The sequence below is a fragment of the Zingiber officinale genome, chromosome 6A (assembly GCF_018446385.1).
Source record: "Zingiber officinale cultivar Zhangliang chromosome 6A, Zo_v1.1, whole genome shotgun sequence".
Lineage (NCBI taxonomy): Eukaryota > Viridiplantae > Streptophyta > Magnoliopsida > Zingiberales > Zingiberaceae > Zingiber > Zingiber officinale.
Window position 1 is genome coordinate 37302404 of NC_055997.1, and position 144179 is coordinate 37446582.

At 39.0% G+C, this 144179-nt stretch overlaps 1 protein-coding gene and 2 long non-coding RNA genes across 4 annotated transcripts; 2 read left to right on the forward strand and 1 right to left on the reverse strand.

Annotated features, from left to right (window-relative positions):
* The first annotated feature begins 53168 nt into the window (after positions 1–53168).
* Positions 53169–54765, forward strand: LOC121996286 (WRKY DNA-binding transcription factor 70-like). Its single transcript, XM_042550199.1, has 3 exons — positions 53169–53605; positions 53910–54014; positions 54106–54765. Exons 1-3 carry the CDS (start codon positions 53280–53282, stop codon positions 54584–54586), a joined length of 912 nt encoding a protein of 303 aa, XP_042406133.1. The 5' UTR covers positions 53169–53279; the 3' UTR covers positions 54587–54765.
* Positions 54766–69653: 14888 nt separating this feature from the next.
* Positions 69654–72059, forward strand: LOC121993887. The gene is made up of 3 exons (XR_006115460.1): positions 69654–69753; positions 69849–69935; positions 71898–72059. It is a non-coding gene; the product is annotated as an uncharacterized LOC121993887 (long non-coding RNA).
* Positions 72060–91719: 19660 nt separating this feature from the next.
* Positions 91720–94782, reverse strand: LOC121996287. 2 transcript variants are annotated; one of them, XR_006116018.1, is made up of 6 exons: positions 94302–94782; positions 94088–94211; positions 93970–94018; positions 93762–93875; positions 93593–93661; positions 91720–91970 (listed from the first exon to the last, which is right to left on the reverse strand). It is a non-coding gene; the product is annotated as an uncharacterized LOC121996287 (long non-coding RNA). The 2 variants fall into 2 exon arrangements; XR_006116017.1 differs by having other exon boundaries at positions 94088–94782.
* Positions 94783–144179: the final 49397 nt, after the last annotated feature.

Below are 144179 nucleotides of genomic sequence, written 5' to 3' on the forward strand. Positions count from 1 at the left end.
TCTAGGAGTTTTGGTTTCTTTGTAAGGTTCTTCAACGTAAATGATCTACCAAATCTTATTCCTCAATTGTCCATCATTTGTAGAGAGTTTCCGGTTCTCTTGCAATAGACAATCGGCCTAGGACTTAAATATATCTAAATGTGATTAATTAGGAATAAACCCTATGTTGTCCTTACACGGGCTTGCCTAGCACGTGTGTCCCTTGGATAATCAACATAAGAATTCATCACTTCTCAACCTCATTAAGATATAAAGATTAATGCATACAATCTATCCTACCCTCTTGAATAACCTAATTTCTCCTTCAAGATTACCCCTCAAACGTCCTTACACGGGCTTGTTCCTGTCACGAACGTCTCTCGAAAAATTGAATGAGAAACAATCTCTACAATATCCACAATATATTCAAACATTCAACCAAACATGGTAATTAGGTCCAAACACAACAATCCACACAAGATCAAATGGATACAAATAGGGCAAAATCATAGAAATAGGAAATTGGCAAATCCACAAGAGTTTTACATCAAATCATCCTTACAATTACTTCCTCCATCCTAGAACAAAGAAATCTACTCTATAGAATGAGGAAAGAAATTCGAAGAGAAGAAAATTACAAGCATTCTTAATCCCAAATCCAAGAAAAGGAAGAAAGAAAGCTTATCTATGATGAAGAACCATCTCCGGATCCAATCCATAATCTTGGAGTCGAAACGTTGAAGATCCGCCCTTAGATCGCCAAAAAATCCCTCCAAGAAGTTGGAGGAACGCCCCAAATCTTGATTCCCCCCAAAAGGGAGAAGAGCCCCCTTGAATTCATGAAGGAGGCCTTATATAGAGGGGAGGTTTGGGCGCCACACGTCCCCGAGGCACGGCCGTGTGAGGTTTACATGGCCAAGGCCACTCCCTTTTCTGCCTACCTTACATGGTCGTGTGTGATACACGGCCGTGACATGCTTCTTTCACAACTCCCTTTGCATGGTCGTGTGATCTACACAGCTTGCACTGCCTCTGCCTCTAGAAACCTCGCACGACCGTGTGGCGCACACGACCAGGACCTTCTTGGTCTCTGGAAACCTTGCACGATCGTGTGGTGTACACGATTGAGGCTTCTTTTGGCTTCAAATCTTGGCACGGTCGTGTGAGGTTCACACGGTCAATGCCACTTCCTTTTCTGCTGCAACCACACAGCCAAGGATCTCCACACGGCCTGGGCAACCCCCCATGGCAGGGTCGTGTGAGGTTCAGGTACAACGCCTTCCTCTCTAGCTTCGCTTGGAGATTTGGCCTCAAACATGAATCCTTCACCAAATTCGACCTCTATATACAGAAAATGCTTAAAAGCATATCTCCTAACAAAAAGAGTAAATATGTTAAAAGGAAAGCTGGAAGTACGAAAATGCATAGATAAAGCATGCTCAAAGTATGTGAATATGCATCCAAACATGCTTAAAAGTGTATATAATCAAGCCAACATACAAAGCATTTAGGAAAAAAGAGATTCAAAACACTATCAAAATGAAGTTTTAATCAAGGAATATGTTCCAGCCTTTATATGAAAGAAATCAAGCATAAAACGACACTAAAAAGCCTCCCCATAGATCCCACCATGGGGGAAGACATGGGTCGTGATAGTTTCTAAACTACTCTATGAACCACAAGTAAAATGACTATAGCTTTCGGTTCATTTTGATCCATAGGTTGTACCACATATCAAATGTTAGATAATTGCAACACCTACAACTTTGATTCAGGGTTCAACCTGAGAAAACTAGATTTAATGGTCAAAAAAACCTATTTTAGTAGAGCCATGTAAATCTGGCAAATCTGCTCTATCCAACCCAAACTACAGATTAAACTATGAAGGGTCATAACTTTCGGCTCGGTTGGAGGTAGGATTTGAACCACTATTAATTGAAGATATACAAGTTTGCTTAAGGGTCCAACCCAAGAAAACTGGATCTAAGGAGTAAAATATCAATTTTGGCTAAGCCCAACAAATGAGGCATATTTGGAAACTACGAGGGAGGTATAAAAGGGTCAAGCAAACCTTTCCTTAATTCATCTTGGATCAGGGGACTTCATCCCCCTCCTTGAGAGAGGGTTTTCCCTCTTGGGAAAATCCTAGAGCTACTATTCAAGGAGCCATCATGATGATCAGTCCACCATGGAACGAGGAATTCATGTGAAGACATCGGGAATGCATTGATAAGCATTCTCTTTTCTTTTCTTTTCTTTCTAATTTGAGTTGTACCTTGCTATTTTCTATGTTTTGTGGTAGTATTTCTTTCTCTGTGGAGTGACCCTTTGAATTCTAGGATGTAGAGAGTAACTATGATATGATTTTGATGTATAAATTATGTATTTAATCATTTCCCTATTCTATGATATGTTTATGTCTTATTCTTATTTGATTGAATGTGTGTGATGTGTGTGCAATTGGATGTTGGGGTTTGGTCACTATGAAAGAGAAATGCTCTAGATTGTATGACCATTAGTCTTCAAATGACAGGGGATAACCTTTTAAGCAGACATTTTAGAGTCATTACCTTGAAGAAGGGCTAATTCTTTACAAGGGATAGCTAACTATTGATTAATGGGTTGTATGACCTTTGGTCCTCTCATGATAGGGGGTAACCTTTTTAAGCAGACTTTCTAGTGTTACCCCTTTACTTAATAACATTGAAATTGACACTCCGATACTACCTTTACAAGATCGTATTGGTAATTTGGTAAGAATCTCTACAAGTATGTAAATAGGAAAGTGAACAATACTTGGGGACATCAACTAGCATTATAGTGAGATCAAAATCCTAGAATCATTCCCCCTAATTCCAACTTCTCCCTTTGACCATTTGCCTTCTCTTTACTCCTTCTGCTCTAGACCCTCACTTAAACCTTCTCTCTCTCAACTCACTCTCAATCTTTTGTTCTCATGACCAAACACAACTCCGATCTTCTAGATAACTAGCTTTACAAACTTAAATAGTGCTTAATTAATAGTTCCTATGGATTCAATATTTTATTACTTGACAACAAAATCATGCACTTACGATTTCCTACATCACTACCTTCTCTCCATTTTCCATCTGGAAGTTCGTTAATTGATTTTAAAGGATGCCCCATCCTGCTAGCTTAACCTCCAATATTCTTTTATGAAGCTCAAGAAACTTCTCCTAGAGTTCTTTGGTAGAGTTATAGATGTCAATCTGGTTGACTTCTTGGGACAGTAGTATGCTCAGCAGATGGAACTCTATTTTACCGTTGGCCACAAAGTCAACCTATTGTTTTTTGTTCTATTGATGCTCTTATATTTCTTCTCCATTCTCATCATTACGTGCTTTAAAACCATATTTGATTGTTAGAAATATATCAAAATTTATTTTAAAAAATATCTCCATACAACGCTTCCAAAGAGAGAATTCCCCCTCGAACTTCGGTTGGTGAATGCTTGATTCAGCCATTTTCTTGTTACTTCAGTTGACGTTCAGTTTTTCTAAAGAGGTTGGGATCTAATACCACTCGTTAGATCGGGTGGATCGGTTAGAGGGGTAAATAGCCTACATTTTAAAAATTGACTTTTCTTGCTACTTCTTAGTAAGGACACACTTAGTTAAAAAATAAATAATAAAAGCATAAAGTAAGAGATAGAGGGTTATTTGATTACAACATAGGTGGTTATTAATCCAAGGCAAGTAGAGGCACTAACAAACTCCTTCTTCGACAATGTCGGTGGTGGAAAAACCCTTTACAACAGTTAAAAGCTTAGAAATGAAGTACAAAATGAGTACAAAGAGTGTTGTTGAACTCCTAGCTATGGGTGCTATTTATAGCCCTCTGGGCAAAAGTTACCATTGCTGATGAGACATTGGAGGTGCCTCCAATGACATCCAGGGCACCTCCAATAAGCTAGAATGTCATCCGCATCACAACGGCTCCTTAACAGTTCTGTGTCATTGGAGGTGTCTATAGAGGCACCTTACGTCTCATTTGTGACAACTTATCTATTGTGCATCTGAGGTGACTCCTGTAACACCCGTAAATTTCCTCTAGTCCAAAAGAGCAAGAAGAAATAGAAGAAGAAAAAAGAAAAAAATATATATTCATAAATGGCCCGGACTAGAATTTGAACCCTAGTCCTTTACAACAGTTATAAGCTTAGAAATGAAGTACAGAATGAGTACAAGGAGTGTTGTTGAACTCCTAGCTATGGGTGCTATTTAGCCCTCTGGGCCAAAGTTATCATTACTGATGTGACATTGGAGGTGCCTCCAATGACATCCAGGGCACCTCCAATGAGATAGTGTTGGTTAGTCCTAAGAAAACGTACCGGTTCCACTGTACAAAAATTTTTTTGCACGTGTCAAACCTTTCCTTAAATAACCTATTGTGTTCTTTAGAAGTTAAATTAGGAATCGCAGACGGAACTTAACATCATTGATTCCAAATTTAACTTATCTGTTCTTAATGATTCAGATTTGAATCGAAAGCGGAACTTAACACTATTGATTCAAATCTACCTAAGTTATTAATTCCATAAATATTAATTTCCAAAATTGGCTTCCAGGACTGCGTGGCGAGGCACATGGCCATCTTGGATATGGGAGCAACCACCACCACCTAGGCAAAGCCTTTTAAGGAAAGCTAATATTTATTTCCTTAAATAACCCTAGGTTAACCAAAAGGAGCAATCGAATCACAAATTTGAAAAAGTAGAAAACACAAAATCGAAAAATAAATTTGATAAACTAGATCTAATTGCCTCTTGTTTTTAGAATTCATACAAAGAAAAATAACTAGTATGAAGCGGAAGAAAAATACTAGTTATACCTTCTCTTTGTAAGTTAATGGCCTCGAGATCTTCTGCCGTATTCCTCGCCTCTCCTTGGACGTCGTGTGGGCGACGATCCTCCAAGATGAACACCACCCAAAAGAGTCCTTCCTCTTCCTCTAGAATTCAGCCACCACCACCACCAAGGAGAAGAGAGCAAAGGGAAAGGGAGAAGGGAGAGGGCCGGCCACCAAGGGATCTCCAAGCAAGAGAATAAGAGTTGTATCCCATGAAGCCCCCTCACCCCTTCTTTTATATTACTTACCCAAGGCAAATAAGGAAAAACCTTTTACAAAAAATAAAATCATCCAAGAGTTTTTCCTTTTCCCTTTTTATTTTTCCTTTTCTTTCCTCTTGATTGAATCAATCACCAATCAATGGTTGTGATCAATCCTATTTGGTTTAGGATTAAGCTTGGTCGGCCCCTTGCTTGGGCACCAAGCAAGGTGGTCAGCCACCATATTTAGGAAAGGAATAATAATTTTTTTTAAAAATTTACAAGAGAAAAAACTCTTATAAAATTTTACAAGCTCTCTTTCCTAAAGTAGGAGTTAAAAAAGGAAAGTTTCTAAAAATTAAAACCATGTTTTAAATTTAAAAACTCTCTTCTAAAATTTCCTTTTTTAACATGATGATAGAAAATTTTAATTTTAAAACTTATCTCCCTTTTTTTCTTAAACCATGAGGATGGTTAAAAAAGAAAAAGTTTTAAAACTTTTAAAACTCTCTATTAAAACATGTGGCCTAATTCAAATAAGGAAAATTTTAAAAATTAAAATATCTCTTTTAAAACTTATAGTTTTCTACAAAGAGAAGATTTTAAAAAATTCAAAACACCCCTCCTATTTGAATTAATCTTGGCCGGCCCCTACAAGCTTGGTCACCAAGCAATAGGGTCGGCCCCTATAAGAGGATGTGGTCGGCCATTGCTTGGTCACCAAGCAATGGTCCGGCCCCCTTCTTGGACACCAAGAAGAGCCTTACATTTGGATGGACTTGAGGCTATAATGAGGCTACGATAGGGACCTAGAGGAGAAATTGGTTTTGGCCTTCCGATGAGCTTGAGTATCCCGTGTTCGCCCCGAACACGCAACTCAAGCTCATCGATAATAAGTCATTCCACTAGAGAGCTATTATCACACTACCGCACCAATCCCAAATTACATTATGGGCTCCTTCTTATCATGAGTGTGTTAGTCTCCCTGTGTTTAAGATTACGAATGTCCACTAATTAAGTAAGTTACTGACAACTCACTTAATTAATATCTAGCTCCAAGAGTAGTACCACTCAACTTTATTGTCATGTCGGAATAGGCCCACCTGCAGGGTTTAACATGGCAATCCTTATGAGCTCCTCTTGGGGACATTCTCAACCTAGATAACTAGGACACAGATTCCTTCTATAATCAACAATAGACACTATAAGTAATATCATTTCCCAACTTATCGGGCATATTGATTTATCGAGCTAAACCTCACCCTTTGATAAATCAAATAAATAAATATTAAATATATGTGCTTGTTATTATATTAGGATTAAGAGCACACACTTCCATAATAACTAAGGTCTAGTTTTTTTACTAAGTCAGTACAAAAAGAACTTACCTAAATGATCCTACTCAATACACTTAAAGTGTATCAGTGTAATTTATTAGTCAAGATAAACTAATACTTAATTACACTACGACTATTCTGATGATTTGTTCCTTTCCATCTTAGTCATGAGCAACTTGTTTATAATTTATAGAGAACCGACAACATGATCTTCTGAGTGTGACACCACACTCCATGTTATCTAGTATATAAATTAATTGAATAATTACATTTAACAAATAAATGCAGATATTGACCAATGTGATTCTTTTATTTCAACAAATAGACGTTTACAAAAGCTAGGCTTTTAGTATACACTCTAACAGATAGAATGTCATCCGCATCACAACGGCTCCTCAACAGGTCTGTGTCATTGGAGGCGCATGTAGAGGTGCCTTAAGACTCATTTGCGACAACTAATCTATTGTGCATCTGAGGTGACTCCTGTAACACCCGTAAATTTCCTCTAGTCCAAAAGATCAAAAAGAAATAGAAGAAGAGAAAAGAAATAAAAATATATTCATAAATGGCCCGAGCTAGGATTTGAATCCTAGACCTTTGATTTAAGATTGATTTAAGTAGCCATTAGGTGGTGGTAAAACATCACATTGGAAATAGGAAACTATCCATTATATGTTAATGTTAGGAGAAAAGATGCCTCAACTTTCACTTACTATAAAAGGGAATGGAAGAGATCAAAACTTAAAAATCTTTTTCTTTCCTCTTTTCCTTTAGCCGAAATTTCTCCCTCCTCCTTTCAATTTTTGGCCAAGAACCTTAGGATTCCATCCTTTGAAGCTTTTCAAGAGGAGAATCTAAGAGGAGGGTGTCCTTCCGGGAATTAGTACGCGGGTGAAGAGAAATCCGGAGGCCAAGGCATACAAGGGAGGCTTATTCTCCAAAACCTTAGTGGTATAATTGTAAGAAATAGCGAAAGAATGTAAGTACTACTTACCTGCAGTATAAGTTGTTTCGATAATACATGCGGTGTTATGGTTTTTAAGCTTGGAAGGAAGAAACATGTTGGGTTATGTTAATGCATGGTAAGGAAGATATGTGTTATGATTGTATGATGTCCTCCTAAGTTTTGGGATTAAGAGCATGTTTAGAGTACCTTGAATCGCTTCCCATTTAGGTTGGGGCTAAGAAGCATAATCAAGTACTCTAAAGTGCTTCCCTATAAGTAAGGGGGAATTGAGCACACATAATGTGCTTGTTTAAATGACAAGTAGGTGCAAGTATAAGAAAGTTGTAACGCCCCGTCCCTCCTGCTAAGGCGACGGGGGTTACTTTAACATACATACCTACTTACTACAGCGGAAGTCTTATTTATAGAAATTAAAAACTTTTCTTTTCTTTAAAATCACCATGACTAATCACCTGGACATATAAAACCACATAGCATACTTAACATGATTTTTAATTCATAATACCCAAACACATAATTAAATGTCATGGAGTCTTAAAGCAGTAACATAAACTAGGCATAGTTCTTATTAAACAAAAGCAGGTCTTTCTCCTTTAACCAAGCCACTACCACACACATCCTTCTAGCCCCTCCTGCTGCTCCCCTAGTTCATCCATTCCTTGCCTTTATCTGTGGTACAAGAAAGTAAGCTGTGAGCACTCATGGCTCAGTAAGTTCCTTTCCTACTCACAAAAACCGTATAGCATATCAAAATCACAAGACATAACGCATGGAGACAATTTCATCATATCATGCAGCATATCATGGCATATCGTAACATAATCGTAAGGTATCATGGCATAACATAACATGATCATCAAATGCACCCTGACATATCATAACATCATCATAAATATCATGGCATAATCATAAGGTATATGCAAGGTGAATTTCTAAACATGTATCATGAAAACATATGCAACATGTCTTTTGAAAACTTATAATATACATACTTAAACATAATCTCAACATAAGGGGGGCCCCGGCTTGTACCACATACATAAATGTGCGCGTCCTATGTAGGTCCAAGGTAGCAAGTCTTGAACCCTACAAGGCATACATACTAGGCCCGTTTCTTAGTCCATCGACCTAGGGGCACTTAGGAGTCCATCCCTAACGAGGCCCGTTTCTTAGTCCATCGACCCCGGAGCGCTTATGGAGCCCACCCTTGGTACAAGCCTTAAAAGTAAAGTAGCATGTCATACATATCATAATTCTTAACCTATCATTCATGTCATATTCATATCATGAAGAGTGCTCCTAGTCCCAACTGATAGGGAAGCAACTCTTAGGCATAACATAAAGCATGTATAATTGAGCACATAGCACATCATGAATTTGGGCACACAACACATCATGATCACATGCATAATTGGGCACACAGCACATCATGAACTTGGGCACATAGCATATCATAAATTTGGGCACATAGCACATCATAAATTTGGGCACATAGCACATCATCATGCATAGGTCATAAGCATACATAAATGAGTATAGCAGCATGGCATATTCTTATCATATCATAAAGCATTGCATGTGAGGCACATGGAAAATCATAATTAGGTCTCTAACCCTAATATCATATAGTGGCTGAAACATGTAGTTGTAGCCTAGGTTAGCAAGCAACATAAAAGCATGTGAACCCTAAACCTTTATCATATCCTATATTATAAGGAACACCTTGAGCATGTTTAGTTTGGGTTCTAAGCTTCCTAGGTCTTTACTTATATCATGGCCGAAACTCATCAAGCATCAAATTAGGTTATAAGCAACATACAAACATGTAAACCCTGAACTAATGTCATATCATATATCATAAGGAACAACTTGAGCATGTTTAGTTTGGGTTCTAAGTTCTCTAAGCTTTTAACCTTATCATGGCCGAACCCTAGCAAGCATGATTCTAGGTTACAAGTAGCATGAAAGTGTTGAACCTTAAACCAATATCATAACACATATCATGAAGAACATCATGAGCACATTTAGTTTAAGTTCCAAACTTCCTAAGCCCTTTAATCTAAAGTGGCCGAAACTTGTTAAGCATGGAAACTAGGTTTCTAGTGGCATAAGAGCATGGAAACCATAAATAAATTTCATAGCATTTATTACAAGAAACATCATGAGCATATCTAAGTTGGGTTCTAAGTTTCCTAGGCCCTTAAACTAATGGTGGCCGAAACATGTAAGACATAGACTAGTTTTCATGTGACATAAAAGCATGGAAACCCTACACAAATTTCATGGCATTTATTACAAGGAACAACATGAGCAAACTTAGTTTATGTTCTAAGCATCCTAGGTCTTAAAACCTTGTGTGGCCGAAAGTTATAGAGCATGTAACCAAATTTCTATGCAACAAACAAGTATAAGAACATCAAGTTAGTTTCATATCATTTCATCAAGAAGGTCATGAGCATCTTAGACTTGTTTTAAACTTTCCTAGGCCTCAAATCTTAACATGGCCGAATCTTCATAAACATGAAATAGAGTTCAAATCAACATACAATCATGGGCATATCATATAAGCTTCATATCTTATCATGGCATGCTTAGTTTTAGGTTTAAAGCTCTCCTAGGCCCTTAGTTCTACCATGGCCGAATGTTCATGAGCATGAAAATGAAGTTCCAATCAACATACAAGTAGGAGAAAATGTTAACAACACCATTATCATAGGGCACATATCATAAGAACAAGGGAGCATGTTTAGTTTGAGTCTTAAGCTTACCTAGTTCTTTTGTTCATGCTTGGCCGAGAGTCTAGGATCATAAATCTAAGTTCTAACTAAACATTCTAGCATAGAAACATTAGGTTAACCTCCTACCATAAGATACATGTCGCAAGAAATATAATGAGCATATCTAGTTAGGTCTTAAAATTCCTTAGATTCTTCTTTTTGTCTTGGCCGAAATTTCCATGAAGCAACCCTAGGTTTTTAAGCAATCTATCTTCATGAAAACCACATGAGCTATTGTACCACAGGTGAGGGGAAGCTTACCTAGTTTTCGCTTGTTGATCCTTAAGGAAGTGGTACCCTTGTGAGGAGGGAGGAGAAGTTTCTCTTCCTAGTTTCCCTTTTTGTTTTTCTTCTTCTTGTATGAGGTAGACCTTGAGAGACTCCTTGCTAGTATTTGTTTTCCCTTAGAGGGAAACCTAAACTTGGCTTTTGGAGATAAGGGAGGAGAGCTCTAGTTCTCGGTGGAGAAGGGAAAGAGGATGAGGAAGAAGAAGATTTAGAATTTCCCTTTCTCTTTTTTCCTCTAATCCTTTTTATTCATCATGGGAAGGATTCTTGTCCCCATTCATCCCCCCCCCCCCCCTTAACTTCTCTTTAATTCCCACAAAAATGAGAAGGGAGAGAGGAGAGGAAGGCAATTCACCTTTTGCTTGCTTCTTCTCTTAACCAAGAGGAAGAGGAGGTAAGCCACTTGGTTTTCTCTTGCTCTTTTTCTTAGTTTTCTTTTATTTTCTCCTCACCTTTAACTAAATTTTTCATTCCTTCCTATCCAAATATTATTCATTATTCTAGTGGTTACTTCACACTAATTTAACTCTATCACTTGTGGGAGGTTCAAGGTTCAAACCTCAACCTCTCATTCTTTTTATTTCTATTATTTCTTTTTGATTCCTCTTACCTTCATGCTCTAAAGAAAATACTATCCATATACTTATCTTATAATTTCGTGGGTGTTACAAAAGCGATATGTAAAAGAAAGCATTTTACTTTAAAGTGATATGTACTGGACACAAGGTCCATGGGTGGGCTACTAGATTGCCCCTAGGCCCCTAGGCCCCTAGATCGCCTAGTAGTACCTTGATTAGCTACCTCGGATCTTATTAAGGATGCGTGCAAAGTGGTACAATGTCGGGCCCAAGCAAGTTGTTTATTATTTTCACTAATTATGTAATATAAAGTTTCCAAACTTCATGGTTTGTCTTAGTAGAAGTTTCCTAAGGTTGAGAACTTGAGTTATAACGTGTAGTATTGATGAACTCAATAATATGCCAAGATTTCTGTTTTCAATTCATTACTAGCATGGTTTTAGGTTGATTTTTTGCATGATAAACTTGTTTAAAAATACATATCATGCACATATTCTGAATTATGTGTTTTAACGTGAATTATCGCCAAGCATGAGTTCTGTGTTTTTCCCAAACAGATTTAAAAATCCTATTCTTGTTTCATGCTGGTTTTGTGAGTAGACGGTACTTACTAAGTATTCGCTTATAGATCTGCATTTTCTTATACTGCAGATAAAGGTAAAAGAAAGCTCGAGTAGGAGGAGGCAGTAGGAGTGGTGCATTGTGTGTGTGTGACGGAATAGTGGAAGGAGATTGGGGGAACTTGTTATTGTATAGAACATGTTGGAACTGGATGTTAAAGCACTTTCTTCCTTTCGTTCTATCTAAAATACTCTCACTAATTGCCTAGGATGAAATTACTAGTTTGACAGTAATTAGAGTGGCAACGAAGGGAGCTCTAGGGTGTCCGCGTAGGGGAGAACAAACCCTTTTAGAGAGCCGGGGGTGACCTCCGCACTGCCCGTGTCACGGCCGTGTGAACTCACACGGTCCCCTACTCCCTGCTCTCGGCCAAGGTGACACGATTGTGTGGATTCACATGATCATGCACCTCTTCTTCTCGGCTCTGAGGGGCATGGCCGTGTCGATTTACACGGTCGTGCACCCCTTCCTCTCTGCCAAGGTGACACGATCGTGTGGATTCACACAGTCATGCACTTCTTCTCCTCAGCCAAGGTGACATGGCCGTGTGGATTCACATAGTCATGCACTTCTTCTCCTCGGCCAAGGTGACATGGTCGTGTGGATTCACACAGCCGTGCACTTCTTCCCCTCAGCCAAGGGGGCACGGCCGTGTGGATTCACACGATCGTGTACCTCTCTCTCTCGGCCAAGGGGGCACAGCTTTGCTTGGCTCCAAGTCATGTCCTATCAGTCGAATAAGTTAGAGTAGACCTATGGGCTAAGCGTACATAATGTGTAAGAATGCCAAAAAACTTAAGATGTACAGATAAGGGTAACGTCTATACTTTATGAGGTAAGGGTAGAAGGTCGGGCGTTATAGTTTGGTATCAGAGCAAGTTCCACCCTTCCGCCGCACACACATCAAGCATTGATCCTGCAGCTTCCAAGTAAGAAAGTACCTTCTCACAACTTTTATGCATTTTATTTCGGTTACGATTAGTAAGAACTATTTGTTAAGATTAAGCATGCTTATACATGTAAGTATTAAGGTTAGCAAGTGAGAATGATGATAGACTATTGCATTTTCTCACTGGTTGGTTGGTGAATATGTAGATGGTTAGAGGACGGCCTGCTAGGCAACCAAGAGTTATTGAACCTCAACCAGAGACGAATGAGTCTGCACCACCACCCAATCTTTTGGAACTAGTAGCTCAGCTGCAGAGACAAGTGGCAGAGCAGCAGCAGATTATTGCCACCCTGACTGCTAATTAGCAAGCTTTTCTAGTAGTCCCACTGGAAGCCAATATGGTGGCACCTATTACAACCGAAGTTTCATCAGTTACTCCTATAGCCCCAATAAAGGTAGTGACGCAAGAAACATACCTCATCCAGTGGCAGAAACTAAAACCAGATAATTTCTCTAGCACCAATGAACCATGGGATGCTCAGGCATGATTCAAAACCCTGGAAAGCATAATGGAGCTACTGGACTAGCCGGAGGTAGAAAAGATAAAGTGTGCCTCCTTCTGTCTCACTGGAGATGCAAGAATGTGGTGGGAACAGGTTAAGGTAAAAAGGATAGTGAATCAAATGACCTGGTCTGACTTCGAGACTGAGTTCTTTGAAGAATTCTTTCATATGCGAGTCACGAACAAACATTACGATGAGTTCACGAATTCCAGCAAGGAAGTTTATCAATTAACGAAGCCGTGAAGAAATTCAATAGGCTAGCTAGCTTATGCCCAGAACTGGTCAGCAAAGAACGAGAAAAGATAAGGCTAATGCTCAAGATGCTGAGGCCAGAGATAGCTCTGAATGTAGCTGGTGGAATTAATAGGCCGCAGACTGCAGAAGAGCTGATTAGTAGTGCCCTGATCATGGAACATTACCTGAACAGTATCAAGCAGCAGAAGCCAATAGTGATTGAGAATAAGAGTCAAGGGAGTTCTAGCACTCAGAAACCCCTGAGCCATGGTTCAACCTAGAAGGGGAGCTCCAAGAGGAAGCGGTGGAGTAATAAAAAGAGAGGATCCGTAAGCAAGCAGCCTAAGTATGCTACGTGTCCCACGTGTGGAAAGATGCATCCTGGAACCTGTCACAAGGGTACTAGTGGTTGTTATACGTATGGTCAAGAGGGGCATATAGCCAAGTATTGCTCGACCAAGAGCAACCTACCTCCAGCAAAACCTGTCCAGTATGGAGACATGCAGGCACAGTTACACCAGATGCAGACCGCATTGGAGGGTCCTTATATTAGCCAAGGCAGACTGGAGGCTCCACCAAATTCTACAAATGCTTGAGTTTTCTCCCTTACTAATGAGGATGTAGCAAACGCCTCCACTGTTGTCACAGGTCAGATACGCATTTTTAGTCATTGTGCAACTGTGCTATTTGATACTGGGACAACCCATTCATTTATCTCCATAGCATTTGCTAAAAGAATAGGTATACCTCCGGAGGTCCTACGCGGACAATTCTTAATGACACTACCCTCGGGAGAGATAATAACATCTACGCACTGGCTACGTGCTATGTCAGTTAAAATTTCAGACAGAGAATTGTACAGCGATCTGATAATGTTGAACATGTCTGATTATGATGTTATTTTTGGGATGGACTTTTTGAGAAAGTATGGTGCTTCTATCGAGTGACATAAGAGAAGAGTCCTATTTCAACCCGAGGCAGAGCCTAAGTTTGAGTTTATCGGAGAATCCAAGAAGAGAACCTAGAAATTCTTATAGGCCATAAAAGCTCAGAAAATGTTAGCCGATGGATGTGTCAGGTTTCTAGCTCATGTGGTTATCACCCAGGAAGAAAGAGCCCCAAAGCTAGAGGAAGTTAGAGTCGTATATGACTACTCGGAAGTGTTTCCGGATGAGTTTCCAGGTTTAGCTTCGGATAGGGAAATTGAATTTGAGATTGAACTCATTCCTGGTACCCATCCAATCTCAAAAGCACCTTACTGTATGACTCCGGCAGAATTGAAAAAACTTCAAGGACAGTTACAGGAGCTACTCGACAAGGGTTTCATTCGCCCTAGTCACTCACCATGGGGAGCTCCGGTGTTGTTCGTAAAGAAGGACGGGTCTATGCGAATGTGTGTGGACTACTGAGCGTTGAACAAAGTAACAATCAAGAACAGGTATCCCCTGCTGAGAATTAATGATCTATTTGATCAGTTAAAGGGAGCCATAGTCTTTTCCAAGATAGACTTGTGGTCCGTACATCATCAAGTGAAAGTGAAAGCAGGAGATGTACTGAAGATGACATTCCGAACGAGATATGGACACTACGAGTTTGTAGTCATGCCTTTTGGAGAGACGAACGCTCCTGCTACGTTTATGGACCTGATGAACAGAGTATTCAAAGCATATTTGGATAAGTTTGTAATCGTCTTCATAGACGATATTCTTATATAGTCCAGAACTCAGGAAGAACATGCTGAACATCTGAAGACAATATTACAGATTCTTTAGAGTAGACAATTGTACGCGAAGTTCTCCAGGTGCGAGTTTTGGCTCGATCAAGTGTCCTTCCTAGGTCACATTATTTCCATGGATGGGGTTATGGTAGACCCGACAAAAATAGAAGTTGTGAGTAACTGGAATATATCCAAAAATATATGTGAAATCAAAAGTTTCCTTGGGCTAGGAGGCTACTATAGGAAATTTGTAGAGAACTTCTCAAGGATCGCCTCTCCGTTGACAGTACTTACCAGAAGGAATAGAAAATTTGAGTGGGCAGCGGATTGTGAGAAGAGTTTCATTGAACTGAAAAGGAGACTGACCAGTTCTCTAATCCTGACTCTTCTAGAACATGGCAGGAGCTTTGATATTTATAGCGATGCTTTTAAATTGGGACTCAGAGCTGTACTGATGCAGAATGACAAAGTCTTTGCCTACGTCTCGAGACAACTCAAAGATTATGGGAAGAGCTATCCTACTCATGACCTTGAGTTAGTAGCAGTAGTTTTCACTCTCAAAGTCTGGAGGCATTACTTATACGGAGCTCAGTGCAAGATTTACACAGATCACCAGAGTCTGAAGTATTTCTTCACTCAGAAAGACTTGAACATGAGACAGCGGAGATGGCTTGAGCTAGTTAAAGACTATGACTATGAAATACTCTACCATCCAAGGAAGGCGAACAAAGTGGTAGATGCACTAAGTAGGAAATCTTGTGTAGCTTTATTATCCTTAGCTGTTATGTCCCAACCCCTACAGAAGGAAGTAATAAACTTTGGGCTTGAAATTATTACCGGGCATCTCTCCACCTTGACATTAGTGTCAATCCTGATTGAAGATATACAGAGGGGCAGGATGAAGATCCTAATATTCAGAAGATCAAGCAGGGAATACAGGAAGGAGAAAATAGAGAGTTCCGAGTATCAAACCATGGGATACTATATTTCGATAATCGCCTTTGTGTCCCTAATCAAGAAGAACTACGAAAGAAAATTCTAGATGAAGCCCATGGAGCACCCTATACAATGCATCCTAGTTCCACCAAGATGTACCAAGATATAAAGGAACGCTTCTGGTGGTCTGAAATGAAAAGAGATGTTGTTAGATATGTCAGTACCTGTCTGATGTGTCAACGAGTTAAAGCGGAACATCAGAGACCAGACGGAGTTCTGCAGCCTATCCAGATCCCAGAGTGGAAGTGGGAGGATATATCTATGTATTTTATAGTAGGATTACCCAGAACCACGGATGGTTATGATGCTATCTGGGTAATAGTGGACAGATTGACTAAGTCTACTCATTTTCTAGCTATCAGAATATCCTACTCTATTAAACAGCTAACGTAATTGTACGTTAAAGAGGTCATCAGATTGCATGAAGTTCTCAAGACCATAATTTCTAATAGAGATGGTCGTTTTACTTCACACTTATGGGAGTGTGTTCAAAGGGCTCTTGGCATTAAGATGCGGCTTGGCACTGCATTTCATCCTCAAACTGATGAGCAAACAGAACGAGTAAATCAAGTTCTGGAGGATATGCTACGGGCTTGTGCCTTAAATTTCAAAGGGAGCTGGTGTCGATACCTATGCTTAGTAGAATTCGTATATAATAATAGCTATCAAGATTCTATTGGAATGACACCCTACAAGGCTCTATATGGGAGGAGATGTAGATCTCCTATCTGCTGGTATGAAGGAGGTGAAAAGAAAGAAATGGGACTCTAGACAGATCTTATCGAGGACACCACCAAAGCCATTCAAAGCATTCGCCAGAGAATAGAAACTACTCAGAGCCGTCAAAAGAGCTATGCAGATGTGCGCCGTAGACCGCTGGAATTTGAAGTTGGGGACTTAGTGTTCCTCAAAGTAGCGCCTATGAAAGGAGTGATGCAGTTTGGAAAGAAAGGAAAGTTAAGTCCATGTTATGTGGGGCCATATCGGATCACTAAAAGGGTTGGCAAGGTAGCTTATGAGCTGGAACTACCGCAAGAAATGTCATCTAGTCATAATGTATTTCATGTCCCAATGCTGAAGAAGCATGTTCCCGAAGTAAACCAAGTGATTGAGCCACAGACGGTATAAGTTCAAGAGGATCTCAGTTATGAAAGTCAATCTATTCAGATAATAGATCGAGAAGTTAAGAAGCTGAGGAACAAAGAGATACCGTTAGTAAAGGTGTTGTGGCAAAGTCAACTGTATGAAGAGGCAACATGGGAACGCGAGGACGATATGAGGCAGAAGTTGTTGGATCGTAGAGTTTCGCTAGAAGGGGGGTGGAATAGTGAATTCAAAAATTTTTGAAAGAGTAAGCACAGCGGAAAAGTAAACAAGCCAAAAGGGAACATAAGGATTTACTTGGTTTGGAGCCTTTGGCGACTCCTACTCCAAGGCCTGCACACAAGGGTACTTTTGATGGACAATTCGCTAGCAATTTGGAAATGTTTACAACTTAAAGTACACAAATGCTAATAATAAAAAAAATAATACTACAAGAAAAAGAGGAATGAAAAAGCAGAGCGTTGTCAGCAGCGTCGTAGGAGCACCAGAGATCGAATTGTGAGTTGATGTTGGAGCTTCAACCTTGACCCTCCTTATATAGGAGGTTCGGGGCACCTGGAACCTTCAGTGCGCCCTGATTATGACGTATCCGAGCCAATCAAGAAGCTCCACGCGGCGAAATGACGTTGAGGATAATTTTTCACCTCCAAGCGCCCGGACCCTCAGTTTTCAGCAGATTCCTTCCTGCAATAAAACATTAGTCCAGAGGCAAATATAAGATATATCCTGCAACACAGAGTATTAGCACAGTTTAAAAATTAAACAGAATATTAATTAGATTCCGTCTCTCCGAGACTGGAATCTAATCAAGATCTCGACTTAGAGTTCCGAAATGGTTCTAAGTCGGATCGGCGCTTAAGTTCCCTTCCTGGGAATGCATCCTTACAGTCACTCCCTTCCAGTGACTTACCTTCACTTACCCGCCAAACATCCGGTCAGCCCTTCGACCAGTCTAGACTTCGTGCTAGCTATCCGGTCAGCCCGTCGACCTAGTTAGACTTTGTGCCAAACGTCCGGTCAATCCGTCGACCCGTTTGGACTTCGTGCCAGCTATCCGGTCGGCCCGTCGACCTAGTTGGGCTTCATGCCAGACATCAAGTCAGCCCGTCAACCTGTCTGGGCTTCTCCTGCACACTCGATCAGAGTATTAGACAACAACGAAACTAACTTAACTTATTTTGTCATTCATCAAAACTTGAGTTAGATCGTTAGTGCTAACCACACCAACAGAAGTATCCACAATTGTTCTAAGTTCGAGGCTGAATTTTTTTATAAGGTATGGGGATTGTAACACCTGTAAACTTCCTCTAGCCCAAAAGAGCAAAAAGAAATAGAAGAAGAGAAAAGAAATAAAAATATATTCATAAATGGTCCGGGCTAGGATTTGAACCCTAAACCTTTGATTTAAGATTGGTTTAAGTAGCCATTAGTGTTGGATTTTTCGGGCCGCGAAAATCGCTTTTTCACGTCGCGGAAACCCTGAAACCCCCGCCACCGGATCCGTGCGAAGATAAAACTTTCGAAAAACTTATGAGTACGAGTTTCTAAACCTCAATCTACAGTAGATATACAAAGGAGAAGGAATATACCCTTGATGCGAAGCCCTTTGAAATCCCGCTTGTCCTCGGTTCACCGGATCTCGAAAGTGTCAAAGTAGACACTTCTCTATGTGTATCCACACAAGCAAGAGATGGAGAAAAACCTCTAAGGATGTGCTAGCAACCTTAGAGATCAGTAAGGGAGGAGAGGGAGAGCAAGAAGAAAACTCTAGAGGAAGAAGAAGATGGAGTTACACAAGGAAAAATAAAACTCCCTCCTTGAATAAAAGTGGTCGGCCACTTTAGGTGGAGTTGTAACCTCCATGGAAGGCCAAGAGTCACAACTCTTGGTAACTCCCATGAGGTGGCATCCCACTTAAGCAACCATGATGATGTGGAGCATCATCATTGGCCCACTCAATGTCAACTCACCAATGAGGTGGCATAAAGTCAAGTCAAACTTGACTCTTTATCTTCCTCTCAAGTCAAGTCAAACTTGACTTAATCTCTCTCATGGTTGATCTAATCCAACCATTCAATTCAAGCCAATTTAATATATAATGAATCTAATTCATTTAATTAAATTGATTCAATGAGTCATAATCTAAATTAGACTCATTGAACACATGAATCAACTTGAGTCCAACTCAATTAGCCCAATTAGGATTACTCTTAATCCAATTTGGTTCATCACATTAACCTAATCCTTTAGGTTCATCATATGAACCTAATCTCCATCCACTTGTTCTTTGTGTGTGACCCAATAGGTTCTTGTAACGTTGGCAATGCCCCTAAACTCATTTAGAAGCATAAGTAATGAGCGGTATCTAGCAATACATCATTACTACCCAAGTTACAAGAAATGTTGAGATCCAACATCACCTTGTGACTACTAATTGTGACTCCTCACAATATATGACAAGTGTCCTTCTATCCTAGACATCTAGATTGATCAATGTGAGGCATAGACCGTGTCATCCTCTAATCAATCTAAATCTTAAACTCCAAGTAGACTCACTAAATCAAATGAGCTCAATATCTCATATTGACTCATTTGGGCATGGTCATGCACTTCGTGGTCTCACTCTATCAAGAATATCGATGTCGCTCCCGTCATATAGGAGGGATAGATCTCATCTACATCACTCACATCCCTCTGCATAATTCGTTACATACCCAGTAATTGCCTTTATAGTCCACCCAGTTACAGGTGACGTTTGACGAAACCAAAGTACATAACTCCTTATGTAGGGATCCATGGTGACTTCAGGTCTAAGGACTAGTAGTCATACTAATAGCCACATGAGAAAGTATATGACACTCATATAACGATCCATGATACTTTCTCATGACGGGTCATTCAGTATACATTCTCTAATGCATACCCATGTGTCAACTTGATATCTCTATATCCATGACTTGTGAGATCAAGTCATCGAGTTGACCTACATGCTAGTCTTATTGCATTAACATTGTCCCTGAATGTTAATACTCGACTAGGAATGATTAAGAGTAGTGTTCCCTATATCATCGCACTATCGGTTCAACTAACCGATTGATATAGGTGAGAACCTTCTACTCAAGGACGCTATTATACTTAGTTTATTTGGCACCAATACAAGTAAGTATAATAACCAAAACAAATGCCTTTATTTATATATATAAGAATATGATACAATAAGTCCATAATACATTCATCAAATGATTGGCTCTAGGGCTCTAACTAACAATCTCCCACTAGCACTAGTGCCAATCAGTGTAGGCTCTAAGCTCCAATGACCTAGTGTGACCATCATGCTTCCTCTATACCAAAGCCTTGGTCAAGGGATCTGTGATGTTAGCCTCTGTAGGTACTCTGCATATCTTCACATCTCCTCTCTCGATAATCTCTCGAATAAGATGGAAGCGTCGTAGTATGTGTTTGGTCCACTGGTGTGAGCGAGATTCCTTTGCCTGTGCTATAGCTCCATTGTTGTCACAATAGAGCTCTATAAGGTCAGCGATACTGGGAACCACCCCAAGTTCAGTGATGAACTTGCGGATCCAAACTACCTCCTTTGCTGCCTCTGATGCAGCAATGTATTCGGCCTCTGTCGTAGAATCAGCGACTGTGTCCTGCTTCGAACTCTTCCAACTCACAGCACCACCATTTATGCAAAATATGAACCCTGACTGCGATCGATAATCATCTTGGTCGGTCTGGAAGCTAGCATCACTATAACCCTTTACAGCTAGCTCGTCATCGCCCCATATATCAAGAAATATTCTTTAGTCCTTCTTAAGTACTTAAGAATATTCTTGACCGCTATCTAGTGACTTTCACCTGGATCTGACTGGTATTTGCTCGTCATGCTCAAAGCATACGAGACATCAGGTCGAGTATATAGCATGGCGTACATGATAGATCCTATGGTTGAGACATAAGGGATCTGATCCAAGCGGTCTCTCTCCTCTCTAGAAGAGGGACCTTGAGTCTTCGAAAGACTCATGCCATGTGACATCGGCTGAAATCCCTTCTTGGAGTTCTGCATGGCAAACCGAAGGAGTACCTTGTCAATATATGTACTCTGACTTAGGCCAAGCAATCTCTTAGATCTATCTCTATATATCTATATCCCTAGAATGCGGGATGCCTCACCTAAGTCCTTCATTGAGAAACATGTCCCTAGCCAAGTCTTAACAGACTGTAGCAAAGGGATGTCCTTCCCAATGAGTAGTATGTCATCCACATACAATATGAGGAAGACAACTATGTCCCCTACAACCTTCTTGTAGACACAAGGCTCATCTTCGTTCTTAATGAAACCAAACTGTTTGATTGCATCATCGAATCGAAGATTCCAGCTCCGAGAAGCTTGCTTTAGTCCATAAATTGACCTATACAGCTTGTATACTCTCCTAGTATGGTGTGGATCTACAAAACCCTTAGGTTGTGTCATGTACACATCCTTGAGCAGGTTTCCATTCAGAAACGCGGTTTTGACATCCATCTGCCATATCTCATAGTCATGGTAAGCTGCAATAGTAAGCATGATCCGAATAGACTTAAACATCGCTACTAGAGAAAAGGTTTCATCATAGTCAATACCATGAATCTACTTGAAACTTTTAGCTACCAAGCGACCCTTATAGATAAGTCCATCCATGTCAGTCTTTCTCTTAAAGACCCACTTACACCCAATGGGTTTTACCCCTTCAGGTGGATCAACCAAAGTCCATACTTGGTTGGTGTACATGGATTCCATCTCGGATCTCATGGCCTCTAGCCATTTCTAGGAATCTGGTCTCATCACAGCTTCCTGATAGGTGGTAGGCTCATCCTCTATGAACACAATGTCATCATGGTTAGACAAGAGAAATAAGTATCTCTCAGGCTGACGACGTACCCTATCAGCCCTGCGAAGAGGTATGTCTACTTGAACTGGTTGTTGTTCCTCAACTCCTTGTGAAACAATCTCATTATCCACAACACTTTGTGGTTCCAGTTCAACTTCCATCAAGGCTTCAGTGCTATGATCCATATCTTGAACGTCTTTGCCACAATTACCTTGTGCTGACTGGGAATGTAGAAGTAATATCCCTTAGTTTCCTTGGGATATCTAAAGAAATAGCACTTGTCAGATTTGGGTCCTAATTTGTCTGAGACTTGACTTCTAACGTAAGCCTCACAACCCCAAATCCTCATGAAAGACACCTGGGCATCTCTCCCAGTCCATATCCTATATGGTGTCTTTATCACGGCCTTGGATGGAACTCGGTTGAGTATAAAAGCTGTCGTGTCTAGAGCATAGCCCCAAAGGTATGTCGGAAGATCTGTGTGACTCATCATAGATCATACCATATCTAATACAGTATGATTCCTCCTTTCGGATACACTTTTCCACTGTGGTGTTCTAGGAGGAGTGAGTTGGGATAGAATACCACACTCAGCTAGGTAGTCACGAAACTCATGGCTAAGGTATTCTCCACCTCGATCTGATCGAAGTATCTTAATACTCTTGCGAAGCTGGTTCTGTACTTCATTCTTGAATTCTTTGAACTTTTCAAAAGATTCTGACTTATGTGTCATCAAGTACACATAACCATATCTACTGAAGTCATCAGTAAATGTGATGAAGTACCTATAACCGCCTCTAGCAGTGATATTGAAAGGGCCACATATATCACTATGTATGAGTCCTAACAAATCAGTCGCTCTTTCGTTGTGCCCACTAAAGGGAGTCTTGGTCATCTTGCCTAATAGGCATGACTCACACGTCTCATAAGATTCAAAATCAAATGAGTCCAGCAAACCATCCTTATGAAGCTGGGATAAGCGCTTGTCATTTATATGACCTAGGCGACAGTGCCAGAGATAGGTTTGGTTCAGGTCATTTGACTTGAACCTCTTGGTATTTATGTTATAGATAGGGCTTTCAAGGTCTAGAATGTAGAGTCCGTTCATCAGAGGTGCACTACAATAGAGCATATCTTTTAAATAAACAGAACAACATTTGTCCTTTATAATAAAAGAGAAACCTTTCTTGTACAAACAAGAAACTGAAATTATGTTCTTAGTTAATGCAGGCACATAACAACAATCATCCAACTCTAATACAAGCCCAGAGGGTAGAGATAGAAAATAAGTCCCTACAGCAACAGCAGCAACCCGTACTCCATTGCCTACGCGTAGGTCCACCTCGCCCTTAGCCAATGCCCTACTATTTCTCAACGCCTGCACATTAGTACAAATGTGAGATGAACATCCGGTATCTAATACCCATGATGAAGAAATAGATAGATTAATTTCTATAACATATATACCTGAAGTGGAAGTCTCACTTCGCTTCTTCTTAAGATCTTCCAGGTACACCTTGTAGTACCTCTTCCAGTGACCGGTCTGACCGCAGTGGAAGCAGGTAGCATCCTTGGCAACCCCTCCTTTAGGCTTCAGTGCCTTGCCTTTGCCCTTGGCTTGGGACTTTCCCTTGCCTTTGGGCTTGCCCTTGCCCTTGTGTTTCTGAACCATCAGAATAGAGTGGGGCTTAGCCTTCTTAAGGTTCAGCTCAGCAATTCTTAACATGCTAAGCAGCTCGGGCAGTGGCTTGTCAATTTCCTTCATATTGTAGTTTAGAACGAACTGACTATAGAGATCCGGCAAGGATTGCAAGATCAGGTCAGTGGCCAGCTCTTGGCCGAGCGGGAATCCCAATCTCTGTAGGTTTTCTATGTACCCAATCATTTTGAGTACATATGGGCCTACGAGAGCCCCATCTGACATCTTGCACTGAAATAGTGCCCTTGAGATCTCAAATCTCTCATGCCTCGCTTATCCTTGATACAGTTGACGAAGATGTTCAACCATATCGTAAGCGCCCATCAACTCGTGTTGCTTCTGAAGCTCAGAGTTCATGGTCGCGAGCATTAGACAGGACACATCTAATGTGTCATCTTGATGCTTCTTATAAGCATCTTTGTCAGCTCACGTGGCATTTGTTGGTTGCTACTCGGAAAACCTAATGGTTCCACTGTACAAAATTTTGTACAAAGGTCTGAACCTTTTCCTAGCTACCATGTGTTCTTTTAAATTAAACTTGGATCGCCTGCGGAACTTAACACGTTTGATCCAAAATTTAATCTATTTGTTCTTTTAGGTTTTGACTTGGATCTCCTGCGGAACTTAACACGTTCGATCCAAATCACCTAAGTTATTAATTCCATTAAATATTAATTTCCATAATTGGTTCCCAGTACTGACGTGGCGAGGCACATGGCCTTCTTGGATATGGGAGCAACCACCACCGACTAGACAAAACCTTTTAAGGAAAGTTAATATTTAATTTCCTAAAATAACTTTAGGTCAACCAAAAAGAACAATCAAATCATAAGGAAAATAAAAAATAAAAGAACACTACATCAAAAGCAAATTCGAAACACTAAAATTGTATGCCTCTTGTATTTGGTATTATTTTCAAAAATAACTAGTATGATGCGGAAAGGAAAAATACTAGTTATACCTTCTAGAAAAACCTCTTGATCTTCTACCGTATTCCTCTTCTAACCTCGGATGTTGTGTGGGCAACGATCTTCTGAGATGAGAAACCACCAAAGCACCTTCTTCTCCTCCTTGTAAGATTCGGCCAACTCAAGTGCACCTCCAAGGATGAAGAGAAAACACCACCAATGCTCCAAGGGATATAAGCTTTCTCTCCTTCTTCTCCAAGCTTGTATCCGGCCACAACTTGATCCCCAAAAGGAAGAAGAGGTTTGGCCACAACAAGGAGAAGAGAAAGCTTGAAGGGGCCGGCCACACCAAGGAAGAAAAGAGGGAGAAGAATAATAGAAGTTGTCTCTTGTGAAGGCACCCCAACCCCCTCTTTTATATTCCTTAGCTTTGGCAAATAAGGAAATTTAATTATAATAAAATTTCCTTAACTTTCCTTGACATGAATTAATTGGGAAGAATTAAATAAAACTTCCTCTATATCCATACAATGGCCGGCCACAATCAAAAAGACAAATTAGGAGAGTTTCAATCAACAAATTAAAACTTCCTAATTTGTTTCTAGAAATTTTAAAAATAAAATTTCTCTTCAAAAATCTCTTCATGGTTGATAAAAAGAAATTTCTATAATTTTATTTTTCAACATGTGAATAATTTTACAAAGAGAAAAAATAAAATATCTTTCCAATCTACAAATAAGGAAAGAGATCTAATCTCTTTCTTTAATCTTTTGTAGATCCTTTTAAGAGAGATATTTTAATTTTAATTATCTCCAATAAATTATATCTTCCACATAAGAAAAATTAAAAATTAAAATTCTTTTTAATTTAATGGGGGCCGGCCACCTAAGCTTGGGTTCAAGCTAGGGTCGCCCACCCATGAATCAAGGCTTGGCCGGCCCTAGCTTGAACCACAAGCTAGCTTGGCCGGCCCCCTTATCATGGGTATGAAGGTGGGTATAGATGGGTATAGTACTCTATAAATAAGAGGCTACAATAGGGACCGAGAGGAGGAATTGGTTTTGGTCTCCCGATAAAATTAAGCATCCCGTGTTCGCCCCAAACACACAACTTAATTTTATCAATAATAATTCATTCCACTAGAGAACTATTATTGAACTACCGCACCATTCCTAAATTACATTTTTGGGCTCCTTCTTATTATGAGTGTGTTAGTCTCCCTGTGTTTAAGATGTCGAATATCCACTAATTAAGTGAGTTACTGACAACTCATTTAATTAATATCTTAATCCAAGAATAGTACCACTCAACCTTATCGTCATGTCGGACTAAGTCCACCTGCAGGGTTTAACATGACAATCTTTATGAGCTCATCTTGGGGACATTATCAACCTAGATTACTAGGACACAGTTTCCTTCTATAATCAACAACACACACTATAAGTGATATCATTTCCCAACCTCTCGGGCTTATTGATTTATCGAACTAAATCTCACCCATTGATAAATTAAAGAAATAAATATCAAATATATGTGCTTGTTATTATATTAGGATTAAGAGCACACACTTCCATAATAACTGAGGTCTTTGTTCCTTTATAAAGTCAGTATAAAAGAAACGACCTCTAATAGTCCTACTCAATACCCTCTAAGTGTACTAGTGTAATTATATAGTTAAGATAAACTAATTCCTAATTACACTACGACCTTCCAATGGTTTGTTCCTTTCTATTTTGGTCGTGAGCTACTGTTTATAATTTATAAGGTACTGATAACATCATCTTCTGTATGTGACACCACATACTATGTTATCTACAATATAAATAATTAAACAACTACAAAAAAATGTAGATAATTTGACCAAATGTGATTCTTAATTCAAAATAAATGTTTACAAAAGCTTAGGCTTTCAGTATACATTCCAACAGCATTGGCAGGAGGAGCCTCCGGAATGGGCTGCTCCAGAACGTACAGCTTACGTTCCTGGGTGAGAACTATTCTCAAGTTCCTGTACCAGTCCAGGAAATTTGCTCCATTGAGCTTGTCCTTCTCAAGGACAGAACGCAGAGAGAAGGTGTTCGTATTCGACGTCATGGTTATCTACAACAGAAAAATGCAGAAAAATAAATATCATATTCTTTTTAAATCATTTAATTGGCCCTTTAACTAAATGATACTCCCACTGAATTCTATAATTCATGTGGGACAAGATCCACATCATACTAACCCTTGAGTTAGCTTTGGCTAATACGCCCAAGACTTAGTATGATCGGTAGGTAACGATTTACCAATTACATCTCTATGCAACTCTTGTTTATAGGATCATTTTTCGCAGTTATATTAAAACTTGAGTTAGCTTTGGCTAATACGCCCAAGAATTAATATAAATGTGATTATGTCCTATATTTCCAACCGTTGGAAGAATGCCTATAGTTGTACTCGACCCAACCGAGTTAACTAGGAATACTCAATCTAATTGAATTTGTACTCGCCCATGCGTTGATAAGCGGGACCAAGATTGTCCCTCCGTACCCTACCAAGATAATATGTGTTGCTCTGCTTTGGCAGATTCAATAACACATGTGATCGACGTAGTGATAGGTATCACGGCACGGTAGGCATTAGAGTTGACGCGATTTAGATCTAATCTAATCGTCGATGTGTATCAAATACGCGATAGATCTAATCTAAACGAAAGGGTGCATCTTGTACACGATTTAGATCTAATCTAATCGTTAGGCGCTAATTAATTACTAATCATGCATCACATACACACAAGCAATTAATTAAATTAATTCATGATTAGTCATGGCCCTACTACGATCTTCTCAAGCCAATGAGAAGATCGGATGGTCAACCTAGGGTCAACAGCTTCTCAAGCTCCGATCTTTGACCACCTTGTGTTGCTCGCGCCCTCCTCGTAACTCCGTCTCGAGTGGACCTTCCACGGCTCCAATTTTGTACATTACAATTTTGAAACTCAAGTTACATTCGAGTCTAAACTAATTTACAACAAGAATATAAAATAGAGAAAGGCACGACGCGCAGGTCGCGAATCAAATGTACAACACGCACAACACAAATGACGGCGCGCAGGCCGTAATATAAATTACAACACAAATCCAATCAGATTGGGTCTTTTGGGCCATGACTATCACAAATTATACATAATTCTAAATTATGTAATTTTCATAATTTTCTGTAATTTTAATACTAATTTTTACAATTTTTACGAGTAAAATTTCCCGGCGATCCCGTTTAGCGGTTTTCGGGCGCAATCGCGGAACGAATCCCCTTGCGGGGCCAGGGGCAGCGCCCCTACCCACGATCTAACCATCACGAGTGTCCCTTAGCGATCCAATAGCGCCTTAGCCCCCTGTCCCAAAAATTTTTGGGGCGAAACCTTGCCGTTTCGGAAAAATCTTCTCGGTAGTCGAAGCCTACAAGTGTATAAACACTTGTGCTTCGCTTCTACGAGAAAATTACTCATAAAAATCCATAAAAAGTTAAATTTACAGAAAATCACAGAAGCTATATTTTTCATAAAAATCAAAATAAACTCGTACAAGTCTTCGCACGTGGCTCTGATACCACTGTTGGGTTTTTCGGGCCGCGAAAATCGCATTTTCGCGTCGCGGAAACCCGAAACCCCCGCCACCAAATCCGTGCGAAGATAAAACTTTTGAAAAACTTATGAGTATGAGTTTCTAAACCTAGATCTACAGTATATCTACAAAGGAGAAGGAATATACCCTTGATGCGAAGCCCTTCGCAATCACGCTTGTCCTCGATTCGCCGGATCTCGAAAGTGTCAAAGTAGACACTTCTCTATGTGTATCCACACAAGCAAGAGATGGAGAAAACCCTCTAAGGATGTGCTAGCAACCTTAGAGATCAGTAAGGGAGGAGAGGGAGAGCAAGAAGAAAACTCTAGAGGAAGAAGAAAATGGAGTTACACAAGGAAAAATAAAACTCCCTCCTTGAATAAAAGTGGCCGGCCACTTTAGGTGGAGTTGTAACCTCCATGGAAGGCCAAGAGTCACAACTCTTGGTAACTCCCATGAGGTGACATCTCACTTAAGCAACCATGATGATGTGGAGCATCATCATTGGTCCACTCAATGCTAACTCACCAATAAGGTGGCATAAAGTCAAGTCAAACTTGACTCTTCATCTTCCTCTCAAGTCAAGTCAAACTTGACTTAATCTCTCTCATGGTTGATCTAATCCAACCATTTAATTCAAGCCAATTTAATATATAATGAATCTAATTTATTTAATTAAATTGATTCAATGAGTCATAATCTAAATTAGACTCATTGAACACATGAATCAACTCGAGTCCAACTCAATTAGCCCAATTAGGATTACGCTTAATTCAATTTGGTTCATCACATGAACCTAATCCTTTAGGTTCATTAAATGAACCTAATCTCCATCTAATTGCCCTTTGTGTGTGACCCTATAGGTTCTTATAACGTTGGCAATGCTCCTAAACCCTTTTAGAAGCATAAGTAATGAGCGGTATCTAGCAACACATCATTACTACCCAAGTTATAAGAATGTTGAGATCCAACATCACCTTGTGACTACTAATTGTGACTCCTCACAATATATGACAAGTGTCCAATTTGGGCATGGCCATGCACTTCGTGTTCTCACTCTATCAAGAATATTGATGTCGCTCCCGTCATATAGGAGGGATAGATCCCATCTACATCACTCACATCCCTCTACATAATTCGTTACATACCCAGTAATTGCCTTTATAGTCCACCCAGTTACGGGTGACGTTTGACGAAACCAAAGTACATAACTCCTTATGTAAGGATCCATGGTGACTTCAGGTCTAAGGACTAGTAGTCATACTAATAGCCACATGAGAAAGTATATGACACTCATATAACGATCCATGATACTTTCTCATGGCGGGTCATTCAGTATACATTCTCTAATGCATACCCATGTGTCAACTTGATATCTCTATATCCATGACTTGTGAGATCAAGTCATCGAGTTGACCTACATGCTAGTCTTATTGCATTAACATTGTCCCTGAATGTTAATACTCGACTAGGAATGATTAAGAGTAGTGTTCCCTATATCATCTCACTATCGGTTCAACTAACCGATTGATATAGGTGAGAACCTTCTACTCAAGGACGCTATTATACTTAGTTTATTTGGCACCAATACAAGTAAGTATAATAACCAAAACAAATATCTTTATTTCTATATATAAGAATATAATACAATAAGTCCATAATACAATCATCAAATGATTGGCTCTAGGGCTCTAACTAACAATTAGGTGGTGGTAAAGCATCACATTGAAAATAGGAAACTATCCATTATATGTTAGTGTTGGGAGAAAATATGCCTCAACTTTCACTTAGTATAAAAGGGAATGGAAAAGATCAAAACCTAAAAATCTTTTCCTTTCCTATTCTCCTTTAGCCGAAATTTCTCCCTCCTCCCTTCAATTTTCGGCCAAGAACCTTAGGGTTCCATCCTTTGAATCTTCTCAAGAGGAGAATCTAAGAGGAGGGTGTCCTTCCGGAAATTTGTACGCGGGTGAAGAGAAATCCGGAGTCCAAGGCATACAAGGGAGGCTTATTCTCCCAAAACCTTAGTGGTATAATTGTAAGAAATAGCGAAAGGATGCAAGTACTACTCACCTGCAGTATAAGTTGTTTCGATAATGTATGCGGTGTTATGGTTTTTATGCCTGTAAGGAAGAAATATGTTGGGTTATGTTAATGCATGGTAAGGAAGATACGTGTTATGATTGTATGATGTCCTTCTAAGTTTTGGGATTAAGAGTATGTTTAGAGTACCTTGAATCACTTCCCATTTAGGTTGGGACTAAGAAGTATAATCAAATACTCTAAAGTGCTTCCCTATAAGTAAGGGGGAATTGAGCGCACATAAGGTGCTTATTTAAATGACAAGTAAGTGCAAGTATAAGAAAGCGATATGTAAAAGAAAGTATTTTACTTTAAAGTTGTATGTACTAGACACAAGGTCCATGGGTAGTCTCCTAGATCGCCCCTAGGCCCCTAGATCGCCTAGTAGTACCTTGATAGGTTCGGGATTAGTGCTAACCGTTAGTGCTAACCGCACCAACAATCTCCCCCTTTTTGATGCAATGACAACCTGGTTAAGTTAGTGAAAAATATGCAAGTAAAAAAAATAAGCATAATGTTGTTAAGTTAGCATTTTTTTAAAATTTTTTTTATTTTTGTTGTTTGTTTTGTTTAACTAACTTAACCTCGTAACCCTCTTCCTTTGACATTCATCAAAATATTAACATAGAACAACTTGCAATTGAAAAATGCAAAATAAAAATAATCTAGAAATGTAAGTCAGATTATCTTGGGGGAGTTTAAATTTAAAAGCATAGACAATTTTCCATTTATCCCTTAACCTTTGTAAAATAGCTAAGTTTTGAAAAATAGTTGATTTAGCAAAATAACTTAGTAATAAGTTTCCGGATTAATTTTCAAAATATAATTTTTGCAACCATAAATTTATAAAAGCTGATTTTTAAGTATAAGGTTATTAAAGCTAACTTTATAAAAGCCAAGTTTAGAAATTCTAATTTTCAAACATAAGTGTATAAGTTCCGAATTTCAAAATTAATTTAATTTTCAAAATAAGTTTGAACTAAAAAAAATCTAACTTTCAAAATTAAGTAACATCGAATTTTCAAAATTGAATTTGAAAAGTTTAAAAACATAAAACTAATTTTCAAAAATGATTTTAACTTTCAAAACTAATTTTGAAAAATACAAAGAAATTTTTAAAACACTTAGGTTTGACTTGATTTTAAAAAGAGGTATTTTTCAAAAATTAAATAAGTATAAAAAAGATTAACCTTCTCCTGAACCTGACATTACAAAAATCTGTCTAACCAGTTAGTTATTCACTGACTATTAGAGAATAGCAGCTTTCACTTTGTTAGTCAAGTTAAGTCTAAGCATCAGTTGGTGTTTGACTACACTGAATGACTTAATTTGATTAATATCTGTTTGGTATTTAACGTCCAGACTTATATCGATGCACTGACATAAGTATCTTAATTCCAGATAATTTGCCTATGCATCTCACCCCTTTCTATATTTAGCAATCACAAACAAGGGAATCCTAAGGTGTTGGTGAGATGCTTAAGTACTATCCCTAGGGGAACATGCTTTCTAAGGGATTGTCCTAGTTTAAGGCTAAAACTGTTTTTGAAATTCTAAAAATAGGAAATTTTAAAAACATAAAAGCATTTTGCCTTAGAATTTGAAAATAACCATTTTTGAAAATAATTTTAAAATTCCTAATCTATCAGACACATCCCTAATTTTCTACGTAAATTGCTAAACTCACTTTCAGGGAGGGGTTTAATAAATATGTCAGCTAAATTATATTTTAACTCAATGTACTTGAGTTCAATGTCTCCTTTAGTGACATGATCCCTGATAAAGTGATGCCTAATTTCAATGTGTTTGGTTCTGGAATGATGCACTGGATTTTTTGTTAAATTAATTGAACTAATATTGTCAATTAATACTTTTACATTTGTAAGGTTTAAGTTAAAATCTTTTAAAGTGTATATCATTCATAATAGTTGTGCAACACATTCTTCTATGACTATATATTCTGACTCAGTTGTAGATAGAGCAACACAGTGTTGCTTTTTACTAAATCAGCTAACAAGTGATGGACCTAGTAGTTGACATCCACCGCTTGTGCTCTTGCGGTCTAATTTGCACCCTGCATAATCTGAGTCAGAATACCCTATTAATTAAAAATTATTAGTTCTAGGATATCAAATACCTACATTTGTTGATCCTTTAAGGTATCTAAAGATTCTTTTGACTTGAGTCAAATGTGATTCTTTAGCACAGGTTTGGTATCAAGCACAAATACTAACTGCAAATAAGATATCGGGTCGACTTGTAGTTAAGTACAGTAGGCTACCTATGACACTCCTATAGTATTTAAAGTCAATTGGTTTTCCATTGGCATCTTCATCTAGGATTGTGTTTACTGTCATAGATGTTTTTATTTCTTTAGTATTTTCCATTTCAAATTTTTAAAGTAATTCTTTTGTGTATTTTTGTTGATAAATATAATTATCTTCATTTGTTTGTTTGATTTGTAATCCTAAAAAGTAAGTTAATTTTCCTACTAGACTCATTTCAAATTCTTGCTCCATTAGAGTTTGTAAGCTCATCTAAAAATTCTAAGTTAGTTTAACTAAAAATTATATCATTTACATAGATTTGGGTTATAAAATTTCTTCGTTTATTAACTTAACAAATAGGGTTGGGTCAATTTGACCTTGGTTGAACCCTTTGGATATTAGGTAAGAAGTCAGTCTTTCATACCACGCCCTAGGTGCTTGCTTAAGTCCATATAAAGCTTTCTTTAATTTAAGTCTCTGTTCTCCATTTGATGTCCTATTGCGTGGAGACCATTGAGGATGTCCTTGATCCTCGCGTGAAGCTGACTTTCCGATTCTCCTTCCTGCATTTTAATGTTAAATAACTTATTTAATAACAAGTCGCGTTTTGTTACCTTTGTGTCGCTTGTTCCTTCGTGTAGCTCGATCAATTTGTCCCAAAGTTTTTTCGCATTCTGGTGTTGTCCTACCCGATTCAATTCTTCCTTCGTCAGTCCGCACTAGAGCGTGTTGAGTGCTTTGAATTCCGTCGAAGCTTCCTTCTTCATATCCGGAGTCCACTATTCTAGGCCCAATGGGATTCCGGAGTTGTTGACCGGCGTCTTGTAGCCTCTTGTGACGCTAAACCATTGGTCGAAGTCCGTCTTCAGGTAAACTTCCATCCTCTTCTTCTAGTACGAAAAGTCATCCTCATTGAACAGGGGAGGACGTACTGTGCTGAAGCGTTCAAGTTGAGACATCCTGCACGCAAGTAAAGAAAAAGACAAACAAAGTCCCAAGACTATGTCTTGGATTAGTAGTGCGGGATTAAAATAGAAATCAACTGACAAACTGATTTGGTGTTGCACCAAATCAAATTAATAGCAACGAAAAAGTTCTCAAAAAGGTAATAATACCAGTTTGGGATAAAGATGAAAAACTAAAAACCGAAAAAAGGAAACAAAATTACACCCCCTGTCTGATTGGTGGTTGCACCAAATCAGAGCAGTACCTGCTCTAATACCACTTGTTGGATCGTAGAGTTCAATAGAGGGGGGGTGAATATCGAAATAAAATTTGTCGAAAGTACGCAGTGGAAAAGTCAATGCAAAAGAATAAAGCAATGCTAACAAGAGTAGTTTTTTACTTGATTCGGAGCCTTTGTCGACTCCTACTCCAAGGCCCGCACGCAAGGGTACTTTCGATGGGCAACCACTAGCAATTCGAATATTTGATCACAAACTAAATTACAGGAATGCTAATAGAAAGGAAATACCGACAAAAGGAAGAAAACAAAAGAACAACGTGTGGTCGGAGTAGCTTCGCAGCCTCGCAGGAGCACAGGAGATCGAGTCGTGAGTTTTTGTTGGAGCTTTAGCCTTGACCCTCCTTATATAGGAGGTTCAGGGCGCCTGGAACCTTCAGGGCGCCCTGAACATGACGTAGCCAAGCCAACTAGGGCGCTCCACGTGGCGAGGTGAGGCTGAGGATAATTTTTCACCTCCGGGCGCCCAGGTCCCTCCTGGGCGCCCGGACCCCAATTTTCCAGCAGCTTCCTTCCTGCAAGAATACGTTAGTCCGGAAGCAAATATATAATACGTATATCATATAAAACAAAGTGTTAGCACAGTTCAAGTTTAACAAATAGAGTATTAATTAGATTCCGTCTCTCCGAGACTGGAATCTAGTCAAGATCTCGACTTAGGGTTCCGAAATGGTTCTAAGTCGGATCGGCGCTTAAGTTCCCTTCCCGGGAACACGTCCTCACAGTCACTCCCCTCTAGTGACTTACTTTCACTTACCTGCCAGACGTCCGGTCAGCCCTTCGACTCGTCTGGGCTTCGTGCCAGCTATTTGGTTAGCCCGTCGACCTAGCTGGACTTTGTACCAGCTATTCGGTCAGCCCGTCGACGTAGCTGGGCTTTGTGCCAGACATCAAGTCAGCCTGTCGACCTGTCTGGACTTCTCCTGCACACTCGATCAGAGTGTTAGATAACAACGAAACTAGCTTAACCTATTTTATCATTCATCAAAACTTGAGTTAGACCGTTAGTGCTAACCGCACCAACAATGATGACCTAACACCAGTCAAGAAGTCCAGTCGGGATATGCAATTCTCGAGTGGCAAAACTCAGATGTGGCATTCTGGTAGGAGGAAGTCCGTATGTGCTATTCTGGTAGGAATACCTGGTGGGTCAGATTGATGTCAAGAAGGTAACTGGAAACAAGGTAAGTGAAGGTAAGTCACTGGAGGAGAGTGACTAAGTGAGGATGCACCCTGGTTGAGAGGAAAATAGGCATCGATCCAATTTAGGTGTATTTTGAAAATCTAAATCGAGACCCCTGACTAGATCCTAGTCTGGAGGACAAGGTATAAGTCATAAAATAATCATATTATTATTGTGCTAACTTTATTTTGCGAGTTAAATATTGTCATGTTAGACTAACCTAACTTGCAAGGCAAAAGGAACAAAAAGGCCTTGAGTGAACAGTGCTAGAGGCACCTTCAAGCATTGGAAGTTGCCTTCAGTATTGTTCATGGAAGAAGCCTTCAGTGCTATAGAAGACATCTTCCAATGGATAAAATTCAAACCTCATCAACGATAAGGAGCCGCTTTTGAAGGGGATAGAGTTTGGGTTGAAGGCAGCTTTAGAGCTATAGAAGGTGCCTTCCATCCCCCTTAAAAGAGGTGATCGACCAAGCATTCAATAACAACTCATATATACAAGCTTCTACACATTTGATTGGCATTCTGACTGCTTCGACTTCCTGCTAATGCCTTGCTATGACTCTACTATGTCCAACTATTACCGAGAAGTCATCCAAATACCAAGCTTGAGACGATTGTCTATAAAACTGAACTTGTTCTTTTACTTTCTTTTTGTTTTATATTTTTCCGCTACATACTTAAGTTTAAAATAAAAAAGAAAAAGTTTTTCAAAACCACGTGATTCACCACCCCCTCCCCTTTATGTGGGTCTCGATCTAACATATATGTTAAGGGAGAGCTGGTTTTATGCTTCATATTTTATATTATGCTTGTAATTTTCAAGTTGTAATTTTTGCCTAACTTAAACATTACCACACATAAAAAATGAGGAGATTATGAATGCAATCGACCTAGATTTGATTGGGTACGATCATGGTTTTGATGTGTGTGTCAAAGAGTTTAAGTTAGATTTTATATTAGTTTTATATATGTGTTTGAGTCATGCAGGATTTGGTAAACCACATATGAGAAGCTTGGTGCTGCCAAGCTTGGGAAGCTTATCCTAGGGCTCAGGTTCTTGAGATTGGTGAAGGATGATGTGGAAGACATCTAAGGAACCACCAGACGAGCAATAATGGAGTGGAGCCAAAGGAAGCAGATTTCAAGGCGCGTCGCGAAGGATGCATGGAGAGGAGCCGCGAGCTGAGTGCATCTGAGGGGTGAAAGTCGAGGAAAATGGTTTCAAAGGGAAACTCTAGAGAGGATGAGAGTTGAGTGTATAACTGGGACCAGTCAACTGATGGAATTGGTAGTCGACTGGTCTAGTTGACTGAGCAGTCAACTGGGAGTGAATAGAGACATTTTGTTTGCTCAGCCAGCAGCTTCCAGTCAACTGGTAAGTGGTCGTTGGTGACTGTTAGCAGAATCCCTGATTCTATGAAGTAGTTGTTGGCTATATTGCAATTCTTTAATTTTTTTTTCAGTTACAGAATCATGTCTCCAATCTATGCTTTTATAATAGATTCAAACATCCTGTTTCATTATCATTTCCACTAGCTTGTGAACATTATCTGAATTTCCATACATATGAATCAAGAGCAATGGGTTTTGAAATCAGTAATCAATTCTAAACATTCATATTCAATAGGTAGCTTTTGAGGGTTTTCTGATTCCATGAAATTCCAATTCTTACCCTTTCATTTCTAGAAATGAATTTGATGTTTCCTTGTTGATCAAGTATTTTCCATTAGAAGAAAGGATTCTATCTTATCCCTGATATTAGGAACTCACACTAATCATTTAAGAGCGTTCTCAACATTATTTATATCAACTAGCTAAAACATAAATATAAAATCATTCATATCAAGCCCACATTGGGCCTGATATATTTCATATCAGACCCAACGTGGGTATGATATGGAATATATCAAACTCATGTGGGTTTAATATGAACTAGTTTATGTTTTAGCTAGTTTTTCTGATAATATTTTAACACATCTGGAGACACCGAAACATGTAATGGATAGAACCGTTGGACTCCTTGCCACCTCAGCAATCCACAAGACCTGAAATAGATTCAATCTAAGATCTCTAGGTTCATTAGTGAGTTTTGACTAAAATTCACTAATAGACCTATAGACCTTAGATTAAATTCATTTCAGGTCTTGTGAATTTATGAAGTTGTAAGGAGTTCAATAGTGCTATCCATTGCATATTTCGGCGTCTAGGGAGGTATTGAAATGTTATCGAAAAAATTAGCTAAAACATAAACTCATTCATATCAAACCCACGTTGAGCCCAATATAATTCCATATTAGGCCCATAAAGTTATGATTAAGCTATGTTTTCTAATGACATTTCACACATATGAAGATACTGAAATATACAATAGTCAACACCGTTAGACTTCTTCTAGCCTTTGAAATCTACAGGACCTAAAATGGATCTAATCTAAGGCCTCTAGGTCTATCAATATATTTTGACCTAAAAGAAATTTAATAGTGTCGTCCATTATATATTTTAACTTCTCCGTAGATATTACAAAGAAATATGTAAACTTTAACCTTGTTATGTTTGCATGCATTGAGAGGAAAGAGAAGAGAAGCTATGTGGATTTGAGAGAGGAAAAAGAAAAAAAAAATATATGCATGGAAAAATAGAAAACACTACAAGAAAAAATAGTAATACTAACGGAATTACTAGTGGAATATTAATTCCGTCGGTGTTTACCGACGAAACACAATTTCTGTCGGTATAATTTCGTTTACCGATGGAAACAAATATTTCCGTCGATAAACACCGATAGAATATTAATTATGTCGGTAAACCCATTTTTAGGGCACGCGAGACCTATCGTTTCCCTTTCAAGCGCGTAGTTCCTCTCCTCCCCTCCGATCCTGATATCCGACCTCTCCTCCGAGCCAGATCTCCGGTGATTCGGAACACCTCCTCTTTCTCCACCTTTCCTGCTTCTCTCAACGCCGGCAACGACCGGCCGCCAGCACGTAGTTGGCAGTTGTGGCGGCCACCAGGCCGCGGTTGGAGGCTATAGAGGTCGCCAAGCCACAGCTGGCGGCTATGACGGTTGGAGGCTATGGAGGCCGCTAGGCCGCAGCTGGCGGCTACAGCGGCTGGAGGCTATGGAGGCCGCCAGCCCGCGGTCGCGGCGGCCGCCAACCCGCGGTCACGGTGGCCGCCAGCCCGCGGTCGCGGCGGCCGCCAACCCACGGTCACGGTGGCCGCCAGCCGCGACCGCGGATAGCGACCAGCAGCACGTGGTTGGCTTCTTTGTCGGCTGCCGGTGCATAGGTTGAGCGGCCATTGACTTGTTCCTTTTGAATTTATATTAGCATGTCATATTGGTTATTTATTTTCTCTAAATTTTATTTCTTTTGCAGTATACTACATTTGTTGCTCTTCTCCGGTTGGATTACACATATTCAGGTATAATTTATATGGTTGAATTTAGATGTAGGTTATGTTAGTATTTTGATATATAACATGATATAGTCATATATATTATGATTTTAGTGTTGGTAGATACTACATGTTTAGTGTTGGTGATCTAACCTATTATGTTGTTAAATGGAAACTCTTCCCACTATATTATGTTTAATTACTTTATTTAATGTTAAATTAAATTGTACAAGTTTAATATATTTTAAATTGTATTGCCATTAGGTGACAATGTCTATGAACAAAGCATGGATGTCTAATCGATTAGAACAAGGATTTATTAGAGCTGATTTTATTGCTGAAGTAGAACAATTTATGAACTTTGCTAAGAGTCATCCAGAATATATGAATGGTGTCAAGTTACGGTGTCCGTGCAATCGTAAAAAATGTCAAAATAGAGCTTTCCGTGATGAGGATACCATGAAAGTACATATATGTAGAAATAGTTTTGTGTCAAATTACTATAATTGGTACTGTCACGGAGAACCTTATTTGTATGAACCAATTGGGTTTTCTGGTGGTTCTTCATCTGGTACAACTTTTACTACACCTGAATCATCAACTTATGATATTAGAATGCAATCAATGGTTCACAATGAAATGAATGCTACAATTGATTATTCCAATATCAACGAAATACCAACACTTGAATATCAGCAACTATATGATATGTTAAAGGCTAGTGAAAGAGAAGTGTGGGAAGACATTCGTTCTGGTCATTCGCAATTATCAGCTACTACAAGGTTATTGAATATGAAAGCAGAACATCTTTTTTCAGAAAGATGTTACGATGACATATGTCAATTGATGTCAGAGTTGCTCCCCGCCAACAACATAATGATGGATAGTTTTTACAGTAAAAAGAAATTGGTTAGAGGTTTAGGGTTGCCTGTAGAGAAGATTGATTGTTGTATAAATAACTGCATGATCTTTTGGAATGAAGACAGTGAACTGAGTGAATGCAAAATATATACTCACCCTCATTATAAGCATCATACTCGCATAGTAGGGAATAAGAAGAAAAATATTGCTCGGAAAGTGATGTATTGCTTGGAAAGTGTTACTTTCCTTTAACTGCTAGACTTCAACGCTTATATACATCTGGCGCTACATCTTGTCACATGACCTAGCATCATGAACATGAGCATGAAGGAGGAATTATATGTTATCCTTGTGATTTCCTTGCATGGAAACATCTTGATACTATATTTTCCTCCTTTGCAATGGAACCACATAATGTGAGATTGGGACTTTTTGTAGATGGATTTCAGCCATTTGATCAATTGGGACAGCAATATTTATCTTGGCCAGTTATATTAACACAATACAATTTACCACCATAGATGTGCATGAAAGATGAATTTATGTTCCATACCGTGTTTATTCCTGGTCCAACCAATCCCAAAGATAAGATAGATGTTTTCTTGCAATGTCTAATTGTCTAACTGAATGAATTATGGAATGTAAGGTCGGTGATTTACAAGTAAAGCTAATTTTACAATGCATGCTGCCTTATTATGGGCGATCAATGAATTTTAAGCATACTCAATGTTGTCAAGATGGAGCACGACTGGTAAACTAGCTTGTCCACACTGCATGACAGATTCTGATGCATTTTCGTTACCTTGCAGTGGGAAAGTATCTTGGTTTGATAATCACCATAAATTTTTACTTCTTGATCACCCTTTCAAGAGAAATAAATAAAAAAATCCTAAAGAATATGATAGTTATAAAACCTCCTCTAACAGTCCATACTTCAGGTGAAGAAATCATTGAACAAATAGACAATTATGGATTTCTACCAGTATCTCAACCTGATTCTGATGAGTTAAATAAATACATTGTTAGGATGTGCATGTGTGGTTGGAAGAAAAGGAGTATTTTTTGGGAGTTTCCATATTGGAAGTATCTACTTATTTGACATAATTTAGATGTCATGCATGTTGAGAAAAAATTTTTCGATAATATCTTCAACACTGTGATGAATGTGCCTGGAAGAACTAAAGACACTGCAAAATTATGTGAGGAATTAAAAGAACTAGTCAACAGACTAGAGTTGCATTAAGATGAAACAAGTAATAGATTTCCAAAGGCTTGTTATACATTATCATTTAGTTGAGGTTAATGCAAACAAAAGGTTCAATAAGTTTGAACCTTTTATTTTCAGAGTACAAGCGGGTCAAGTTTTCTATCTTAAATACCCTACGAAGAGAAGAAGGCCTAGTGAATAGTTGTCTGTTTGTCAATCGAAGCCTCGCTCGACAATAGAAATGTCGAACACCATCACTACACAGAACCATGATGCATTTCAAAATGACGAAGTGATGAGACATTCAGTTGATGCACAACTCCAATCTACATCTCAATTACTTGTAGATGTTAATGTTACTTACGAAGAGATAGATGATGGAGAGATGTCTAACAGTGAGGATGAAATTGTACTAACAGAGTCTAGCAATGAGGACTTAGAAACTATTATTGTCAATTAGTCAGATGTTAAAAATGATAGAATATTAGCATTATTGTTCATCAATTAAGTTATATTTGCATATTGTTTTGTATTGATATCATACGTGTTTGTAAACTTTAGTGTGTGTGTATATATATATATATATATGTTGTGCTCTAATATTATTTTACAGATATTATTATGGTTGAGCACCAACCAGTAGCACCCCGTGGCTATAAGGTTATTAGAGTTATTGAAGACACGTAAGTATTTTTTGTTATTAGTATTTTTTTGTTATTAATATTTTTTATTATTAGTATTGATGTCATGCATATTTTTTTCTTGCAGATTTGTTCCTGATAACCACCGAATTTCATCTTACATCACCGAAAAATTTAAAGAAAGAGTGTGTGCTTCTATTACTACATGGAGACATGTAGACCATAACATGAAGACATTTACTATAATGAATTTGTAGTAAGTAATTTAATATATTTGGTATTCCATGTTATATTTGTCCTTTCATATACTAAATGTTTAACTTATAATTGCAAAAAAGGTATACAAGGGAAGAAGGCCAACAAAAACAATTTATAGTCACATGGAATAGCTATTATGTCAAACTGTACAGAGACATGATGTACTACATCAGAAAGAAGGGCACAAGACTGACATATGTTTTCGAGGTGGTATTGAGTGCATGGATGGTCACCTGGGCTGCAAAGAGGTGGCAAGAAAATGCAAAAAATGCTAGAACAAATAGAAATATAGAGTCAAGTGGCCCAGGCACCGGAACTACTTGCCATACATCATGATTCAAATCCATTGTTGAGCATGTCATGGATCTGGTGAGTTTAATTTAAAGTTAAATAAACTAATTTTGTATTTATTATTAAATTTATATAATTTTGTCCCAAATTATTTGTGTATGTAGGAACATGAACTAGCTCGCCAGCCTACTTATATGGAGGTCTTTCTTATGACTCACAAGAAGAAGAATGACACATTTATCGATCTCAGATCGAAGGTCATACATGTAAGATTATTTACTTTATTACATTTAACTTTCTATCATTATTAACTTTTGTAATTATTAGTAAATTGAATAATATTCATATATATTATATTTTTTCACACCAGATCAAATTACAGATAGGGTGGCTCAAACATCTCAGCCACCAACAGAGGGTGGGGGGAGTCACAGTCTCTATCTGTTAGAAATGGGGATAGTGGGGAACGTGGCCCATGTTCCCCACTACACATAATGGAAATGTCCATTATGCCCCTAGGGTATTTCCCTATATAAAGGGGGTCCGTCCAAGGCTCAGGGTGAGAGAAATCGCGATCGTGCGACGAGAGTAAGAGGAGAACATCCAAAGCGGCGGGATTTGGTTTGTGGAATTGCGGAGGGCTTTCCGATTCTGTGATCGCTCTTCCGATAGCGAGCTTCGTCATTGTCGATTGCAGATCTGCGGGAGATCGCTGTAAGTTTTTACCGCATTTAATTAATTCGTCTATCATGCATTTAGAACAATATATTCTACATTGGTATCAGAGCACGTAGTTATTTCTAAATGCATAAGACGAATTATAAAATCGTTGTTCCGATGTTTTCTCGATTTGCCATTTCTCGTCACTGTCTTTTGCACGACTAATGTGTCGTAGCATACGACGTCGCTCACCAGCGACAGGGTCGCTGGTAAGAGTCACCATCGGCGTTAACGTCGCTGCTCTAGTGATTTCCATCAAAGCAGGGCTTAGGCCGCAATGAAATACCGGTGAAGGCATTATGTGGCCTATGATGGCGTCTTGGTTGGTTGACGGAGTGCTCATGGCTGCTGCCTCTCACAATTTCTGCACAAGCAGAGACTTGCTACCTGCGTTCGTCGTGGGTGAGGCACTGTGGTGATGGGCGGCGAATAGATTGTGGTGAAGAAAATGCCGACTTCGTGCTTGAGGCGGCCTCGGCCTCTTGCCGTTTCTGTACCATGATTGTCGCTGGTGCGCGGCTGAGACGGCGTGCACAACGTGCACGATGTGTGAACTGCGAACGTGGTCAGCGTGCGTGGGCAGCGGGCGGCGGAGAAAACGGGATGCTAAAAAAAAGGGGAAGAACGTGCTTCGTGAAAACATTTCATGAGGAAAAGTTTGATTTAAAAAAAATCAAATTTATATATATATAAAAGGTGTTGCATGCAATTTTAAAAAAACGAAACCTTTTATTTTCGAATTGCTCTTCCTGTAAATTTTTTTTTAAGCTTCTGTGTTTAAAAAAAAAAATATTATGCATGTTAAAATTAATTAGAATTATGATTGTTGGTCTAATTTTAATTAATTAGGTGGGTTTAAATTGGTTGGTTTATTTAGACCCGGTTCAAGTATAAATCATTAGTTGATTTAACCGAACCAATTTGATCTAAACCCGAAATTAATTTGGGTTGATTAATTGGACTTGGACCAAAAATGATCAAATGACCAGATTTGTTCAATTGAGTCAGATTTGATCAAAACAATTAGATTTGTTCTAATTGGTTGGACTTAAACCAATGGGCATTGATTTGATCAAACGGATCAGAGTTTGATCAATAAGTCTGAAATTGGTTGAAATGGACTTAGAAAAAAAAAATTAACAGAACATAGGTACAAAAATCTCTGTCCAATTAGATTAGTTCTAATTAAGGACAATGGACTGAGCTTAGGATCTGGATCCTTAATCAACCGATCCAATGGGTCTGACCAATTAGATTAGTTCTAATTGTCGACTTAAACTCCTGAAAATCGAGAAGATTTGTTTTTTCTTGATTTATTATGTTGATACTATGCCTGTATAAATTGAAATAAGCCGGTTTTGTACTGGTTAGTCGGTTTTGTACTGACTTATTTATTTTTCAATTTTTCAGATGGCTAGTCGTGATTCACGACAACATGAGCTTTGGGAGGAGATTAAGGAGCTTGATTTCGACCCTGTTCTAGGACTCGGATGGCTTATTGGTCGGCTCGATCGGTTGTTCTGGAAACTCGAGCGAGAAGAATTTCCAGTAGAAGACACACACAGAAGATTTGCTCTAGTCTATTCACTGCCAGAAAACCTTAGGCAGATAGCATTCCAACTTTGGGATGATTATGATGGACACATCTCGTACTCAGAGATGTGCAGACAGTTGCTTCATCTCTATTGGGGTCCTGAAGACCCAGAGGAGGATCCAGATGAATCTGAAGAGGATTCAGAAGATCCTGAAGATCCTCCAGAGGAGGATCCAGAATCGAGCGATTAGAGCCAAGAGCGATATTCAAGGATCCGGGAGAGTGTGTGGGATCCAAAAGCTGTCTTGCCTGGGATTACCCCAAATGAGTCCAGGCTGAGAGGGATTATATTAGCCACTGCACTAGTGTCTGTCCTAGTGGGAGTGGTAGTTGCCTATCTAGTTTATTAGAGTTCTGTTATTTTTATTGTCGTTTTGTATGAACAATAGTTAGTCCATTTCATTCATGTCAGTTGGTTATATGTTAACAATTTGCAGCATAATTTTATATTAATGATATGTTCATTTAATTATGCTGTTTGCTTGACATGATGCATGATTAGTTCATGATGTATTAAATGATTAGTTCATTTAATTTAAAAAAAAAATTAACATGATATATTAAATGATTAGTTCATTTAATTAATGAATTCATGATATTATAAATGATTAGTTCATTTGTTGGGATGTATGTAATAGAATTGATTAATATTAATTTGATTGGTCATACGGATGATGAGTGAAAACATAGTTGTCACTTGATTTTGTAAACCAACTCAAAGTAATATTAAGTCAATCATAAATTGCATACATATGATATACACTGAATACTAAATAATTTGTTTATTTATGATAGATTATGGCAACCAAAAACATAATAGCTGAACTCAACAAAGGTGAGAAACTTAATGGGGATAACTACAAGATCTGGCACCTCAAGATACAATATGTACTTGAGGAACAAGAAGTTCTAGAGGCTGTAAATCAGGTTATGGAAGTACCTGTAGATGGTCCCACTGCACAACACAGACGAGATCTTGATGCCTATAAGGCATGGAAGAAAAAGGACTCCACTGCAAAGGGTATATTGATTAGTTCAATGGTAGACGACCTAGTTTTTGAATATGAGTCATATCTTACGGCTCATGAAGTCTGGGTTGCCCTTAAAGAAAAATACAGTGGAGTAAGTCTGAGCAAGCTTCGACAGCTGACAATTAAATTTGACAGCTACAAAAAGCGTCCGAATGTGTCAATGGTTCAACACCTCAGGGAGATGTCGAACATGATTCGGGAGCTTAAAACTGCTGGTCATGAGTTGACTGATGAACAACAGGTTCAAGCATACGTTCACTTCCAGATTCTTGGGAGACCATGAAGCAGACCTTAACTCACAGTGAGAGTATCAAGACTTTCACTGACGTCTCACGCCATGTAGAATTGGAGGCGGAGAGAGTTGAATCCGCAAGGATTTCTGGACAAGCCTATGTGGCTGTAGGTTCTGCAGGATCATATGGATCCAAGAAGAAATGGTTCAAGAAAGGGAAGGGAAAGAAGAGGGAAGCTGCTGTTGTGGGACAAGGCCCAATCAAGAAGATAGTCAAGAAGACTGGAAAGAAACCTAAAAACAAGTTGACTTGTTTTAATTGTGGCAAAAAGGGCCACTTTGCTCGGGAGTGCACTGAGCCGAAAAAGGTAAATCCAAGTGTGTCTTCTTTTCAAGAGCATTTTGTTGCTAGTTCAGTGTTGTTAGCTGATTCTTATCCTTTGTGGATTATAGATTCGGGAGCAACCAACCATGTAGCTCGGGAACGAGTTACATTTGTTGAGTACCGTCGGGTACCAGCTGGCAACAAGTGGATCTATGTGGGAAATAATGCAAGAGTTGAAGTCAAAGGAGTCGGCACTTGCAAACTCAACCTACGTGGTGGTAGAGTTTTATTTCTACATGATGTCCTGTATGCTCCTGAAATTCGACGGAATCTTGTTTCCGTTACGTGTCTTCTTGATTTAGGGTATTGTATTAATTTTTACAGTCGGTCTGTTGAACTTAAGATTGACTCAATCGGATATGGTTATTTAACAAATGGTTTTATGGTTCTTGATGTAGAACCAGATGTCAATTATGCTATTGATGGTTGTTTTTCAAACATTGCTTTAACTAGTGATGCAGATATAACTGATGAGGTTTGGCATGCTAGATTAGGACACATAGGACAAGAACGTATGAATCGATTAGCTAAAGAGGGTTTATTGGGCACTCGAGCTAAGATTCAATTGTCTATATGTGAGCATTGTCTTGCTGGAAAAGCAACTAGGAAACCATTTGGTAAGGCTATTAGATCTGAATCAACATTGCAGTTAATTCATTCGGATATTTGTGGTCCAATGAATGTGAAGGCTAGACATGGAGCTTCCTATTTCATTACATTTATTGATGATTTCTCTAGGTTCGGTCATGTGTATTTGATTTCTCACAAATCCGAAGCATTAGATTGCTACATTCGTTATATGAACGAAGTTGAGAATCAAACGGAACGTAAAGTTAAGACTTTACGCACTGACCGTGGTGGGGAGTATTTGTCTGATATGTTCAAGACAATATGTAATGATAGAGGGATTATTAGACAATTGACAATCCCTGGAACTCCACAGCAAAATGGGGTAGCTGAAAGAAGAAACAGGACTCTTCTTGAAATGGTTAGGTCTATGATGGCGCAAGCTAATTTGCCAATCTCCTATTGGGGAGATGCATTATTAATAGCGACCTATATACTTAACAAAGTGCCTTCAAAGTCAGTTCCATCTACCCCATATGAACGTTGGACAGGCAGAAAACCAGATTTGAGTAATCTGAGACCCTGGGGGTCAGCTGCTTATGTTCATGATAGTTCTCACAAGTATGGAAAACTGGGGCCTAGAGGTAAGAAATGTATCTTTATAAGATATCATGAGACCTCCAAAGGTTATGTTTTCATAGGTGAGCAACTAGATAGAACCATCTCCGAAATAGACTCGAGAGATGCGACTTTTCTCGAAACAGAGTTCCCAATCAGAGGTGATGTTGATAAAAATGTTCCTCTATTTGAGGAGGATGAGATATTATCAACAAGAGTGGTGTCAAAAGGGATACCTGAGTCTAGTCAACCGAGTGGGAGTGATATGTCGAGTCATGAGTTGACTTCTCAACAGCCCAACTTACGGAGAAGTGTTCGTAAGATCAAACCTAAGAAGAGGTTTGATATTGAGAATGAGGCATTGGTTACACTTCCAATTGACGACGACGAGCCTCAATCCATTGAGGATGCATTGGGATGTAGAGTTAGAGAAAAATGGAAAGCTGCAATGGTTGAAGAAATGGAGTCCAAGAGACATTTTCTCCCGTAGTGAAATTTGTATCAATAAGAGTTATTTTGGCCTTTGTGGCACATTATGACTTAGAATTACATCAAATGGATGTAAAAACCGCTTTCCTTAATGGTGATCTTGACAAAGAAATCTATATGGTTCAACCAGAAGGTTTCATTGCTGAAGGCCAAGAGCAAAAAGTATGTAGACTTAGAAAGTCTATATATGGGCTAAAGCAAGCGTCAAGACAATGGAACATAAGATTTAACGAAGTCGTTTTATCTTATGGTTTCGAGATGATCAATGAGGATCATTGTGTTTTCCTGAAAAGGGAAAAAGGAAAGTATGTCATTTTATCATTATATGTTGATGATATGCTGATAGCTGGAAATGACATGTGAATGAAGTCAAGAAGTGGCTGTCATCACAATTTGATACAACAGATATGGGAGAAGCTGAATACATCTTAGGGGTAAAGATCATAAGAGATCGTCCTAAAAGACTTTTGGGTCTGTCACAAGAGTCTTATATAAATAAGATGTTACATCATTTCAGCATGCCTAATTGCAATATAGAACATACACCTATTGTGAAAGGTACTGTGTTGAGCAAGAGTATGTGTCCTAAAACTCCAGAGGAAATAGCTGAAATGAATAAAAAACCATATGCCAGTGCTATTGGTAGTTTAATGTACACTATGTTGTGTACACGTCCCGATATCAGCTATGTTGTGGGCTTGGTCAGTCGCTTCCAGTCAAACCCAGGAAGGCAGTAAAAAGGATATTCAGATATCTGAAGGCGACAACAGATTATTGTCTCTGTTTTCAAGGATCAGATATGAGTCTGAAAGGTTATTCAGATGCAGATTGGGCTGGAGACCTAGATGATAGAAAATCCACATCAGGCTATGCATTCTTGCTGAATGGTGGCGCCATCTCCTGGAACAGCAAGAAACAAGCTTGTGTAGCTTTGTCGACTATGGAAGCTGTGCAAGAAGCAGTCTGGTTGAGAAGGTTTCTGAAGCATCTGAAAATTGCTGAGGATAGTGGGAGTCCAGTAACTGTCTACTGTGACAGTCAAGCTGCAATAGCTTTTTCCAAGGATCCCAAATATCATAGCAAAGGCAAGCATATAGAAATTAAATATAATTTTGTAAGGGATATTGTGGCTAAAAGAAAAGTCATTCTTGAATATGTCCCTACACGTGTTATGCTTGCAGATCCTTTTACTAAGCCAATGACTAAAGAGTCATTTAAAGAACATGTAAAGTCTTTGGGACTTCTTAAAATGTAACAATATTGAAATAACAATCAGACTTTGTGTTATGATTGTGTCATTTGCCATAATTTATTCAGTGTATATGTTGTATTTGTTACATTCATGTAAGATCTCGGTGAGCATGTTGGCAGGTGGAGATTGGTCCACTCACATGGACAATCATCTCTGTTTGTTAAGTACAAATAGGGGTAAGACCGTTACTTATGAAACAACTTACGTAGCTGAAATTATGAAATTAGAGACAGATTCATAAGTTGAGGTCACCTTGATAATTGTGTCAAGATGAGATCAGTTATGTGTAAATAATGATCGAAGTAAATGAACCCACCATTTACTGAACCTGTTGAAAGCCAGATTAGAATTCATATGTTGAATTCAGGATTAGACGTTAGGTATGTCTAGATCGAAATCTGTACGATGTTAAATTTGAAGACAACATGCACTCTTTTTAGTAAAGAGAATAACATCGTAGCATGTGATTCATACCACATGTGCTATTGCGACAATAAAGGTAGTAGGAGAATGAATCCCTGTTTCTCTACTATGTGAGACCTTTGAGATTATATGTTAATCTCAATTTTTGCCTTAGTGACTATTTAGCTGTTTACTTGAAGTTTTAATCAGTGACTGCTACTTTAGCGTGTATCCTATGACTATGGATGATTCGGTCTATGGAGCATAACTAGGAAAGCGACTGATTAAAATGAATTGATTCTAGCTAAAAAGGAAGATTAAATATATTTACATATTTTGTTGTTATTCACTGGTCGACCCATTTCTGTTATGTACAGAAATGAATGTGAATATAGGATATGGAACATGCTCATGACATAGTGGTCATTATAAGGGATTAGAGATGTTCATATCGATGTAAATGAAAATTATTTAATCTGGGTAAATAGCAAGACATGGATATCTTCAAGATAATGACTGTGTGTCACTTGAAGATTGGATGGATTCTGGAAAATGGCTATGTGCCACCAGGAAAGTGGCTAAGTGCTATGTAGAGTGTGTCTCTAATTTATTTGAGCAGCTAAGCAAAGTGTAACAACTTTATTAGCATTGATTGCTCAACGAGCGGCTAAGTCAAGGTGTAACAATCTTCTTAGCAACTATCGCTCAGTGTGCTTGCTGTCGCACGAACCATTTTCTCTAAGTATGGATTGGATGTTCTCATATGGTCTATGTGACCAAACTCTCTAATAGTCTATGTGACTTATTAAGTCTTTGTGACTTACCTGAATGAACTGGTCTTAGTGACTTACCTTGGACGAGTGGGAGATGTTAGAAATGGGGATAGTGGGGAACGTGGCCCATGTTCCCCACTACACATAATGGAAATGTCCATTATGCCCCTAGGGTATTTCCCTATATAAAGGGGGTCCGTCCAAGGCTCAGGGTGAGAGAAATCGCGATCGTGCGACGAGAGTAAGAGGAGAACATCCAAAGCGGCGGGATTTGGTTTGTGGAATTGCGGAGGGCTTTCCGATTCTGTGATCACTCTTCCGATAGCGAGCTTCGTCATTGTCGATTGCAGATCTGCGGGAGATCGCTGTAAGTTTTTACCGCATTTAATTAATTCGTCTATCATGCATTTAGAACAATATATTCTACACTATCCATCGAGGTACTAAATGATATTTATTATGATGTTGTTGATAGACGGACAAAACACTCCACCCTCTACGGCCTTGGTCGTATTTGATCGTTTGAGGACTCCTAGGGGTCATGATGGTTCTTCTTCTTCTTCTTCTTCTACTGAGATGCAGTCTTTAAGACGGGAAAATCAAGAACTGTGTACTCAAGTTGCCTCAATGGATCAGAAGATGAATGAGTGGATGGTGGCTGAGCGACAGCGAGCTGAGGATAATCGAAAGTGAAAACAGGATCATGATGCTCTCATGTCTCAGATGCGAGCATTCGTAGGTCAATTGCCCTCGCCGCCACAAGAGATTCAAGATCCATCAGATCATGATCATTAGTTTTTTTTTAGATTTGTTCTACCATAACTTAAAATTTTTTATCATCCATAACTTATGCAGAATATATTTATTATGGTTTGATAATTTACTATATTAATATTTAAATTTTGTGTTACTATATGTTTCAAGAGCTCAGGTCTATTGTCATTGATGATCATTATTTGCTTATGCTGATTTTCTATTGTAATCTTAGATATGGATATACTATTTGAATTATGACGGGATATTGTAGTTTTTTTTCTATTATTTTATTTGCAAGATATGGATAGATATGAGTTTTCTATTGCTATTTAGATTGTGAAATGTATCGATGTATGAATGTGAAATGTATTTGTGGATTATGAATTTTTTATATTGTTTGTATATATGTAGATGTCATCATTTGTGATGATTTTTTATGTGTCCTAGAAATTGTATACAGTTTATGAGTTGAAATAAATGTTGCCTAGAATTTTGTTTATAAATTCTGACGGAATACCGACGGAATCCCCGATTCCGTCGGTGTTTACCGACGGAATTAAAATTTCATCGGTAATCTTTAACTTATGATAGCGAAAATTGTCGACGGAATAACTGTTCCACCGGTATATATTTACCGACGGAACCAGTTATTTCATCAATAAATGTACCGACAAAACAATTATTCCGTCGGAGTATACTTTTCCGACGAATTTTATATCGACATATTATTTTCTGTCGATAAATGTCTTTGCCGACAGACTACGATAAAATATTCCGTCAATAATATTATTTTTTTAATGAAAAAGAAAAAATAATAATATAAAAAGAATAAAAAATCAACTGTCCCTTTTCATAAATATTAAAATATAATCTATCTTTTTACTCCATTCGTAAACATGAGTACCGAACATTTATGTGTTCTGACGTACAATAATTTAACAATATACATGCATGTTCCAAGCTCTGCTTTCTGACACACGGACCCACAAGCAGTTCTGATGTGCATGCTGAACGAGGTAACCAGTTAGGTTACAGCCAATTGTATAATATTTAATTTACGGTAAATCTCGGTCAGAATTGGGCTGGGTAAAAATTTCATCAAACTAATTAAAATATTAATTAAATATTATTAATAAAAATTAATTAGATATTATTTTTAAATTTAAACATATAAATAGATTAGAAAGGATTAATTAACTTATAAAATATGATATTATTTGAATACTTCAATGACCCTAAAAATTTTATAAAAAAATCATTCTAGCTGCTGTCCTTAAATTTATTTATTAAATAGTTAGCCAAATTAAAATAATTTTAAAATAAATTAAATTATTAAAATAGTTATTTAAATTTGATTTGTTTTTTTATAAGTTTGGGTTAGCTCTCAATTAAGTTTATTTAATTGTTTAAAAATTTTATATTTTTAAACTTTTGTTGAATTTGATAATAAAAATTATTTTTTTTATTTTAAAATTTTATTTATTTATTTATTATATTGATAAAAAATTATTTATAAACATAATTTTATAAATTTTGTTTTTAAATTTTTTCCATGATTAATATATTTAAATTTATTTATTTAATTTCATAAGTACTTTAAATTTATTTATTTTATTGATCTGGATATAAATAAATTCTAATTATCAAATAACATCAAATTTATCCATAATATTTAATTCATACTATGGTCCCGGAAAAAGTCTAGGGGGTGCTTGGTATATATTTGACAATGAGAATGATAATGAGTTTTGATTGAAGGATTAATGATAATGGGAATGATTACTGGATTAATGGTGCTTGGTATAGATACTATATTATTCCCATTAATGTTGCGATCTCAAAAGCGACAATCGAGTTCCATAGTCTTAGAAAAAGGACCACTATTGTCACCAATAGAAAATAAAGAGACAATAAAAAATAAAGGACACTAATTTCGATTAACGAAAATTAGGTAAAAAAAAAGATGCTGAAATACGAAAATCAAAAGAGAAAGAAAGACAAGTTGAGACAACTGACTCACCTTCGACAAACCAGACTGTGGCAAAGAGACGAGTTGAGGCGCAACGGCGAGTGAGGAAGAAAGACGCATAAATACGAAAATCAAAGAGAATAAAAGGTTTGGCTCGAGGGGCTAGGTCATAAAAAAAAAAAAAATCAAAGGAGGAATGAGTTTAACGATAACCTAGGGATGGGTGGATTATGAAAATAGGGATACCAAATTCTTCCAATTTCCATCTGACAAACATCAAAAATCAAAAATCAAAAATCAAAAATAGGAATGAAATAATCCGAAACCCGCCTACCACGTATCTTTGTCTTCATCCATTAATTAGATAGAAGATACAATGTTTGGAGAAGAGAAAAAAAAGAGTCTATGTGCTCAGAATTCCGACAACTACCTGGCAAACTGCACAGAGCCACGATTATTAACATATTGTCATGAAAAAAATCTCCCTAAAACGTATTAAAAATAATTTAACATATTAAACTGGATTAATTATGACTGTTGCCGTTCTTAAAAATGTTATAGATCTGATTGTGGAAGCATGTAAGAAAGAACACAAAGCCATTAGATTCCGTGACGTCATCTAGCTACGTCTTAATGCTTACGCCCCCATCTTAGTTTTTTGTCTCCTCGCGTGGGTTTCATTTCATATTCCACGTTGATTCCAGCCCCTTTCCTTTCCTTTCCCTAGTTCCCTTCCCTTCTATAAATTTTCCTCCTCCCTGTCTGTTCCTCACATCTCACTTTCTGCCTCTATCATCAAACTCCTTGATCGGAAAAAATTAAGGAGAGGAGGTTTGCATGAGTTGAAGGTGGGAATGGACTCCCATGATCATGATCAAGGCAGTTCATGGCAGGTGATGAACATGGTCATACGAGAGTTGCTCAAGGGGCAGGACTCGGCCACTCGCCTGCAAGCCCTGCTGCAGCTCAAGGAGACCCTTCCTCCAGAGAACTATTCCGGCCCAGCGAAGGATTTGCTCGTCGAGGTGCTGGGCTCCTTCTCGAGAGCAATCTCTGTTTTGGGCACGGAAACGACGGCTGAAGCACTACTTGGCCATGCCAACTTGCCCAGTTTTGATGAACAGAAGAGTGAAAGCTCGATGAAGATCCGACCACCAAGAAGATCCGGATACAGAAGAAGGTAAAACAAATTAATTTCTTGTTTCTTTCTAGTTCATCTCGACTGGTAGGCGATTGAGATCTATTTGCTGTCATTTGAGCCACTTTTTGATCATTAAATTAATAGAGGAATAGATTCCAGATGCTTGTTATTGGCTTCGAGAGAATCTCTTAACATAGCATAAATTTGGCTTTTTGCTGAAAGTATAAGCTGTCAAAGGGAAAGGAAGCTTATGTAATTATCCGAGTGTTCCCTTTGTGATTTTCTTTTTCTATCTATCTTGTTTAATCGATTCAACTTGTTAAATGTCATCTTCTCTTTACAGATCACATCCATACACATGCAGAACAGTTTATGCCAAGGATATCGAAGACGGCTACACTTGGAGAAAGTATGGCCAAAAGATCATATATGGTACTACGCATCAAAGGTACTAATTCAATTCCTCTAACGTGAAGTAGAAAATCGTATTAGGGTTTATCCATGGGAATTTAAATTAACTAAGTCGCTCCGACTTGCAGGAGCTACTTTAGATGCACGCACAAGTTTGACAGAGAATGCCAAGCCACGCGACAAGTCCAGAAGACAGAGGATGCCTCCATGTTCGCCATCACCTACATGGGAGAACACACATGCATGGACGCGACCAAGTCGGCAGCAGCACCTTGTATCATCAGCTTCAAAACAGCGGGGGATACTGCAAACACTCAACGAGAAGCTCCTCTGTTTTCTGCTCCACTTCTTCCCTCAATGAAGCTGGAATGCGATGAAGAAGTGCTAAGCGGTCACTCACCTCGCAGTGCTTCATCAGAATTTCTAGTGTTCCCTGACTTGTCGGACTTGAAAGGCTCTGCTCCGGCGGCACTTTTCGCCGGGGGTGCTTCAGATCAATACGATGTTACGTCGAGCATTAATCAGTCTCCGACCAGCTGCTTAGATATGGAATTCGATCCTGAGACCTTCATCTTCGACGATATGCTGGACTTTGGCGGCATTAACTAAATCACTAGTTAGCTAGCTAGGTTATGGCTACAAGTATGGCGTATATTCTAAGTGGTCGTTGGATACCACCAAATAATCTACGATGAGCTACAATGTATGCGATTTTCGAAAGTTTCACTTGGTAATGCAAGTCTTAGAGAGGTGAGGCCAATAAAAGCTTAAGGACTGACTTCTATCCATTTGGATAAGAACGCCAACTACCAGCAAAGAAAGAAAGGAAAAAAATTATATCAGATTGTTTGAATGTTCAAACAATTATTTGTGTCCCATTTTCCCCGAGGGTTCATCATAGATGGAGTTAATTATGTTACTGAAGAAAAAATTAAAGGGAACTTCCTGACTGGTGAGCTTGGCCCATCAATCAGTCAACATGGTGCGGCATGTAGACATATTTTGTGTACCAGAGGTCAGTTTCCACGTGATTGCCCTGGTCAACCTTCGAATTTGGGGACCGATTCCTACCACTTGTTTTGTTAGAGAAATGACAGAATCAGTTACATGAAGAAAAGGTGTGAAAGATTGACATAACTCTCACTCCTTGTGGTCAGTCACCTGTGTCTAAAATATTGTCACCCCAAAGAAATTTAATTAGAGCAACTGTCGTGATCCCGCAATATAATGACCTCCCGAGTTGCGACGACAATTTTAAATCATTAATCAAAATAAATCTAGTTTAAACATATTTGATGATGTTATATTTAGTCCGTGGAATTCAGTTAATGTAAATTATCATGTTTTATCCAATAAATATTAAATATTTTACAAGAGACTATTAAAATTTAAATTCAACATTTCAACTATAACACAATAATAAATATCTATAGTAATTAAATATTAATAAAATTATTTTTTATTAGTATATTTCATATTTAAAAAATTATCAAAATTATATCATTCCGTTTATAAATTAAAATTTTGACACGTCTCTAAATTTTAAACTTTAATGAGAAATTTCAAAAAAAAAAAAAAAATCTAATAGCTTAATCCTCAATTGATCGCATGCAAAATATAGAATCGAAGAGAATAGTGGAGGATAAGGATAAAGTTGGTCTTGATTTAAGCTTTAGATCATGACAAAGTGGTGTTAGTTACGTTATTGGAGTTAGTGGCTTGGTCTCGCATCTCGGAAAGAAATTTTGTTAAGGTGATTGGGTTGAATAGAGGCAAACTGGATGAACACAAATCCCAGAGAAGATCTACAAGCAAATGCCGACCAGTAATATAATTCAGTGGAATGCCGACTGGTTTCACTATCCAAAAAGTACATTTAGATGAAAGAGACCCGTTTACAGCGTAGAGTCGAGAAGATGCTGCGGAGAAAGCAGGACGATAAAATATGAAAGAACCTTGTAGCAACATACCTCACAAATCACGGTGGAGAATCCCTCATTTGTTGGATCAGAAATAAGTTCTTGATATAATTTACCTCCTTTCACTTATGTTCCTATCTGAAAACAGAGAAGACGTAAAGTTATAATATGGCTGAAAGTTTGACGAAGGAAATAATGACAACAAATATAGCAGTTCAATAAATTCAATGATTGATTTTAATTACATATGATTTATAATGTTTAGATTGCAATGCAAATCATATTATATTTATGATTATTTCTATAATAATTATTATTATATTTATAATAATATATTACTATATTTATGATAATATATTATCATATTTATGAGAAATATATTACCATATTTATGAAAATAAATTTCCATGTTTATCATTATATGTTCTATATATTATCTTAACAATATGTATAAATAGTTGATTTAGCCGTCAATTATCAATCAATAAAGAAACAATTGATTTTCCTCTATTTATGTTTTCATATTATGTATTTTAACATAGTATCAGAGTCATAATTTTTCATATTTTTCTCTATTTTTTTTTCACTGAAAAAAAATGTTTTCTTCATGATCCTCCACCAATCTACTTGCTTCTTCTACCGCCACACTCTTTCTCCTCTTCTCCAATGCATTAGATATCTCCTCTTCCTCCTAATTTTCTTCTCCCTTAATCTTTTCTTTTTTGCTTCTCGCCAGTGGTCCCACTATTGTGCGCCAATCTTCGGCTAACTTTCTCTTTCTTTTGTTTTTTTTTACTTTTAACTTCTTCCTCTCCGTTTTGTTATCATTTTCGATGTTGACGTCTTTTGCTATCAATTTTGGTGTAGACATCCTTTGCTATCAATTTTAATGTCGACGTCCTTTGCTGTCAATTTCAACGTCGATATTCTTTGTTGTTGATTTTGACACCGATGTCCTTTGCTACAGACTTCGGCGTCGACGCCCTTTACTATCAATTTCGGCACCGATAACCCGAGTTCCATTGCCGCTACTCTTCATTCTCGCGGCTCTCACCTTGACCTTATTCCCGGTTGCTTCCGTTGTCTCGTTTACCTTCTCAGCCATCTCTGTGGCCTTTTAACCTTATCTTTTTCCTTACCTATGAGCTTTTCATCGATTTCCTTAGCAGTCAACGCCTTCTCTTTCACCTTGCCTATAAGCTCTTTCCGAGTCTCTTTGCTGGTTTCCCCGATCTCTTCTCTTTCTCAGAGGTATGTGTTTTCTCTAACAAGAATCCTCTCCTTGCAGTCCTACTTTTTCTTCCTTAACGGCAGCCTATTTCTTCTTTTCTTTCTTTTTATATTTTCCAATATTATTTCTCTCTTTTTTTCTCTCTCTACCGCATCTCATCGTTTTCTTTTTCATTTAAAAAAATTAGGATATCTGTCCTTTTGTTTTTTTCCCCTCTTTTTCTTTGCTTTTCCTGAAAAAACATGGAAACATAAAAAAACAAAAATCTTTCTTTTTTTCCCAACAGCTCCCTCAAGGAGAGCAGAGCATTTTCTTATCAAGAGAAGCACTTTACCATTTTTGCTTCCCTTCCTTTATTGTTTCAGCTTCTATCAACTATTTTTGTTTCCCTTTCCTTGCTGTTTCCTTTCCTCATGCCCCTTCTTCTTCCTTCCCGTTTTGATACGAATCTTCTACTAGCAAATTTCTTCCTCTTAATCTTTCTATCCCAAAATCAACAAGGTACTCTAAAGTTCCTCCTTTTACTATTACTGTCATCTTTTCTTCTCCTTCCGATCTTCTTTTTAGCAAAATTCAATTCCTCATCTTTATTTTTTTGCTTCTTGATTTTTTCATAGAAAGAACAATATTATTGCCCTCCTTAATTTCAAGGACATCAAATTTTATTCTTCTATACTCTTTATCTCCCTTTCTTCTCCTTCTCTCCTTTTTTTTTTAACAGTAGCAGCCGCATGATAACTGCCTTTCCACCATAAGTATTATTTCTTTTTAGTCATCTTCTGATAGGCCAAATAGAAAGCTTTTTCCTTGTATTGCTCAACACACAATAACAAATTTTCTTCCTCTGCTCTAGCATATTCAGCCACTAAAATACAGCCTTCCCTCTCTGCTGCACTGCACTTATTATGATGACAAATTAGATTTCAGTCTTCAAACAACAACTCCTCATCTTCTTCTAGTTATTTTCTTTCATCAAAGGGAAATTCAACAATATTTGTCATATCGTTGATCGTACTAGTGGTTTTTGCTCCAGAAGATTTGATTGGTATTGACAATCAAACTTAACGTTCGATATCTCCCGTTGACTTTATTAAGTTCAGGAGATTCAGAAATTGATTTCAATTACTTATGATTTATCATATTTGGATTACAATCCAAACCATATTTATAGTTATTTTTATATTTATTATTATTATATTTATAATAATACATTACCATATTTATGATAATATATTATCATATTTATGATAAATATATTACCATATTTATGATGATATATTTCCATGTTTATCATTATATTTTCTATAGATTATTTTGGCAATATGTATAAATAGGCGAGTTAGTCTATGCCAATTATCAATCAATAAAGAAGCAATTGTTTTCTCTTTCTTTGTCTCTCTGTTTGTGCTTTCGCATGATGTATTTCAACAATGAAGACTCCACGTGTTCCTGCAATACAAAAGCATCAGTGTCCATCCAAGAAAGAGTGTCGGTCTGGGAAGGAGTTCCGGCCGTTGGCCCTCGACACTCAAGTCAGTTCCTAGCGATGTAAAGAATAGTGAGAGTACTGTAGCAAAAGAGCGTGTAGAATGATGATGTTGCACATATCTTCTCCTATAGATGTGAATCCCCTTTTATAGCGCTACTGTAGTGTCTGTGCACGCATCTCAAAGCATGCACACATTTTCCCAAGTGTCCAAGGAACAGACAAGCTAAAAAGTATCTCTGATATCTTTTCTTAAGCGAGCATACATATCTCTGATGTGACAGTCTAGAAACTTCTAAAGTACCATTTGCCTGTGGAACATTCTCCTTCCAAAATGATACGATGAGATACTTAGGTGGGTAACATTGTAGGCTGATCAGAGTTGGCTCGGCCGGGGCACCCTCGCTCGACTGTGTCCCTTGGGTATGTCGGCACGTCTCCTTTCTTGTTTCTCGACTGTCATTGGTTACCTTCGTCTGACCAGTCGTGTCCCCTGATCAACGAAGTAAGCTCGTTGTGGATTGTCGTTCACCTCTTGACTCTGTCTATCGGCATTAGGCGAGCCGCTCAACACCCCTTCTTGGTCGATTGTCTCTCCCATTCATCCAATCGACCCTCTGACCTCGGCCTACACGCCAACCGGTCTTCCTTGCTTTGAGCTACCTTTGGTGGGACCCCTCTTCATCGCCGCATCATAAGTCTTCCCCTCAAGTCTAGTCAAAGGAGGTTGTAAGTCCGACTGGCTGAATAATTGGTGTATTTTTTGGCTCAAGGGTTTATAGCCACCGTTCGGCTTTGGTGTTTTTTGGCTCAAGGGTTTATAGCCTCCGTTCGACTTTGGTGTTTTTTTGGCTCAAGGGTTTATAGTTGTCGTTTGGCTTTGGTGTTCTTTGGCTCAGGGGTTTATAGCCGCGGTTCGACATTGGTGTTCTTTGGCTCAAGGGTTTATAACCACCATTCGGCTTTGGTGTTCTTTGGCTCAAGGGTTGATAGCTGCCGCTTGACTTTGGTGTTCTTTAGCTCAAGGGTTTATAGCTGTCGTTCGTTTTTAGTATTCTTTGGCTCAAGGTTTTATAGCCATCGTTCGGCTTTGGTGTTCACTGCACAAGAGTTTGTAATTGCCACTCGGCGATATCATGGCCAACACTTAGCCATTTTGTGACCTCCTTCTAATCCCTGCTCCGACCTCTCGACCCACGTAGTGCCTTTTAATTGTTGCTGACACTACTATAATTTCTCGAAAGTCATTCAAATCTCTCACCATTAATGCAATGCACACTTGGCACTACAAGAAAATTGAGATTCTACAACACTTAAACGACAACGCTTTTTATAAAAAGCGTTGTCTATTTTTTTTAACAACGCTTTTAGTGAAAAACGTTGTCTATTTCATTATTGTCTTATTAATAGACATCGCTTTTCTAAAAACCATTGTCTATTAGTGATTTTTACGGGTCAAAGACAACGCTTCGTAAAAAGCGTTGTCTATTAGACTGATTTTTAGTGTCTACGACAACGTTTTATAAAAAGCGTTGTCTATGTTTAAAATCTCATTTAAATCTTGATTAATACAAACCGTTGGATCTAAATCTTGATTAATACAAACCGTTGGATCTAGGTAAGGAGTAGAAAACCCAAACCCTTCTCCCAACTTCTATCTTCCGATCATTTTCAAGTCCCGAACCCTTCTCCCAAGTCCCGAACCTCATCTCGCGCGGCCTTCTCCATCCAACTCCTCTCCGGCAAACTCCTCTCCAGCAAACTCCTCTCCGGCCTCCAGATCCGGGGCGTCGGCGGACTCCTACATCGGGAGCCTCATAAGCTTGAGCTCCAAGAGCGAGATCAGATACGAGGGCATCCTCTACATCATCAACACCGAGGAATCCAGCATAGGCTTGTGCAACGGTATAGTTTGCTTTATGTCTAATTCCTCGCGTCTTCGCTTTTCTCCACTCCCCTTCGCGCTGTTCCTCGTCAAAGGGAACACTTTTTCGAGCTTTTTTGGCTAGATTTTGGGTTTCTTGTGCCAGTTTTCGTGATTTTATTATTTTATTTGGGATTTAGGTCATAGTTCTGGGTTTTAGTTTTCTCTGTATCCATGACAATTTTCATGTGCAAGTGTGGTATCCACGTAATAATTATGCACCTGTAAGCATGAAACTGCAGTTTGTTTGGGTTGTTCATTATTTCGTTCTGCTGATTTCTTGTTATGTTTCATAAAAAAAATTGTATCTAGCAAATGATATTTTTGTTTGAACTAACAAGATATGAACCATATGATGCCTCTTACTGGTCATAAACAGAGGCTCTAGAAGTTCATATGAGAGTATCAGATGTTATGCATGGAATTTTTCCGTGACCTGAGCATTACACTATCCCAACAATTAAATGGATTGAAATTTTACCTTATTTTCACAAGGTGAAACGACTTCTCTTTGGTTCCATATCTATGCACATGGAGAGCGGTGATAACTGATGATTAGTTGGGTGAAAGGAACGCTCCATATAAGTGCTTAGTTGTTTTGATATGATGATTTCCTTTTCTTGTAAGAAGTGATGTAGTGTGCATAATATAGTGAATTCATAGACGAGTTAGCATTAATTGGATAGAATATATTGAGATGATTGCATGCCAAGTGCACATCAGGATATGCAAGTACACCTTCTAGTTCCATTGACAAATGTAGGAGTAATCCTTGGTTAATAAGTTGGAGAGATCACCCACATTAAAGTTACTACTAAATTTTGTGGTCAAGATATTTGGCTAATACATGTTTATGACTTTTTAACTTAAATTACTAGATACTCAGGAACAGCAAACTTGTGAGCCCATCCTCTCACTGCTTCCCATTATCAAACTTTTGGGCTTTTTTATTGTTGTCAAAGCTATAGGCCTTCCAGTTTCATGTTCCATGATATTCTGTTGTGTACTATATTTGGATTAAATCCATCTTCTAACCCATGCTAATCATATAATAATTGCATCCAAGAAGTCAAACTTCATTCTCTAGCTGTTTTGATTTTCATGACAAGTGAAAAACTCAATTTTCCCTTATGTTTACAAAATATTAACCACTTACTTCTGTTGGGAGATATAAATATCTCCACTGCATTAGCAGACTTATGCCTAGAAAACATAATTCATAAATATCTGCTGTTGTTTGCTGTTTTCTTTTGTTGGTGATATTCTAAAATATTTGTAATTAATAGCTGTTGTTATTTTTGTTTTTGTTTTTAGTTATCTACCTTTCCTTTGTTATCTGTTGTTTTAAAACTTGTGTTTGTGTTAATATTTTGTATATTATTTACAACTATTTTGAAGGTGTTAGCTCATTGTTGGTTATTTAGTTGTTACAAGAATGGACAAAGAATGAATGTCAAAGGATAGACTATCACATGAATATGAGTTTGGAGTAGAGTCTTTCTTGCAATTTGCAATGACAAATGCTAATGATCGTAACGCAATTCCTTGCCCATGTGCAAAATGTGATAATTTAAAGAAGAGAAATGTACAAATTATCAGAGCACATATGTATTGTAATGGTATAGATTTAACATATCATACATGGATATGGCACGGTGAAAGAGCTACGGTAGGGAACTCAAAGAATGATAGTGATCAAGTAGGGCCAGATGAACAAAAATATGTTGCTGAGGACCCAATAGATATGGTACATGCTGCATTTGATAGTTATGCCGAGAATCCAACCCAATTCAATAAGCTACTTGAAGATACCGAGAACCTTTATATCCTGGATGCACTAAATTTACAATGTTATCTGCAGTTGTGAAATTATTCAACTTGAAGGCCAAATATAGTTGGAGTGATAAAAGTTTCACTGACTTACTTAGTTTGTTAGGAGAAATCCTTCCAGATGACAATGAATTGCCTTTATCTTCTTATGATGCAAAGAAAAGCTTATGTGCATTAGGGATGGATTATGTGAAAATTCATGCTTGCCCTAATGATTGTATCTTATATCGGAAGGAGTATGAGGATTTTATCAATTGCCCTACTTGCGGGATGTCAAGGTGGAAGTTGGGCCAAACAAATACGATAAAGGAAGGAGTTCCTGCAAAGGTTCTATGGTATTTCCCCCCTATTCCAAGATTTCAAAGAATGTTTCGAAATAAGGAGATATCCAAGGAGTTGACTTGGCATACTGATAAAAGACTTCGTGATGGATACTTACGTCATCCAGCTGATGCACCATCTTGGAAAATAGTTGATCACAAGTGGCCAGATTTTGCTACTGAGGTAAGAAATCTTAGATTGGCCATATCAGCTGACGGGATGAATCCCCATGGTTCGATGAGTTCTGCATATAGTTGTTGGCCAGTTTTAATGATCACTTATAATCTTCCTCCATGGTTGTGTATGAAGAGAAAATTTATGATGCTCACATTGTTGATATCTGGTCCCAAACAACCGGGAAATGATATTGATGTTTACTTAGCACCTCTAATTGATGACTTAAAATGCTTATGGGATATAGGCGTTGAAACATATGATGCATATCGACAAGAAACTTTCTCACTTAGAGCTGTCTTACTATGGACTATTAATGACTTCCCTGCATATGGGAACATGTCAGGATGTATGGTAAAAGGATATCATGCATGCCCTATTTGTGGTGAAGAAACCTATTCACAAAGGCTGAAGCATAGTAGGAAAATGTCATATACAGGCTATAGAAGGTTTCTACCTGCAACTCATCCTTATCGAAGGCAAAGGAAGGCATTTAATGGAAACCAAGAGTTTACTCTTGCACCAAAACCATTGAGTGACGATGAAGTTTTTGAAAGAGTTGAAAGAATTAATTGTCATTGGGGAAAAATCAGTGGGAATATTCAGTCGAAGAAGGATGATGTAAAATCATGCTGGAAAAAGAAATTAATATTCTTTGAACTTCAGTATTGGAAACATCTACACATTCGACATGTTCTTGATGTGATGCATATTAAAAAGAACATCTGTGAAAGTCTCATCGGTACGTTACTTGATATTCCAGGAAAAACAAAGGATGGAGTAGCATCGAGATTAGACCTTTTAGAAATGAATGTGAGGATAGATTTGGCACCAAGGATGGGGGAGAAGAGAACATTTTTGCCAGCAGCCTGTTATACACTTAGTAAGGATGAGAAAAGAAAGATTTTGAAATCTTTATTTGGAATACAACTTCCAACATGTTACTCATCCAATTTTAAAAATCTTGTGTCGATGAAAGATTTGAAACTTATTGGCCTTAAGTCACATGACTACCACACTTTAATGCAACAATTGCTTCCAGTGGCCATCCGTGGTGTCTTGCCCAAACATGTCAGACACACTATCACTCGCTTGTGTTTCTTCTTCAATGGGTTATGCAATAAAGTGATAGATGTCTCAAAGTTGGATGATATGCAAAGAGAGATTGTGACGATATTATGTTTACTTGAAAAGTATTTTCCTCCATCATTTTTTGATATAATGATTCATCTAACTGTTCATCTTGTACGAGAGGTGAAATTATGTGGACCAGTTTGGTATAGGTATATGTACCCATTTGAAAGATACATGAAGATTTTGAAATGTTATGTGCGAAATCACAATCGGCCTGAAGGGTGTATAGCTGAATGTTATATTGCTGAAGAGGCTGTTGAATTTGCTCAGATTATCTTTGTAGTGTGCACACAATTGGGATCTCATTAAGTCATCGACAAATAGAACTTACTAAGCCATTATCGGGTGCTGTGGTGCACTCCATTAGTCACGATGAGTTGCAGCAAGCACATCGTTACGTATTGGCAAATGATGCGGAGATTGATTTCTATATCGAGTAATTTCTCCAACTTATTAATACTTTCATTTGGTTAGCTTACATTCTATTGGTTTATTTATTCCTAATAATTTTATTAGGGAACACATGGCATATTTGAATGCAAGATTTCGTCAAAGGGCTAAGTCCAAGAAGTGGTTACAAGATGAGCATAACCGAACGTTTGCTACTTGGTTACATGATCGTGTAAGTTGCTTTAGTATTACATATTGACATACATTTATTATCATATTTACGCATAATTAACAATTTATCACATAAAAAATATAGGTTGCACGTGTAGACCCTTCCACTCATCAAGTATCAGAAAGATTGAAATGGATAGCGCGCGGACCTAACAAGCAAATCTTAAAGTACTCTAGTTATTTGATTGATGGGGTTACTTATGCTACAAAAGAGCGTGATGGTATACGAGTTGTACAAAACTCCGGAGTCAGCTTAGTCACAAAGACAATGCAAATTGCTAGTGCAAAGGATAAAAAACCTATTGTGTCAGATATGATTTTTTATGGAGTTATAGAAGAAATATGGGTAGTTGATTACACCAAATTTCAAATTCCAATGTTCAAATGTAATTGGGTGGAGAATAATAATGGTATTAAAGTTGATGATCTTGGTTTCACATTGGTAAACCTCAATCGAATTGGATTCAAATCTGACTCTTTTATCTTGGCTAGTCAAGCAAAGCAAGTATTTTACATCGAAGATCCTGAAGATCCTTTATGGAGTGTTGTACTTGCAACTCCAAGCAGAGAGTACTTTGAATACATAAATGGTATAGAGTTTGAAGAAACTGCAATCCACTATCAATGTTTTAGCAGATGGTTACCACCAATGGATGTTGACGGAGAAGATGACAATGAACCACCATGCATTCGGGATGACTGTGATGGGAATTGGGTCAACAATATTTAACTGTTGAACTTTTTACTTTTCAAGATGAGTTTGTAAACAATTTAAATTGATATGTTATTTACCGTTGAAGAATGATATGTTATGGACAATATTGATATGTTTTGTTTCTCAAAGTTATCTCAAATGGATGGGTATAGTGGTATTTATAAATGAATGGTGAATCACTAGTTCCTGCAGTGTGAATTGTTAGAAAAGAGATCCATCTATAAATTCATGATTCAAGTTCTAATCTTTATTAAGAAGCCATCTAGGAAGTTCTTTAAGAACATGCTACATTAGGTTTTGATCATGCTCATCCACTGGAATTGAAACATGCTACAGTGTGGTTAGTTTATAATGTTTATCTTCTTTCTTCTAGTTCTGCGTGCATATATATGCCTGATCATTATTTTTCGAGTGATTGCCAACTAAGGTAAATGACTGTCATTAATTTTTTGTTGGTGTAACTTCTAGTTTTGTTGAGTCCGATTTCTACAATTATTTTTTTGCTTCATAGTTATCGTATTTCAATACTGCATTTATGTAAAACACTTAAATGCAAGTCCATTTTCTAAAACAGTTTAGGTCTTTTAGTAAATTGTTTTCAATATTACTGCAAATCAATTTTAGCACTGATTTCGTTTCTAGGAAGTTCTTTTCTTAAATCTGTTGTCTATTTACTTTTTTCTATGATTATTTTTATCATGTTGTTGTGATCAGCAAAAGGTGTGGACTCCATGGAAGCCTCTAGAAAGCATGCAAAAAAAAGCTAAGGGTAAGGAAAAAATTGAAACTCCAGCCACTACCGAGAGTTGGGATGGTAACACAGAGTTGGATTCTACAAACACCCAAACCACAAGAATGTCTAGAGGTCGTACACGCCTAGATAAGCTAGCTTAGCTAGCTAAGCAAAGGATTCAAGGAGTTAGAAAGGATGTTGCATTCAATAACCTTGGACAACCAATAGGAGAAGCAGCTATTGCAATGCAAAGTTATATTGGTGTGCTGGCTCGAGAGAAGGTTCAAATTAGTTACAAGACTTGAAAATATGTTCCAAGTGATGTTAAAGAACTGATATGGGAATCAGTTAATGTAAGTAAATTAGCATGTTTTATCAATTATTATAATATATTTACTGTTTGTCTTAATTTTTTTTTAACATATTTCCATTTTTGTGATTTACAGTTGATGTACAATGTTGACCCAAAGTGGAAGAATGGTTGTTTGAAATCAGCAAACAATAAGTGGCGTCAATACAAAAGTTATCTCACTAAGACGTTCATTTTAAGTAAGCTTGATAAACCCGAGGAGTTGGATGAGCCACCTATTGGCTATGGTATTACAAGAGATACTTGGAGGTCGTTTGTGATTAGTCGCATGACTGAAGACTTCATGGTAAGATTTGTAATTTAATCTTTTTAAACTAGTTTATTTATATTCAAGTTTAACAACACATGTATTTTCATGTATCCTCACTAACTAGAAACTAAGTGATCAACAAAAAGAAAGAAGAAAACAACACATGTATTCTCATCGGCTTTCACGTAAAGGATATGCACGATTTGCGGAAGAAATAGTAAGTATTTTTTTAGCATATTTTCTTATGAACCCTCCAATTTATTCACATAAAATTATTTGAATTTTCACTGTGCCAGTTGGCTCTAATCCTGATCACAATCCTGATTGTTCTAGTGCTGAAATTTGATGACCAATTTCTGCGAGTTTGTTTCATTTAATGACTAATTTTATTCATTTAACTATTATTGGAATTTTCTTGTTGTAGGCGACTGAATTATGTGATGATGAAGACATTAATAGAGCTATTATGTGGAAGAAAGGACGAGTCACCAAAGAAGGTGGTTTTGAAGGAGAGGATTTGATAAAAAAAATCCAACAGATTGTAAGCAAAATAACAATAAGTAAAAGTACTATTTTTATTGAACTGATAATTCTTTTAGTAATAATGCTTTTTTAATGTGCCTGACAGGATGGTTACATTCAACAAAAGAGGGAGGGTAAGTTGATAATTGAAGGAACCAAAGAGGATATACTTACCAAAGCACTTGACACTGAAGAATATAATGGCCGTGTGAGGGGTATTGGAGGTCATATCACTCCAACAATATATTTCAATTCTGGTAGAAGATGCAAGCATGCTGAAGTAATCACTGAGCATATAAGGGAGCTAATGGAGGCGAGGAAGAAAATTTTAGAGCAAGATGCACGTATACAAAAGCTTGAAGTAATGGTGTATAAAAAGGGTACCATTTGCGATAATTCGATTGATGACAAAGGCAGTTGCTCAGTAAAGTTGCAACCCATGATTGAAGATGACATGAAGAACGATGATGATGACCTACAAATTTTGTGTCAAGCTGATGTTTTGCAGGTATAACACTAGTTGCATTAATTATGAGCTGCTACTATTTGTGACATGCTGCTATTTTTGACCTGCTGCTATTTTTGACCTGCTGCTTTTACATTTTAGGGAAAACCAGTTGCATTGACATTGGAATCTAGCACAAATATTGTTGCACATGGTACAATTGTTTGTGGCAATGAATCTAATAAAATGCTTCATGGTGTTCCATTTCCAAATAATTGCATGCGAGTCTCCATTGATGAAGCAGTAGAAAAATCAGCACCTTTGCCATATCCAATTCCAAGTGAATTTGAAGTAATTGGTGATGCTGTAGGAACCCATGTGACTTGGCTAAAACACTTGATAGTGAACCAAGATGAGGTATTTGTTAGATTTTATTTCAAATTAAATTGTCACTTGTTTTATTAATCATCCTATCTAACTGTCATGATTTGAAATTATTAGAAGCCTCGAAGGAAGAAGCTTGAACAACCAAAAAAGAAACATACTTTGTCAACAAGTGCCCCAAGAGCATTACATATGTTATATTGTTATAGTAAGCGTGCTTTAGATGATGGCAGATATATATCAGTGAGTTTTGATTATGACGTGTTTGATGATGATTATGAACTTGTTCTACACCTTGAGGACATCATTCCTTTGTATCATTTGGAGCCCCTTTCAGGCAATTGTGTAGTTGGCTACATATGGTAAGTGTTTAGATTTAGCAATTTAAATATAATTTTAACAAGTTTACTGTAATCTATGATAATTATCCATTTTGTGAATAACTTTCATTTTTCAATCTACCTCTTCGTTTTATTATGTTTGCAATGGCAGGTATCTTTATAAAAAATTGCTGAAAGATAACAAGAAAGAAAAATTCAGATTTGTGAATCCACATAAAATCCCATATATGGCAACCAGTGCACATGACAAAAAAGGTAAGTTTGAAAGGATAAACCAAAGGGCAAGTCATTTGGCAGGCAGGCTAAGTGGTGCATCTGTAGATCAACTTGTATTGGTGCCATGTAATATCGGGTAAGTAAGAATTAAAACATCACTTTCAATTGTTGTCTTTTGATAATTTATTGAATTATATGCACTAATTATGTGTTTGTTGCATAGTTTCCATTGGATTCTCACTGTTATTGACCCTTTGTATCATTTGGAGCCCCTTTCAGGCAATTGTGTAGTTGGCTACATATGGTAAGTGTTTAGATTTAGCAATTTAAATATAATTTTAACAAGTTTACTGTAATCTATGATAATTATCCATTTTGTGAATAACTTTCATTTTTCAATCTACCTCTTCGTTTTATTATGTTTGCAATGGCAGGTATCTTTATAAAAAATTGCTGAAAGATAACAAGAAAGAAAAATTCAGATTTGTGAATCCACATAAAATCCCATATATGGCAACCAGTGCACATGACAAAAAAGGTAAGTTTGAAAGGATAAACCAAAGGGCAAGTCATTTGGCAGGCAGGCTAAGTGGTGCATCTGTAGATCAACTTGTATTGGTGCCATGTAATATCGGGTAAGTAAGAATTAAAACATCACTTTCAATTGTTGTCTTTTGATAATTTATTGAATTATATGCACTAATTATGTGTTTGTTGCATAGTTTCCATTGGATTCTCACTGTTATTGACCCTTACAATGAAGTTATTTATTTGTTGGATTCTCTAAGGCACCGCATTCATGATGAGGATTGGAAATATATAGTGGAAATGTGAGTTCATATTTCTTTTTTATTAAGCATTTATGTTAATACAAAACTCATATATAAAAAAATCATTAATGTATGAAGGGCCTTAAGATTGTTTAATTCAAACAAGGGAAGGAAAGGTAGAAAAAAAGCTATGTGGGTAATAGTAAAGGTATGTGTAATTACATATAACATATATTTTAATGTGTATGTTTATCATTAATAATATGTCTCTAATTTCCATAGGCTCCTCAACAACAAGATGTCAAACAATGTGGTTACTATGTGATGCGATTTATGAGACAAATTGTTGAAGAAGTTGAAATTATCGAAAGAGATTCACTACGATCTATAGTAATGTTTACTTGCTTATGTCTCAAATTATTTGAAATAAACTATTAAAATATGCAAAGTCAATGTTGATTTTTTTTCCTCATTAATGTTCACAGTTCACACAAGCAGAGTATTCTCGAGAAGAAATTGATGAGGTGCGATCGGAGTTGGCAGAATGTATACAAGATCATATTTATGAGTAGGTGCGTTCCCTCACCCCTTCATATTCTTTTTTGGTTTATCAGACTAATGCTTCTAATTAGGCTGTTAACATGCATTGCTTCACAAGACTTTTTTTTTTATTTTTTTGAAAAGATACTTTTTTTTGGCTAGTTTAGGGTTATTATTTTCAGCATTGCGTTTTTCTACTTATAGCTTTCTGTAACTCGATGCTTCTTGTATGAATCATTAATTTCTCGTGGCGCTTTTTCCTTGTTACTTAACTAATAATCTGCCATTGAGGTTTGAGTGTTTTTACATTATTTTTTTGTTTCGTTGTTAACCTTATTTCTTAACTAATAATATGCCATTGAGGTATCTTAACTAATAATCTGCTAATTCAGCTGTTAACATGAATTGCTTTGTGAGACTAATTTGTAGTTCACATCTTGTGATGTTGTGATTGCTTAGGTAGTGGGCGAACTACTTAGGGCTTATGGTTATGAAGCCTTTGACTATGAGACAGTCTCCCAAGTCATATTTTGTAAAATGGCTCACTTCTGTGTAGGCTCACGATGATGTGAAGGGGCAACTTTGAAGGGGCATGATTAGGATCCCCAAAGATTAGAAAAGACTAAAGAAAAAAAAAGGAGAGGTATGTTTTGTGATCAACTAAGAAATGAGAACCCAAAGTGTTGCCTGGTTAAGAGATCTGCACTCTTTGCAAACTTGATAAGCTAGGAACGTCTTCTAAAGGTTGTATAGGATAAGATGCTCTAGAAGAAGACTACATCCAAAGAGGAGATAAGTCAGCCACAATAGTAGATGAACATGTAATTATTATCAACTAATGCCATCCTTGAGACTCATGTTTTGTGTTAAGTACTCTGATAACTTGTGAACTTAATTAAAGGTTACTTAACATTTTAGCAACTTAATAAGTTTGCTCATGGATAGTCTATACGGAGCAAACTATAGATATAGAAAAATAAAGAAAGAGATAAAGACAATATAGAAGTGACATGGCCAACGTCTTCACAGAGAAGAGTGAACCATCTACAAAGTAGCATAGCTACGATGGGATTGTGTAAGGTCAGAGAAAGGAAAATGTTACCAAATATATGTTCAGAGGCTCCTAAACCTATAGTTGGTTTGCATGTGATGTTGCTGCGATGTTTGGTTTAGTGATATGATGCACAGAATAGGATTAACTACAATAATAAAGGATGATATATATAATGTCTGCTCAGTCAATTTCCCATCTTGTCTCGGTGTTCTTTGCGAACCACATCACCCTGAAGATGGGTTCTTGTTGGCATATCTAAGCTATTGGCTCCAAATAGTTTGGCTTCTCTTCTAGAAACTCAACTTAGAGCCATGATCTAGCCACTATACACCATCATCCAACACTTCCTCATATTGGCCGTTGTAGTCAACAAGAGCGCTCCACAAGACCATCTCCCCTGTTCCATAGTTTGTAACCAAGCAAGAACCAAACTATTATAGGCGCTATGATTAATCGGCCCAGTATCAAGGAAACTGCATAAATAAAAAAAAACAAGTGTAACTTTGAAATGCAAGGATCGGATTGGATTGGAGGGAGGATTAACAAGAAGAACATCAATGTGTACCTGCTAAGAGCTGCAGAATCTGGATGAATACCACCACTGCAATTGTGATTTGAGTAATGAAAGCCCTTTGGTAGTGGTCTCCTATGCAAAATGCAAAGTGTATCTCACTATAGGGGAGGAAGTAAACTTGGGAGAGCATGTGCTTGCCTCTTAGTAGATCAAAGAACAAGCTGCATGAGATCAGTTTAATAAAGCAGTCAAATAGCTGCATGCAATTTGAAAACTATTTTACATCAAGGATCTGAAAATCTTCATTAAGATTAATGTAAATTTTGTTTCTTTTGGTAGAAAGTCATGATGATTGTTTTGTTTCTTTTGAGAGCCATCAGTAATGCTCATATATGAACTTGAAACATATTATTGCTACTTTTGTAGGTGGATACAGGACAGTCGAGATCAGTACACTAAGGAGCGTCTGGATTCAGTAATTGATCAATACACTAAGCGTATAGATTCAATAACTACTGTACTATTTTGAGTAAACAGATTGTTGGCTACTTCAGTATTCAGTATTCAGTAAACAGATTGTTGGCTAAACAGATTGTAGCTATTCAAAACAGATTTTTTGTGCTCTTTTGTTTTATATGTGAATATCACTATATACTTTGAAACAGAATTAGTGTAAATTTTGATATTTACTAGCTTTTCATGTAATTAATTATTAATATTACTTCAACGTCAGATTTCTATTATTTTTATGAGTTAATTTTGAAATCATTAACTGAGTTGATTATATGTAAAATTCGAATCTAGACATGGTAAAAGAAAAATAATAGTTTCGTAAATATAAAAATAATGATTTTTAAATAATTTTTTTTATTTTTTTTCTTTAAAACGATAACGCTTTTAAAGCGTTGCAAAAAGTGTTGTCTTTGTAAAAAACAACAACGCTTTTAAAGCGTTGTAATAGTGTTGTCTTTGCAAAATATGACTACGCTTTTAAAGCGTTGCAAAAGCGTTGTCTTTTCTACCAAAAACAATGCTTTAAAAGCGTTGCAAAACGTTGCCTTTGCATAAAATGACAACGCTTTTAAAGCGTTGCAAAAGCGTTGTCTTTGGTACAAACGACAACATTTTAAAAGCGTTGTTGTTGAGCAGACTTTTTACAACAGTGCCTTTAACAACGCTTTTTCAGGCAAAAAAGACAACGCTTTAAAAGCGTTGTCTATTAGCTTTTTTCTTGTAGTCTGGCTATGCCCTATAATCATGCTTTCTGGCTCCTATTAATGTCACCTGTAACCAAATTCCACATGTCACCTTTGCATGTCGCCGCATGCATGATATGACAAACGGTTGTTTAGGTTTGATGTGGTAGTTTCCTTTTTGAATTCAACGGACCAGATCAAATCTCGTTTTCTAAAACCCTAGATTATACATCCTAGGGCGGTCGCTATCTAGGTTTTTAAACCCCCAATTTTTCCTTTCACCCCATTGTCTCTTTCACGTTCATCTTCCTTTTCCCTACTTCTCTATCTATAGTCTTCGCCGACAATCTTCTTTGTAGTAAGCCTTTTCTCTTTCTTCTCTTTAAATCCTTGAACTCCCTTCTTTTCTTTGCTTTATGGCGGAATCTCCTGATCCTCCTTCGGCCATCCCTAGGCTTTAGTACACCTCCATCGAGTCCAAATTTAATGGCGACGCTACCGCTTTCCTGACAATTATCGAATTGTCATCCCTTCTGCTTATGATTGCCCTCACTTGCCTCCCGATAATTTTTTACCCTTCTTTAGGGGCCAATTCTATGTCGGCCTTCGCTTCCCCATCTATCCTTTTTTTGTCAGAAATTTATAGATATTTTCATATTCCCCTGCATCAATTAGTGCCTAACTTGTTTATATTATTGTGCAAGGTCGTTGACTTATTCCACCTGTATGGGATTCCTTTGGTGCCTCATGTTTTTCATACTTTTATTATCCCAATCTCTCTGAGCCGAACACCTTTCTTTTCCAAGCCTGAGTGGGTGCTGTATATTTTGAAAAATACCCTCCTTGAATAAGCACTAGAATGAGTACTATTTCTATGTTCATTTGCCCGCTCAACCCGACTTTTCGACCGGCTAGTAGATCAAACTGTCAAAGCCTACCCTGCTTGGGAGGTACCATGGATCGGCGGCCTACCTCCAACCAACTTCAAATTTGTCTGGTCAGAAGTATCACATACACTGACTTCACTTGGAGGGCATTTTGTATGTATTCAGGCTAAGTCCGATCTGAACATGACTTCCCCTTCCCCTTGGTATGTTTTTTCTTCTTTCTATCGTCTTTGAATCTAACTGATTTCTCTTTCTTTTTTGCAGATCGCATCATGAACCGAGCGTTGATGAGCAACAAGTGTAAGCTTATAGATGCAGATATCAATGCTAAGGCCGTGGCTGAGCTGGAGAGCCTCGACCTAGCGCCGATCGAGCAATCCGACGAGCTGACCGACGAAGCAGGGGGAAGCTGAGTGGTGGCTAGTGACGCTGCGACCACAACTGGCGAGCTCCCCCCGGAGCGATAACCATGGCACCGATTATGGTACCCTTGGAGTCGACCACTTCTGGTGAGACTTTAATTCAACGCCGCAAGAGGGGAAGCCTCTTCCCGCTTGGCAACTTCAGCTTTGCAGGTCTTCGCTCCTACAACTTCCCGCTCTCTCTCCAAGCGGGGAGACTCTTCATCTTCAACAGCCCCTGAGAGAGAGGCTGCCCTACCTACTCCCCCTTCTTCCGACTGGACCCCCTACTTGTCCATGCTACCGGCTTGGATGATATGCGCCTCACCAGTAGCTTACCTGCCACCTCCGCCGATCAGCCTAGGTGGTCCAGTATCCATAATCTGCTCCTCCTCGAAGTCTAAATCTAAAGGGCTGGCCACTTCAGCGTCTTCGACTCCGAGTGGTGGTAGACACATCGAGGCCATCCTCCATCTACCGACCGACAAGTGGTGCCAACTAGACGATGTCGTGCCGCACGCTCCCCAACATCAAATCACTATTCAAGGGTCTCTGGCGCAGGTCTGGGCAGACACTAGGACCCGAGCGGCAACCCTTTTGCCTAGCGAGCTTGCTGATGGTTCCACCCAAAAATCAACTGGGGTAAGTTTAGCTAATTCTCTTCTCTACTTTTCTAAATTGGCACTAACTAGCTTCGTTCGTCTTATAGTTTTGGGTGGAGAGTTTGGCTATATGCCAGCGGTTGGCCTTCCTTGAGCATAAGAACCAGCAGTTTCGAGTGCTGAATGGGCTTACAAAAACTTCTCATGCCTGGGTGGAGACGCTTACTACCGAGGTGGCCTAGTTGAAAAAAAACCTGGACATAAGCTTCGAACAGCTGCTTGGGTTCGAGTGGGCCCTCACTGTGAAGAAGAATAAGAATCACGACCAAGCTATGAAGCTTGATCAGCTGACCAAGGAAGTTCACCACTTTGAGTCGAACATAAACTCTACCAACGCCAGAAAACTCTGAGCCATTGAAGATTTGGACATCAAGAATAAGGAGGCTCAGGTCTTGGCGCAAAAACTTAAAGAGGCAGAAGAATCTCTAGCGACCAAGTAGGTCAATCGAACGGTGGAGCAGGCGATGAGTGAGCTCTAGCTCAAGGAGCAAAAATAAACAATAGACGAGCAAGCCGCCAAGCTGGCTAAGTTAAAAGCTGAGTTGGAGGCGTCCAAAGCTACTTTTGACAAGTTCAAAGAGGAGAAACCTAATTGGCAGGAATCATTAAGCGTAAAATACCTTTGGTCCCCTGAATTCAAAGAAATGTTCACCAATCAGACCCTTTGCCTCTTTGACTATGGTATTGATGACACCTCCAGCAACTGAAGGACGATGACTATCTTTCCCTTGATCTGTCCAACAAAATTATAAAGAGGGAAAAGATCTCTGACTCACTCCCAGACGACTTGTTGGACTACCTCACATAGTTTTTCATTATATCACCAAGCGCAACTTGTAAAAATTTTCTAAGTATGAATCAATGTCTTTCTATTTGACTCTATGGAGCCCTTTGTTTTTTGAACTTATCCTTCATGTAAGAGACTTAGTTTTGTATACTTGTCAGTGTCACATGTAGAACGTAAGCTTAGATCTCTCATACTATTATCGAACGGCAAGTGAGTCTTAGACACTTAACATGAGGACTTAGTTCACTTATAACACAACCGAACGACATATGAGGTTGGGACACGCCCGATCTGAACCCTGTGGCTGATAATCTTGAGGTACGAGAGCATGCTCGCTTATAACTCGCCCAAGTGGGTCGATAATCTTTGACACTTAGGCGCGAGAGTTTTGCTCATTTATAACACGACCGAGCGACATGTGAGTCTGGGACACACCCAGTTTGAACCTGTGGATGATAATCTTGAGGCGCGAGAGCATGCTCGCCTATAACTTACCCGAGTAGGTTGAGAGTTTTTTACACTTAGGTGCAAGGGCTTTGCTCATTTATAATAATTCCGAGTGGCACATGAGTTTGGGACACGCTCAATCTGAACCCCATGGCTGATAATCTTGAGGCGCAAGAGCATGCTCGATTATAACTCACCTGAGCTGGCAGAAAGTCTTTAACACTTAGACGTGAGGGCTTTACTCGCTCATAACATGGTCGTGTGGCACATGAGTCTAGGACATGCTCAGTCCGATCCCCATGGCTGATAATCTTGAGGCGCGAGAGCATACTCACTTGTAACTCACCTAAACAGGTCGAGAGTCTTTGACACTTAGGCATGAGGGCTTTACTTGCTTATAACACAGTCAATCAACATGTGAGTCTAGGACATGCCTAGTCTGAACCCTGTGGCTAATAATCTTGAGGTGCAAGAGCATGCTCACTTATAACTCACCTGAGAGGATCAAGAGTGTTTGACACTTAGGCACGAGGGCTTCGCTCGCTTATAACACGATCAAGCGACACATGAGTCTCGAACACGCCCAGTCTGAACCCCGTGGCTGATAATCTTAAGGCTTGAGAGCATGCTCATTTATAACTCGCCCGAGCAGGTCGAGAGTCTTTGACACTTAGCATGAGGAGTAGCTCCCTTATAACTTTCCCGAGCGGGTCGAGAGTCTTTCACACGCGAGGGCTTTGCTCACTTATAACTCGCCCAAGTGAATCGAGAGTCTTTGACATACTTGTTCTGAACCCCGTGGCTAATAATCTTGAGACGCGAGAGCATGCTAGCTTATAACTCGCCTGCGCGGGTCAAGAGTCTTTGACATGTCTGGTTTAAACCCCGTGGCTAATAATCTTGAGGCGCGAGAGCATACTCACTTATAACTCACCCAAGTGGGTCAAGAGTCTTTGACACTTAGTGAATTTTTGTTTAAACTTTCCTGCATTCATAGAATAAGTGGTTTTACAATTTACACGAATTCTATTGCACGCTTACTATCCTACCCAATAGGGTTGTAGATGGTTTGCGCTCCAATGGCGGTCAAGCTTCATTCCATATTTGTCCTGTAAATAATACAACCTTGAGTTGAAATTCTTTATCACTTTGTAGGGTCCTCCCCATGGGGCTTTAAGTTTGGTGACATCGTTGACTTGACTCTCTTCCAAACTAAGTCGTCGACCTGGAAGGATTTATAATCACCCTTCTATTGTAATTCTATTTCATCCTCTGTCGGTACGCTATTATTCAGATGGCTACTTTGTCTCTGATTTCATCTATTAAGTCTAACTCCATCAAGCGTCGCTCGGGATTCTCTTTGTCATAGAGATGTACCCGATCGAACTCAATTCCCATCTCGACCAACACTAACACTCCCCAATATACTAAGCGGAATGGGTTTATGCTAGTAGCTTCCCTGGGCATAGTGTGGTAGACCCACAGCACGCTCGATAGTTCATCTACCCAGCTCCCCCCCCCCCCAACGTTGTCGAGCCGGGTCCGAAGTCCTCTGAGGATCTCTCTATTGATGACCTTCACCTGATCATTGCTTGTGGGTAGGCTACTGAAGTGAAGGCCTGCATAATATCATAGCTGGCACACCATTCTCTGAGCCTTCTCCCTTGAATTTACCTTCAATTATCGAAGACGAGTTTGTGTGGGACGCTGAACCGACAAACGATATTCTTCCATAGAAATCTGATGACCTTCTACTTGGTTATCTTGGCGAGTGGGTCGGCCTCCACCCATTTGGAAAAGTAGTCTACCACTACAAGGAGAAATTTCCTTTGTCTGGTCACCATTGGGAATACTATAATGCCCATGCCCCACTGGTCAAACGGGCAAGAGACCATGGATGCCTTCAATTCCTCGATGGGCCTATGCGGTATGCTCTGATATTTTTGACAATATAAGCAGGTTGCTACCGTCTAAGTGGCATTGGTTTGCAAAGTAGACCAGAAATACTCTGCCAACAAGGATTTTTCTAGCCAATGAATTACAACCCGAATGACTACCACAAGAGCCTTAGTGAACTTCTTACAGGATGTACTTGTTGGATCGAAAAGACGCTAGAAGAGGGATGAATAGAGTTTGTCACAAATTGCGATTAAAAAAAAGTTACGTAGTGGAAATAAAAATAAGTAGGAAAGGAGAAAGAAAAACCAAGCGCTAACACAAGTAGTTTTTTATTTGGTTCGGAGCCTTCGATGACTCCTACTTCAAGGCTCATAATCGTTGAGTGCTTTCATTAGACAATCCACTAATAGTTCGAATGATTACAAAATTTAAGCACAAGAACTATTAAGAAAATATTACTGACAATAGAGAAAATAAATAGATCTTGATCGTCGATTGTCGGAGGAGCGTTATAGCGTCGTAGAAACTCTTATGAAATAGTGTGCATGAATGTAAGTCATAGAAAAAGTTATTCTAAAGTTGTTGGTCGAAGGTCTTTATATAGGACCATTCCGAACATCTATAACTCCTCCAGGTGCCTGGACCGCTGCTGACATGGTGATTTCTCGTCAAAACTTGATCTGTCAAGTTTATCCACTCCCGGCGCCCGGACCCCCTCCGGGTGCCTAGACCGTTGATGTGGGTTTAGCCAGCCGTCGTGCTCCAACTCAGCTTTAGGATAATTCTTCTGGTTCGGGCGGTTGGACCATCTCTAAGGGCGTAGACCGCTCGGGTGCCTAACCAAGCAGCTTGGGTGAGGCTGATTCGAGCGCTCGAACCAGCTCCGGGTGCCCGACCTCCAGGTGCCCTAATCCCTTTCGTGCGACCAGACACTCTTTTTTCAGCCATCTTTCCTACAAAAAAGAGTTAATCTTGGGAAATAAAAATATGTTTATCCTACAAACAAATTTAGCATAATTTAGTAGGATAGTAGTAGTAATTAGATCCTGTCTTCTCGAGACCAGGATCTAGTTAAGGTCTTAACTTAGGTTTTTCAAATGGACCTAAGTTAGAATGACACCTACAATTCCCTCAACCAAAAACACGTCCTCACTGGATCTCTCCTCCAATTGCTTACCTCTTACTTACCAACTGCAGTCGCTTGACTTGCCTTTGACCCACCATGTCTTCCCGTCAACTTTCAAGTCTGTAAACTCAACTAGACTTCGACCAGCTGTCAGATATGCGGACCCAACTAGACTTCCCACCAGATATCAGGGTCCTCCAGATCCGTCAACTCCTGCACACTTGGTTAAGCAATTAGATCACAAATACTTTAACTTTAATCCACTTATCATTCATCAAAACCTAAGTTAGATCATTAGTACAAATTACACCAACTATCTCCCCCTTTTTGATGTAATGACAGTCTGCGTTAAAATGAGAAAAAAATAATATTAAAAGATAATATGTAGAAAGCAAACAAATGATCTAAGTTAGTTTTCAATTTAATTTACTTGATCAAGTTTGTTTGTTCTTTTTATACATTAATCTCTACCCTCCCCCTTTGACATTCATCAAAATAAACTAAGGTAAAATACACACAAGCACAAGATAAGTAATGTCAAATAGAAAAGCTCACACTATGTATGTAGTAGACTTAGGGAGAGATTTGAACAAAATGTTCCTGAGTGAACTTTTAAAAAAAAATAACTAAAAAATTTTTGAACTAAGTAATTTACAAAGGAAATATTTTCCAACAATTTTTCTTAGTAAAAGTTTTCAAAAAGTTTGCCATAGTAAGTTGAAATATTTTCAAAGTAAGTTTGTCAAAATAGTTTTAAAGAAAAAAATTTCTAAGTAATTTCAAAGAAAGATTTCTAAAAAAAATTCAAGGTAAGTTAAAGAAAATTTTTCCGAAAAAAATTTTCTAATAAAAATTTTCAAAGTATGAAATATTTTCAAAGTAAGTTTAAGTAAAAATTTTTAAAAAAATCATAAATTTTTAGGTAAACACTTCCCAAAAAAATTTGTAAATGATTTCAAAAGGATCTAAAAATTTTTCAAAATTTTTAAATAATCTTTTTCAAAAATTTAAAAAAATATTTCTATGTAAATTTTATCAAAATTTCTAAGTGAATTTCGAAGTAAACTTTTTTTTTTAAAAAAAAATTCTAAGTAAACTTTTGCATAGTAAGCTTGCAAAATAAGTTTGTATAAGAATTTTCCAAAGAAAAAAAATGTTTTCAAAAATAATTTTTAGGTAAACATTTTCCAACAAAAGTTTAGTAAATGTTGAAAAATTTATGTAAGAAATATTTTCAAAATACTCTTAAGAGTATGGATTCAAAAGAGTTTTCTAATTTTTTTAAAAAAAATCTGATTTTTCAAAAACTTTCAAGTTGTCCAAGCAAATCTTCCCCATTAACCTGATATCTTTATTGAAAAATATTCATTGAATTATCAATATCCTTAATACATGTCTAACTGTTAGTTACTAACTATCTACCAAAAGATAATAGTATTCACTTGGTTAGTTAAGTTAAGCAAAATTTGATCCAGCTTATTTTTTATTAAGAAAGATTGCTTAACTTGATCACTTTATTTTTGTATTTCTCACCTAGACTTACGTTGATGTTGGGTTCTTCAAGCCGCGAAAACCGCTTTTTCGCGTCGCGGAAACCCCGAGTCACCCAAAGCCAAGGATCTCGTGCAAGGAAAAACCGAAGAGAATACGAGTACGAATTTGGAAAAACCTTTTAGATCTACTCCTAGATCTACATGTTAAGAATTTTACCCTTGTTGCGTGCCTTTCGCTTTCCCGTTCGTCCAAGGTGTTGCCGGATCTCTAGACCGTCAAGCGTCGGTCCTCTAGATGTATCCACACGGACACGTAGGTGGAGAAAATCTCACACAAAGGTGTGCTAGCACCTTGGTGAGATTCGGCCAAGGCAAGGAAGAGAGAGAGAGGGAGAGCTTGAGAGGAAGAAGGAGGAAGAAAAACCACACTTGAATGAAAATGAATTCACCCTCATTCACAAAGTGGCCGGCCACTTTCATCTAGAGTAACTCCCCATTAAATGCAATTAATGTGAAGTTAATAAGAAAATGGCTTTGTAACTTCCATGAGGTGGAATCCATGATGATGTCGAATATCATCATTGGTCCACCTAATGCCAACTCACCAATGAGGTGGCAAAAGGTCAAGTCAAAATTGACCTTTGGTCTTCCATCTCTAGTCAAGTCAAACTTGACCCAATCTCTACCATGGTTGATCTAATCCAACCATTTGATTCGAGCCAACTTAATATAATGAATCTAATTCATTAAATTAAATTGATTTAATAAGTCATAATCTAAATTAGACTCATTAAATACATGAATCAACTTGAGTCGAACTCAAGTTAGCCCAATTAGGATTACTCTTAATCCAATTTGATTCATCAAATGAATCTAATCCTCTTGGTTCATCATATGAACCTAATCTCCATCTAATTGTCCTAAGTGTGTGACCCTATAGGTTCTTGTAACGTTGGCAATGCCCTAAACCCATTTAGGAGCATAAGTAATGAGCGGTATCTAGCAACACATCATTACTACCCAAGTTACAAGAATGTCGAGATCCGACATCACCTTGTGACTACCAATTGTGACTACTCACAAAATAATGACAAGTGTCCTTCTATCCTAGACATCTAGATTGATCAATATGAGGCATAGACCGTGTCATCCTCTAATCAATCTAAATCTTGAACTCCAAGTAGACTCACTCGATCAAATGAGCTCAACATCTAATGTTGACTCATTTGGGCATGGCCATGCACTTAGTGGTCTCACTCTATCAAGAATACCGATGTCGCTCCCGTCATATGGAAGGAATAGATCCCATCTACATCACTCACATCCCTCTACATAATTCGTTATATACCCAGTAATCGCCTTTATAGTCCACCCAGTTACGGGTGACGTTTGACGAAACCAAAGTACATAACTCCTTATGTAGGGATCCATGGTGACTTCAGGTCTAAGGACTAATAGTCATACTAATAGCCACATGAGAAAGTATATGACACTCATATAACGATCCATGATACTTTCTCATGGCGGGTCATTCAGTATACATTCTCTAATGCATACCCATGTGTCAGCTTGATATCTCTATATCCATGACTTGTGAGATCAAGTCATCGAGCTGACCTACATGCTAGTCTTATTGTATTAACATTGTCCTGAATGCTAATACTCGACTAGGAATGATTTAGAGTAGTGTTCCCTATATCATCTCACTATCGATTCAACTAATCGATTGATATAGGTATGAACCTTCTACTCAAGGACGCTATTATACTTAGTCTATTTGGCACTAATATAAATAAGTATAATAACCAAACAAATGCCTTTATTAATATAAAAGAATATGATATACATGAGTCCATACAATCATCAAATGATTGGCTCTAGGGCTCTAACTAACAATCTCCCACTAGCACTAGTGCCAATCAGTATAGGCTCTAAGGCCTAAAGACCTAGTGTGACCATCATGCTTCCTCTGTGCCAAAGCCTTGGTCAAGGGATCTGCAATGTTAGCCTCTGTAGGTACTCTGCAAATCTTCACATCTCCTCTATCGATAATCTCTCGAATGAGATGGAAGCGCCGTAGTATGTGCTTGGTCCGCTGGTGTGAGCGAGGTTCCTTCGCCTGTGCTATAGCTCCATTGTTGTCACAATAGAGCTCAACTGGGTCAGCGATGCTAGGAACCACCCCAAGTTCAGTAATGAACTTGCGGATCCAAACTGCCTCCTTTGCTGCCTCTGATGCAGCAATGTACTCGGCTTCTGTTGTAGAATCAGCTACTGTATCCTGCTTTGAACTCTTCCAGCTGACAACACCACCATTAATGCAAAATACGAACCCTGACTGCGATCCTGATCGGTCTGGAACGCTGGCATCACTGTAACCCTTTACAGTTAGCTCATCATTGCCTCCATATATCAAGAAATATTCTTTAGTCCTTCGTAAGTACTTAAGAATATTCTTGACCGCTATCCAGTGACTTTCACCTGGATCTGACTGGTATCTGCTCGTCATGCTCAAAGCATACGAGACATCAGGTCGAGTACACAGCATGGCGTACATGATCGATCCTATGGCTGAGGCATAAGGGATCTGATCCATACGGTCTCTCTCCTCTCTAGAAGAGAGACCTTGAGTCTTTGAAAGACTCACGCCATGTGACATCGGCAGAAATCCCTTCTTAGAGTTCTGCATGGCAAACCGAAGGAGTACCTTGTCAATATATGTACTCTGACTTAGGCCAAGCAATCTCTTAGATCTATCTCTATAGATCTGTATCCCTAGAATGCGGGATGCCTCACCTAAGTCCTTCATTGAGAAGCAACTCCCTAGCCAGGTCTTGACAGACTGAAGCATAGGGATGTCCTTCCCAATGAGTAGTATGTCATCCACATACAATATGAGGAAGACAACTATATCCCCTACAACCTTCTTGTAGACACAAGGTTCATCTTCGTTCTTGATGAAACCAAACTATTTGATTGCATCATCGAATCGAAGATTCCAGCTCCGAGAAGCTTGCTTTAGTCCATAAATGGACCTATGCAGCTTGCATACTCTACTAGTATGCTGTGGATCTACAAAACCCTCAGGTTGTGTCATGTACACATCCTCGAGTAGGTTTCCATTCAGAAACGCGGTTTTGACATCCATCTGCCATATCTCATAGTCATGGTAGGCTGCAATAGCAAGCATGATCCGAATGGACTTAAACATCGCTACTGGAGAAAAGGTTTCATCATAGTCAATACCATGAATCTGCTTGAAACCTTTAGCTACCAAGCGACCCTTATAAATAAGTCCATCCATGTCAGTCTTTCTCTTAAAGACCCACTTACACCCAATGGGTTTTACCCCTTCAGGTGGATCAACCAAAGTCCATACTTGGTTGGTGTACATGGATTCCATTTCGGATCTCATGGCTTCTAGCCATTTCTCATAATCTAGTCTCATCACAGCTTCCTGATAGGTGGTAGGCTCATCCTCTATGAGCATAACGTCATCATGGTCAGACAAGAGAAATGAGTATCTCTCAGGCTGACGACGTACCCTATCAGACCTGCGAAGAGGTATGTCTACTTGAACCGGTTGTTGTTCCTCAACTCCTTGTGGAACAACATCATCCACAACACTTTGTGGTTCCAGTTCAATTTCCATCGAGGCATCAGTGCTATTGTTCGCATCTTGAACTTCTTTAAGATCGAACGCGCTCCCACTAGTCTTTCTAGAAACAAAGTCCCTTTCTAGAAAGACTCCAGTCTTTCCTTGTGCTGACTGGGAATGTAGAAGTAATATCCCTTAGTTTCCTTGGGATATCCAATAAAGTAGCACTTGTCGGATTTGGGTCCTAATTTGTCTGAGACTTGACGTCGTACGTAAGCCTCACAACCCCAAATCCTCATGAAAGACACCTGGGCATCTCTCCCAGTCCATATCCTATATGGTGTCTTTATCACGGCCTTTGATGGAACTCGGTTGAGTATGAAAGCTGCCGTGTCTAGAGCATATCCCCAGAGATATGTCGGAAGATCTATGTGACTCATCATAGATCGTACCATATCTAATAAGGTACGATTCCTCCTTTCGGATACACCATTCCACTGTGGTGTTCCAGGAGGAGTGAGTTGAGATAAAATCCCACACTCAACTAAGTAGTCACGAAACTCATGGCTTAAGTATTCACCACCTCGATCTGATCGAAGTACCTTAATACTCTTGCCAAGCTGGTTCTGTACTTCATTCTTGAATTCTTTGAACTTTTCAAAGGATCAGACTTATGTGTCATCAAGTACACATAACCGTATCTACTGAAATCATCAGTAAATGTGATGAAGTACCTATAACCGCCTCTAGCAGCAACATTGAAAGGGCCACATACATCACTATGTATGAGTCCTAACAAATCAGTTGCTCTCTCGCTATGCCCACTAAAGGGCGTCTTGGTCATCTTGCCTCGTAGGCATGACTCGCATATCTCATATGATTCAAAATCAAATGAGTCCAGCAAACCATCCTTATGGAGCTGGGATAAGCGCTTGTCATTTATATGACCTAAGCGACAATGCCAGATGTAGGTTTGGTTCATGCCATTTGACTTGAACCTCTTGGTACTAATGTTATAGATACTCTCAAGGTCTAGAATATAGAGTCCATTTATTAGAGGTGCGCTACAATAGAACATATCTTTTAAATATACAGAACAACATTTGTCTTTTATTATAAAAGAGTATCCTTTCTTGTCTAAACAAGAAACTGAAACTATGTTCTTAGTAAGAGCAGGCACATAACAACAATCATCTAAATCTAGTACAAGCCCAGAGGGCAGAGATAGCTGATAAGTTCCTACAGTAACAGCAGCAACCCGTGCTCCATTGCCTACTCGTAGGTCCACCTCGCCCTTTGCCAATGCTCTGCTATTTCTCAGCGCCTGCACATCAGTACAAATGTGAGAAGCACATCCAGTATGTAGAAATAGATAGATTGACTTCTATAACATATATACCTGAAGTGGAAGTCTCACTTCGCTTCTTCTTAAGATCTTCCAAGTATACCTTGCGGTTCCTCTTCCAATGCCGGTCTGACCGCAGTGGAAGCCTTTAGGCTTCAGTGCCTTGCCTTTGCCCTTGGCTTGGGACTTTCCTTTGCCTTTGGGCTTGCCTTTGCCCTTATGCTTCTGGACCATCAGAATGGGCTTAACCTTCTTAAGGTTAATCTCAGCAGTTCGTAACATACTAAGTAACTCGGACAGTGGCTTGTCAATCTCGTTCATGTTATAGTTGAGAACGAATTGACTATAGCTATCTGGCAAGGACTGCAAGATCAAGTCAGTGGCCAGCTCTTGGCCAAGTGGGAACCCCAGTCTTTGTAGGTTCATCTTGAGTACATAAGGACCTCGGAGCCCCGTCGACATCTTGCACTGAAATAGTGCCTTGAGATCTCAAATCTCTCATGCCTCGCTTGTCCCTGATATAGTTGGCGAAGATTCTCAACCATATCGTAAGCGCCCATCAACTCATGTTGCTTCTGAAGCTCTGAGTTCATGGTCGCGAGCATTAGACAGGACACATCTAATGCGTCGTCTTGATGCTTCTTGTAAGCATATTTGTCGGCTCGCGGGGCATTGGCAGGAGGAGCCTCCGGAATGGGCTGCTCCAGAACGTACAGTTTACGTTCTTGGGTGAGAACTATTCTCAAGTTCCTGTACCAGTCCAGGAAATTCGCTCCGTTGAGCTTGTCCTTCTCAAGGACAGATCGCAGGGAGAAGGAATTCGTGTTCGACGTCATGGTTATCTACTACAGAAAATTTGCAAAAATAAATATCATATTCTTTAAAAATCATTTAATTAGGCCTTTAATTAAATGATGCTCCCACTGAATTCTATAATTCTAGTGGGACAAGATCCACATCATACTAACCCTTGAGTTAGCTTTGGCTAATACGCCCAAGGCTTAGTATGATCGGTAGGTAACGATTACCAATTACATCTCTATGCAACTCTTGTTTATAGAATCAATATCCGCATTTATATTAAAACTCGAGTTAGCTTTGGCTAATACGCCCGAGAGTTAATATAGATGTGATTTTGACCTATCTTTCCAACTATTGGAAGAATGCCTATAGTTGACTCGATCCAACCGAGTAACTCAATCTAATTGAGTTTGTATTCACCCATGCGTTGATAGGCGGGACCAAGATTGTCCCTCCGTACCCTACCAAGATAATATGTATTGCTCTGCTTTGGCAGATTCAACAATACATGTGATCGAGGTAGTGATAGGTATCACGGCACGGTTAGGCATTTAGAGTTGGTTCGATCTAGATCTAATCTAATCGAAAAAGGATGCATCTTGTGCACGACTTAGATCTAATCTAATCGTAAGGCACTAATTAATTAATCACTTATTAAACATGCATCATATACATAAGCAATTAACTAATTAATTTATTTGTGATTTAGTCATGGCCCTACTTCGATCTTCTCAAGCCAATGAGAAGATCGAATGGTCAACCTAGGGTCAACAGCTTCTCCAAGCTCCTCCCTTTGACCACCTTGTGTTGCTCGCGCCTGCCTCGGAACTTCGTCTCGTGTGGACCCTCCACCGCTCCAATTTGTACATTACAATTTGAAACTCGAGTTACATTCGAGTCTAAATCTAATTTGCAACCAGAATATAAGAGAGAGGCACGACACGCAGGTCGCGAAAATAAAATAAAATTACAAGCACTCACATCACATAACGGCACGCAGGCCGTATTATGAATTACAACACATTGTCCAATCAAATTGGGTCTTTGGGCCATGACTATCACAAATTTAATATATAATTCAAAATTATATATTTTTCATAATTTTCTATAATTTTAAAATTAATTTTTAAAATTTTTACGAGTAAAATTTCCCGATGGTCCCGTTTAGCGGTTTCGGGCGCAATCGCGGAACGGATCCCCTTGCGGGGCCCAGGGGCAGCGCCCCTACCCGCGATCTAACCATCGCGAGGGTTCCTTTGCGATCCAACAGCGCCTAAACCCGCTGTCCCAAAACGATTTGGGCCGAGACATTGCCGTTTCGGAAAAATCTTCCCGGCGGGTTCGTTTTTAGCGATTTCGGGTGCAATCGCGGAGCAAATCCCCTTGCGGGGTTAGGGGCAGTACCCCTACCCACGATCTAACTATCGTGAGTTGCTCCTTTGAGATCTAATGGCACCCGACCCTGCTGTCCCAAACGGATTTGGGGCAAAACGAAGCCGTTTAAAAGAAAACTTTCCGGTAGCCGAAGCCTACAAGTGCCGAGACACTTGTGCTTCACTTCTACGGAAAAATTACTCATAAAAACTCTAAAAACTCAATTTTTACAGAATATTACAGAAACTTTTAGTTTTCATAAAACCAAAAACAAATTCGTACAAGCCTTGCACGTGGCTCTGATACCACTGTTGGGTTCTTCGGGCCGCGAAAACCGCTTTTTCGCGTCGCGGAAACCCCGAGTCACCCAAAGCCAAGGATCTCGTGCAAGGAAAAACCGAAGAGAATACGAGTACGAATTTGGAAAAACCTTTTAGATCTACTCCTAGATCTACATGTTAAGAATTTTACCCTTGTTGCGTGCCTTTCGCTTTCCCGTTCGTCCAAGGTGTTGAATGAGGGTGAATTCATTTTCATTCAAGTGTGGTTTTTCTTCCTCCTTCTTCTACTCAAGGACGCTATTATACTTAGTCTATTTGGCACTAATATAAATAAGTATAATAACCAAACAAATGCCTTTATTAATATAAAATAATATGATATACATAAGTCCATACAATCATCAAATGATTGGCTCTAGGGCTCTAACTAATAGTTGATGCACGGATATAAGCATTTGAAGTCTAGGCAAAACGTCTACACATCTCACGCTATTCTATGTTTTTAAATATACAATCAAGGTAAACCTAGTGTGTTTGTGAGATTCTTGATTTTAGATCTATAGAATCATGTTTTCTATGGGTTTGATATAGACTAAGGCTAAAACAATTTTTCAACACTAGAGAAATGGAAAATTTTTATAAAACATAAGTAAGCAATTTTCCTAGAATTTGTAAATCACTTGAAAATTTGTTTGATAACAAAATTCTTAGTCTATCGTGCACATTCTCAATCATCTTCGTATATTATTGAATTCATATTCTGATAGTGGTTTAGTGAAAATATTAGCCAAATTTAACTTGGACTCAACATAGTTGAGTTAAATATCTCCTTTAGCGATGTGATCTCTAATAAAGTGATGTTTAATTTCAATATGTTTGGTTCTTGAATGTTGCACTGAATTTTTTGGTTAAGTTAATTGAACTGATGTTATCACTTTAAATTTTTATATTTTTATATTATAAGTTAAAGTCTTTTAATGTGTGCATCATTCATAACAGTTGTGCTACACACTCATCCATTGCTATGTACTCGACTTCAGTAGTAGATAAAGCAACACAGTATTATTTTCTACTAAATTAACTGACAAGTGATGATCCAAGTAATTGGCATCTACCACTTGTACTTTTATGATCTAGTTTACAGCCATTATAATCCGAGTTAGAGTAACCTATTAGTTCAAACTTAGGTATTCTAGGACACCAAATTCCTACATTTGGTGTCCCTTTCAAATATCTAAAAATTCTTTTTACATTTGTTAAGTAGGATTCCTTAGCACAAATTTGGTATTTAGCACACATACTAATTGTAAATAAAATATCATGTTGACTTACAGTTAAGTATAAAAGGTTGTCTATGACACTCCTATAATATTTTAGATCTACGATTTTTCTATTTGGATCACTATCTAAGGTTGTGTTAGTCGTTATTGGTGTTTTTATTCCTTTGATATTTTCCATTCTAAATTTTTTAAGTAATTCTTTTATATATTTTTGTTAGTAAATATAATTTCCTACATTAGTTTGCTTAATTTGTAATCCTAAGAAATAAGTTAGTTTACCTACTAGGCTCATTTCAAATTCTTATTCCATTAAAGTTATAAATTCTTGCAAAAATTCTGAGTTAGTTGAATAAAAAATTATGTCATCTACATATATTTGGACTTTGAAGATATCTTGTTTAATTGATTTTATAAATAGAGTTAGATCAATTTAACCTTGGTTGAACCCTTTGGAAATTAAATAGAAGGTCAACCTTTCATACCAAGCCCTAGGTGCTTGTTTAAGACCATACAAGGCTTTCTTTAGTTTAAACACATGGTTAGGATGATTTATACTTTCAACCCATGTGGTTGACCTACATAAACTTCTTCTTTTATTAGCCAATTTAAGAAGACAGATTTAACATCCATTTGATAAAATTTAATCCTTTATGGGCTGTATAGCTAAGTAGCATTCTAATAGCCTCAAGTCAGGATACTGGAGCATATGTTTTATCATAGTCAAGTCTCTCTACTTGACTAAACCCTTTAGCTACTAGTCTAGCATTGTTTCTAACAATTTCCACATTTTCAATTAATTTATTTCTAAATACCGATTTTGTTTCTATTACCTTTTTATTATTAGGTAATGATACTAAATCCTAAACTTTATTTCTTTCAAACTTGACTAGTTCTTCTTACATGGCTATGATCTAGTCTGGGTCAAGTAAGGATTCTTCTACTGTTTGGGGTTCAATTTTTAAAATTAAAGATATTTGACTTAGGTTTCTGAAAGATGATCTAGTCTGAACTCTTAGGTCTAGGTCACCTATAATTTGTTCAATTGGACGGTCTGAGATAACTCTTATTGTTTTAGGCTCAGTTTGTATTTGTTTATTTTCTTGTGCTTAATTTTGTTCAACTTCATATTTGCCTATTGGATTTTTATTTGCTCCCCCCTAGATCAGTGCTAGCTCTAGCAAAATCAATTGGTTGGTATTGAGGTTGAGTTGATTTAGATTCTTTAGAGTTAGTAATTTTATCAAATTTTACACGGGTTGTTTCCTCAATTCTTAGAGTGGTTTTTCTATAAACTCTATATCCTCTACTGTTTAGGGAATACCCTACAAAAATTCTATTTTATACTTTTGAGACAAATTTTCTTAAATACTCTCTTGTGATTAATATATAAACAAACATCCAAATACATAAAAGTATTTAATACTAGGTAATTTATTATAGTAAATTTTAAAAGGAGTTTTATTATATTTCTTATTTATTGTTATTCTATTTTATACATAGCAGATTGTACTAACAATTTCTGTCCAAAAATATTTTGATAATTGACATTCATTAAGCATTGTTCTAGTGGCTTCTTAGAGAGTTCTATTTTTTTTCTTTCCACTATTTCATTTTGTTAAGGTGTATTAGGATACGAGAATTCTTGATGATATCCATTTTCTAAGTAGAATTTAGTAAACCTATGATTTTTAAATTCTCCACTGTTATCATTCTTAATTCTTTTAATTTCTGAATCTTTTTCATTTTCAGTTTGTTTACAAAAATTACTAAGTATTTTAAATGTTTCATCTTTATTTTTTAAGAATTTTACCGAAGTAAATTTTGATTAATCATCAATTATTACTGGACAATATAAAGTTCCATTAATAGATTTAATTCCATGTGAGTCAAATAAGTCTAAATATAACAATTCAAGTGTTGAATTTATTTGAGTTTGATTGTTGGTTTGTGTATTGATTTGGTCTATTTTTCTTGTTGACAACCATTACAGATTGTTAAATCTAAGTTAGGTAGTTTTGGTAGTCCTCTAACTAAGCCATTTAGTTTGGTGAGATTTCTAAAGTTAAGTGTGGGATATTCTCCTATGTCATAGCTAGGTTTTCTCTTTTTGTGTCAAGTGATACTTATGTGAGGAGCTGGCTAGGTTAATTGTATAGATGTTATTATTCCTAAGTCATTTTAATTTTATTGCAGGGTCTTTCATATGTTTAATTAAGAATTCAGTGAATGTAAACATAACCTTATATTCTGAATCACACAATTGACTAACATTGAGTAAATTAAATTTGAAATTTTTAATAAGGAGTACTTTATTAATAATGAAATTAGAGTATAGTTTAATGTTACCAATTTTAATTACCTTTAGTTTGCCTTTGTTTTTAAAGGCAACTATTCCTAGTGTCACGCCTTGAGAGTAAGGTAGTCTAACAAAAATCGGAGAGCACCTCCCCTGTAGCAGTGACAAATGAATCATGTATACACAGTCACAAGCTCACATAAAAAAATAATCAACAACCCACACGGTTGGAACATACACAACCACACAGTTATATACTCAGCCCACACACCTGAAACAAAAGAAACATAACTACGCAGTTATATAGGCAACCCACATGGCTGAAACATAAAGAATACAGCGAAAGCAAATAAAACTACACAGCCTACACGGCTATTACAAACATAAACTACACAGGATATAACGCTGATTGCATGCTGGCATGACTTACACCACAATACAAATCCAAAATGAATAAATGAGCCACAAGGCTCAAAACCATAAATAAATCCACATAACGCAATACTAAAACCAAATACAGAGTACAAATAGTGTAGTGCTAAAAAGCATGGAAAGCCTATCTCAGATGTGACGTGGGACTAGCAGTCAGGATCCTCCAAGCAACTCCTTATACCTCTACCTTCTACCTGGAGAAAGAAAACCCGTACAAAGGGTGGTGAGTGTGGATCACTCAGGGGGTAATAAGAATATGGTAGTGCATGGACAAAAGTTTAAAGCGATCAATAATATACAGTCTCAATAGGGAAATAAGAGCATGATCTATGACATGATAAATATACATACCAGTACCAATCTAACACATATAGTATAACGATCAGTAAATCACTAGGGATTAGCAGTAAACTTGCTCATAACACCTGAGCAATATATATATATATATATATATATATATATATATATATATATATATATATATGACAACATAACCATGTATGATACAACAATAATAGATCATCAAATGTGAGAGCAACGCTCTACCACTAGCAATCCATCATATGTGGGAGCAATGCTCCACCACAAACCATACAAAATATGTGGGAGCAACGTTCGACCACAAGAAATACAACATATATGGGAGCAACGCTCCACCATAGACATCTAGCTATCTAGCTAGGGACTGAACGAGAACACTCTACCCCCTGTGGGCAGTCCAAAATGTCAGGGTTCCTATCTACGCAAGAACACTCTACCACAGATAACCCGTGGGAAGACAGGATGTAGCTATCTAGCTACTGACTGCGTGAGAACACTCTACCACAGATAACCCCTGGGCAGCCTAAGGTATAACAACCTCTGTCGACTGGCTCTGACCTGAACCAACAATGAGAGGGATCCCTAGTCGATAGGATATATGCAAATCCAGTGTATAATAATCACTATCAACTGGCTCCAACTACAAGGGAGTAATGGTCATCAAACTAGCTCATACCACATAGGAGTAATGACTATCAAACTAGCTCATACCGCAAGGGAGCAATGGTTGTCAAGCTAGCTCATACCGAAAGGGAGCAATGGCCGTCAAACTAGCTCATACCACTAAGGAGCAATGATCGTCAGTATGTATGTAGTGCAATAATGAACATGATGTAAATAACCATGATAGTGATACAATGATCATCAATGCAACAACTCCCTCGACATAGGTACAATATAATCAACCTAATCCTCTAATAGTACACACCAAACATGTGTACACACACACACCACATAGGTATAAGCAATATGATACCTCCAATAGAACACACCAGACACGTGTGAGCACCCAAAATAGATATAGTCAACAAGATACTCCCAATAGATCTCACCTAACATGTATGCACGCACTACACATAAATATCCAGAAATATGATCCATCAATCACATATATATACATATATGCATGAAAAGATCCAACATGTGTCTGCCAACAACATCTACAATACATAACAGCACCTATACACATGTGCACAATAATATATGCATAATCAGCATGATATAACCTATAGTACACACCAACCTCATGAGTGCACCACTATAAATAAACAATCTAAATGTAAATTCCTATTGTAGACACCATATATGTGTGCACCCTATAAAATAGGAATATTAAATAGTGAGACTGTATAGCCAATGAAAGAGCATCGCAAAGATCAAGCATATAAGTATCAAACTCAGGAAAAATATGAGTGGAGTCAAGATAAAGCAACCTCATATATAAGATAATCCATGCACTAAGTTCAAAGAACTATAGAGGTCAAGAAAGAAGTACCTGCCTTTATTTGTAAGTCGCACTGAATATCTTCAAGTCCAATAGTTTGCTTCAAATCAAATCAAAACTCTATAACATAGAATATAAATCAATCCAATCTAGTATAATTCAAATAACTAAACTCAATCCCAATTAGGGTTAGGTAAACCTAATCATTTCACATACTCACCAAATCTATGGTGGCTAATGGTGGCTCACTACCTGAGGGATTCACAATCGAAAGATGGTGGCCAGAGTTAGGCAGAGCTACTGTCCAGCAAATCCAATGCTCCAAAATCAGCACCTAGCATGGATCCAATATCCAATTCATAATCACATTCTCAACCGAGAATTAAACCCAATCATTCATCCCCATCCTTTTAAACTAGAGATCTTACCCTCCAATAACCCTAAGTTTCTGGCCAGAATAGATGAAGGCGGTGATGGCTGAAAAGGAAGAAATGGTCGATGATGCTACCACTGGCAGAACCTACAACTTTAAGAATTGACACATACTTGTGGCTATGACTACGCTGGCCAGTGCAGGGAGGTGGCAGTTGGCAGCTCACTCTCCGGCAGTGACCCCAGCAATGAAAATGGCAAGAGCAGTAACGGTTCAAGGTACTATGATTGTGGGTGGCTGTCGAAATGGATGTGAATAGAGGAGAGACGGCAGTGCTGCCAAGTTAGTCTCGGCACAACTAGAAAAACAACAAGGGGTAGATCTCACCATGGTCGACGGTTGTGGCGTTGCTGACTCGGCTTCAAGTGAAGGGCGTTGGTCGACGATCGGCCGAGAGGGGCAGCGGTAGTGAAGCGAGGAAGAAGGGTAGCTGGAAATCGGGACGGCTTCCTACTTGTGGTCGGAGAAAAGCCGATGGTGCAAGGGGGTCTGGCGATCTAGCAAGGCGACGCGGATAGCGGTCCGCATAGGGAAAAGGATGGTGCGGTCGGGATTGGGGATAGGAATCGACAACATCGGTCAGTGCCAAGCGCTCAAGCGACATCGAGCAATGTTAGGCAGTCGGTGATCTAGCAATGGGCGGCGGCAGCTACAATGAGTTGGGGAGAAGAGAAACTGGAGATGGAATTGGGAATCAGGGAAGAGAGGAATCGAGCAGTGTCGGGTGATGCTGGCAGTCAGCGATTGGGCGATCGACGACGCGTGAAGAGCGGAGTGGGAGAAGAAGAGTTCGGCAACATGGATTTAGGGCACGGATGAGGAAAAATTATATGTTATAAACTTAGGTATCTCTAATTAAACCCTAGGTTAATTTCTCAATCAACTCCCATTTTATTGGTATTCTAAACAAGCTTCCTCAGCCAATTCGATTCATCCCCTTAAACATGTCATACGTTCTCCATTTAAATCGTAAAAAATTTCTAAAAATCACCAGAAAATTCTATAAGATTATTTCTCAAATAACTTTATTATTTAATTATTATTTGGGTATCGTATTTTACATTCTCCCCCACTAATAAAAATTTAGTCCCTAAATTTTCTTCTGAGCTTAAGGATCCTTATCAATCAATGTCATCGATAACAAATATTGGTAGTCGCCATGTGACCACTCTCTATCCGCAGTTGACTATGGCATGATACATAGCCAACCCAACCATGCCTAAGATGATGGCAACTTCCATCATTTTCCACACTTGCGGATCTGCCATAAGTGTCTGACTTACGAAGTCCAAAGGACATCCTTTGACTTCTTACTCGCTGTTAAGTATCTCTCCCAATAGAGGAGAGATATCTAGCCTGGGTGAAAGTTGTACAAACAATCTACTGTTCTTACCCCATAATACCCAGAATACGAAGGAATATTAACTACCAGTATCTATCAATAAATCTGCATAAATGAAATAAATTGAAATAATACCTCGAATGACAAATCCCTTGGCATGCTATGTATCACGTTCGATCTTGGGGTTCAATGGTGACATTCTTGAAATAGACTGTGGATGGATCGGAGGAGCAGTAGTCAACTGCTGAAACTGAGAGTGATGCATTATATTGGGTCGAGGTGGGGGAGGCAAGTCCTGTTATGTTGGATAGGCCTGATAATAAGAAGTTGTTGTAGGGTACTGTACAGTTGCAGGTAATGTGATGTGCTCCTAATCCTGAATGAAATATATCCTTGCTAATGGAGGTATCCCTTGTTGCTGACAAAGAGAGGATTGAATCTGATATAGTCCTCTCCGTGGTTGAGACTGAGGGGGCATATCCCCTTGAGGGGTAACTTTAGTGGTCTCCAACTGTGCCTTCAATGTACAATGTCGGCTCATATGCCCTGGAAGTTTGCAATAGTAACATATAGCCTGGTCCAATGGGCATTCTGCTTTAGTGTGACTTCTAGAACCACACTAGATACATCTGATCTTTCTAGTTGAACGTCTTGTCTTCTGTGGTTGAGAGAATGCTCCAGAAGTTGCTCATGAGCTTTGGTTTCTATCTTCTCTTTTCCATCCAAAAGTATGGTGTTTCTGACTAGCAAACTTATCTTGAGACATCTGTCTATTATTTCCCTTTTCCTGAGATATCTGTTGCCACATCATTTTTATAAATAGAGCTTGATCCAGAGCCTCTCGATAAGTACTGGTGGATGATCCTGACATCCTAATCCGAATATAGGTTGCAAGTCCCTAACTGAACTGGAACATCCGGTCACTATCCTGAGCTACCAGATGTGGACACAACTCTGCAAGTCGACTGAACTTCGCATTATACTCCATGACTGAATGATCACCTTGCTTTAAATTCAAAAACTCTTGGTGGTGTGTCATGCAAAATGTAGCAGGAAAATATTGCCTCTCAAAGGCATCACGAGACAAAGTCCATGTAATGGCCTGCTCTCCGAAAGTCATCTTTTGCATTTTTAGCCAAGTAACTGCCAGATCACGTAGCTGGTAAGGAGCTAATTCAACTTTTTCTTCCTCAATGCATGTCAGATACTCAAACGTGCCCTCTAGGTTTTTCAACCAAGCACGAGCAGCCCATGAATCAGAATCACCATGAAATAGTTTAAGTTAGTCTTTCACTAACCGAGCTAATAACAGTGATACGGGTTATGATGGATCGACTTGTCGAGTGAAGGAGGTGCCTAGGTTAAGAAAGATAGGAAAGGTATATAGCCAGTCGAATGAAGGCTAAGCGAGCACCCACATGCTCATATAAGCTTGGTCGCGCAAAGCCCACTTGACCATAAGGGTGTTTAGCCTTATATATTATTCTAAGAATATTACCGGCCAACCACAAGCCGAGCGAGTGCCCATGCATTCATTTACGCTCGGCCATGCAAAGTCCGCCCGAGCATAAGGGCGTTTAGCCTTATATATGGTTCTCAACATATTACCGGCCAACTGTAGGCCGAGCGAGCGCCCACGTGCTCACATACGCTTAGCCAGACAAAGTCTGGCCGAGCATAAAGGTATTTACCCTTATACATGATTCATAGCATATCACTGGTCGACTACAGGCCGAGTGAGCGCTCACGTGCCCATATATGCTCGGTCATGCAAACCCCGCTCGAGCATAAAGGCATTTAGCTTTATATATGGTTCTCAACATATTACCGACTGACCGCAGGTCGACAGAGTGCCCACGTGCTCATATATGCTCGGTCGTACAAAGTTCGCCCGAGCATAAAAGCAGTTAGCCTTATGTATGACTTCTAGCATATTACCGGCCGATCGAATGTAGAGCGAGCACCCACATGCTGATATACGCTCGGTCGGGCAAAGCCCGCCCAAGCATAAGGGTGCTTAGCTTTATATATGGTTCTAGGCATATTATCGGTCGATCGTAGGCCAAGCTAGCGCCCACACGTTCATTTACGCTCGGCCGGGCAAAGCCCGCCCGAGCATAAGGGTGTTTAGCCTTATATATGGTTCTAAGCATATTACCGATCGACTGCAAGCCAAGCGAGCGTCTACGTGCTCATATATGCTCGGTCGGGAAAACTCGCCTGAGCATAAAGGCATTTAGCCTTATGTAAGACTTTTAACATATTACCGGTCGACCGTAGGCCAAGCGAGCGCTCACGCGCTCATATACACTCGGTCGGGCAAAACCCGCTTGAGCATAAGGGTGTTTAGTGTAACAACCCACCCTTCTTACTACTACTCTCTAAGGCCGGTTGTTACATGTCTATACTCTACTCACTAGTGTCACTTATGCTATTATTAGCGACACTTAGATTTATCACGACCTAGAGGAATTCCTATCGAAAAATTTCAGCAGAGTCTCCCCTGTACCGGTGACCAAATCCATAGTACAAACAATATATACGCAGCCACAGGCGGCTGGAACACATTTTTCACAACCACGCAGTAATAAAATCACACTATAAACAAAGAAACTACTCTAGCAATAGCAACGACTACAACATTCCACAAATAATAAAAGAGACTAATTAGATATGCGGAAATAAACTCAACTACAATCCCAAATTTAATATAACATTAAAAGAGAACTAAAAGAAAGTCTTGACAATTTTGCCAGCTACTTCTGGATCTCTCCACAGTCCAGTCATCACACACCTTCATCACCACCACCACCCTGTCGCCTCCCTTTCATATCTTAGCTTTTCCTTTATCTGTAGTAGGAGGAAAAAAAATAAAACTATAAGTGAAACGCTTAGTAAGTATTAATCTATCTCACAAAAACTCGAAGTGCATACAAATAATGCAACAATACTAAAACTGAAATGCTAAAAGCAAAGCTGCATGTACTCATGGTATACAGAAGTAAAACTGAATACTAAACATGCTCACTAACTGATAGGAAAATAATGAAACTACTACTGTAGGCTTAGAATTAAAGAACTAAACTTCTATTGATTCTAAGCATAATACTTGTTTCATTTTCTTACATCTTTATACTAGAAATTAATCTTTTAATTTCTCTTTCACTTTCTTCTTCTTCTTTTTCTTTTTCTTTCTTCTTCTTTTCTTCTTCTTTGGGCCCAGACTTAGTACCATCTTTGTTTTGCGCGCTCTCTAATAGTGACTGGGGTAGCGAGCCTCCAGCCCTATGAGGATAAAGACCTCGGTCTTACCAGGGCCAAGACCTCGGAATTAGTCACCTGGATTTGTTTAACGACAACCTCAGAAGTCGGGTACTAGTCTCTTACTTTAATTTACTTGTTATCTCTTTTTAACTAGACTTTAGTCTTTTTCTTTACTCATGCTTCTTATAATCCTTAATTGGAGCCTATTAGAATCCTATAGATATATCTAACAAGTATAGGATTACAACTAACCAAGCATGCTATATAAAAATAACATAAGGGAAGCAGATCTGAACTCTCTAAGCATGTTATAAAACAAAGCAAAGGAAAGCAAATCTGAACTTACTAATCATACTATAAAATAACGCAAAAGAAAGCAACTTTGAACTTACTAATCATGCTATAAAATAGAGCAAAAGAAAGCAAACTTAATAACTGTTCATGATCAGGAAAACCAAGAAACTAACACTACATGCTTTAAATAAAGGTTGTTCTTGCCCTTTTGAGTAGCAAGGAAAATGCTAAGCTACCATTCAAACTTCTTTAAGCATGGTTGAAAACAAATCTAACTCCTTTAAGTATGCTACAACAGATTTAGAAACAAAGGAAAGCAAATCTAACTTCTTTAAAAATAGAATATAAGCCTCCTTTTATCATGTTCGTAATATGCAAATCTATCGTTTACTTTGGGCATTAACATGGTTGAAAACATGCACTTTTGTTTTAACCGAAACATGATGTCACAGCAAGATCAATCTGAACCATTCCGTCTACATTAATTTGAAGCAATGCAAAGCTACAAAAACTAACTAAAGCACTTCTATAATTGCAAACATGCACTTCCAAAAGACAAAATAATGAAAACTTCTGCTACTACACCTAAACCTATTCCTTCTAATCTGTTCGGAAATTCTGCAGTCAACTCATATCAATCTAAGCTCAACATAATAGCAATGTATTGGTCATGAAAAAGACTCTAAACAATACACAAGAAACCATTGCAGTCTACCCGAAACAGAGCATGATCATCTCCAGCTCGTTGCTTGGCAACCAAGACAAAACCTGCCAGGCTCCATGTGAGCTGGTCGTGCCCATTCAAATAATAGCCAATAAGAATCCCAATATGAGATGCTAATCATACGGCTAGAAATTAGGGTTGATCAGGCTTATTGAGTTAGCACAGGAAAGTCTAAACAGTAAGCTCAAGGATTTGCTACTGGCAACCAAAATACTACACATACCCATTCATTGCAGTGACCAAAAACAATCCTACATGCTTAACCTAAATCATTCATCTTCTTCCTTTAAGACTCACGGCAGAGAACTAAAAGAAACCAAAAATCTTTACAACATGCTTTGAATTCAAAATGAACAAAGAACCCGATTTCTCAATCTTAACATGCTGTGCTCGTATAAAGGAGAGGTCGATCTTGCTGTGCAGCCAAATACTAAGAGTCTAGGGTTCATGCTAGGCCTCAGAAGTAAAGGAAGAATCAAAAAGGAAAATAAAGGAACCCGGAACAACTCCTACCGCAGGTGAGTAGTACTTACTCCTTGTTCTTGCACTTACAACCGAAGAAAGGCAGCTAGGGTTCGGGTAAAGCTTGAGATTTCAGTGTTCTCCTTGTGTCCGCGCGTTCTCTTCGACGGGAGGTTCGAAACCAGCAAGGTCCGCTAGAAGAAAGCCTTTGCCGACTGCCGGAGGGAGGAAACCTAACTTGACTTCGATTTCGCCCAAGCACAGAAACGCCGCTCGCGTCGGGAGGAAGAGGAGAAAGGAACGAGAGTTTTCGGCGAGAAAGGGAAAACCTAATCCCTTTATAACTAGGGTTTTTATTACTAACTATACCTTAAATATAACTCGTTCTTTCCTTAATTAACAAAAACTCGTTGGCACAGCTGGTTATCTGTGTTTCCGCCGAAACCCCAGGTCGCCGGGTCGAGCTTCGGCTCGGCAATTTCTCTGCAACCTTTTTAAAACTAAGGTATTTCTGTATCAATTACAACTTAAATATATTTCATTGTAAATTAAATTAAGAAACATTCGGCTGGTCTGTTGGTTAAGCGAATCTCTGCTTAACTCGAGGTTTTCGGTTCAAACCTCGGCTTGGATATTTTTTGTCAAAACTTCTTTCGTTTAATAAAAATATCAAACGACTTCCAAAAATTGCGTAAAAATACTCTAAAAATTTCTAAAAATCTCTAGAATATTTTAAAAGCATTTCTAAATATTTTTAAGGACATTTAGAACTCGAAATAGGGAAAATTGGGTCGTTACATTTAGCCTTATATATATATTATGGTTCATAGCAAATTACCGGCAAACCACAGGTCGAGCGTTATATACGCTTGGTTGGGCAAAGTCTACCCGAGCATAAGGGCGTTTAGCCTTATATATGGTTCTCAACATATTACCGGCCAACCGCAGGCTGAGCGAGCGCCCACGTGCTCATATACGCTTGGCCGAGCAAAGCCTGCTCGAGTATAAAGGCATTTAGCCTTATACATCATTCGTAGCATATCACTGGTTGACTGCAGGACGAGCAAGCGCTCACGTGCCCATATATGCTCGACCAGGCAAAGCTTGCCCGAGCATAAAGACATATTCAACAGAAGGTATTCCTAATATATGACTGGCTTGAATGACCAACCGAGACATATTCAGCAGAAGGTATTCGTAATATACGGTCAGCTTGAACGACCGACCAAGACATATTCAATAGAAGATATTCCTAATATACGGCCGGCTTGAACGACCGGCTGAGACATATTCAACAGGGGGTATTCTTAATAGCATATGCAGCCAACTTGAATGATCGGCCAAGACATGCCCAACAGGATATTTGGCGGAAAATATCCTCTAGAAGTTTCTTTAATCATAATGACGTGTCTGCATTATAAATACAAGTTATAAACGACAAAACGAGTACATCTAGGGTACAGAAAAGATTTCTTAAAGGATTATTTCATAAAGTATAGAAGATGACTTCACCTCCTAACAAACCCTAACGAATCGAGGACCACTTCACAACTACGGAGGTCGCGTGAGGTAGTATAAAAAGGGGGATCCTCTCTGTTGGCAAGGTACGTAAGTTCTAGCATCCAAACTCTGTTTCACTTATTCTTCTTCCTTTCTTCTACCTTTGGAGAGAGAAACTGACTTGAGCGTCGGAAGGCCTAACAAGGGATCCCCGCCCTGATCTTAGGTCACTAACACTTTGTTGGTTTTTCTCATTGTGCGTAGGATCGTGGAGGGCTTCTTCCAGATCTACAGGATGTTCTCTTCCTCAGGGATCGACGTTCAACAGATCTAGCGAACATCTTCACAAATTTCAAACATAATCAAATTTGGCGCCGTTTGTGGGAACTATTCACCTAGATCTGAAGCTACTAAGATAGAGGAAGCTGGCAAAACCAACACTATTACTATCTTGCAAGATGATCTAGAGTTGCTCATCAATGCCAGAGTATAGAAGATATTGCAATAATAGCAACAACAAGTGAATACTGGTGGCACATTACTTGTAGTGCCACCTTCGGCAATGTCTGTAACTTCTTATCACACAGAGAGGGAGATCTAGGGGGAAGATTCGGCTCATTTGTTCTCTGCCCCCCTCTCTCCCACTCAACGTTCTAAAGCTTATTTCCAAACACCTCTTGAACAAGGAGGACAAAGAGCAATCCTTCAGGAGTCTTCTGGAGAAATCCCTGTAAGGGAAAAATGAAAGGGAAAGATCGTAGCCAATGATAGTTCTCCTGAAAGGATTATCACTCTGTTTTCTCAATGAGTACTAAATGATTCGTTGCCAAAATATTATCAGAATTTAAATGTCAAAGAATACTCGAGAACAACTGATCCCGAGGATCATCTTCTTAAATTTGAGCATGTGGCACTTCTCCAACAATTTACCGATGGAGTTAAATGATGGATGTTCCTTACTACTTTCGGAGGAACGACTTAGAGATGGTTCAAGCGACTGTCGAAAAATTCTATTCATCGCTTCAAGGATTTCCGCAAGGTCTTCTTACACCATTTTTCTAGTAATCGGAGGTATCATAAAACTCCCTAGAGTCTCTTTTCTATTAAGCGAGGCCCTAAAGAATCCATCAGAGCTTATATTAAGAGATTCAACCAAGTGGCTATTAATATTTCATCGGCCACCACGGAGATCTTGGTAAGTGCCTTCTCTCAAGAGCTTAATGATAATGATTTTTTCAAGGATTTGGTTAGGAATCCTCCTATCAATTTTGATATATTAATCGAGCGGGCTTTGGAGTTCATTAATGTGGAGGAGGCTCAAGCTGCCCATAGGAAAGATGTTAACACTTCTGCACCAGTTCTAGCAGTGGCTAATCCGGTGGGACCTACACAGCCTTCTAAAGGACCTCGGGCGAATCTGCACCATCGTCATCCCGAGCCTTGACCTCAAGCGGTACAGCATGTAGATGCTCCCGCACATTTCCCGCAAAGGTGGTGCACTTATCATCTGACCAACACCCATAACATAGAAAACTGTTTTGCTTTAAAGAATCAGCAGGCGAGTAGCACCCGCTATCGCCGGCGTTCTCCAATCCCAAACCACCGACGGTATCCACAACAGAATAGTCCTCTTAAAATTGAATATCAATCGAGCAGATCGCAAGCAGGAATATTACCTCTCCTTACTGTACAGGCACAAACACCTGACCAAGCACAATTAGGACCACCATCAACTCGGCAAGAGGAAAATCGCAATAATACTACTCACGGTAATATTAATATGATAGCGGGAGGACCCACTGATGGTGATTCCAACCAGGCAAGAAAGTCACACGCTCGGCGATTAATGATTCATGTCGTTGGGTGTAGTGCTGAGAAGGAAGTAGGGCTAGAAATCAATTTTGGGCCCAAAGATTAAGTAGGAGTGGAAGTACCCCATGATGATGCATTGATAATTAAGGCTGTTATAACCAATTATAATATTTCACGTACTTTTATTGATACTAGTAGCTCTATTAACATTATCTTTAAACAGGCTTTTGATCAGCTGCAGATCGACCCAAGTGAGCTTCAGCCTATGGTCATTCCATTATATGGGTTCACAAGCAATGAGGTACAACCACTGGGTTAAATAAAATTGACCATATTTTTAGGGGAGAAGCCTCTTATGTGGACACGTCGATCGATTTTCATGGTAGTGGGCACTCCATCAGCATATAATGTTATATTGGGTCGACCGGCCTTGAATGAATTCAAGGCGGTCGTTTCTACTTTCTGCCATAAAATAAAATTTCCTGTGGATGATCAAGTAGGGGAAGTCAAGGGAGACCAAATAGTAGCACATAAGTGATATGTGGAGATTGTAAGGGTGGAAGCTAATGCCACTCGAAAAGCTCAGAGATGGATATTAATGCTATTCATGAAAAACTACCCACTCTTGTATATGAGGAGAAGGAGGAGGTGCAGATACAGACTGATTGGCCGGAAGCTACTACCTACATCCGTCCGATCTGGATATTGATCTCAAGGAAGATGTGGTAAAATGCTTAATGAGAAATAGTGACGTGTTCGCATGGACACCTAAGGAGGTAAAAGGTGTTGCACCAACAGTTATGGAGCACGCTCTGCATGTATACCCAGATTCCTGGCCGGTCAAGCAAAAGAAAAGGGACTTCGGAGCTGATTAAAACAAAATTATCAAGGAAGAAGTGGATAAACTACTGGAAGCCAGATATATTCGAGAAGTACAATTTCCAAGCTGGTTGGCTAATGTGGTCTTGGTTTCTAAGCCTGGTAATAAGTGCTGAGTATGTATTGATTTCTAAGACCTCAACAAAGTATGTCTAAAGGATTATTACCCTCTATCTCGTATAGATCAAGTGGTGGATTCTACAGTCGGATGTGAATTCATCAGTATGTTGGACGCATATCAAGGGTATCACCAAATTCCACTCGCTAAAGTGGATCAAGAAAAGGTTAGCTTTATAACTACTGAGGGTACTTATTATTATAATGTTATGCCTTTTGGTTTAAAGAATGTAGGAGCTACTTATCAGCGGCTTATGAACAAGGTCTTTCAGAAGCATATTGGAAGGAACATGGAAATTTATGTGGATGACATTCTTATTAAATCTATACGGACTTCTAGTTTATGTGTTGATATTGAAGAAACTTGTAGGACCTTGAGGAGGCATGGGCTCAAGCTCAATCCCAACAAGTGTTTATTTGGAGTCAAGAGTGGGAAGTTCCTGGGATACATGGTGACCGACCGAGGAATAGAAGTCAACCCCAGCAAGGTAAAAGCATTACAAGACATGGCTCCTCCAAAGAACCTAAAGGAGGCCCAAAGATTGACAGGGAGATTACTGCCCTGTCTCACTTCATTTCTCGATCGGTCGATCGGAGTCTCCCATTCTTCAAGATACTCCGGCGAGCAACTAAGTTCCAATGGGATGAGGACTACAACAAGGTGTTTGAGGAGCTAAAAGAATATTTCTCTCCTCCAGTTGCTTACCTCTTACTTACCAACTGTAGTCGCTTGGCTTGCCTTTGCCCCACCAAGTCTTCCAGCCAATTGTCAAGCCTGCAAATCCAACTGGACTTTGGCTGGTTGTCAGGTCTTGCAGACCCAACTAGAGTTCCCGCTAGATATCAGGTCCTGCGGGCCTATCTAAACTTTGTACTAGCTATTAGGTCCCGCAACCCTAGATGGATTTTAGCCTAGTGTTAGGCCCTCTAGACATGTCAACTCCTCTACAATTGGTTAAGCAATTAGATAACAAACACTCTAACTTTAATCCACTTGTCATTCATTAAAACCTAAGTTAGATCATTAATACAAATTGCACCAACAGTACTGAGTGTCCTCTACCCCAATGCACTTCAATAGGGGTCTCGAGAAAGTCCTTTTATATAAGTGGTCTCCCATTAATGTAAACCATCTGACTCTCCTTTTTATTAATCGAGCCTGCTCCTGGTTGGCCGTCTTGTTGCCTGACTGGAGGAATTCAATCAGAGGAGTCCTCTAATCATTGGCGACTTCCATTCCGACCAATCTTTCAATATGGGCCACTAACATGACTTGCTCGGCTAGCTAATTCAAGACTATCGGGCTTAAGGATCTTGCTAACTTTGCAAATTCGTCCGCACACTGGTTGTCCATTCGGGGGATTTTCTGGATAACCACCTCTTGAAATTTGGCCTTTAATTTCTTGAACGCCTCCGCATATAGCCTTAGCCTGGCATTTTTATCTCAAAGGATCCTAAGAGCTACTGTGCTACCAATTTAGAGTTTGAGTGGATAAGGACCCGAGTGGCTCCTACATGTCTTGCTACTTGTAGCCCGACAATTAGTGCCTTATACTCTGTCTCATTGTTGGTGGCTCGATATTCTAACCACACGGACAGCTACATTCTGTCTTCATGTGGGGATACCAAAAGTATCCCCACCCCACTGCCATGCCGGGTGGTCGACCCATCCACGTATATCTTCTAGGTTACCTCCGGCTCGGTGTTCTACACTTCAGTCATGAAATTTGCTAAGTCTTGTGCCTTGATAACCGTTCGAGGATGGAACTGAATATCAAACTCACTTAGTTCCGTCGTTCACTTGATCAGTCGGCCAGATGCTTCAGGGTTGAGGAGAACCCGTCATAAAGTGCTGTTAGTTAACACAATTATTGGATGAGATAAAAGTACAGGTGTAACCTCTGAGTAGCTAGGATTAGCCCGTAGGCTAGTTTCTTAAGACAGGTGTAGCAACATTCAACATCTTTTAATATATAGCTCAAAAAGTACATCGACTGTTGTTTAGTGTCGTTCTATCGCACCAACGCTAGGCCGACAGCCCTCTCTGTGGACAACAAGTACATCCAGAGTGTCTCACCAACGATGAGCTTTGCTAATATAATGAAAAACGTTAGGTAACTCTTGAGCTCCTCCAGCGCCTTGTCACACTTGGCATCCCATTGAAACTTCGTTGCTCGGTGCCAAATCTTGAAGAAAGGGTGGCTCGAATCGAATGACTTGGATATAAATCTTGATAGGGCAGTAATACGTTCGATCAATCATTGAGCTTCCTTCAAGTTGCGTGAAGGGGGCAAGTCCTAGAGCGCCTTTATTTTGCTTGGGTTTGCTTTAATACCCCACTCGATCACAATATAACCGAGGAAGCGTCCGCTCCTTTCTTCAAACAGGCACTTACTTGAGTTGATCTTCATTCCATACCTCCTCAACGTTCGACAAGTCTCTTCTATTTCTGCATAGAGATCAACAACTCAGAGGGATTTTATCAAAATATTATTGACGTATACCTCCATGTTTCGGTCAATCTGCCTTCCAAACACCTTATTCATTAGCCTCTAGTAGGTGACTCCGGTGTTCATCAAACCAAATGGCATCACATTGTAGCAGAAGGTTTCATCCGTCGTAATAAAGCTGACCTTCTCTTGATCCTCCTTAGAGAGCGGCACCTGGTGGTAGCCCTGATATGCATCCAATATACAGATCAACTCACAGCCAGTCGTGAAATCCACCATCTGATCAATCTATGGTACTAGATAGTAGTCCTTTAGGCAGGCCTTGTTCAAGTCTCGAAAGTCAATGCAGGCCCGCCACTTATTACCCAGCTTGGAGACCAGCACCACATTAGCTAGTCAGCTTGGAAATTGCACTTCGAGTATATGGCCAGCCTCTAGCATCTTTTCTACTTCTGCTCGAATGATTTGATTCTGCTTCAAGCTGAAGTCTCTTTTCTTTTATTTTACCAGTCCGATGTCCAGTCGTACGTTCAATTCGTGTTGTGCGACGCTTGGTGAGATTCCCGAGAGCTTGCAGGTTGCCCATGTGAACACGTCGTGATTTTGCCTTAGATAAACAACCAGCTCCATCTTCTTTTCTGCACTCAGGCCCGCGGCGATGAAAGTCATGGCTTCCAGCCAGCTAGGATGCACTTGGACTTCTTCTTTTTCTTCATAGATAAGGGTGAGAGGCTCTTCAAGGATTGCATTCACTTCAAGTCATTTTGCTTTCTGAGCAGCATGTGCCTCGGTCTTTACCATTTTGACATAGCACTGGGGGTAACTAGCCGGTCACCCCTTACTTCCCCAGCTGAGTTCTCCACTAAAAACTTGATCTTCTAACAAAATATGGAGATGACCGCTCAAAATTCATTGAGTGTCAGTCGGCCTAATATGACATTGTAAGCGGACGAGACATCCACCACAATGAAGTTGGTCATCCATGTCCGCCTGAGCAACTCCTCCTTGAGTAATATGGTCAGCCAAGCCTAGTCGACTGGCAACACTTCATTGCATGTGAATCCATATAATAGTGTTATCATGGGGTGGAGCTCACTCCATTTGATCTATATCTGCTTGAATGCTTTCTTAAATATGATGTTCATCGAACTTCCTGTATCCACGAAGGTATAGTGAATATTATAATTGGTGATTATTGCGGTGATGAGTAGGGCATCATCATGAGGGACTTCTACTCCCTCCAAGTCTTAAGGATCGAAACTGATCTCTAGTCATTCTTCTTTTTCTTTGTTGCACCCAACATCGTGGATTTACAGGCTCTGGGAGTGTGACTTACAGGCTCTGTTGTAGTCGCCATCAGTCAGACCCCTTACGATCATGCCTATGTCGCCCCGTAGGATGTTATTGTGATTCTCCTCTTCCCAAGCTGATGGACGCGACGACTCAACTAATGCCCTAGCAAACCTTTGATACTCTCAGCGTTGATGCTACTGTCGGTGTTCTTCGACTGTTGGCCTCCTCTCTTCATGTCATCCACCTAGCTGGCGATAACGATGCCCATTAGGAGAGGGGGATCAAAGGTAGGATCTTAGTGAAGCCGCTCGGCGGGGCTTTGGTTTGAAACTATAGTAATCTCTGGTGTTGCACATTATTGTCCAATGATGTGAACAGAAGAGTGGCGTCCATAGTCTAGGCTCGGTGATCTTCGCCCGCTCAACCTCCACATGTTAAACCGCATGGGTTTGTGGCTCTGGGTGTTGCTATGTGGTGCTCACTCGAGGCCCCTTGGGAGGCAGGTGGGCATGGACTACTCGACGTTTTGGGATAGCGACCGACTCAGGGTTCTTCTGAGCCACCTAAGCCTCTTCGACGTTAATATACTCAGTGGCCCGCCCGAGTAGATGATCAAAGTCTCTTAGGGGCTTCGCGATGAGCAACCGAAAGAACTCTCTCTAGAAGTCCTTGGGACAAATAACTTATTAAGATTTCTTGAATCGCCAATGGAACTTCCATTGTCACCTAATTAAACCTCTTAATGTAGGCCCATAATACTTCCTTGGGCCCTTGCTTGACTGAAAACAGGTTGAATTTAGTCTTCTACTAGCGGCAGCTGCTTGTGAAGTGTTGGAGGAATGCCATTCGAAAGTCCTTGAAGCTGCATATTGATCCGATCGATAGCTGCCTGAACCACCTCTGCATTGAGCTGGAGAGCGTCGTGAGGAATACCAGTATTTGACTCCATCAGTAAACTGATGGAGTGTGGCTATGTTATCAAATTTGATCAGGTGATCTTCTGGGGGTCGGTTGCTCCCATGTATTCCCCAATCGTTAATGGCCATCCAATATCTCCTGGGAGAACTGCCTATTCATCCGCTCAGGAGAGTCATCAGGACGGGGCACCTTTCCTTACCGTCCATCTTAGATGGTTGCATCCTCTAAAGAGGAGCTTTGTGGTTTCTCCAGTCGTCCTTGCTCTTTCGATGACATGTGGAATAATACGTGGTGGTAAGAGATTGGGCCGTTGGTGCTTCTACGAATGCGCTGGTCGGCTTGTTGTTTTGCCTCCTAGCGGCTCGAATTTCCGCTCAGGCTCTGTGATCAGATTGTTGTCCCATCATCGATGTTGTGGGGTCGTTCACTAGGTAGTTGCACTACTCCAACATCCTGGCGGCTTAGGCTTGTACCAACAACTCCAAATCCTCTTGCGTTAGTGTCATAGGTGGTGAGTTGTCCAACATCTTCCATCTTTTCATTTTAGATGCAGGTGAAGTTCCCATAGATGATGCCAAATTTATTCTTGTCCGAAAGTGAAGAAGACAGAAGGTTGAGGATGTGGCTAGAAGTTTGACGTGGCAAAGACTCCACGCATTCCTGTAATACAAAAGCATCAGTGTCGGGCTAGGAAGGGATTTCCAGCGTTGGCCCTCCGACGCTCAAGTCAATTCCCGACGATGTAAAGAATAGTGAGAGTACTGTAGCAAAAGAGCATGTAGAATGATGAAGTTGCACATACCTCCTTCTGTAGATGGGAACCCTCTTTTATAGCGCCACTGTAGTGTCTGTGCATGCATCTCAAAGCGTGCACACATTTTTCCAAGTGTCCTAGGAAAAGACAAGCTAAAAAGTGTCCCTGCCACCTTTCTTTAAGTGAGCATGCATATCTCTGATGTGACAGGATAGAAACTTCCAAAGTACCATTTGCCTACAGAACATGCTCCTTTATCAATGGCGCACACCTCCAAAAGGATATGACAAGATACTTAGGTGGGTCCCATTGTAGGTCGATCGGAGTTAGCTCGGCCAGGGCACCAGTTAGGTCATGTCCCTCGGATCTTCCGACACGTCTTCTTCCTTGTTTCTCAACTGTCATTGGTTACCTTCATCTGACCAGCCGTGTCCCCTGATTGGTGAAACAAGCTCATGGAAAATTGTCATTCACCTCTTGACTCCGTCTGCTAGCATTAGGTGAGCCGTTCAACACCCTTTCTTGGCCAATCAGCTCTCCCATTCGTCTAATCGACCCTTTGACCTCGCCCTACATGCTAGTCGATCGATCTTCCTTACTCTGACCTACCTTTGGTGGGACCTCTCTTCATCGCCGCATCAACATAACTTAAGGATGGACTCTGAGGGGTGTCTGGATTAAGCATATTCACTTTTTTCTATAATGACAAATAAGATCTTGATGTCCCCATGGGCGTAGCTGAGTTAATATTCGGATGGTAAATTTGCATCACAAGAATAATTAAGTTCGAATCTCTGGGATTCATTCCTTTGGGGAATAAGTTCCTCCCATCTAAGAGGTCGCTCACTCAGTACCATGATTTATCTCTCTTCTACAAGGACTTGGGATAGACAATGGAAGGGCGTATATCAATGTATAGGATCGTGCAAATTTGATTAAAATATCATCCACATACTGATAGGACCTTTACTATTGGCTAGAGGGGGGTGAATAGCCTTCCTTCAATATTTCCTACAATCTTGTTAGCGGAAGCAAATGGAAATAAAGAGAATACAAGAAAACAAGAGAACAATGCTAACTCCTTTGTTTACTTGGTCTCCACCTCCTTGAGGTGACTAATCCAAGGCACACGCCCACACAATCAAGCTTCACTATAAACTTCTCCTTCACGAATCACAATCGAAGGTGGAGAAACCTTTGCACAATTTTCTCTTCCTCTTTACAAGAATGGAGAGTAGAATCAGGAGGAAGAGAGTGAATATCTGTAGACTCGAAGATCACTTGATGAGCACTTTTTCTAGTTTTGAACAGTAGTGTGTTTGCAAGCTCTGACAGTAGCTTTTATAGTTTTCCCGACATCAGTCGACTGGTATACATATCAGTCGACTGATGGGCTTCAACGGCACTAAAGATTTGATAAGATTTTGAGCCGCCATTTTGTAACGGTCGTCTACCAGTCGACTGATACTAGCATCAGTCGACTGGTGCTCGACTCCAACCTGTCTGCCGACCTTCTGTCCATTCTGCATCTTGGTATCAGTCGATTGGTGTGGGTACCAGTCGACTGGTACCTTATACCTTTGAGATTTATAGCATTTTGTACAGTTCCAGTTTTACATTATTTACATACTTGAAATACTTCCTTAGCTTAGACTTCAAGCCTCCAAGCACCTTCCCTCAGCCTTGCGCCCTTAGGATGCTTCCGTCTCCATGACTCCTCATCCTTGCGCTTGCCTTCAAGGGCTACCATTGGCTTTGGTATGCTAAGTCTCTATTTTGCCAATAGATCGTACCTCCGGAACTTTCCTTGCCAAGTTTTCATACTTAGTCTTCTCTTCATATCTGCTTACTCAATACTTATGTTAGATCACAATTAATGCCTAACTTAAACTCATTTAATCAAACATCAACAATGAGTAATGTCTTGAGCAAGATTGTTCCAACAATCTTCCCCTTTTTTATGTTTGACAAAATTTGTTTAAGTTAGGTCTTCAAATGTACCATAACTATAAGGCATGATAATATCCATGAAGCATATAGCATGAAACATATAACATGAAACATATAACATGAAACATATAAAATATCCAACTTAAACCATCCAAGTCTCCCCCTTTTTGACAGACAACAAAAAGATATAGAGCAACTCCCCCTGAATCCAGAATATCCGCGAAGAGCAAGATATAGAGATGGACACATGATAAATAATGAGATAAGACACAGCCGGACATAGAGGAACTCACAAAATAACAAATAGAGAAATAGAGAAGTATCAGCACATAATAAACGCTAGACAGATAATGTCATAACAGCATACACCCATCATAGTCTGACAACCAAGTGTTCGAGATAAACAAACGATATCGCTACTGAAACCAAAACATATCACGACACTAACAAAAGAAGCAGCATCCTAGTGATCATCACTGGAAGGAGGAGGGGGAGGAGGAGCCTGGTATGTCAGATCCCAGCGCTGCAGCATCGCATACATCTCTGTCTGACGCTGCTGAGACGCAGTCCAATCCTGCCAGAACCCACGAAACTCCTGAAACCCCTGGCGTACTGTCTCCTCCAGCTGAGTCAAACGAGCCTCTACAGTCACAGGAGCTTCATCTGGCGCCAGTGCAGGAGCAGGTACGTCCGCCTCCTCCTCATCGCCAGAATCATCCTCCGCCTGAGCACGCCATACCATCACCCCCTGGCATCTCTCAATCCCTGCAAGAGATAGCTGGCGAGCCCCGAGCTAATCATAGTCCTTAGATAATTGATGCTGTTGACCCCTCATAACATCTATATGCCGAGATGCAAAGAAGGAAGTTAGGAGGTGACAGTAAGGCATGTACAACTTCTCATGGATAGGACTAGAGAAGTGCAAGATGGACTCAAAGACCTGAAGGGCAATGTCAATGTCGAGCCGGTGCTCTAAAGCATACATCATGACCAGATGGGGTAACCGAATTTTGGCTTGCCCCCTAGTGACGATGGGTAAAATACACGCAATAACAATCTTGTAAAGGATGTAACTGCGGGGAGACATGAGTGTGGCATCGAAGATACGTCGCAGAGGAGCTCGAGGGGCATTAAAGTAATACTGATGTATCACCTCAATCGACAAATGAGAGAATGAATCAGTGAAGGGCTCAACAACTGTAGGAAAACAAGTAAAGGAGCTATCAGAAGCCCGACACTCTAAGAAGGATCGGAGAATGCTGGGAGAGAACTCAATGTCGACACCACCTACACGAGACACCCATGCACGACCTCCGCTAGCACTAGGATGTAGATTGGTGTAGAATTCCTTACACAAATCCAGATTTACCATATGCATGCAATGCACTAACTTATCCAACCCGAAATATAGAAGAGTATCCATGATATCTGGCACAATCTGAGTAAAATAAGTCTGATTCAGATACCAACAGGGCATCATGGCGAAATCAGTATTCGCAAACCGTTGCCGTGCGGCTTAGGAACGAAACCGATCCACCGAGGGAACGGGAGCGGACTGCCGGGAGGTCCCCTCACCAGCCCTATGTTTTTGCCTAACCCTAAGTGTATGAATGCAATACAAATGATCCAAGGACAGCCCCAAATGAAGAACACAGATAAGATCACAGCAGAAACAACATAGAACAACAAAAATATTAGGGTTTAAATCACAACCGAATCTTTGAGGAAAGCGTGGAAGAGAGATTACCTTCGTTCCATGGCTGAGAAGCAGGTGTAGGCAAGGGAAGTCGGTGTGGCGAGGAAATGGGAAGATGACAGGCTGTGAGACACAGTAGGAGAACCAAACGGGCAAAGAGAGGAAGCTAAAGGTAGATCGAGGAAGAAAATGAGGTTTAGGAGGCAAGAGAAGACCTGCGGCGGCACTCACGCGACGTCGGGGACGCAGGCGACAGCAGGCGGCAGAAGGAACTAGGGTTTCCATCAGGCCGCCTGCCACGCGGATGGTTATAACAATTCGGGCATCAGTCGACTGATGGACATATCAGTCGACTGATGCCTAAAACATAAACACACAGAATGGATCTGTTCGAAAAAATCACTGTTACCAGTCGACTGGTATCTGCACCAGTCGACTGATACCAACTTTTGCCCAATTCTTATCCGAATTTCAGAAACTCGAAGATAATTCTATAGACCACAAAAAAATCTCAAATTTTGTGGAGAGGTCTATTTGAATCATGTCTATTTGGAAAAAATGTGCATAAAAATATGTCTATCACAGATCCCAAGATTGACACACGCTTCAAAAGCAATTAGATTATGTAGTATACCCTTGAGTGAAAGTTCCAATTAGGACTTTCCTATGGTTTCTGTACCTATGTTAGAGCAAGGCTCCTTTCCTGTATGTGTTTATATGGTATGTTGCATACCATAGAGTATGATACTTTTATCTCGTAAGGAAATATCCAATCATGTTCAAGGAGCTATGTACACATTAATTTTGCACGAGCCTTCCCAATGATTGGTCCAATTAAGGATCAATGTGACTAGATGTCATAATGGCTCAACATCATGCATCATAACTAACATGATGAACCAAAAGCATCTTCCTAATATCTCACATGATGTCTAAATACAAGCAAGGCATCCTAGGTCTTTGTGAGATACATTAAGGTATGTATTTAGCTTTTGAATTGATGTGATCATGAAAAGCTAAATCTATTATTCTACAAGGCACAAACCAAGCTCTCTTCTAATAGAGATAAACTCCGCTTCGGGTAATGGTTTGGTAAAAATATCGACAAGATTAGATTTGGATTCGACATAAAGTAGTTCAATGTCTCCTCTTGCCACATGATCTCTAATGAAGTGGTGTTTTACCTCAATGTGTTTTGTTCTAGAGTGATGTACCGAATTTTTGGTTAAGTTAATGGTGCTCATATTATCACATAAGACCTTGACCTTGGAATAATGTAGCTCATAATCCTCTAAGGTATGCATCATCCAAAGTAATTGGGCTACACAACCACCCATTGCCACATACTCGGCCTCGGTTGTAGACAATGCCACACAAGGTTGTTTTCGACTACTCCAACTTACAAGAGAAGGTCCAAGAAATTGACATCCACCGCTAGTACTCTTTCTATCCAATTTGCAACCCGCATAATCGGAATCGGTATATCCAAATAAGTCAAAATTTCTAGTTCTACGGTACCAAAGCCCCACATTGAGAGTGCTCTTGATATATCTCAAAATTCTTTTTACCGCTATTAAATGTGACTCTTTAGCACATAATTGGTATCTTGTACACATTCCTACGGCGAATAATATATCCGGTCTACTCGCGGTTAGATATAGCAAACTACCAATCATGCTCCTATATTGCTTTGAATCCACTAACTTTCCTTCTTGATCACTATCTATCTTGGTGTTTGTCCCCATAGGAGCAGTTGCTCCTTTAGCATTTTCCAACCCAAATTTCTTGATAAGTTCTTTAGCAAATTTGGATTGGTACACATAGGTTCCCTCATTAGTTTGTTTTACTTGTAATCCCAAAAAGAAACTCAATTCTCCAACTAGACTCATTTCAAACTCGCTTTCCATGTGTTTAATAAAATCATGAAGAAGCTCATTATTTGTTGAGCCAAAAATGATGTCATCAACGTAGACTTGGGCAATGAAAATGTCTCCACCTTTAGACTTCAAAAACAATGTTGGATCAATTGTTCCTCTTCTAAAGCCCTTGGAGAGTAGAAAGGATGAAAGTCTTTCATACCAAGCTCAGGGTGCTTATTTTAACCCATATAATGCTTTCTTAAGCTTATACACATGGTTTGGGCAATCTATACTCTCAAATCCCGGTGGTTGCTCTACATACACTTATTCCTTAATGAATCCATTTAAGAAAGCCGATTTTACATCCATTTGATGAAGTTTAAAACCCATGTAAGCGGCATATCCTAATAATATTCGGATGGACTCTAATCGGGCTACCGAAGCATATGTTTCATCATAATCAAGTCCTTCTACTTGATTGAAACCCCTAGCTACCAACCTAGCCTTATTTCTAGTGACTCTCCCTTGATCATCCAACTTGTTTCTAAAAACCTATTTCGTTGTGACAATTGTACTATCATTTGGTCTTGGAACCAACTCCCACACATCACTCCTTTCAAATTGATTCAATTCGTCTTGCATTGCTAAAATCCAATCCGTATCAAGTAAAGCATCATCAATTGTTTTTTGTTCAAGTTGTGATATTAGAGCAACTTGACTAGTATGATCCCTAAAGTAGGATCTAGTTCTTACCCCTTGTGCCACATCGCCAACTACTTGATTGATAGGATGATCTTGATGGTGCCTTAAGGTCCTTGAGATACTCGAATCATCATCTTTGGAAAGGTCATTGTTTATATTGTTTCTTTCATCATCCGAACCATCTCTTCCTCCCCCTTGATCAATACCCCCTAAATGTAGATTTTGTAATCCTTGAGTAACGTCTTGATTTGGTTCACTTATATCCTTATCAATAGGGGATTTCCTAGGGTAAGTACTAGTGGATTCATCAAACTCAACATTGGATGATTCCTCAATTGTTTGAGTCCTTTTGTTGTATACTCTATATCCTCTACTAGTGGATGAGTATCCAACTAAAATTCCCTCATTGGACTTGGCCTCAAATTTTCCTAAGTCATCTTTAGTATTAAGAATATAAACCTTACAACCAAAGACTTTAAAATAGTGAATTGTAGGAATTTTGCCATTCCATAATTCAAAAGGTGTTTTACCTAAAAACTTATGAATCAAGACACGATTTTGAATATAACATGCGGTATTAATCGCTTCGGCCCACAAGTAACTAGGTAAAGAGTATGCATTAAGCATGGTCCTAGCCGCCTCTTGTAAGGCCCTATTTTTCCTCTCCACTACACTATTTTGTTGAGGTGTTTTTGGACAAGAAAATTCATGCTTATAGCCATTTTCCAAGAAAAATTTAGAAAAGTTCAAGTTTTCAAATTCTCCACCATGATCACTTCTAATTCTATCAATCTTGAGATTCTTTTCGTTTTCTACCCTCTTGGTAAACCCGATAATTGTTTCTAAAGTTTCCCTTTTTTGTTTCAAAAAATAAACCCAAGTATATCTAGAATAATCATCTACTATCACCAAGCAATATTTGTTACCTACCAAAGAGGGTGTTCTATGACAATCAAAAAGATCCAAATGCAATAACTCTAATGGCAATGAAGTGCTAGTTAAAGTTTTACCTTTGTGTGATGACCTTGATTGCTTACCCTCTTGACATGCATCACACAATTTGTCCTTGATGTACTTGATCTTTGGTAGTCCCTTTACTAGCTCCATCTTGGCTACCTTGGCTATGTTTCTCATGTTGATGTGTCCAAGTCTTCTATGCCATAACCATCCTTCCTCTTCTTTTGATATTTAACACTTAATAGGAGGATTAGAAGCACATGAAAGATCAATATAATAAAGATTTGCTTTTCTAAATCCGTTTAGCACAACATTCTCAAAATTTTTGTGCTTAACTAAACATTTATCGGGATGAAACTCAACATTATATCCGGCATCACATAATTGGCTAACACTAAGCAAATTAAACCCCATACTTTTAACCAATAGGACTTTATGAATAGTAATTTTAGATGATACCTCAATTATACCTTTACCTATAATCTTGAGCTTTCCACTATTCCCAAATGATACCGTTCCCTTCTTTATATAATTTAATGTGGAGAACTTGCTCACATCACCGGTCATATGTCTTGAGCACCCGCTATCCACAATCCACATACTTGCATCCTTCTTTTCCTCTACCTAAGAAACATAAAACACACAACTCTTTGGTACCCATGCACTAGATTCGGAAATATCATTCAAATATTTCTTAGGCACCCAAGCTTGTTTTACCTTCCCTTTAAGATTTTTCCTAACTTTGTTCTTAAGTGCATCATTCCTAGTACTATTGATTAGAGACATATAAGCAACTTCCTTTTCTTTAGGTCTATATCCTATTCCGGCTTTGTTGTAAACGGCTCTTTGATCTCTAATGATCATATCTAGATACTTGGATCCATTTGTGAATTTTTCTAAACATGCTCTTAATTCAATCACATCATTCTTCAATTTTTCATTTTCTTCCTTGAGCATATTTGACTCACTAGACATGCATGCATCAACTTTAGTGGTCCTAAGTTTTTCTTTCAAGTTTTTTACCTTAGATTGTGATTTGACAAAAGCATTTTTGAGGTGAGCAATAGTTTTATAGAGAAATTCTACTTTGGGAGATTCTTTTACCTCATCATCATCGCTTGATGATGATTCCTCACTTGATGACTCTCCATTTGATGAGTCCCCTTCACTTGATACTTCTTCTTGACTTGACTCTTCTTTGTCATCTTCAAAAGCCATAAATGCCATATGTCGAGTAACATGGCATAGCTCATCTTCATCCGATGAGTCAATGCTTGGTGTATCCCATGTAGCTTGAGCCACCATGGCTTCCTTCTTCTTTTTCTCCTTCTTCTTCTTCTCCTTTTCTTCTTTCTTCTTTAGTTCGGGGCAATTTGGCTTGATGTGTCCTTTCTTGTTACATCCATAACAAGTGACATTAGTATTAAAACTTGAACTTTGACTACTTTTACCTTTTGAGGGTTGAAACATTTTCTTCACATCCTTTCTTGTGAATTTTCTTGATCTTCCCATCATCTTTTTGACATAGTGAGCCACTTCACTTACCGACATTTCATCACCACTATCCGATAATTCTTGCTCGGATTCGGATGATGAGGATTCTATTTTCTTTTCTTTCTTCTTTTTCTTTTCCTTCTTTTCTACAATAAGAGTCATACCTTTCTCTTTTGAAACCATATTAGCTTGTTCATGAAGTTCAAACTCACAAAATAATTCATCAAGCTTAACTAAGGAAAGGTCTCTAGAAACCTTATACGCATCAACCATTGATGCCCATAAGGTAGTTCTATGAAAAGATTGAAGAACATACCTTACTAGGTCCCGATTTTCAATTTTCTCACCTATTACATGAAGACCATTCACTATCTCCTTGAATCTACCATGCATTTCAATTTTCCCAAAGCTCTTTGGCGCAGTTGAATGGTTCTACTTTGCTTAGTTGCTCCTTTGAGAGTCCACATTGTAGAGTTGTTGTAGCCTTTGCATTTGCTTGAGCCTTCTCTGCCATCTCTTTTGTCCAATCCTTGGTTGAGAGAGGAGCTCCCGACCCATCCTTTGGCATCTCGAATCCATCTACAACACTAAACCAATTTTCAATGTCATTCATTAAATAGTACTCCATCCTACCTTTCCAATATGCAAAGTCGTTCCCATCGAAGAAGGGTGGCCTTGCGGTGCTATATCCCTCTTGAAATGCCATTTTGATGCTTCGGTTGACGATGAGATCTTCCGATGCGAACCTTGCTCTGATACCAATTGATAGGACCTTTACTATTGGCTAGAGGGTGGGTGAATAGCCTTCCTTCAATATTTCCTACAATCTTATTAGCGGAAGCAAATGGAAATAAAGAGAATACAAGAAAACAAGAAAACAAGAGAACAATGTTAACTCCTTTGTTTACTTGGTCTCCACCTCCTTGAGGTGACTAATCCAAGGCACACACCCACACAATCAAGCTTCACTATAAACTTCTCCTTCACGAATCACAATCGAAGGTGGAGAAACCTTTGCACAATTTTCTCTTCCTCTTTACAAGAATGGAGAGTAGAATCAGGAGGAAGAGAGTGAATATCTGTAGACTCGAAGATCACTTGATGAGCACTTTTTCCATTTTTGAACAGTAGTGTGTCTGCAAGCTCTGACAGTAGCTTTTATAGTTTTCCCGACATCAGTCGACTGGTATACATATCAGTTGACTGATGGGCTTCAACGGCACTAAAGATTTGATAAGATTTTGAGCCGCCATTTTGTAACGGTCGTCTACCAGTCGACTGATACTAGCATCAGTCGACTGGTGCTCGACTCCAACCTGTCTGCCGACCTTCTGTCCATTCTGCATCTTGGTATCAGTCGACTGGTGTGGGTACCAGTCGACTGGTACCTTATACCTTTGAGATTTACAGCATTTTGTACAGTTCCAGTTTTACATTATTTACATACTTGAAATACTTCCTTAGCTTAGACTTCAAGCCTCCAAACACCTTCCCTCAGCCTTGCGCCCTTAGGATGCTTCCGTCTCCATGACTCCTCATCCTTGCGCTTGCCTTCAAGGGCTACCATTGGCTTTGTCATGCTAAGTCTCTATTTTGCCAATAGATCGTACCTCCGGAACTTTCCTTGCCAAGTTTTCATACTTGGTCTTCTCTTCATATCTGCTTACTCAATACTTATGTTAGATCACAATTAATGCCTAACTTAAACTCATTTAATCAAACATCAACAATGAGTAATGTCTTGAGCAAGATTGCTCCAACACATACATCTTAATATTTCTCTCGATTTGATGTTTAAAAACTTGATCCATGAGTTGTTGATAAGTTATCCTTGTATTTGTTAATCTGAATGCCATGACAGTATAACATCATTAGTAGTTACAAAACTAACATTTTCTTGATCTTCACAAGCCAAGGGAATCTAATAATATTTTTGATAAGTATCCAATATGCATATAAGTTCACAACTAGAAGTAGAATCTATTAGTTAATCAATACAGGATAGAGGGTAACATTTTTTTTTGGATAGACTTTATTAAGGTCACAAAAGTCGATGCAAAATCTCCATTTTCCTCCTAGTTTGGACAATAACACTACATTAGCGAGCCAAGTAGGAAATTAAACTTCCTGTAGGGATATGCCTGATGAGGTGTGTGCTAAAAATATATTTCGTAAACATCCATAGTGGAAGACTTAACGATAAATAAACTAATTTATTTCATCATGCACACCACATGCATGCAAGATACAATCGCACAGATAAAATCATAAAATAAAATAAAATCGAATAACAATTATTCTAGGTATACCTTACGGATGACTTGTAACAAGAAGGGCATCAACCTTTTGTGATGTTATCGAATCTCGTCTCTATTCATATCCACGCCTAGTTCTTCAAGACAACTCCAAGAGAACAAGCTTCGCCTTCAGAAGGTACTAGCCACGAGCAAAGGAGAAGAATCAAGAAGAGAAAGAAGAAGCAAAAGGAATATCTTCTTCCTTTGGGTGGCTCACGACAACAAGAGGAGAACCTCTTGTTGTGGTCGACGGTAAGAGAGAGGGAGAGGGAGGTATTACGTTTAGGTTTTCAAAATCTAATCAAGACAATAATGAATTATTTATTAATTCTCTCTTAACTATATCAATATATAGTCATTTTTAATGAGTTAGATTAGAAAGCCCAAATTCAACCCATTATGTCTTAACCAAAAATTAGCACATTAACCCCTTAATTTGGTTCACAACTAAATCAAGTTGGTTCATGGCTAAACCAAATTAGTTCATGACTAAATCAAATAGGATCCAACAACTCCTTCATAGAAGATGTGGCTCATCCTCACTTCTATTTCGATAAATATTTCCATATTTGTCTGTATGGTCCAACCAAACATTTATCTCTTGGTCTAATAATCCTATTCTCTAACTTGTTTTACGTCTTTTAAAGACTCGTAGTGTGTGTGATCCAATATCTTCCTGATTTATATTGGTTGTCCATAATTAATTACTTAATTATAGAATGATCATGTGTGATACCTAGAAGTACATCATTATCTCCAATTAGTCTAAAAATCATAGTTTATCTAAGAACTAATTCTGAACCCTTCAGCAACTACAGTGAGTCATGCTTCGTTTCTTTCACTCATCTTATACTCACTTAGTTTAATACATAATCTATGTATTTGCCCCCATTAGGCTGACTTCATCACACCTAGCCCAAGTAATACTTCCTTGTTATGAGAATTCAAATTACTCGTACATGTGTACAAGAGTCCCATTGTCATGCCCCGGAGGTATACTTGTCCGACGAAATAGACGGTGCCCCTGCTACACCATGGTATGAGTCCACAACACAGATATAAATACACAGTGGGAGATAAAATACAACAACAACAATAGAGAAAGATTTACACAATCCCTACACAACATAAATGACTGTGTGTCAGTACGACTTAACACAACAAATATCACAACCAAAAAATACACTACAAGACTAAAATCCATAAATAAAATCAAATGCAAATATAAAGCAGTAAAACATAACATCGAAAAACATGATCTTGAGTGTGATGTAGGACTGGCAGTCAGGACTTCTAAGCGATATAACATCACCTCTATCTACTAACCTGAAAGTCAAAGGAAAAGCAAGGGATAGTGAGTACATCAACTTAGTGGATAGAAGAAGATAGTGTATGAATAATATACTGACAAAAGATCAAAAGATGCAGTCTCAGGTAAAATAATTACTAACCAACGTAGGTGTCTCAACATAATTACTAGCTAACCAAAAGTATAATCAATAATATAGTGTTACATTTCCGCAAGTGCACGGATTCGTCGTCAGTAATAAAAAATATCGATCCCATGAGGACTGGTTATAAGCACTAGTGATGTCACACTTAGGATTAGCTACACTATCGATGGTTGTAAGTAATCTAAGAAAAGAGATTAGCAAGCGGAAACGAGAACTAGCAATAAGAAGAAATCAACATGGTTAATGAAGAGTTCTAGGAGTTCGGTTTCATTGTAGTGGTATTGATGTATCACATACTATCCTATACTCATTGTCCATCATCATGCATTCGTCGGAAGCTAAAGCAACTATCCTTAAGCACTAAACAAAGACAATCCCTATGAAATCCTGTTACGGTAGGTCACAAGGACACAACTCTAATTGATGTTATCAAAGATAGAATTAAGGAGCTTAGTTTGGTCTCTTACTTTCTTGTGAAGGAGTCGCTTCTCCTTTCAAGGAAGTACCCTAGATGTCCGTAAACGGGTTACCCCTGTCACTAGGGCCCCTCGGGTGTACGATCTAAGGTATTCCCTCTACGAGGTTGGCAATTCCTACACAATTAATCAACACGACAAAGAGATCAAGTAGTCAAAACAAAGCAAGTAAAATCATCTAATCAATATAAGCATAATATGAGTCTTACATCAAAACCAATCCACAATTACTCCCTCATCCTAAAACAAGGACTCTACTCTATAGACGCTGGAGAAAAATCCAAAGACATGGTGTATTTAAACATACAAATTCTCAAACACGAAGAGAGAAAGAAGAAGTATGTTTATCCAATGACGACGAGTGATTTTCGGATCCAATCCTTTGCTTCTGGAGTTGATGTGGTGATGAAAGATCGCTGGACCGATGTCCTGGATGACATGGAACGACACCAGAGTGATTCTCCTATGTACGGCTCGCCTCCCGTCTCCCCCCCCCCCCCTCGAAAAAAGGGTTAAAACCCCTTTTATAGGCTAGGGCGCGACATGGCGGCACGACCGTACAAGGATGGCACGGCCGTGCCCTTTCTTGGCTCTGGGTGCGCTGCATGACCGTGCTAATTGGCACGGTCGTGTGATGCTGGGACTCGAATCTGGGAGCACGGTCGTGCAGGGTTGCATGACTGTGTGATGCTTGGTCTCGGTCATGGGGGGCTCGGCCGTGCAAGTATGCACGGCCATGCTCTGATCTGCCTCTAGGTTGGTCGCACGACCGTGTAAGGGTTGCATGACCGTGCACTCCCCCCCCTGTTTGACCACACGGTCGTGCAAGGTTTGCACAACCGTGTTCTCTGGTTTACTCTGGCGCGTCGACAAACGATGTTTTCACTCCGAAAGTTGTTCCTGTCAAGACAAAACCAAACAAATAGCAGATATCCGTACAAAAGAGTATATATGATGAGTACATGATAAAAGAGGCAATCATACAAAGAATATGTATGTATAAAGACAGTGAATGTGCGTAAAAATATGCATAAACTATCATAATATTTACGCACATCATATAGTACTTCACTAACCTGCTCAACCAAGTATAACCAACAAATTGAAAGTACATACAGTACATCCAAACCTGTACGAACAAATGCATGACCGACATATAACAAGCACATAACAAATACTAACTACGGGAGAAATGCTTTACCACGAATGGTCTTAAATTAAAAGTCTAAGAGCAAACAAATCAAGCATATAAAATTTTTTGATATTTTTGACTGGTTGCAAAGTTTGCATGAATATAGTCTTACATTCTTGAAAGGTCCGAATAGAGGAGGCAAGGAGTTGATTAAACCATTTCTAGAGGGTTTCGCTAGAAGATTCCCTAGAGGGCGCTCTAACGACCGACTTACCAATCGATATGGGAGAAACAATTCATGGCGTTCCTATAGGCCAAAGTACGCATATGCACACCTACGTACATAAAACCCTAAGGGTGTGTTTGGTTGAGTGTTATCATTGATAACTTTGGTAGATTATCGATGATAACTTTGTTTGGTTTAAGTAATCAGTGATTCTTGATAATGAAACATTCTCACCACGTCAGCAATCAGGGAATATAGCCCGGAATAAAAAAAAACCTTGGAAACCTAAAGTTTTTCATGATTCTGGGGTTATCAATTATTTTTCCAAAATTATCCTCAGATCCTCTTCCTGATCACTGGCCGGCATGGCAGTCGCCGCCTTTGCTCGTAACCAGCTTCCACACCAACCACACCTTCGTGCCTTCTCTTCTTTGGTATCCTCCATCCAAAATCCTTCCGCTGCAATCGCTAGAAAACATAAGTCCCAAGCCAGACTCGGCCACATCAAGTCTGAAACTGATCCCTTGTGCATCGTGGGCATCTCTCGTACTGCCTCTCTTGATTTGCTCTTTTGTAGTCGGGTGATGATCGTTTACAGGAACTTTTATATTCTTGCTTCCTTAATGGATCAACATACATACGACCAGTTTCTATAACATAAAGTTAGATTCCCGCTAGCAGAACATTTCATATGCAAATCATCTAACAACTAAAAGGATCAAGAAAAAAAGGATAGATGTGTATTCTCGAGAGAAGACTCATGCTGCAATTTAATTTGTATTCAGCGGTGTTAATTAACACAGCAGGTTTGGCACTGAGGAATAGTTAGTCACCGCACTACATTTCGATGAAACAATAAAATGAAGAATGACCAAAAATGACCTCTCTCCACAAACCATGCCACCATGTCACATTCTTTACTTGTCCCCTTGGGATTATCTAATGATTAACATATGAAATATTATCATCGTGAGGTCTGAAATTTGAATCTCGACAAACTCAAGATAAATGTCTCCTTTATATGCTAGTCACTATTCCAAAACTAGTAGTCATCCATGATATATATCCTCCGTGTTGGCCCTAGGACGGATTGGTGAGGGCGCTGGGGCAAGCGTATTCGCCTTTTGCCATCATGTCACATTCTTTACCTGGTTCCCTTGGGACGGTCTAGTGGTTAGCACATGAGATGTTGTCACGATAAGGTATGAGGTTCCAATCTAAGCAAAACTGAGATAATGTCTCCCTTATGTATTAGTCACTATTCCAAAAGTTAGTAACTATCTATAATTTATCTCCTCCATATTGATCCTGAGATAAATTGACGAGAGCACTGGGAACGAACGTAATACCTTTTATGACTACCATGTCACATTCTTTACCTGAAAATAATAATTGAAAAATAAATTCACTAACCATAAGGTGCAATTTTTTTTTAAAAAAAACACTGAAGCTAACGTAAAGGTGACACTAAAAAAATCAAGACAGAATGGAAAGTCTACAGTCGTCTACTACAGCCGACAATTGACGAGGGAAAAAGATGGACAAGAACAGAATAATATTTGACAAATATGACCGCACGTCTCTATCCATTGCAGTAAAAGAGGATTAAACGATGATTAAGCTGATCTCAAATATTTCTCATAATATATTTTTAAATTATATAAAAAGAAATAAAATATGAATTCAATTTATAATGATCGTCAAATAATTAGAGAGTGGATTTTTTTTTCCGATTATATATGTATGTCAAAAATTAATCTCTTATCTTATTGTAATAAAGTTATCATCTTCCAGTCAATTGGACTTCTATCCCGCTATCAACCGATAGTAATTTTTCCTTTCGAAATGACCATAAACTAATTTTGAGGGGGCGTATATATATTAGTAGTGAGTAGGGCAGTGGCAGTGACAACCCTATAAACTCCATTACACTATTTTTCCTTAAAGGGAGTTCGTCCAAGTGAAAAGGGAGTTGCTAAAAGTGAGGGGGAGAACTCTATTTCTGTATGGAGAAGAGTACATCATTTTGGCAGAAGAATGGATTTAATTTATGGATTTGTTGAGGAGACTCATGATCTTCTTGCCTACGGTAAGCACAATCTTCATCTTTAGGAGATCACTTTACTTCGGGATATCACAATAAATTTTTACAGTTTTATTTCCAGATTTATTTTGTGTCAAAGAAACCAAAATTTACAATCTCAATGCATGTTCAAATTTACAATCTCAATGGCTGTAGATTAAAATGATACAGTGTGAACAAAAGAATTATTTGATTACATGCATTTGTGAAATGCTTCAGAAGAATTATTTGATTGCATGCATTTATGAAATCTCTTTTGAAAAGTGCATGAAAATCTTTCAGTGATGCGATTTCGTTGTAGAAATTTTTGAAATTCATCAAAGAACGAAACGTGCCTCTAAGAAGACATCGTGGGAAAGATTGCGAAATTTATTGCGATCTACCATTGTCCCCAGGCTAAAGACTTTATTGTGAGCCATGACCGACGCGGTCCTGTGCTCCTATCGCCGGCAACTGTGTCACGGCAGAGGAGTATCAGTGACCGCGTGACATCAGAAGATGCTAGCACACGCGTCGAGTTCTCTCAGTCGTTGGACTGTCACGGGTGCTGCTGGTGATCGGCTTCTATGGCCGGAGATCGCCGGTTGAGGCCAACAATGAGCAGCGCTACAGCTGGCACTTTGGAGGTTGAGGTTGAGGTTGAGGTTGAGGCGGCGTGCGGCGTGGGGTGGGGATCATGTGGTGGCGGGTGACGCTGTGAAATAGAAACGAAGCATATTAGGTTTCGATTTTTTTTAAAAAAACCAACATTTTTTTTTATATGTTGGTACGAGAAAACGCTCACTTTTTTATTAATTAATACATTGTTTTTAAATAATGAAAACATGTTGGAAATTAATTGGGTTGAGTTTAAACAACGGTTTGATTTAAACGGGAGCTGGTTCATTGAACCAGACCGATTAGATTGGTTTAATGAGATAATTTTGATCTAATTAGACCACAATCTAGTTTAAATTATTAGTTGTCTTAGTTTAAATTATTAGTTGTCTCAGGGACTAGGTGTTGTAATAGGATATCTAAGTTGTTACTCAGGTACTAATGATTCGAACCTTAGCTATGACGTATTTGTAGGAATTTTTCCTCCAAATAAGGGGTGTAACCAAAGGATGCTGGGCTTTTGGGCTAATCGCCGTGTGCGATTCCCGATTTACCCTAGTGGCCGGTGGAAAACTTCCGTAGGGCCGAGCCGGTCACCCCCAAAAATAGTCAATGAAACTAACTAAGATTATTATTTTTTTATTTAAATTATTAATTATTTTAACAAGACTAGTTTAATCTAAATCAAAATCATTTTGGGTTGATATGGTTAAATGGGTCTAGGCCAATTATAAAATTGAGCCGGTTTGATTTATTAGGTTGGATCTTTTCATATTTGATCAAATAAGTCAGATTTGTTCTAATTGGTCAGATTTGATCAAAATATTGAGTTTGATTGGCTAATAGGTCAGAATTAATTAAATGAGCTTAGGTTAAATAAGAATGGCATAAGTAAGGCATCCCTATGCAATTAGATTAGTTCTAACGAGAATAATGAACCAAGTTCAAGGTTCAATTTTTCAATCAACCAGTCTAGTGTGCCAGTCCACTGGAGCTCCTAAAATAAAGAAAATTACTTTTTTCTTATTTGCTTATGGATTCTATATATTTTCTATGTATATGTGTGAATTGAAATGAACCAATTTTATTATTGATTTGTCAGTTTTATATTGACATTATTATTTTTTAATTCTAGATGCTAAAAATGGTAAACACCATGACCCATCGTGACGTGTGATTGAACGAGCTAAGAGAGCAGATTGAGAAAATAAAGTGTGACCTAGTTCATGGACTCCAAGGACATATTGGATGACTTTATTGATTGTTCTGTAAACTCAAACAAAATGAGTTTCCAGTCCTGGATAATTATAGAACCTGGGCTTTGGTATATCGCTACCAATACACCTCAATGTAATAGCACACCAATTATGAGGGATCTCTCAAGGGTGTATCTTATATGCAAAGTTGTGTGTAGAGCTACTTCACCATGTGGATCAAGAAGACCCTGAAGAGGTTGAGGAAGATACAGAAGAGGATCCAAACATGAACCAAATGGAGAATCCTATAGTTGTCCTACCTGAAATTGTCTCAAATGAGTTTAGGTTGAAAGAGATAATATTGGCTACTGCACTAGTATCTGTCCTAGTGAGAGTAGTATTAGTTTATCTATTTTATTAGAGTTTTATTGTTATTATTGTCATTATGTATGAATAGTAATAAGCTCATTTAGTTTATGTGAGTCATGTTATAGTTTCTGTCGTTATGTACAAACAAATTTATTTTATGTAAAGTTATGTTATGCGTTAACAAACTTAAAAATAATTAGTTAATATTTAATCTAATAATTAGTTCATTTAATGATTAGTTTATTTGTTGGGATGTGTGTAATAAAATTGATCAATATTGATTTGATTGAATCATATGACTGATGAGTGCAAACGTAGTTACCATTTTATTTTGTAAACCAACTCAAATTAACATTGATTCAATCATAAATTGCATGCATATGAATTATACTGAATACTAAATAATGTATTTATTTATATTAAATCATAGCAACTAAGAATATAATAGCTGAACTCAATAAGGGAAATTATATGGGGATAACTATAAAATTTGACACCTTAAGATACAATATGTTCTTGAAGAACTAAAAGTTCTAGAAGTAAATCAGTTTATGGAAGAATCTGCTAATGGTTCTATAACACAGCATAAACGTGACCTTGATACCTATAAGACATGAAAAAAAAGACTCTACTACTAAGGGAATATTTATTAGTTCAATAGTAGATGACCTGATATTTGAGTATAAGTCATTGCCATCTATTCATGTAATCTAAGTTGCCTTAAGAGAAAAGTACAGTGGAGTTAGCATGAGCACACTTCGTTAGCTAATAATAAAGTTTGACAATTACAAAAAACTCCTGAATGTTACTATGACCCAATATTTGAGGGAAATGATGAATATGATTTGGGAGCGAAAGACTGTTGGTCATAAGTTAACTGATGAATAATAGGTTTAGAAAGTAATCCATTCCCTTTCTGATTCTTGGGAAATGATGAAATAGAATCTTACACATAGTGAAAGTATTAAGACTTTTACTAATGTCTCATGCCATGTTGAACTTAAGGAGGAGAGAATTGAATCTGTAAGGATTTCTGGACAAACTTTTATAGTTGAATGTTCTGTTAGAGTATTTGGATCCAAAAATAAGAAAAGATGGTTCAAGAAAGGAAAGGGAAAAGAAAAAGAAGTCGGTGTTGTTGGGCAAGGCCTAATCAAGAAGAATCTTAAAGGAAAGTAGTATGGAAAAAACCTAAAAGCAAGTTGTCTTGCTATACTGTGGCAAAAAGGATCACTTTGCTCAGGATTGTACTAAACCAAAAAAGGTAGATTATAGATTCATGAGCAACGAACTATGTAATTCATGATCGAGCTACATACGTGGAGTACCGTCAAGTACCAACGGACAACAAATTGATATATATATGTGGGAAATAATGCAAGGATTGAAGTCAAAGGAGTTGGCATTTGCAAACTAAACCTACGTAGTGGGCGTACCTAGTTTTTACATGATGTCCTTTATGAAATTCCATGGAATTTGGTTTGTGAGATATCGGAAATTTAAATAATAGGGTTATTTGAGAAATAACCTTATATAATTTTTCCGGAATTTTTAGAAATTTTTTGGGAATTTTTCGGAGCTCGTACGACGAGTTTTGAGGGGATCAATTGAGGGGGCGGATAAAGCCTGTTTGGGATACCCGTTTAAGTGAGGAAATATTTTTATTATATAAATTCCTTTTCTTTTTATTTCCTCCCCAAAACACCGATCCCAAACTTCTTCCCCGATCTCCCCAACCTCCCTTCTTTCCCTCTTTCTCTGTTTCCTCTCTCTGTTCCTCGTAAGCCATCGACGTCGACGGAAATCTCCATCTGGGGTCATCCACATTGCATCGCTGGAGGACCAGGTCGCCGGAGCTCGACGAGAAACAGAGGAGTCCAGTCTATCTTGGGTCCAGCGATTGCTTCTCCAGTGTTTCCTGTGCCCGATCGATGAAGGCGTGGAGGCTAGGGCACGGAGGGGGATGGAGGTGAGTCGTTCCTAGCTGATCTGTGCCCTTCTCTTCTCGAGTTTCCTTTTTCTCTTCGGCCTCGACAAGTGACTGTGAAGGCTTTTCCATCGCCGCCCCAAATCGTTTCAGTCGGAGAGAAATTAGGGCTATCAACGTCCGATCTGTCCAACATCGGCGGTGTGGGTGAGGTAACAACCTTTGCCTTCACTATTTCTTCCCGATCCTCCTCTTTGTTCATCGACAAGAATGTGCTATGCCTAACTCTGTCATCGGTTCTTTTGTTTTCTCTCCGGTGGACAGCGATAACAGTGATCTTGGAAGTAGAGGAGCTGCTAGATTCCAGCCCCATCACTGTTAGCTGGGTTTGCATCACCGGATCTGTGATTACCACCGGCGACTGTAGAGGTGGAGGTAAGGTGCAACAGATTGTTTCTTGAGTTAGGTTGTTGCTTGAATTTGGAATGCTTGGTTGAATCTGTGATCTCCTTTTTTCTTGATTCGCACAGTGGAGTGGAATCAGTGAGGTTCTATTTTGTTGCTGTGGGGTTGTCTTGGTTCCGGCAGCACTCCTTCCAGCAGCACCTCTTTGACTACGGATCAAGAGCAAATATTGGAGGTTGAGGTATGTGTAGGAGTAATTGATACATGATTAGTGTGGTTGAGTAGTTGGATGTAGATTTTGATCTTAGATGTAGATCATAGTTGGATTTGGTTATTTAGGTTTGGATTCTAGTAGTGGTTATTTGTGATTAGATCTAATTGCTTAGATTAATCTAATGGAATGATTAGGGTTAAGACAAGTAACCCTAATCGACTATTGGATTTAATTTAGGTATTAGATAACTAATCTAATTGGTGATTAGAGATTAGGTAATTAATCCTAATTAACCATTAGATTAATTAGGTAGATTTAGGTTGTGTTGATTAGGGTTTTGCCCTAATTTAGTTTTAGAGATTTTATTTAGCTATTCATTTGGATTTAGCTAAATAAAATATATATATTGTTTGACACAGGACTCTGATTCGAGACGGGCATCTCGACGTTGGATTTGGCGTGATACTACCTGCTATTTGAGGCGGATACTCTTTGATTTATCTTTTGATAGTGTCTTATGATATGTGCAGTTTATATATACTTACTAGTGTTGGTAGTTAGTATTTTCCTGAGTTTAGTTTAGTTGATACCTGCTACATGCTTCTACTGTTATCTACTATACATTAGGCTGGTATACCTTACTTCTTACCATGTGTATATATGTTCGTGGATATGGATATTTATAGTGCTTCACTATACTGGATTAGTTGTTATACATGCTGTATATGTGATGTTGGGTTTATGCTATTTATTATCATTGTTATATATGTGTTTGTCTGTTTGGTATCTACACATATGGAGGAGGATATGTTCAGGTATGACATACTGTAGCCGCATGCACCATATCGCATGATTGCATGCTGGGCGATTGACGACTCCATTATTGTTGAGCTCGTCGGTCGACTACATTGACCTGCGCACCACGTGACCACTGCATGGGTAGTGGCACAACACACAGGGTGTGTAGGTTGCTCGGTGGTGCTCCACTCATAGGTAGTGTGATAGGCAGCGTGGTAGCACACCGGGGTCCCTCCCCGTCATTGTGTACTGGGAGATGAGAGCATTGCGCTCCCTCCTATAGTTGAGGTTGGAGGATAGGTGTACTCCGGTGCATCCCGTCCACTCGGTCACTCTTCAGGGGTAGTGACGGCAGAGTGCACGGTGTCACAACCCTACCCACGCGGTCTCACTATTATGTGTGAGATGCTGACTGACGTCAGGGGTGACCATGTCATATTGCATCATATGCACAGATTGCATTTATTGTGATTGTTGCATATTGGATGGTGCACTTGGGTGACTGCATATGATTGACATGCATACAGGATACATGCGTATTTGCTCTGACTATCTTTATCTGTGTATGTCCACAGTCATTCGCCTAAGCCTCGCAGGTGAGTACAGTTTATTTCAGTTATGCACTTCTTATATTCTTGCAGTAGATTGTATTTCATGCTTATTGTTGATTACTGCAATTTATTTAGTTATGCATACCTGTTATACTTAGGAGACTGTACTATATATGTATACTGTTAGGATGCTGTACCGTAGGATTGTTGCTGGTAGTTATATGTTGATGTACATATCTATTGGATTACCTGCTGAGTTCTTTGGACTCACCCCATTGTTACTATTTTTCAGGTTGAGGCCGTCGGGAGATATTCCAGTCGCTAGCCCCATTATCGCGAGGATTTTCTTTGTCGTATTATATTTTGCTTTTGCATCTTATATACTTGTATTGTGGGTTTGTATTGTGGGCATTGAACATTCGAGTTTGCTACTTTTGTTTTTCGCTGCGGATATACTTTCATTACTTCATGGATTTTGTCTTTCTTCGTTGTAGTGGAGTAGGATGTTTACATATATCTTCGAGATTCTATATCGTCTTTCCTTATTAAACTGCGTGGATTGATTATATGTTGAACTGTGTGGAATGTTGATATAAACTGCGTGGTTTGTTTCTTATTTGTATTATATTGTTCCGGCCGTGTGTGGCCGAGGTATAGATATATATATTCTGGATTCATATTGTCACCCGTACAGGGGAAGATGCTGCCGAAATTTCTTCAGACAGGGACTACCTGGGGCGTAACAATATTTTTGGTATCAGAGCAAAGTTTTGCGATACCTACTTGTCGGGTTTCAGATTTTCGATGCTTACTTTCGTGAGCATTTCTCGGTATTTTGGATTTGTACGGATTTTCGTCGACTTACTCGTTTCAGAATTCCGAGGTATTTTGACAAGGTTCTATTGGATGTATTTGGGGCTAAGCAGCGACAGGACATCTCCAGATGGCAAATAGGTAAATTAGGTAACTTTATAGTTTTAATACCTGTAGTGATATCTGGGTAACATTTTGTTTACAGATATGACACCTACACGTGTACCGGCACCGAGACGTGGCAGACCATGTAAGAGGCCGATAGATTCTTCTGAGACGGAGTCTCCAGAGAGGTCTGCTAGGGTCGAGCCTGTCCGTCAGAGACAGACTCGTCAGGATATTATAGGCACGTTGGATTATCAGACCCCGATAGTTCCGACTTCAGAGGTACCTACCTCGACTGTACCACTAGTGGTATCACCTTCAGTATACCCGGCACCCCCTCCAGTCGTGCCTACTACTGTGTACTTGAGGTATGAGATGAAGCAGAGATCTGGTGGGACACGCAGCGCTCGATTTTAGGTGAGTAGCATATTACCTGGACAAGATTTAGGGAGGCATTCGAGAATCAGTATTTTCCCCGAGCGTATCAGATGACACGTCAGCAGAATTTTCTGAGTCTTCGACAGAATAACCACTCAGTGATGGAGTATAATGCCGAATTTAATCGGTTGGCTAGATTCTGTCCTGAGTTGGTTGCCGAGGACAGATCTCGTATCATCCTGTTTGTCCAGGGACTAGAAGGGCATCTTCAGGTGAAGATTGCCGGGTTTGGTCATTCATCATACACAGAGGCACTGGATAAAGCGCTTATGATTGAGTCTGCTCATTAGAGAGTGAATGCAGACAAGAAGAGGAAGCAGACTGATCGGACTTCCAGACAGATCCAGCAGTCACAGACTACGGGACAACAGTAGAGCAGTCGTACTCAGAAGGGTCAGGGTACTTCTGAGTCATCTGGCTGACCCCAGAAGTTAGGACAATCTTCATCAGGACGTTCCCGGTCTTCTCAGCAGAACCGGAAACTATCAATGGTGACTCTCACTGCACCCGATGTGGGTCCCGAGATCACATCATCTCTGCATGCACCCTAGGACAGTCAGTTTGCTATTATTACAAACTGCCTGGACATTTGAGCCGAGACTGTTCGCTGAAGGCTCAGCATGTTGCTTCCGGGATTTCTATTCCGGGAGGACAGTTTGGTCAGTCCGGGACTCAGCGAGGTGCGCCGAAAAGCCAATCTTCGCATCGTCAGCAGAGGACAGCTCCCCCTGCAGCAGCTGCATATGGCATGCAAGGGCAGGAGCATTCTGGTGTCCTTATGGAGAACCCCACGGTATTCCTCCTTAGTGTTCTCCTGTATTATTCGTCAAGAAGAAGGATGGTACTCTGAGGTTGTGCATCGATTATAGGCAGCTGAATGCATTAACTATCAGAAATAAGTACCCCTTGCCACGGATTGAGGACTTATTTGATCAGCTCAGAGATACATCAGTGTATTCTAAGATTGATCTGCGGTCTGGATATCATCAGTTGAGAGTTAGAGATTCTGATATTCAGAAGACAACATTTTGCACCAGATACGGACATTACGAGATTTTGGTAATGCTATTTGGGCTTACCAATGCTCCAGCAGTATTTATGGATTTGATGAACCGTATCTTTTTGGAGTATCTGGATTAGTTTGTGATTGTATTTATCGATGACATATTGATCCATTCACGTTCCGAGGAGGAACATGCGCAGCACCTTCGCATAGTCTTGGAGACTCTTCGACGACATCACCTGTATGCGAAGTTCAGCAAGTGTGCATTTTGGCTTCCCTCAGTTGGTTTTCTAGGACATGTGGTGTCTAGCCGAGGTATTTCAGTAGATCCTCAGAAGATCGAGGCTATCACTAGCTGGGAGCAGCCGAAGTCAGTCCAGGAGATCCGTAGTTTCTTGGGCTTGGCTGGATATTATCGACGATTCGTTGAGGGTTTCTCCAACATTGCTATGCCATTGACACGTCTGACTAGGAAAGGCGTGAAGTTCACGTGGTCAGAGGCTTGTGAGACCAGCTTCCAGGAGCTGAAGCAGAGATTAATATCAACACCAGTCTTGGTTTTACCTTCTGGTGATGACGGATTCGTACTTTACACAGACACATCTCTTCAGGGCTTGGGCGCTGTTTTGATGCAGCATGGTAGGGTAGTCTCCTATGCTTCTCGTCAGTTAAAGGAGCATGAGAAAAACTACCCAGTACATGATTTAGAGCTAGCCGCTATTATCTTTGCTTTGAAGATTTGGCGACATCATCTATATGGTATTACTTTTGAGATTCTTACTAATCATAAGAGTCTCAAATATATTTTCACACAGAAGGAACTCAATCTCCGACAGAGGAGATGGATGGAGTTCCTGAAGGACTATGATTGTACTATTAGCTACCATCCGGGTAAAGCTAATGTGGTTGCTGATGCACTTAGCAGGAAGTCCAGAGGGACTTTAGCTTGTCACCGAGTTTTAGTCACGGACTTGATTTAGGGATTCTCTGAGTTGGGCCTTGAGGAGCAGGGACGGACAGAGCAGGGTATTCTTGTTACCATGGTTGCTCAGTCATCGATCAGGATGAGGATTCGAGAGGCCTAGGCCGGAGATCAACATTTACAGTTCATTAGCAGCCAGATAGCTTCCGGACAGCAGACCGAGTTTATACGAGATGATGAGGGGATTGTTTATTTCCGAGGTAGATTATGTGTGCCTCAGTCTCACCCGGTCATGGACGAGTTACTTCAGGAGGCTCATCATTCTAGATTTGCTATCCACCCAGGTGGGACCCGTATGTATCGTGATTTGAGGCGTTCCTATTGGTGGAACGGTATAAAGAAAGACATTACAGATTTTGTAGCTAGATGTCTTGTCTGTCAGCAGGTGAATGCTGAGCACCAAAGACTTGCTGGTTTACTTCAGAGGATCCCTATTCCAGAGTGGAAGTGGGAGCATATTACTATGGATTTTGTGGTAAGATTGCCTAGGACTCGACGAGGCCATGATGCGATTTGCATAATCATTGATCGATTAACCAAATCCGCACATTTTATAGCGATCCGGAAGACTGATTCTCTGGATCGATTAGCAGAGTTATACTATCAAGAGATTATCAGGTTGCATGGTGTTCCTTTGAGTAATATATCAGATAGAGACCCACGATTCACGTCCCGATTTTGGCAGAGTCTGCAGCAGGCCTTGGGCACAGAACTTCGTTTCAGTACGGCATTCCATCCGCAGACAGATGGACAGTCAGAGCGGACCATTCAGACTTTGGAGGATTTACTGAGGTCTTGCGTTATGGACTTCGGAGGCAGTTGGGAGGACCACTTGTCATTGGTGGAGTTCGCCTACAACAACAGCTATCATTCGGCTATCCAGATGGCACCGTTTGAGGCGTTGTATGGTAGACCGTGTCGGACACCCATCTTCTGGGAGGAGGTTGGGGAGGCTCAGCTGTTAGGACCTCAGAGAGCTCAGCAGGAGGCAGAGTTGGTTCGTACTATCAGACGGAGGATGTCAGAGGCTCAGGACCGTCAGAAAAATTATGCTGATCGGCGACGGAGACCCCTGGAGTTCTCTACTGGTGATCATGTGTTTTTGAGAGTTTCACCCATGAAAGGGGTGAAGAGATTTGGTCTTCGAGGTAAGTTAGCTCCGCGATATATCGAGCCATTCCAGATCTTGGAGAGGATTGGAGCAGTAGCTTACCGTCTGGTGCTACCACCATCTCTAGCTGGCATTCACGATGTATTCCATGTATGTATGCTGAGGAGATACGTATCCGATCCGGCACATGTTCTGTCAGATATATCAGTTCCCATTCAGCCTGATGTTACTTACAAGGAGATTCCGGTACGGATTCTGGACCATAGGGAGCGTCAGCTGCGAAACAAGATGGTCCGGCTAGTTAAAGTCGGATGGCAGTATCATTCTGACGAGGAGGCTGCGTGGGAGCTGGAGTATACGATCCGAGCTCGATACCCCCATCTTTTTACTTGAGGTATGTGGGTTAGAGTTCCTTTCATCATTTATACTGTTTGGTTATATTATAGTGTTTGCTGTTGGTTATAGCGAAATTTGGGGACCAAATTTTTATTAGTAGGGGAGAATGTGAGATATCGGAAATTTAAATAATAGGGTTATTTGAGAAATAACCTTATAGAATTTTTCCGGAATTTTTAAAAATTTTTTGAGAATTTTTCGGAGCTCGTACGACGGGTTTTGAGGGGATCAATTGAGGGAGCAGATAAAGCCTGTTTGGGATACCCGTTTAAGTGAGGAAATATTTTTATTATATAAATTCCTTTTCTTTTTATTTCCTCCCCAAAACGTCGATCCCAAACTTCTTCCCTGATCTCCCCGACCTCCCTTCTTTCCCTCTTTCTCTGTTTCCTCTCTCTGTTCCTCGTAAGCCATCGACGCCGACGGAAATCTCCATCTGGGGTCGTCCACATTGCATCGCCGGAGGACCAGGTCGCCGGAGCTCGACGAGAAACAACGGAGTCCAGTCTATCTTGGGTCCAACGATTGCTTCTCTAGTGTTTCCTGTGCCCGATCGATGAAGGCGTGGAGGCTAGGGCACGGAGGGGGATGGAGGTGCGTCGTTCCTAGCTGATCTGTGCCCTTCTCTTCTCGAGTTTCCTTTTTCTATTCGGCCTCGACAAGTGACTGTGAAGGCTTTTCCATCGCCGCCCCAAATCGTTTCAATCGGAGAGAAATTAAGGCTATCAACGTCCGATCTGTCCAACACCGGCGGTGTGGGTGAGGTAACAACCTTTGCCTTCACTATTTCTTCCCGATCCTCCTCTTTGTTCATCGGCAAGAATGTGCTATGCCTAACTCTGTCATCGGTTCTTTTGTTTTCTCTCCGGTGGACAGCGATAACAATGATCTTGGAAGTAGAGGAGCTGCTAGATTCCAGCCCCATCACTGTTAGCTGGGTTTGCATCATCGGATCTGTGATTACCACCGGCGACTGTAGAGGTGGAGGTAAGGTGCAACAGATTGTTTCTTGAGTTAGGTTGTTGCTTGAATTTGGAATGCTTGGTTGAATCTGCGATCTCCTTTTTTCTTGATTCGCACAGTGGAGTGGAATCAGTGAGGTTCTGTTTTGTTGCTGTCGGGTTGTCTTGGTTCCGGCAGCACTCCTTCCAGCAGCACCTCTTTGACTACGGATCAAGAGCAGATTGTAACACCCACTAAGCTTTTAAGATAAACATATGAATATGCGATTTTGTCTTAGAAAAATAATAAGAAGTGAGTTGAAGCAAAAAAGAAATAAAATGAAATAAAAAGAAGAGGAAGTCAAGGATTGAACCTTGAACCTCTTATATTATATTTCATAGAATTAATTAGTAGAAACCAATTGGGATAGAGAGAAGATGTTGATAGCAAAGGAGGGAAACTCATGATAAAGGTAAGAGTAAAAGCTAGCCAAAAGAAAACAAGAAAGGAGCAAGAGAAAGGCAACTTGCCTTCCTCCCTTTCTCTCCCTCTTCTTCTTTGCTTTTGCCGAAAATTTAAAGAGGAATTAAGGGGATTCATTCCCCCTTATTTCATCATGAATGGTGAGAATAAATTAGAAAATAAAATAAATGAAAGAAAAATAGAAAATGGGTTAAGGGATAAGGAAAGCAAAAAATCAATCTTGCTACCTCTTCCCCCTTAACATAAAAGGGAGCAAGAAAAGAGAAGTTTATTTTTCTCTCATTTTCTCATCCTCCCTCTCCCTCACCGAGAACACCAACACCCTCTCCTCCACCTTCGGCCCCAAAGCCAAGGTTTTCTCCTAGAAAGCCTAAGATACAAGGAGGACTAAGCAAGGGAATCAAGGGAAAGGAACTAGAAGAAGAGGCTACTTCTGCCATCACCATACCTTAGATCCACAAGCGAAAAGGATGTAAGCTTCCCCTCACCTGTGGTACAAGGCTTTTTATGTGATTTTTGGATTTTATAAGGATTAGAAAACCTAGGAAAGAATTTAAGGAAAATTCGGCCAAAGAAAGGGTTTTCAAATCTAGGAAGGTTTAAACAAGTCCTTATTTCATGATATTTTTCTATGCTATGTAGGAAGGATTTTCTTCATGTTTTTATACCTAAATGATGCTTGATCAGAGGAGTACCTAACCCTAGAATTTAGGCCAAAAAAAATATTTTAAGGAGGTTAGGGAAAATATTATGTAACCAAACTAGTACAAGATTCCCTCCATGAACTACTAAGGATCTTTTATTGGTTTTCTTGCTTAAAAGTTACTTGGAACCAAAAGAAATCCACTTATATGTTTCGGCCAAGAAAAGGGCTTAGGGTTAGGAAGACCTTTAAATTTAAGTAACCATGTTTGTATGATAGAATATAGAGTTCTCTTAAAGAATTGCATGTTGAACATTGCTAGAAATTCATGAACTCTTATTTTAGATTTTCGGCCATGATAAGATGGATAGTTTAGAAAAGCTTAAACAAAATTCTAATATTCTCAAGACCTCTGTGATATTATGATATGAAAGTTATTTAATGCTCTCATGTTTAATTGGAGTATAGAAAATTAGTTACATGATATATGACATGTAAGATCACAAGGGTCCTAGTTTGTTTATGAACCAACTTTGTATATGATGTTCTTAGTAATTTTTGCCATAAAACTTACTTAGGTTTTCCATGCTTTAGGCCACTTAAAACCTAGTTTAGAGATTGGTAGGTTTCGGCCATGAGGAAAAATAAAAGGAAAAGGGAAAGAAACCTAGGAAGCCTAAGACACAATTCACATGTATGTTTATTATGCTTGTCTTTATACATGCTATGAAACTTGTATGATTTCTTATGCTTTTAGGCTATTTGAAGCAAGTTTATATACTGTTGAGTTTCGGCCAGGTAGGGTTTAAAAGACCTAGAGGCCTTAGAAATGAAACCAAAGGTGTTAAAAATGCTTCTTATGGAAATATGATAATGTGTTGATTGTGTCACATGCTTGTACAATTTTTCCATGACCTAAATGGACCATTGTATGTTTCAGCCATGAAGGGATAGATGCCCTAGAAACCCTAGAACAAAAATTAAATATGCTTATGTCACTCTACATGAAATATGATAAGTAGAAAGACAAAGTTCCTATGCTATATGTTGTTTAATGACCTAATTGAGGCTAGGGTAAGTTTCGGCCATACATATTGTATAATGTCTTGTTATGAATTTATACATGATGTTAGTTCAAGTTCACATGATTGTATATTTGTTTTTAGCCCTAATGAACACTTGTTATAAGTTTGACCATGACATATGTTAAGGGCTTGAAGGACTTAGGAACTAGCTCAATATGCTTACTATGTTACTTGGAAAAAAATGCTATAAATGTGGTTAAAGGTTTCCATGCTTTCATGACATTTGGGACCTTGTTTCACACCTGATAGGGTTCGACCACATGAAGTTTAGGGACTTGGAGAACTTAGAAACCAAGTAAATCATACTTATAATGCTTCCTATGAAATTTATGTAATGATAATTTAGGTTCCACATGCTTGGAGGTTGTTTTTACCTAAATTGAGATCTAAGGGGGTTCGGCCATGATAAGAACCCAAGAGATTAGGAAGCTTAGAACCCAAGCTAACTATGTTACCATGTTTCTTATGATAGTATAATTACATGATACACCCTTATGCTTAAACATGTATGCTTGTGATTTCTACTTTCCATGATATGATATGTGCTTAGAAATATGCATGCTTTGATGATATGTTATGTGCTTAAAATATGCATGCTTTTATGATATGTTATGTAGATAGAAATATGCATGCTTGGATGATATGCTATGTGCTTAAAATATGCATGCTTTTGTGATATGCCATGTGGATAGAAATATGCATGCTTTGATGAAGTGATTATGTGCTTAAAATATGCATGCTTTTATGATATGCTATGTGGAAGGAAATATGCATACTTTGATGATATGCTATGTGCTTAAAATATGTATGCTTTTATGATATGCATATTAATATGATGTATGCCTAAGTGATGCATACTTTTATATGATGTATGCCTAAGTGATGCATACTTTTATGACATGATGTATGCCTAAGTGATGCATACTTTTATATGATGTATGCCTAAGTGATGCATGCTTGTATGATGTATGATATGTATAAGTATGACATGTATTTTACTTTGAATGGCTTGTACCAAAAGGGTGGGCTCCTTATGCGCCCCTAGGTCGAATTACGGGCCTAGTAAAGGGTGGGCTCCTTACGTGCCCCTAGGTCGAGCTACGGGCCTATTTTCCTAGTAGGTTCAAGACTAGCTACCTTGGATCTACTTAAGATGCGCGCATTATGTTTGTATGTGGTACTAAGCCGGGCCCCTTTATGTTGAAATTATGTTCAAGTATATATATGTAAGAAGAAGAAATGGTTTTAAAAGATCATGAGACATACACATGTTTTTCGGATACATGTTTTCAAAATCATATTGCATATAATTTATGATCATGTTGTGATGATGCTATGATTTATGATATGCCATGATTGAATATGAATATGTTATGTTTCATGCTATGCTTTAAGAGCTTGATATGTTATGTGATCTTATGATGATAATATGACATGCCATGATTAGATATGATTATGTTATGTTTCATGCTATGCTTTAAGAGCTTGATATGCTATGTTATCTTATGATGATACTATGATATGCCACGATTAGATATGACTATGTTATGTTTCATGCTATGCTTTAAGAACTTGATATGCTATGCTACCTTAAAATGATACTAGGATATGCCATGATTAGATATGATTATGTTATGTTCCATGCTATGCTTTAAGAGATGATATGCCATGACTAGTCATGATGTTGTTATGTTGCATGATATGCTTAAAGAGTATGATATGTTATGTCATGACTAGTTGAGATTATGTTATGTTAAGATATTCTTTGATCATGTGATGATTTTCGGTTTTAGTGAGTAGGAAAGGAACTTACTAAGCCATGAGTGCTCATAGCTTACTTTCCTTGTACCACAGATAAAGGAAAAAGCTGGATGAGCTAAAGGAGCAGCAGGAGAGGCAAGGAGATGTGTGTGGCGGTGGCTAGGCAACCAAATAAGAACCTGCTTTAAGAACTTTTAAGAATTTCACTTTGGTTTAGTAAATTGTAGTACCATATGGTTGACTTGATGTTATGCTTTTATTTATCTTGTTATCATGTTATGGAAACCATATTAGTGTAGTTCGGATTTTATTAAACCAAGAAAAATGATTTTAAGTCTTCCACTGTAATATGTACGTAGAGTATTGTAGCCCCGTCCCTTAGGGTTAGCAGGGAGGGCGGGCGTTACACAGATATTGGAGGTTGAGGTATGTGTAGGAGTAATTGATACATGATTAGTGTGGTTGAGTAGTTGGATGTAGATTTTGATCTTAGATGTAGATCATAGTTGGATTTGATTATTTAGGTTTGGATTCTAGTAGTGGTTATTTGTGATTAGATCTAATTGCTTAGATTAATCTAATGGAATGATTAGGGTTAAGACAAGTAACCCTAATCGACTATTGGATTTAATTTAGGTATTAGATAACTAATCTAATTGGTGATTAGAGATTAGGTAATTAATCCTAATTAACCATTAGATTAATTAGGTAGATTTAGGTTGTGTTGATTAGGTTTTGCCCTAATTTAGTTTTAGGGATTTTATTTAGCTATTCATTTGGATTTAGCTAAATAAAATATATATATTGTTTGACACAGGACTCTGATTCGAGACGGGCATCTCGACGTTGGATTTGGCGTGATACTACCTGCTATTTGAGGTGGATACCCTTTGACTTATCTTTTGATAGTGTCTTATGATATGTGCAATTTATATATACTTACTAGTGTTGGTAGTTAGTATTTTCCTGGGTTTAGTTTAGTTGATACCTGCTACATGCTTCTACTGTTATCTACTATACATTAGGCTGGTATACCTTTACTTCTTACCATGTGTATATATGTTCGTGGATATGGATATTTATAGTGCTTCACTATACTGGATTAGTTGTTATACATGTTGTATATGTGATGTTGGGTTTATGCTATTTATTATCATTGTTATATATGTGTTTGTCTGTTTGGCATCTACACATATGGAGGAGGATATGTTCAGGTATGACATACTGTAGCTGCATGCACCATATCGCATGATTGCATGCTGGGCGATTGACGACTCCATTATTGTTGAGCTCGTCGGCCGGCTACATTGACCTGCGCACCACGTGACCACTGCATGGGTAGTGGCACAACACACGGTGTGTAGGTTGCTCGGTGGTGCTCCGCTGGAGGCTCCACTCATGGGTAGTGTGATAGGCAGTGTGGTAGCACACCGGGGTCCCTCCCCGCCATTGTGTACCGGGAGATGAGAGCATTGCGCTCCCTCCTATAGTTGAGGTTGGAGGATAGGTGTACTCCGGTGCATCCCGTCCACTCGGTCACTCTTCAGGGGTAGTGACGGCAGAGTGCACGGTGTCACAGCCCTACCCACGCGGTCTCACCATTGTGTGTGAGATGCTGACTGACGTCAGGGGTGACCATGTCATATTGTATCATATGCACAGATTGCATTTATTGTGATTGTTGCATATTGGATGGTGCACTTGGGTGACTGCATATGATTGACATGCATACAGGATACATGCGTATTTGCTCTGACTATCTTTATCTGTGTATGTCCACAGTCATTCGCCCAAGCCTCGCAGGTGAGTACAGTTTATTTCAGTTATGCACTTCTTATATTCTTGCAGTAGATTGTATTTCATGCTTATTGTTGATTACTGCAGTTTATTTAGTTATGCATACCTGTTATACTTAGGAGACTGTACTATATATGTATACTGTTAGGATGTTATACCGTAGGATTGTTGCTGGTAGTTATATGTTGTTGTACATATCTATTGGATTACCTGCTGAGTTCTTTGGACTCACCCCGTTGTTACTATTTTTCATGTTGAGGCCGTCGGGAGATATTCCAATTGTTAGCCCCATTATCGCGAGGATTTTCTTTGTCGTATTATATTTTGCTTTTGCATCTTATATACTTGTATTGTGGGTTTGTATTGTGGACATTGAACATTCGGATTTGCTACTTTTGTTTTCCGCTGCGGATATACTTTCATTACTTCGTGGATTTTGTCTTTCTTCGTTGTA

Bases quoted from the DNA above. Each gene is read 5' to 3' on its own strand.
- LOC121996286 (XM_042550199.1), top strand. From the start codon at position 53,280: ATGGACTCCCATGATCATGATCAAGGCAGTTCATGGCAGGTGATGAAC. The intron at 53,606-53,909 runs GTAAAACAAATT...TTCTCTTTACAG, and splicing joins AGATCCGGATACAGAAGAAG to ATCACATCCATACACATGCA. The intron at 54,015-54,105 runs GTACTAATTCAA...TCCGACTTGCAG, and splicing joins TATGGTACTACGCATCAAAG to GAGCTACTTTAGATGCACGC.